This window comes from Nelusetta ayraudi, unplaced genomic scaffold, assembly GCF_046127955.1.
Source record: "Nelusetta ayraudi isolate G7.1 ecotype Tasmania unplaced genomic scaffold, CSIRO-AGI_Nayr_v1 ptg000060l, whole genome shotgun sequence".
In the NCBI taxonomy this organism is placed as follows: Eukaryota; Metazoa; Chordata; class Actinopteri; order Tetraodontiformes; family Monacanthidae; genus Nelusetta; species Nelusetta ayraudi.
In genome coordinates, this window is record NW_027466110.1 from 6,864,789 (window position 1) to 7,001,386 (window position 136,598).

The following is a 136,598-nucleotide window of genomic DNA, read 5'->3' on the forward strand; positions in this document are numbered from 1 at the left end:
ATCTCGCTCGATTCGAGTTTTCCTATAATGCTCCCAAATGAGCTCACGCGAGCTGGGCAGACATATACAGTTTCACCTCTTATCACTCCAGAGAGGCTGAAACCCGTAGTGTTCCTCTATAATTAGTGTCAAAAAATTACAACAACCCGCTAATTAATATTTTCATATCTGTTCAGAGTATAATGAAAAGCATGAACTTGATAAACTTCATAATAAAAACTGTCAAATAAAACTTTGTAAAGTCTTGTGTTTACTTGTATTGAGAGCAGAGCTCCTTATGGAGAAAAGCTTACCATGTTTTTTTCTATTACATAAAAAAAAAAGGCAAAATCAGTGAAATTTGACTTGCTCTATTCTAAGAACATGTGGAATGACTTTGGATGTGGCCGAACAGGCTCCAGTTATACATTGTTGTATGCAGTTGCGCTCCAATACGAACAATCATGTGAATTTCTTTCTTTTTAATGTCATCCACTGAATGGAGGTCAATGACCTCCCTTAAAAGCCCAGGAAAGAATAAAAGCGGCTGCACAAAATCTCCTCTGGACAAGTTCAGCATACTGACACGGTGATCCAACCAAAAGACCTGTCGCCTGACACTGATACCTTTGGATTGATAGTCAGCATACCAGGCTGACCCATTAATCCTGCCTCATTTGCACACCAATGGTGAGAAATGCACCTATTCCTTTTGTTCAGTCAATGTGCTCGCTGTTGATTTAAAACTCATCTAATTAATTATTCAAGGGTATTATTTTTTACAATAAATCTATTTCTTGCATCAGCGATGCCAGTAATGGCTCCCAGAGGATTCAGGAGTTCCACACATTTACCTCCACCACTCAGAACACGCCGCATTCATAATGGCACGGCAACCCAAATGCAACACACACACACACACACACACACACACACACACACACACACACACACACACACACACACACACACACACACACACACACACACACACACACACACTTCAAGGGCAATGTAAAGGAGTTTCTTACTTGGGCAAAGTGCAGGCTTTTTTCACTTTGTCCAGCTACTTGCAAAGATGTTTGCAAACAGCCTTTCAGGTGCATAGTTAACAATATTTTTTCATTTCTGAAGTGCAATCTGTCTGACAACTAAAAGCATGTTCTTCACTAAATGAAGGTACTTCACACTAAAGGCATCTTTGGCGACTGCAACTATCAGACAGCCAAGCTTTTGAAGCAACCTATGGGAAGGATATTTTAGAGTGTTAGATAGTTTTGATGACTGTAATACAGTCACATTATCCTAGCTGAAGGCTGCTATATTAAGGCTGTCCCTGAAATAATGAACACAGTTAAACACAGGCATAGAAGATTCAAAACAACACCATTATGCCCTGCATTGTAGTATCTCCTATCATTTTATAATTTTTTCACAAAGAGAAGGGCAGATTTAAATGCAACACTTTTGCATAAATAGCAGGTGGCTATGGGGATATACGCCCTCTGCTTATATTTATTTATATTAAAAAAAAAAAAAATGGGAAAAAAAAACGCAAACTTTTTCTCTCAACAGTAAATAGAACAACTGACAGCACTGACAGTATATCCAGCAATAATGTCTCTCATAGATAAAACCCATTTCATTAAAATAGACATGCCAAGTAAATCCAATGTCTTATAACTGCCTGCAGATAATTTTAAGTGTTTTATAAATAATGCTCCATGCATAACAGATTCCGCTGGACTATCCTCATTGGAATGGCACTTTTTATCAACAAGCCTCAGCAAGGAAATTTAAATTAAAAAGCGAAACTCTATTTCTATAATCACCGCAGGATTACATACATAAAAGAGAGGAAGGATGAGAAGGCAGAGGACCACAAATATTAAAAAAATAAGTGCATGCTCACGCGTGCATGTGTGCGCGTGCATGTATGTCTGTTTTTAAGGGGGGGTCAATAGGAGTATCAGGTGGTAGATTTAAGGGGTGAAGAAGAAAGGGTGGAGGAAGGAAGGCAAAAGATAAATCAGAAATTACTCTACACAAAGGATCCAAAAAAATCCATTAATATACCTCTGCCCGTTTCTCATTCAAACAGACATCATTATAGAGACTCAATGATGAAAGTGTCGGTGGAGACTTACCTGCAAGAATTCAAATTTCTTTCTCCGTTGTACCATTTCCAATTTGTGTCAGGGAAAATAAAGTGAATTCATTTTCCATTTAACAATCTACCAAACATGTGTCTGACACGGTTTATGTGCCACATCAATGCACATTCTCCATAATTCACAGCAGGTTGAGTCAAAAATGTTTTGATTGCAAATAGTAATCGACATTAAAGCTGCAGGACTCAAGCAAGACTAGGCAAACATTCACTTGCGAGCGTGTGCATGCATCTGCATCAAACGGTGAGATCTCAACCGTCTAATCTGCAAGAAAGGTTTCGGAGATCAATACAAAACGTGACACATTTTAATTTTGTAAGATGTGTCGTCCTAAAAAGTGGGAACGAGAATTAAAAAACAGGATAAGACAGCAAATGTCACCCTGCAGCTTGTTTACAAAGTTCTACAAAGTCAATCAAATACAGCAGCTTCCTTCACCACTGTTGTCACTCATGAAACGTGGGTCAGTCACAGGCTCAAACACAACTGACCTTGATAAATAGCCACAGTGCCCTCTACTGGAGACACATGAAATGCTTATTTCTAGGCTTAACCTTGTACTCCAAAGAACTGCCAGATTTAGGTTGTTGTTTCATGAATAGCCGCTCATAGCAATAAGTGACTTACATTTGATTCTTGCCTGTAACTGAAGGGCTGGCTACCATCGCTTACACATCAAGACACAGGTGCAGAGTTTGAGTAGTGTATCTCTGGAAATGTGGCTGTGCCCTGCAAAGGAAAATGAAAAAGGTTAATGTGGGATTTAATGTCTTCAAAAATACATCGTGCTTGGCCTTGCTGTCTTGGTATTTATTGTCTCATGTCTGTTTTGAGATCATCTCTCTCGCTACATCACAGCTTGGCTTCCAGGGTTTTAAATAAAAGCATGAGAACAAAAAATGACCCTGGAAGTCAATGTAGTATACATATTGAACATTGTATTGTCGTCATCATCATTATTATTATTATTATTATTATTATTATTATTATTATTATTATTATTCATACTGAACTTTGCTCTTCAAATAAAGCCTTTGAAGTTTTGAAAAGTAAGCTTACCAGTGCTTCTTCTAATATGCAAACAACCGTGCATGGGTTGGGAGTTCTTCTTCGTTCACTCTGTTCAAGTCTGTTGAAACAGTTTATTCACAGTGTTTAGTTTAGCAGCCATAAAGTAAGCATCGATCTGACAGAAAAAAATGTGGTGCTCTTAGTAGTCAGCCCAATGGCAAGAGGTAGCTGATGCATTAGTGAACATAACTATACTTTGACAATACATCAATATACATAGGTCCGTTTTAATGCAGGAGGTGTCTAAGAGATGCAGCCAGCACAGCGGAAGCCAACGCCGCCGAACCACTAGCGTCACATCCTCCTCAGTGGACAGTGTTTCAGGTGCCTTCATTTTAAATGGAAGGCACCGAAAGTGCAAAATAACGATCTCATAGGAGATGATTCGAATAACCACACTGCCATCCTCCATTATGTGCAGTTGACAGCCCTGCATTATACAACCCAATACAGGGCGCTCTGTCCACCGACCACGGCTGCGTTCAGAATGCAGAGTGGTGGTGTGAATGTCTAATAAATATTGCAGAAGGATACATTTGGGCCATCTACGCCACTGCATAAATCAAGAAGCTTTCCAGCCACACGTCGCCAAGGCTTCACTTAGCTGCACGGCTCTTTGGCCACCGCGGTACCCAGCAAAACGTCACTGGTTACATCTAAGCGAGTGGGTCCACCATATATGAATGAATGAATGAATGAATATGCTATATACATTTTTTTCCTTCTTTTTTTTTTTTAAGGGATTAGCAAATACTATGACAATAGTAACCCAACACAATGACTTCATTCACAAGCAAAAGTCTGCGGAGGTGCTTCTTCCCTGTCTTTATTACACTGATTTACAAATATTAATTAAAAAAAATGATTATGCCAATGACTTGCTCCAGTTTTGAAAGAGAGGAGGACAGGAAGGACTCATATAGGTGAACAGCGCTACACGAGCTTAGCTTCCATTAATCAGTTGGATGTCAAAATAATATTTATTTTTTTTCCCCCCTCTTCTGTCGGTCGCATTTCCTTCGTACCCGCGCTCGCTTGGTCATTTGTGAACAAAGCTGAATAATACAAGGGTGACTCAACCAACAAATACAGTGTCTGACCTACCTAATGGGAGGTCAGACTAATGCTAAGTTCCCGACGTGCCACGTAGAGTAGCGCAGGTGTGGCTGATAAAACGGTGATGGCGGTTCATCCGTTAAGTTACGTTTCCAATGCTTGATAAACAACGTTTCTGAACTATTTTAACTGTATAGCTGATTTTCGTATGCATCAAGAAAAGCGTTCGATAACCTGGTTCGTCCATCGCGGATAGAAGCAACCTGTTCAGTACGGAAAACTTTTTTCCCCTGAACTTTATTTACAATGTTTAGCCAGACAAACAGTTACAACATGGCGCCCGTGCCGAGTCTAAATACATTTCTTGAGTGAGAACGTTGTATTTATCCAATATTTCACAGTTGCCAACTGTCCCTCACTAGGCATGATGAAACATGACGAAATTTAAGTAGTCCTCAATAATTGACAGAGTTCTCACAAAAATAAGTTTTACAGAGGAAAATGCATTTTGTTGAGCATTTGAAAACATTCGAAAATATTAGAAACCTGATCACCTGAGTCAACAACACAGTGGAACATAATGTTTGTGGTTGTTGCCAGATTTTCTTTGCTTGTTTGTTTCCTAATGTATAAAATAAAAGCTCAATACAATAACAACAGCAATTATTAACACTATATGGGTGCTTGTCTCAAAGGTCCGGCAGAACCTCATGGACTGCCTCACTCAATACACAGAAGGAATCGAATTCTTTCATCTACCCACAAAGGAGGACGCACCGTTTTTCACCATGACTTTTTTTCCTCTTCTTCTCTTAAGGCATCAAAGTTAGCTGAAGTGGCTTAAAACTTTAAGGCAGCGGGAAAAGCTACATGCTGAGCTCGAGCTCAAGACATACAAAGCGCTGCTGATGAAATCAGTCATGGCCAAAGCCGTTATGAACTGAAACTGAGAGCAGCCCAGAGTGGATGATAATAAAAAGCACTTGAAAAACTGTCTCATTACGGTGATGTGTCAGAAAGCAAAGCCTGAAAATCACTGGTTTTCTCATGCGCTGTTCTCTTACATTTCACTGGAGCTTTTTTTCATTTAGCATTAAAAGACGACGATGGGATGTGAAGCTTACTGTGGGGATCCAGAAAGATTTCTTTTAGCTTGGGCAGGCTACATTCTCTCAGCCATCATTCTTCAGACCGTTGTGTCATTTGACTCTGCATCACATCCTGGCGCATCGCATGCAAAACGCACAGTTGAACTCCTGCATAAATTCTGATTTCACTGTGCTATCCGAGCATGTCTATCCTGGAGGCAAGCTCAGACTTTAGTATCCTGTTGCTTAAGAATGACTGCAGCTGTTGAATGTTTTGTTTTTTTGTTTTTTCCTGGAGGCACGACTGCGAAAGTAAACTGCATTTCTGAATGATGGGTAGAGGTCCCTATTGGCTCATTTGGACCACTAGGGAGCCTGTGTCAATCTGCACAAGAGCATTAAGCTGTAATTGATGTATTTCCCTCTTGCAAAAAACAACAACAAAATAAAACAAAAAAAAAGTCCTCTGTGATTAATTAGTCGAATGTTTATTTGTTTAAAGCTGGTTGTCAGTCGTTTATGTCTTCTTTCTTGAAGTCCCATATCAGTTCAAAATGACATCTGTTAAAATGAAAACCCATCCAGCCAGTATTGGCTGAGCTGGGAATGAGATTGAGGAAACACAAACTGGTGACCTGTCCAGTAACCCCTCTTTCATCCTGGCCATCCCTCCCCCATGTGATGTGAGTGCAGGATAAGCAGGGAAAGAAGGACATGAAAGACTATTTGCTGCTGAACTGCTTCCTATCAAATTGTTATTTTCCATTGAATCATCACGGGGTCAGACAGATTTGATATAACATGCACAGCAGCAGCTCATGGCGCTGCCTCCTCTGGTTCTTTTGGAGTTTGACAGGAAGACAACAAGACGTCTCATTAGAGCATGCACTCTACTATCAACCGTTGTCAAGTATTCTCTTGGTTTTCTATCCAACTTCAACTCCATCTGAAAAAAACAACAACAAAAAAACTCCATCCACTTGTCTACATAAATATTTGATTCTTCTTCAGCATCCCTGTTTAGAATTGCTCAGGTGTTTTGCAGAGGTGTTCACTCTGTAGGCTTATGTGCGTGTTTAAGCACACATTCCTGTTTTTCAGCATAAGATATTCATAAGCGTTTTGAAGAACACAACCAAACATGTTTTAGTTTTTTTTGTTTGTTTGTTTGTTTCATGCATGCACACATGCATTTGATTATGAAGTAAACATTTCTGAATGCTTAGACAAAAGGAACTCTGTCTGACTAGCCCAGTAATGATGTCTGGCTGTGGGTTACACCGGAGGACCTTGAAGCAGTTCACATAGGCATAAATTATATCGATCCAAAAAAGTTTTGCGAAACAAACCTTTACCGCCGAGCAATTTCAGATCAAAACTTTTCCAATTTCAATGGAAAAATTCCTTAAGTTTAAACCGTTGCACGTTTCAAAGTTATCTGCATTCTTTGAGTTAAAATCCTGCTTTTAGAAGAAAAGTGTGAGAGTGCAGCAGAGTTTATGAGGGTTTAGTCTGCTGAAAAGTGGAACCAAAGCTTGACTAAGCCACTTAGTATTTAACTTGCAGGACTAAAGTGAAAGGCGCGAGAATTAAAAAAAAGAAAGAAAGAAACACACACAAAAGGGCACCAAATATGAACACTGGGATTTAATTAAAGTGACTAACACCTTTTTGACTGTTTCACGAACTGCACCTAATTCCACATTCAAAGTGCTTCAGCCAGCTGAGCTTTGACAAGACAACGCCTCACAGACCTGTGTGCTTTTTTTTTTATAGTCGGCATTGAGTTCCATTTATATGAATAACAGCGGTATTAGTCAGACTCGCAGACCCTTTGAGCAAAAATGTCAGCCGTGCATTCATCTTGTTTGGCATTGACCCAGTTTGCTCTGAGGTGACTGAGATGAGACGGCCTTGCTGCTGCTGCTGCTGCTGCAGCTGCTGCTGCCAGGGACGTTCAGGGCGACTTCATCCGCAACTTGAGAGAGAACGAGACGATCGTTCGACGGTTGTGGCTAATTGGTGTTAAAATGCAGCTTGTCGGTTAGTTTTGTTTTTTTGCTGGTAGCTTCACGGCTCTCACATTAACACAGCTGATTCGGCTAAGGCCATGTTGGCAGCTCTCTGTTGCTATTACTGTCACAGTTTGTGTGCCCAAGTCACCTAAACTAAAACTTTAGATTATTATTTCAGTGATAATTGAAAACAGCGACACGACAGAAAGAACAGGAACAGAAAGAAGCCCGTTTAAAGCAAACCTATTGCTACAACCATAACTAAGCTTCCACTCAAAGAAGCTTTTTTTTTTTTTTTTTTTTAGTAATACTTTTACATGAAAAGTAAAGCATTTATAGCGCAATGGGTTGCTGGTAATAGGCTGCTGTGTGTCTCTGACATGAAGTACACACTACCAAAATGTTGTGGATCAGGTGTTTAAAGGTTTGCATAACCACTGTTTGAGAGCTGAGAGCTCAGAATTGACAGCTGAGCCCTGCTCGTAATGTGGCAGCTCAGTGTTTGCCAGCGCAAGATGACAGCGCTGCTCTCCAGGATATTTTGGCTCCAAACGGAAACTACTGGGAGAGAAGGGAGGAGGGGGCAAGCTGTTTGTGTCAGTATCCAAGAGTTGTTACTGAATTCTTAACAGAAAGAGAACGTTAAGAATAGGGAGGAAATATGGGAAGTGACTTTGGGATTTTAATCATTAGAACGTGAATGCTAATGTCTGTGCCCCGTCAGGGTGGATTAATCAACAAGGTCTGTGATGGTTTGTCATCCTGTCGGTGTTTCTGGCACAGTGACTGTTTGTCGAAATCAGCAAAGTCTAGTGATTTTATAGAAGAACCGATGAGCGAGCCCATCTGCTGAGCGGGCAACAAAAAAAAAAGGGAAGACATCATGGCAGATTCACACATCTCGTTGGTATCCGGCGAGAAGCCGACCCTGTTTGATGTTCCAGAGGACACATTAGCAAAACATTAGTATTCACTGGCGATGCACAACAGCCAAAAATCTCCTCTGTGGCAGGAATTTGAGCCGCGTGAGTTGTCGGTTTCTATTTGACAGCTCATTTGTCAGTCCTTTAGGCCTGTGGTGGGCATCATCCTTTCACTGGGCAGACACGCAAACTCTCCACCTCTCCTCTCAGGTGGAAACATCTTCGCCCCTGGCCCACACCGCTGGATGAGGACGCGCACGTACACACACACACACACACACACACACACACACACACACACACACACACACACACACACACACACACATGCAATAGCTGGAAGGAAACAGCGACCACTGAAGCTGTAGTTAGATGGCTTGGTTTCTTTTTTCCCCATGAGCAAACACTGTTTCACTGTTTTGTTTTGTTTTTTGACCTCTTGGTCGGTTCTTGCTGTTTCAAAACCTCACAGTGAGTAAATTAATTCAAACATATGCAAAGAAAGACACACATACACACCCCTTCCTCAATATTTTAGCATGTTTTGATGCTTGTGTTGACTTTTTATTCCCCTTAAATCTCTGCCATATTCATTCACTTCCTCCATTTTCAATTTAAATATCATTTTGAATGCAAAAGGAAAGCAAAACAGGGCTGAAATAAGTTGTTATGTGCATGTAATTTTACTTTTACTCCAATCTGACATTTTTTGTAACTCAAGCCTTATCTGGCACATTTATTTTGACTAGACAGAATGTTTTTCCCGACGAAGACTGAACAAAGGACAGAGATTGTTAGGGCGAAGGGAAAACACCTTCTTGTCTCAGTCTGGAGACGCTACAGTGGTGAGCTATCATGAACCCATGCAGGCCAGACAGTGAATAGCTGTTAAGGTCAAATATCACCAAATGCAAGCCTGGACAGAAAAAACATTTTTTTGTGCAAATGAGAGGAAATTGAGCCGTCACCTCCAGTGACCTTCAGAAAGAATCATCTCTCCTGGGATGTGAACACACTTCCACTTATCTCATGCTGGTGCTTTTTTTTTTTTTTGTTCCACCGGCAGCTCTTCACTTCCACTAAATTGCAGCCGAGTCAGTTGTGCTCTCCCTGTTTACCCTCACAGTTACCTGCGCTATCACACGTCATTGCCCCTCAGTCGACTCGCAGCGCCAACATCCATCCAGCGCATTTCCTCCTAAAAGCGCATTTCTAAAGGCTAATAAAGATGCTCTGACTCCCATCTTGCTTCCCTTGTGGAGGACCTGTTGTGTTACCCTGACTGCCCGGCCTCCGTTTAACACAAACACAACAGCAGCGAGAGTATGAAGCGGTTTGCCGAGGAATGTGACAGAGGCAGCTAACGTGCCGTGGGAATAGGGCAATAAGACTGGGTTGGACACAGCTGTCTGCAGCTCTTTGCACACACTGTGATCAGTGGGAATGCCCAAAGCTGAAGACTCTGTAGACCGATCCACCGTGAGTAGGGACAGCCAGACCAACACCTTCAGACTGACTTGACTTGCTGCGAAACACACAGCTTGACTATAAACAAGAAGAAGGAATTAAATCCATCAAGACAAATTGCAGATGAATTAATATTACTTACGTGAGGAACGGATGGAGATGGAATATTTAATCTGGGAAAGAACAACAGCGAGCCGAGTTTGTAAATCAGAGGCAGGTCGTGACGAAGAATTAGACTTGAATTTAAGCTGAACGCAGTAAGATATTAGAGAGTTAACTGTGTGTACTGTGGGTTTAAAAAGGTCTTCCCTTTGAAGGACAGCAATTGAAAAAGAGGAATACACACTGCAGAATGAATATAGCCAACCTATTAGCACTTAGAGATTTCTTAATGTAAAGTGCAATATAAATAAAATTCATTATTATTATCATTATAAGCTTTAATCAAATAAATAAAAACAAGAAACTAGAACGCAAAGAGGGGAAGAATTCCGCTGACTGAAAAAACTCAAGCGCCCACGATCTTCACTCTCACGCGTTCTTTTAGGAGGCGTATGAATCTTGTCAACTTCGCTGTTCTTTACCCCTGTCATTTTATACCTCTGATACTCCATTTCATGCTCTTGTGTTTCCCACTGAGAGGCAGACGGAGAAGGTATGGAAACGCTTTCAGTGATGTGTTATCAACTGCCTGCCTGAGAGGCTCTTCTCTTTTTCTTCTGACAAAAACATAAAGCTTCCACTGCGATGCAGTGCAAAAGCTTTTCATTGATGGGTGGATTTCAGGGTTGCCTTATGGTGTAGGTTAATTCTCTCTGACCCGACAGCTTTACATTTAAAAAAATAAAAGATAATTAATAAAAAATAATTAAGGGCAGTCTTCTGAAGCGGTAAATGAAAAGATTTAAATCATTCAAGCATCGTGGTAAAATTGGAAAAATAAACACTCCAACTACGAATAAAAAATATTTTTTATTCTATATCCTTTCATGACAGGCATTTTCAGCTTTTCATCACAGACTCAATTAAAGCAGCCTTATAAATTGAATCTTATCTCAAGAAAAGATAGGATTTAGCCCTTTGTTTACAGCCAGCAGAGAATTGACACCAAAGTGGGACAGGTCCCACTTTGCTCTTGGTCGTAAACAGACAAAAGACAATGATGGGCCTTTGTTATTTCTGGGGAGTTCACTGTCAGACAAGAGACATCGTTAGTGGGGAAGAGTAAATTCTGCATAATTTAAAACCTTTTTTAAATAAACACGTCTTGCGCTTCAGCGCCTGTTCCGCAGTCTGCGTAACATCTTAATAGATTCCCCGTAATTGGAACAAAAGTGCTGTGGTGATCACAAGTGCTTGAGGGCCTAATAAGCAGATGATAATGTGCTGTATCCATAAATTGGAACAGCTCCTTCATTGATTGGGGACACACAATTAAAGCAGTAGCTGCTCACACAGCAGGGGTCTGAGTCCTGCCCTTCCCAACGGCAGCATGACGTGACTGTCACTGTAAATCTCTTGCCAATGTCTTTATTTTTTTTCCACAATCAAAGGGTTTAATCAGAGTTTTAAACAAACAATTATCTGAAGCAGTGAGTAGCAAGTATTTTTTATTTATTTATGAATGTTCCCCACCCCCTTGACTAAATAAAAAGTTTGTTTCCATTCTTCAGAATCCGACTGTGTAGAACTTTTTTAAACATCATGTTACATTCCATGTATGAGCCCGTTTATGTTTTAATTTTACAACTCAGCAAGGTTAATTACAAACAATATAAAGTTCTGGCACTTTTCATGATAAATCAGTGTGTGTGTGACCAGCCCCTTGCCGACTACCCATGATACATTGAGGCCCAGGGGCCAACACCACTATTCACAGCTGTCCCATATCTCAGTTGGTGACATGTTATATACAGTAACTCAGAGGCAGTGCTGGTGGGCGTCCTGCCGCACCCTTCTCTCAGGACAGGAAGTGAGGAGGACTAACTAGAGAATGATTTGGTTCTTGAAGCCGCGGTTGAGGTCTTTGTGTGGGAGGACAATCGAGTTGAGTATGATCACCTCGGAGGGGATGGTCACGTTACAGCCTGAGGAGAGAGAGAGAAAACTATGAATCTGATTCTGTGTGGAAGCAGAGCGCTGCAGGGCAACGTTTTATTACAGATGCATCACATTCCAGCATGCAGGATGTGGTATTTAGATACGTCGGCTTAAGGTATCTTGTCCCCCAGTGCTTTGTGCAAATTTGTCAATGCTAAAAAAAAAAAAAAAGTAAGGTCAAATGCATGCACAAACATGTCAGATTGCTATCCATATATATGCAGCTGAGGCTCATTCCAGTCTGGGACTCAAAGTAATTCTCATCTCAGCAGCCAAAATTGGAGAAAAAATGTTTTCATCCACTGTTCATATCTACCAATTCTTTGCTAAAAGGGCGAAAATATATGTAACATATTTCTTATGTAGCACACAATGAATATTTATCAGCCCATTTGGAAGGCACGGCTCAGCCAAGTCGGTTGATGCTCACCCAGAATGGTAATGGAGGGGGTGAGTTTTCCCTCTCTGAAGAGGGTCTCGCTGTCGATCTTTGCGTACGGGTCATTTGGGTTTGGGTCACTCGGGGTTCCTTCCACCCTCGCCCACTTGCCAATGCTGCTGTCCCATCCTACGATGCTGTTCAGAACACAGCAGTGGTCCTACAGAAGCAGGGACATGATCACATCGACCAAAATCCTTCAGACTGAACACCGACCGGACTCGGCAGCTGAGGGTTTCCTGAATTCTTTAGCATTTCCCACATCGAAAGGCAAAACTGGTGACTGGACAAACCATCGGTCTCATTTCCTGTCAACTGTTTGTTGGTGCTGGTTCAGCGCGCCTTGCTCTCAACTTTGTTTGTGGGAGGCGCAACATTAACTGTGGTTTTGTCGATGGTGCCGTTCAATTAAACTCTTGCCAAAGACATTTGTTATCCTGAAAACATGTTATCCGCCAAGAAAAGCACACAGTTCCATTTTTTGTTGCTGTTTTTTTAAAGTGAAAATGTTATTCAGTTTTATCGAGGTCATGTCTCACCTGTAGAGTTGCACCGTGGAGGATGACGGACTCTCGAACTCTGACCCCGGCACCGATAGTTACTCCAGTGCCAATGGAGACATTGGGACCCAACTGAATTTAGACAGGAAAAAGATGCAGTTCTCCATATATTCATGTTCCTATGGGTTTTTTTTTTTAAGGGTAAACATGCACATTTTAAAAATGAAGCACGACAGGGAATAATTACCACAGCAGTGGGGTCGATGTTGGCTGTAGGGTGAATGTATACATTACCTAAAGAGGTGAGACACGGCATGAATAAAGTTATTTCCAGTTGGGGGCAAATGGACAAGTGGTTGCAGGATATTTACCACTTATTTTGGGACCTCCTTCCTTATTTGCGGCCAGTCTTTCCGGATGGCTTGTGTGATACTGGTTGAGGTACAACCGACTGGCGTATATGGCCGACCTGAGAGGGTGTAAAGAGGAAAAAAAAAAGATTAATTTTGAGTCAAGGCCATGAGTCTTGTGCATTCAAGCACATCTGCCTGTTCTGGTGCCGTTAACCTGCAGCACAGTGCACAGCTGGTTTTCACTGGTGCTTAAATGTCATCACGGATAAGCAACCAGCCATGGATAAAGAAACCGAGTGAGTATCCACTGAGCACACAAGGCTGTAACAGACATAACTTGACCACGTTGTGGACAATGCGAGGTGAGGAACAGCGTAGATATCGGTGCAAGTGAGAGGACGTCCCTCTTGGTGGCCCTGCTGTTATGTTTGCATTTCCCTGTAAATGAAGACTCAGGCTACCCTTTGAGCGGGCCACATTATTGAGCAGTGTCGGTTTGCTGCTATTTGTCGTCTATTGACATTGTGTCAGGAGGGAGAGAAGATCTGTGATTCTGCCGGCAGGGAAGACAAGGAGATTCACATGCATTAATGCTTTCACGTCTGGTCCGACCAGTAAACAAGTTGCTGAGGAACTTTCTGCTGTGGATGTCATGACGCCCTGCTGCTCTGTGCACGGGTTGCTTGTTTTCCTGTGTTGTGTCTAATACAGTGCGCTGGTGAGGCCGAGTCCGCACAGGTGGCCTGCAGCAGCAGTCGCCTGAGACCGAGGTAAATTTTGCACACACAGTAACATCGTGTATTCCTTCCGAGTACTCCATGTAGCGCCGCCGTGTTTCTCAAAGACAAAGCGGCGTGAGGATTTATTCCAATGCTAAAATTTGATAGGATTTTCATGCCAAGCAAAGCAGAAATGAGATGCTACAAAACAAAAATTCATAACATGAATACTCCTGGTACCCACATGTGCCAATGCACATGAGTTAAAGCCTTTGTCTGAGATCCATGTGTATCACACAATGTTGTAACTGTGTGGTGTGGCCGCTCTATCAAACTGGCCTTGGAGGCCGGCCCTCCTCCTGGTGGTCGGCCCTGGATCCCCAACAGGATGGCCGGCGATGTGCACGTAAATTTATGCCCAGCCCAGTTGGATGTGACAACATTTATGACATGTGCACTCACCCAGCAGATTTAATCTGGCTCCAGAAGCCCTGCGTTTTATAGACGTAGAGCTTGCCCTGTCCCGCCAAGGCAGTGAAAATGTCCTGCTCCAGCCTGATGGCCTCTGCTCGGTGCCAGCCGTTTGTTGGCTCCTCTCTGCAAGAGACACATCAGCAGTTCAAGGCACCGGGTTACAAATCAGCGCCAGAGATCAAGCTTTATTAAAATACAATTTTCTGCACAAACTTTGGGTGAAAACTATGATAACGATTGAGAGAATAAACACTGTAATTTAGAAATGTAAAAGTTTTTTCCCTCCCCCACATTTTCTGGTTCTGCAAATCAAGTGGATATGTGAAGTTGTGAGTAAAAAAAAAAGCAGACATTACACAGACAGACCAACAGACGGACAGAAAATAGATTATTATTATTATAGAAAAGGTTTCTCACTTCATGTAAATAAATAAATGCCTGCGTGAAGTCGACCCGAAAACATGTTGGAAAAACAGTGCTTTAAGAATTTAGGACATTTCCCACAGCTTTCATTGCCCAACCTACACAGCAATAACTTTTCACATTTTCTGGTGTACGCAAAGACAGTCCTGCAGCCCAAAAATCTTTCTCGAAGCCCAAGATGAAAGACATTTTTGGTTCTTACAATTCATCCCTGAGAATTAAATTAGAGCAGCGAGTTGAAATTCATCACTTGATACCAACTTTGATGCTGCTGTAGCTGAGCTCAGGTCTGAGCTGATAAACTAGTAGTGATCGGGGGAAAAAAAAAAAAAAAAAAAAAGCCAAGTGTAAGAGTCTGCGTGTTCCATATTAATCAGTGTCTTTAGCATGGTGTATTGTGAGAGCCGCGAGATGAAACAGAGTGTTAAATATTGATTAAAGGAATATTTTAAAAGCACAGCAACCAGAATCAGGCTTTACCAAAAAGGAGCGGGCGGGCCGGTGGGCGGTTAGAGGCAAAGCAGTCACAGAGGGATTTGCAGTAAAACCCTCCTCACTTCTTTCAAGTGTCTCTGATGAGCTCAGCAGTTTTGCTGATTCACTGGCCTGCTTGATGAACGTGCTATTGATGTGAGCCGGTGAGTTACTTGACCTTTGGCAATACATTAGGGCGTACGTGTCCTCGGTGTGTAAACTGTTGGCGATGCCGGGCTGCACTGGCCTGACATTTGTAACCACGTACAGTCAAGAGCGCTCACATCCACAATTGCATGTGAGAATACAAATATTCATTCCACGTGTTATTATTATTGTTGGAACAGTGACCCAGGTGCACATGTTTATATATACATACATGAACACACATCTCGGAAGACACGAGGAAGTTTGTAAAGTTCTGCTACTTTAGATTGTTTTATAGAAGAGTCAGTCGCTCATCAATGGATTAGTTTCAAATTCCCAGTCATATCTTGCGCACAATTCAAAATTTCCATTAAACGTCTTTCATGTAAAGCAAAACAAAAGCTTACAAAGTTCCTCAGTGTCTGCAGGGGCAATACATGAACACTGCGCAGTTTGCAAAAATGGCAGGTGCATAATATGGCAGTAGAAAAGGACACAGGCAACATTCACAAAGCACCATGAGCGAGCTCAGCCGTCCTGTGGCCTAGCAGCTACAGCTCACACCATTCACTCAGTGCTCTCCAACTACGTCGTGCAGCCCAAATATACCAACTTACCCATCATACGGATATCTGACGATGGTGTGAGGAAACAAAAATCACGAGGGAGGAGGAAAAAGGACAAATGAAGACAACCAAAGAAAGAAAATGAGTGGTGCTGACACACAAGAGGCTGACCCCCCCCCCCCCCCCCACAGGAAAAGAGCTTCAACTCACAACAACATGTCCTGCTGATTCTTCTGAAAGACTGAGCCGATATGCTGGAAGATGTCAGGGTTGAAGAGGTATATACCGCAGTTTATGATGTCGCTCACAAATGTGCTGGGCTTTTCCACGTAATGCAGGACCTGAGTGAGCACAAAACTTTGTAGATTGAAGGGAAAATTGGGACGGAAAGGAAGGAATAGAGAAGGGGTTCAATACCTCATTTGTTTCCTCGTTTTCAACAATGCACCCGTAGTTCATGGATTGCTTTCTGTTTGACTGCAAAAGAGAACAAAGACATTAGAAAAGAAAAAAAAAACATGATATGGGATGTTTCCAGAATGAGGAAGATCTGAACAGAACTTCAGGGAGTTGTTATATTATTAAAAGTAAAATGTTTAAATATTAAAATGGTTGGCGGAAATAACGGAGATCCCAAACAAGTCTGTCAACATTTTTGAGGGCAACAACAACCGTCCAGAATAAAGTCTCACTGTTGTCCCGAGGATGACGAAACTGTTTGGTTCTCCGTGTTCCTTCTGGAAGCTGAGCATCTCTTTGAGAGGAAAAGCAGAGCAGACATCGGCATTCAGAACGAAGAAAGCCTCCGGACTGCCGGAGACAATTTGATCTCTGAAGTGATAGATGCCCCCTCCGGTGCCCAGGGCCGAGTACTCCTGGAGGTACCTGCGTTGCGGGGGCGAGACAGAGCAGTATTCTTGCAGTTATTCTGCAGAACGAGAGCACATTGATGCCAAAAGATGTCCTAATTTCTTAATGACTGCCAATGACTAATTCAATAAGGAAACTGTTGAACTTCAAAATACACCTTGAAACAGCAAATGATGTCAAAATGTACAAAATATTCAAGAGTAGACAAATTGGTTACCTTATAGAGATCTTAAACTCCTGCTGTGCATTACACAGGAATCTGGACAGTTCTTCATTCGGTTGATAGAAGCCAATGAGCAAAATCTCCTTCATGTTTGGTACCTTGCAAAACAAACAATTCCATTCATTGTTGAACTGCTTTTATTGAGCTTGGAAAATTGCACAAATAAGCCTTTCCCCCCCACTCATCTCTAAATAGCCTCGAACTCGAACATCTATTCTCTTCAAGTCTTTGTTTTTTGTTTTCTTTTTTCCACAGCAGCATCAAAAGGACAACAGAGGTAGGGTTTCACCTTGGCACACGCTTCAATGTGGTGCTGCAGCATTGGCACCCCCGCTACAGGGAACAAGGGTTTGGGAACCTCGAACGACAGCGGCCTGAACCTTGTGCCTGCACAACAGGAATACAGATTATCTGCACAAGTGCTACAGCAGCAACCAACAAACAAAAAAACCCACTACAATGTACAACAAGGTTAGACTGAGGGTGAGTAATTAGTATTTAAGTGTTTTATTTACCACTATAGAAGGTTTTGGGAAATAATTTGGAAATGTTTTCGAGGTACAATGGCTTAACATTGTATTAGAGCCTTAACTGGATTGTATACACATCAATAGATATTTCATTTATCCCTATGTGGGAAATTCAGGTGTCCCGCCCCTGTTTCACAATAGACAATGAAATACGAAGACATATAACAATACTGCTACTGTCATTAATGTTTTTAAAACAAAGCATCGGACTTTAAAGAGTACCGCGTTTACTCGATACGATACACAATGGGTTACAGTATTTACAGGTCTGCTCAGATCTTCTTGAACTGATAATGTCATTGACACAGACTACACACAGCTCTTGAATGCGCTGTATGATTCATTCGCACATTTATTTATTTATTTATTTATTTATTTATTTATTTATTTTTGGGGGCGGGGTGTCGTTAGCGATCGTATTTTGACGATTGTGTTTCGCCATTGAGCCACGTCATTGATATAAACAAGTGTGTGGCAGCTCAGCCCTGGCAGAGCGAGCTAGCCTCGGATTTAACTTAGCACCGGCGGGCTAACTTTGAGAGCTCGCTAACAAGGGAATGTTCTCACCTTTCTGGGGACCTCCGATTAAAATGACCGCTTTCAACATCTTGACACGGCGCTTCGGACTTCTCACCTAAACCTGACAACTACCGGGTGACAGTCTGGATCGCTGTACTTGCTGTTTACCTAGCAGCCGTCCGACAACTTCCACATCATCCACTTCCTGCTTGTGACGTCAGCGAGATCGGGCCAAAACCACGCCACGGAGCCCGGATGTGGATCTCAAAACCCGACTGGGCAGCTTCTCTATTGACATGCTGTGAACGGCTTCGGGAAATAAAGGAAGCATTCAAACTTTTATGAAATGACAGCTATATCCTCTCAACAATAATCACAAAAGAACCTGAAATTACGATGAAAGATAAAACTTCAAATCTTCTCATGATGTACATTCCAGAGCAAATATCAAATTCTCAGGAAAAAAAAAAAAAATTTTTTTAGACAAAATGTACAAGTTGGCAAAGACACTAAATTGTGCACCCTGTGTTATTTTTATTTTATCTTTTTTTTAAATCATCATCATTTTATCTTAAGTGGGAGTTTGTGTCAATTTCTCCATCTCGACAAATGAGCAGAAAGTAGGTTAAACTCCTTGTTTCAGCAGAGGCAAGTTATAGCAGTGGGAGGCGAAACCCAGCAGTCAGTTTGAAAACTCACAAGACGACAAACCAACACATTCCTACTATTCTAATGAAGCGCAACACTTTCATATTGCCTCGTTAAAACATAACCTGAAGTGAAATGGTCTCCCAAGTGGAGGTATTCTTGACACAAACATATGCAAATAAGGTATGTTGCTGCATCAAACAAACACAACAACAATTTTAGTCGACAATCACCAGGGGAGATCGTGTCTTGGTAGGCACACATCTGCATTAGCCACAGAGGAACCTGAGACGCGTTGGTAGCTTTTCGAAAGTTTAAAGGTTTAGACCTCTGCAACGTTGCCAAGGCTGAAAACACATCCTTCACAAACACGCTTACATAAAGCGAAACAGAATTCAGATGTGCACAGGAAGAAGACTGCTTTTCATAAGGACATCATTTTCATATCTTGTAACCTTTAGAGCATAACTAAAAAGAGCAACAAAAAGTTTTGCACTCGTTAAGGTGAGGGCCAAGATCAATGCCACGTTTTATTTTCGACGGCGGAAAACAAAACCCTGAGTAATAGTGTGCAGCTTTTGGTTCTATATCAAGGCAGATTATGTTTCAGCTTTAAAATGTTAACAGAATTATGCAGCTGTTAAATTACTTTTGTTGCAGTGTTAGCATGTGACATCATGAGTTATTTGGGAATCACTACAGGCTACCGCCTAATTTCTTCCAATGTTTCATATTTTATTAATATTCAAAATTGTTCACCTGTATTGACATTCACTTTCACACTGTGCAAAACAGGGCAATTCCAAGTGTTTATTAGCTCAGCTAAACCATTGTTTGCCAGGTGGGACGGCTGTACCTAATCAGTAAAAAAAACACAAAAAGTGTTAAACCACTAGGAGCAACCTTTAGGTCCTTCATGGGTAAGTTGATTCCAGCCAATGGGGAAACACTGAGCTAATAACCCAACTACAAAATAATCAAAAGCATCATGTAAACACAATTTCTCAATAGAAATCAACAGCAATTAATGTTTGTGCTTAGTTATATTTCCGGTACCTTTACTGCTGAAAACTATATTCACAGTATAACATTCAAGTTAAAATTCTCAAAATGAAAAATTGGTAAGCAAGACTCAGCATAAGTGGAAACATGCAACCTGCCTTTTAAATACAACAAAGGTTTGGAAAATAGTCTTGCTTCAAGCAGATGTGCAGTGAAAAGGGCACCGTACCAGCCGTGTGGTTGCTTCACACGCAGGCATCTAAATATGGCAAGACCTTTGAGTATATACTTCACTATATATGGTAAGTATATACCTAAAATGTCACTTTACGTTACACAGAGCTCCTACTGAACAAGGGTCTCTGGTTAATAAAAGTAGAAAATTACCCCAAAACCTTTTGGATCAGTACTTGTTTTTTCCAAACAGTCTTTAAAACAGGAAGTCTTAGTTCTTCTAATTGTTCCACTCCCAGTGCAGATCTGCTGATTGTACCGCTGTCCTCAGTTTAGTTGCTGCTACTATCGCCTCTTGTAGAGATCTTTACGCCTCCTTAGTTCCTCCAGTACCCGTGCCCTGAACTGGGTCCAGTCCTCATCGTGGAACTGCTGGAGGTCCAGGGCCAGATGGAGCTCCGCAGAGTGGCTCCGCAGAAAAGGATTGTACTGCTTCTCTTCCCCAATAGTGGAGGGGTTCTGTGTGGAGGGCGACAAAAAGAGGGAACATGTGAGAAAATGGACTGGCTTGACTTCACTGTGAATGTGTCTCTCTGCGGCGGCTTCGCCGCCTCATATGTCATTCTTTCATTTAGAGAACAGAGTTGTAGGTAACAGATGACTGATGCCCACTTCCCCAGCTTGCATTCATTTTACTTGCATCTCTGGCCTCAATCAGTTCCTGCAAAATGTCTTCACATCAAAGCCGTCAATCTCCTTGGGGCTTCCAATTTTGCGAAGCAATTTCAACAGTACTGAAAAGGCATTTCTGCTGCTTTCGCTTTAACACAAGGCTAATTCAAAGGCAAGGTTAAAGGTCACAGAAAATATCTTACCTCAATATCTTATTCTACTTTGCGGGAGATTGAGCAGGTATTGGCGTTTATGTGCTTAAGGCAACAATCGGAAAGGATTCTTTGAATGGTAAACATCAGATTACAGCCACAACCGGTTCTCAATCGTATGACATTCACCTCAAAACAATTATGCAAATAATTTGTTTTTAAACAAACGCTTTGAAGATTGCCTGAATTAAAACAAAATCAAATACTTTAATCTGCTTAGAGTATCTATCTCTCTTAGAAATGTCATACATACTCTGCATTTTTTCAGAAGCAGAAGCATGTTATCCAATAAAATGATATGTGTTGTTTTTCTGGTTACAGGAGGTGCAACTGTGCGAAAGCCGCTCTGATGAAAAGATAAAAGCAGGGGAAAAAGAGAGGAAGTCTCGGTCAAAGCAGCTGAATTTTGGATCTTCGCCCTGTTGTGCAACGTATAAATGATGAGGCTCGGCTCCAAGAGCCTGCAGAAGAATGGAGCAAGAGGTGAGAGAGTGCCTGAGCCAAGGACAACAGGCAAACTGTAGGCAGGTGATAAGCCTCCCTTCCCCGATGCTGGACGCCTTGGACGAGTTGCAGCAGGAGCATAACAATGGGCACAGCATCATTCTCACCGTGCATAGCTCCTGGCCTCGCTGCTGCAGCACCCACTGATACTTGTCTTCCCTGGCAGTGTTCCGTGGCTCCACCTCGGCAGCAAACAGCAGATTCTCCTCTGCATACTCATGACCTGAGTGGAAGCCAGTGGACACGCAAGCAAATGGAAAAACCAACATGTATGGCCAGACTTTAATGTTAACTCTGAACAGACGTCCCCAGACAACCCTTCATAAAGGCAACAGTGTGAGTACATGTGTGCCACAATGCGTCTCTCCCTCAATTTTATTTACACGTTGGGTTTTTATTGCCATATGCCACTCCAGTTAACTTATACCAGACCTGGGCAAAGTACGGCCCACGGGCCACATCCGGCCCGCTGCGTGTCTCTGTCCGGCCCGCGTGAGGCTGATCACCCACCCCCCCCCAGCCGCCGCCGTCACGGAAAGCTTGTCAGCACGTTAGCACGATAGCGATAGCGCGTTTCCCCAGTCCCCATCAACGATAGCACGATTTCACCCCCCGGGTCCGTCTACAAAACTTGGCCGTGGCCCACCGACACGATTCAGGTTTGTCATGTGGCCCTTTGCAAAAAATAATTGCCCACCCCTGATTTATACTGTGTTTTTGACTGCACAGTGTTATTATTTTGCCGCTGCAAAGCATCATTCTGGAATAACTTGGAATTTCCCAGAGGGAACTAACTATCTCAAAAGCTAAGTCACAAGAAATCAAATACACGTGTCTGTAACGTCTTGACATATTTTCCTACCAGGCCACAAAAGAGTGTCATCGCTCAGGGAGGCGACCATGTCCAGAGACGACAGCATAGTGGTTGCGTTGCCCTCAAACATCCTTCCTGAAAACAAAACAACCGGCTTAAGTCAAATCCTTTATTGTCACGGAGACAGTGCTGTCTCAACACTAAAGCACAAACTCATCCATCCATCCTTTTCCATCACCACTTATCCTGCACTCAGGCTCGCTGGGGTGCTGGAGCCTTTCCCAGATGCCTTTAAAGCCATTAAAGCAAGGATTTGTTCATTTGAACATGATGGCCGTAAACAATTTGGAAAAACAAATAAACCCACAGACTGAGACCAAAGGTGCAGAAAAAATGGCCCAAGTTTTGCTGGGACAAGAATAGAGATTAAATAGTGATGAAACAACAAAGTCAGTCAAATGTTCATTATTAGTGTCTGGCTTAACTGGAGAACATAATGAAATACGGGCAGGTTTATTTCACAATTTCTTTCAGAAACTGTCAGAGCAAAGGACAACGGGCAAAGGAGCAGGGCAAGGGTCAAAATCGACTGAGCATTTCCACAGCGAACGAGAGGAAGCGAAAGGGCTGTGAAGGACGTTGCAACTTTCTGACTGACCAGGTCAGTCAGAAACCATCAAACGTAACATTCTCGCCAAAATGTCCCAAAAAAAAACAGACATAAAAACATAAAAAATACTCTTTGACTTTGTTCATGCCCAACTTACCACATCCCGCAAGGAACACCAGGTCACCAGAGAAGAGGCTGGATGGGGATCCAACCGGCTCGCCATCCAGGAGAAAGATCATGTGACCAACCGTGTGTCCCGGGGTGAAGAAAGCCTTAAAGTGCAAACTGCCGAATGTAACGGAGTCCCTGTGGGAGAGAGGGCTGGAGACAAAAGGGCAGCATTGTAATTCTGCTAAATGCGCGTTACTGTGGTTGGATGTGCCACAGATTTAACTCACGCCGATTCTCGGTCCTCTAGCGAGCATGCACACGCACGCACGCACACGCACGCACGCATGCACACGCACGCACGCATGCACACGCACGCACGCACACGCACGCACGCACACGCACGCACACACGCACACACACAGATCATCTACTGTGAAGTCAGCCGTTTCAAAAGCTGACAAAGGCAACAAAATGGGACTCAGTTCAGTTCCAGCGACTCTGTGCGGCAGCATGCAAGGGAGGACTTACTGTGTCAGGCCAGGAATGTTATCAGCTGCGTTTCCATAAACTCTGCACGAGTTGTGAAGCTTTTTCAAGCCTTTGTTGCCCCCACTGTGATCCCTGCAAACAGAGCACAAGTCAAACGGTGGCCACTCCAGGAAGAGACAACAACAGCACCACTGACGTCAGTCAATTGCTGTTGGTTTTGCTGGCTTGTCACTCCTAAATTGTTGGTGAATTATCCCTTAATGTTTTCAAGCATTAACCTCATGAAACAATCCCAGAACTCACCAATGCTTGTGTGTGCAGAGTATTGCTTCTAACGTTGCTCCTTCTGCAGTGAGCGCCGCCTGAGGAATAAAGAGCTGTTACAGCACTTCATACAAAGCAGCATTCAGCAGCATTTTCTGCACACACCACTGGGCTGTAAACTAGTGCAGATTGTAATGCAGGAGTCGATGTTTTCTTTAATGCAGCTGAAAATGCACATATTCACAGACTGCAATCAGAAGTTGTTGCTTTTTCTTTATTTTTCAAATCCTCAGCTTTTGAGCAGCCAAGCGATTCAGATGACCTGAAATTCAGATGGAGGCCAGGAAGTGAAGAGCAGCCATGGCAGATATGAGGAAGCTCATTATTTAACAGTGCTGGCTTAAACACAAACATCAGAGGAACAAATAGACAGAAAATCTCAACATACGTTGGATGCTCACTGTGGGAGTTCCAGCCAACTGACGTGACCTCCCTTCTCATCCATTTTCCACTTTGTGAACAGCAATCGCAAAAAAAATTCAAAATTCCTGCCCTCCATTTGCATTTTATGCCGGAGCAACGCAGTGAATTGACATCAAGCGCCTACAAGCTACAGCTGGAACAGCGCTGAAGGAGAGGAAAGGTTGTTTTCTTTCTCAGACAACACATCTTCTAGGCTTAGAGATGCAAAATCCTTAAACATTAACAAAACAGCATGAGACATGCGGCGGATAGTAAAAAAACACATTCACCTGAACTTTTTCCGGGTCTGCAGGGTCTACAACCACTGCAACGCTGGTGGCTGTGTCTACTACCAGGTAGCTGTAATTGTCATAGAGCATCGGGATGGGGATGATTTTGATACCTGCAGAAAGACAACAGCAAATGAATTACTCATCCTGCGCTGGCCGACAGAAATATGCTCCTTGATTACTTATTAGAAATAATAACATTGTTGGTGGTGAGTGGTGTGTGTGTGTGTGTGTGTGTGTGTGTGTGTGTGTGTCCATCAACGATTAAGCCTTTCTGGTAAACTGCATCACAGTCGGTGTTCAATCACTAGTGGCTTTTGTGCAATGGGTGATTGGCATCGGTTGTACTGTGTGATGGTGCAGTAGCTTATTGACAACTACTGCTGACAGCATGCACAACACATTACACGATGCACCGGCTGACCCGTACAAAAGCGTTTTTTCTGGCAGTGACACAACCATCGACCTGCGGTGGCCGTTGGCTGGTGTGTGAGCTTGACTGCTGCTGCTGCTGCTGCATACCATTCAGCTCCATGGGCTTAGCGGTGGAGTGTCCAGTAGGGTATTGCTCTCGGGCTTTCCTCATTTCCCTCTTGAAGTACATGTAGCCCAGCCTCGTCTTTGTGTAAAGAGCGTACCTGAAAAACAAAACAAAACAACAAAAACTTTATGTCAACTCATGTTTATATTTACAGGGATAGTTATGCTGTATGTATGTATGTATGTATGTATGTGTATATTTTATGTATTTATATCAATATCTATGCAGTATATGCATGTATACTATATCATATTATATATTGTGTTATATTTATAAGGATATGTATGTAATATTATTTTATAATTATGTTTATATAGATACTTATGTACTTTCTGTAGGTGTATATGTTATACATTTATATGGGTGTTTTATATATTATGTACTTATAATATGATATAACATCTGTGTAGCAATATCAATCTGAAAAATAGTTAAAAAGGGGTAGGAAATTAAAAAAGTTTTTCACTTCTTCCTACCACTTTTTCGAACTATGTGCGATGTTTTGTTAGGTGGTTTCTTCTTTTTGTATGTACAGATAGTTACATCTGGCATACATGATCGAAATAAATGTATTCAGTCAGTCACGCCCACTTTAACGCAAAACATATTGCATATAGCATGATCCACTACCTGGGATGACTTGAATGGACACTTGTGAGACATTAAGGATGTTTTCATTATGTTAAACGTTTATTTTGTCTCAATGTCTGACAGATCCAGTAATTAAAAACTGAAGGTACGCTGCCTTTTCACGGCATTTACGAAAGTGGGTCGGTCTTTATTGAGTATATGGACGAGGTGATGCTAAGCTACGCTAACTAACGTCAAGCACCGCGATAGCAGCGACGCCTTTGAAGTGAGCGAGCGAGGCCGCCGTGTACTCACGCGATTCGGAACAAGGGCTTTTCGGAACGGGCCATGATTCTACGACTCAGTCTCCTCCAAAGCGCCCGTCCCGTGTGCTGGTACCGAACACACAAACACAAGATACACAGGAAAGATGCGGGGGCAGCCAGCGTCACCATCCAGCCAGGAAGCTCCATGGCTTGGAGTGAGCGTGATGACGTCAACTACGTCAACCAAACCCGGAAGCGGACGTATCTTTATTTTATTATTGGAGGAGAAAGAAAAAAAAAGAAAAAAAAAAAAATCATATGATTTTTAATACATTGAACAAGAATATTGTGAACGGAACTTTGGGTTGGGCTAGGTTTGAAAAAGACTGACTTGTGAGCCACTGTATCCTATAATATTTAACCAATGAATAAAGCTGCAGATAGACGATAGTGTCAGAATAAAGACATTCATGTTAGAAATGTCAAAAAGTAGGCCAGGAAAAGTTTATGTTTCAGTTTGACTTTTTTTTTTTTAAGTAACATTCTCATCAGTTCTTTGTTGTTGTTGTTGTTGTTGTTTTTTTGTTGTTTTTTTTAAAGAAAACATCTGATGTAACCAATGCTCTTTCTATGACTGGTAAACTGAACAGTCCAAAGCTGAACAGGCACCCAGGAAACAGGAGTCCCCCGGACTCTCTGGGACAGTGTAAGTTTCAGTGCGCATATCCCATTACACTGATGACGCTCTCCCTTGTTGGTCTGCACTCCAACAAAGGCCAAACGAGGGAAAGGACTGTTGGACAAGGTGCCCACATCTTTGGCTGAAGCCCGAAGGCAAGTCAAATTGTTGTTTTTCAAAAAATTCCTAAAAAATGTATTTATTTCAATGTGTGGATTTGGAATTAAGTAGAATAAACTTTCAGTCTTATTATTAGTGCTGTTTTGTTTTTTCCCCCCATATAAGTAGCTAGTGAGTGTTCAGCATATTAAGGAAATTTGGCGTTGATTTTTTTTATTGTTATATTTTCTTTTTCATGGGTTACCTGCTTCAAGGTGAACCACAGTTGAAATAAAGTTAGCTTTTCTAACCTACAGCACTATATGTGGACTGCTCCCCTGAAAAGAGCTTTTATCCTTATACTTTAATCCTAATCCAATGTATTTTACACACATTTTTCAAAGATTTTCTGGACCATTTTAAAAACATATCTACATCTTACATTTCCCTCAAGGTGGTCCAACAAGAGCATGACCTCTAAACCTGACAATCCCCCACCTTACGAGGATGTGCTGCACCACCCCAAGTATGACAACTGCCCCCAGCAGTCACAACCGCCACCTCCATCCTACAGCGCCATTCCTGGCACCTTCCCCAACCCGCCTGGCTACTGGGGCCAGGAAGGGACGTGGGCAGGCCCTGCCTTCTCTCCCTCTGGGGTCCCCGCCACAGTACCGACTCTGTCCGCTGGAGTGCCTGCAGCCAACACAGGTTGTGAGGAAAAGCGCCAAGACTCCATCTCTGCACAATTAAGTCCCATGTTTGAGCTTGTTGGTATTTCCCAACTCTGCAGGAGACATGGAGGGCGTTCTGCGCAGCCGGTGGGAGAGCACCTCTGTTCGCCACGCCTTCATCCGTAAGGTAAAGAGATTTTCCTCCGTCAGCCTTCCACGCTCTGGCTCAATTGTGTTTTCTGTCCTGTTGCAAAATTCTCCAACCCCCCAAAAATCATTTCTTTCAGTTCCACCCAGACAGCATCTGCAGCGTTCTTGTGTGAAATCAGTTATTGCCTCCTGTTGTTCTGTTTTGTCTGCAGGTTTATATGATTTTGGCAGCGCAGCTTGCAGTCACTTTCTCAGTTGTCGCCGTATTTACGTTCGTGTAAGTGTTCTTGCATGGAAGTTTCTATTGCGCAGCATTCTGTTGTGTCTCTGATGACTCAGGAGGGACAGATGTCAGATGGGATCCCTCATGTGTGTCCTTTCACAGAGACCCAGTGAGACAGTTTGTCCTCAGATACCCTGGCATCTACTGGGCTTCTTTGTGAGTTGCAACATAATAAGAAAGCATGATAACAAATATTAAAATAAATAAATAACTAAAACCCTCACTTGGGAACAACTTAACGTGAGGATGACGGCTACTTTATGATGTGCGCACTTCAAATACTAACGTACTTCTCCCTAGTGTGGTGTACTTTGTGGTTTACTGCATTCTCATCTGCTGCAAAGAACCGAGGTAAGCAAAGCTGTTCAATCCTCGTCTTCCAAATAAGCAGCACCGGCCCCAAAAAGTGTACAGTCATTATATTTATGATCCATCTTGAAATTTGTGTCACTCGATTGTATTTAGGAGGCGTTTCCCGTGGAATCTTGTGCTGCTGGGGGTTTTTGTAAGTCATCTTTGTCAGAGACGAACAGCTTGGCAGCCTGTGCAAAAGTAAAGACATTTTAAAGTTAAAGCCTAAATCAGCGTGTCTCTATTCTGTTTTATCCCGCAGACTCTCGCCCTCTCCTATATGTGCGGAACAATTTCCAGGTTTGTCTTTGGTCATCTCCCCATCACAAGAAATGCTGCAAGTTTGGACTTTTTCGTTTTCATTTCAACATTTTAACCACCGCATGTCTCTTTTGCAGCTACTATGAAACTAAAGCAGTGTTTCTGGCCATGGGAATAACAGTAGTGGTGTGTGTGTCGGTCACAATCTTCTGCTTCCAAACCAAGGTAGAGGGAGACGTCGTGCGTCTGTGTGTGTAGCTCAGCAGCCTGTGGCTTGTCAGTGAACGTCTTTGTTGTCAGCGTAAAAGAACTCTTTTGTCTCACATTACAATGGGCCACTGAGTTCCTTTAAATATTTATGACATTTGAGATAAGATGCGAATCCGGCTTCGCCGCCTGATGCAACTGGAGATGGAGCGGTTGCATTTTTTTCGGGCCGGGGCACTACCCATCTACCCACTTCTTACCATCCACACTTTTCACTTTCATCCTGTTAACTGGTTGCTCATCACAGGTGGACTTCACCTCCTGCGGGGGATTTCTCTCCATCGCTTCCATTTTGCTCCTGATCATCGGCATTGTCACAGCCATTGTCCTTTCCTTCCAATACGTGAGCGCCCCTTGATCCAGTTCTGTTCCTACATTTTGTCACTGGCTGACTGATTTTAAATTCTGAGGCCTCTTTGTTTGCAACTCGACAGGTCCCCTGGCTACATATGCTCTTTGCCAGCATTGGAGCCGTCGTTTACACTCTGGTGGGTTCACACTCACAGGACTAAGAAATTCTGTTGTTGGTCATTGTTTTTACACTATATTTTCAATGTATTTGGATCACTTTATCCAGACCTTTACTGTAGCTTTGCCCAACCTTCCATACTTCAAGACTCTTGTTGTATTGTTTGTCTTAAGTTTTTAGTGTACAACACTCAGCTCCTCATCGGGAATCGGGAGTTGGCGATCAGCCCAGAGGAATACATCTACGCTGCTCTGTCCCTCTACGTCGATATTGTTCACATCTTCCTCTTCATCCTTCAAATCAGCGGAGCTGCCACAGAGTGAACCGCGCAGCGAGTGGGCAAGGTTGGACTGGGAGGATTTCTTTAAAAGAAAACAAAAACAGGACACTGGTTTTGTCTCATTGAGCATGAAGCTGCACTTTTGTGTTTTAAGCCTGGTAAAACTAACGTTACAGCACTTTATTTTTTCTAAACCTTTCATTTGCCCGTCAAAGAAAGAAAAGACAATAAAGCAATACCTCATTTTCAGTTTGCACTTCACATTTTTCATTCGCCTTTGTTTAGTATCAACCCTATGAACTTTACAAAACTTACACACGGAAGAAATCAAATGAGCTACAGGCAAGGAACTTCAAACAGAGACCAGTTATGAATACTTTCCTTAGTCTTTTTAATTGTCTCCCTATAATCCCATACAAAATACACTGAGTACAGTTAGAAATGACATGATGTTAAGGTCCTCAGTAAGTGCTGGTATTAGGACTAACAACTCCATTTAAGTGTTTTTTCACCATCTCCATAGAAAAGAAATACTGACAAATTTCACTGTGTCATAATTAAAAGTGGACTTTAGTTTGCGTGCAGCTTGGCAGCATCTTCCTCCAGCCACCTTCTGATTCTCTGTAATTCATCAGTTGATTATTGTAAGAACAATTATGAATCGATGAAGCCCTGTTGGAACTCCATACGGTAGTCTTCATGTTTAACGTGTTGGCGCATTAAGAGTCTTCAGCCGGCACTGGTTTTTAAACCCTCCATGACTTTGTCAATCACATTGTTCCCCATAACCCAAAAATCTGCCTCAGGCTGCTGAAGACCCGTTAAGCGGGCACAGCGGAGGGGTTCAAGGTGTCAGACGCTTGGGGTCACGTGGGTACATGGAGGTCTGGCGCACGTTGTGGAGGCCCAGGTACAGCATGCACACTCTCTCCAAGCCTGGAAAACAGATTAGAGATTAGAAGCCACGTCCGCTGAGTGTCATTCAGAACTTCCACACTGCAGTTTTGCCTGTACTTACCAATTCCTCCACCGCCATGTGGGGGCGCTCCATAACGGAAGGAGTCGATGTAGGACTTGATCTTCTCCAGATCTGCGTGAGGAGACAGAAAAAAAATAATCTTGCAATTTGCTTGGAAAATGCCCAAGGCATTGTAGAATTGTAATTCACACCGAACGCCAGCAGAGGGAGACAAATCACATGCACTGTATAATGTAGGCTGCTGCGTTTCCTCACCGATCTGGTGATGCGTCGCCCTCTCAGTCAGCATCTGAGCATCGTGGACTCTCTGAGCTCCAGACAGGATCTCCTCCCCTCGCATGAACATGTCGTAGGAGTTGGAATATTTCTGCACGACGGAGAAAAGAAAGGTGAAGCGTCAGCCGTTAAGTAAAAAGTTAAAGTTAAAAGGAAAGAATGAAAAAACACAAAAAAGACAACAGCAGAGGCGAAGTCTGAGGAGACTGAGGGACATCGCCCCAGATGCAAGAAGCCAAAGTGAGCATGAGGCAGGATGGTCACGATGCTGCAGACAACTTTACAAATGCACCACAGTGCACCGTAAAACTTTACCACTGAGAGGATCGTGAAGATTGAAAAAGAATTTCTGCCCTCTGCAATGTACCAAGTGTGAATACAAATGGTAGAAAAGCAGCACAGACAGTGTGTGTGGGAAAGACTTACCAGGTTGTTGGGGTCAGGCATGGTGTAGAAGGGTCTCACAGCCAGCGGGTATTTATCCAGCACGTAGAAGTCGGTGTCATACTGAGAAGAGGAGGAAACGATTTCTACTCGTCTTTTTAAGAGAGACTCCCAGGTTGCCGCACAGGACCGCCGATGAATGCTCATTTCACACGACGACGTTACAAAAGGTGTTTTCCAGTCGAGTTACATGTTGCTGATCATGGATAATGGATATAATTTCATTATCAAACAACTAATTTTCTTTCCTCTGTCAGCGGCTTTTTTCATGTAGTGTCCTGATTTCAAAGCTCGATGACTCACAAAGCAGTCCGATGATTTTCCACCATAGCCCCTCATGTGTGAGAGATTTTTTTTTATATTACTGCAGAAGTTTATTAATTAGATACTCTTGCTATCTTAACACACTTTCACTTTTTTTTTTTTTTCAAACAAACACATTCAAATACAAACCTTCTCCTTGACAAGGCGGCCAAGCAGCTTCTCATTGGGCGTGCTGCAGGAGGACACAACAAAAAATCCTTTGAATGTCATGAGCTCAACATATTACGTCAGACAATGGCTCTCTATTCATTTTCGCACTGATCACATGTCGCTGCAGCGTTTCACATCCTCCCTTTAACTTCCACATCTGCTCTTATTAGATGAAGCCCTGCGCCAGAGAGAGTGGGACGTGGCGGCCGGGCCGTGTTCTGACCTGAGGTCTTCCTCGTCGCCCATCTCCACCCCGGCCTCACGCAGCATGGCCACGCCCTCGGTGTACTCCAGCCTCAGGGTGGGCTCCAGAAACTTGAAGGGCTCACTGGGATACTGCTTGTTGACGGTCTGGATCTCCGTCTGGAAACTGAGGGCGCACGAGGGGAAATTAGACGGGAAGAGAGAGAGAGATATTGTTTCAACCCACACGGCGGTCAAACGGATGACTGCTGAGGTCACACAAAGCACGCAAGGTCGCTCTGGAAAAAAGAAACGGTGGCCACAAGTTTTGTTGAAGTGGGGACTCTTACAACCTTTGTGCAGAAGAAGACCAGGGACAAAGGTTGACACCATAAACTCATCATTTAAACGTCATGTCTGAGAGCTGACAGCACTTTTCTTGCCTCGTGCTGATTCTGCTCAACAGTGAGCAGTGCGACCCCTGCCTTAAACCTTTTTTTTTTTTTAACCGTCTCCACCTGCTGCTTTGATTCACACCACTAGGTGGCAGTAACGCTACATTACATTATTTTCTTCCCTGAGAGCCCGTAACTCCTAAATCTGATCGTTTCAGACCATTTTACAATTAAATTAAAACAGTCAAAATTGTCGAGGGAATTGACCTCAACAAATTCAGCTTTGAGCTTGGCAGATAAAAACACCCATCTTACTTGTCTCTCAGACCCTTGAAGATCTGCACCATGGTGTCAGTGATGGAGTCGATGACCTCGTGGTAGTGGTAGTTGAAGGCCATTTCAATATCCAGACCCACGAACTCAGTCAGGTGACGGTGGGTGTTGGAATCCTCGGCCCTGAAAACTGGAGCCACGCAAATTCAATACAGATGAGACGGATCCCAGCGTCACTGGTGCAACGTTCCACCTGAACCAACTGCTTCTGTTTCTGTCTGCTGCTGCTGCTGCAATGCGAGCGGCCGGTGGGGTTTACAAGAACCTGCGTCAAGATGAATTAGCAACATAATGCGATGCGGATACTTAAAAAAAACAAGAAAGAGCCCGAGGCGTGTGCTGTGGTAGGAGTGATGAATGACTGCCCTGGGCCCTTCTTATCTGAAAGCCACTCTCCTCCGCTGCTGTAATTGACAGGTGCAGCGGTCTTTACACATGAACGCTCGAAGGTGATTAAAGGCGTGTCACATCTGCATGACTGCATTAAAAAAAGAAGGAAATCAACGACTCACGCCGCCTTGGGCTGGTAGCGGGAAAAGACTTTGCTTGGATTCGTTCTTTCCACGCACTTTCCCGTCTCTGTATTATTCACACATCAACTTGGCAAAATGTACACTTTTTGTGCTCGAGTGACCCGGACATTGAAGTGAGAGCACCGGGGGTTAATGAACATTGACGTTCACCTCCTGCCCTGCTTTAAGATCCAGGTGCTCCCTGTTGAGTAACTGGCACCAAATCTGCACCTGCGGTAAACAAAGTACTTCTTGTTTTTCTTTTGAGTGGCTCAACTGTGACTGCATCCGTTGCTGCGGAAAAGACAGGCAAGCTGAAACAGTTGTTGAGGCAAAAGGAAATTCCTCATCCACTAGCCTGCAAGTATTTAATATGCAGCAGATGCAATAAAATACAAAGTCCTTATTTGTCAGGATTCTTAAATAACTGGAAATGGCTTTGTATCGTTTGTTGAAGATTACGTTGCAGATGAGGACGGAGGACCAGAAAGAAAGTTTAATACTTAATGAGGCTGAGAAACTATATAATTTTTATTCAGATTGATAAAAAAAAAAAAAACTTCTTTGCACAGAGGCACAAATGAATTTCACTGTTTTTTGGTCATCTTGATTAATATTAACTCTGTCATTGTAGTTTGCCTCATTCAAACAGACATTTATGTACACTAGTAGTCTTGGACACAGCCTACAAATTTAATGTCTTTTCTGTCATTCTCATGACTTTTGACATTGCAGTTTCTCAGTGGAAGGCATCAAAACTATGTATGAACACACAGGGAATTATGTAGGAAACAATAAAGGTGTGCAATAATTCAAATACGTTTTATATTTAAATTCTTCAAAAAAGCCACCTTTCATAAAAAGCATATTTAGAGTTATTGAATGTGTATTTCTATGCGCCATAATTACATATATCTTGCTCATATATATTGCGGTCTTCAGTATCTATCTGCAGCGTAGAAAGTTGTAAAGATAAAAACAAAAATTGCATGAGAAGGTGTGCGCAAACTTTTGACTGCTAGTGTACATAGGCCCCAATACACACAAGAGGGGAGACTACTAATGTTATTGTAACATTTCTTAAGGGAGGTTTCCACCTAGTCCAGACTAGGTGAGGTGTTGTTACAGCCGGTGACCACGTGTGGCAGTGTGAACCTGTTTACGCGGCCGCAGGTTCTCTCAAACTCAACACGGCGCCATAAATTCTTTTACAGGTCCCAGTGTGTCACTAACGCACACAGCTCTGCAGCTGCTCAGCCTGCAGCGGCAGCGACAGAGGGAGGTCTGTTTAATAGCATAAATGGATTTGGGTCCATTAGAAGGCTGTTATCTCAGTTAATGGGGTCCCACAGTTTACACAGCGCCGCCACTTGTTTCTCAGGTGCACAGGTGAGGCGGGAAAAGGGACAGATGGTCGGCGGTCTCACCTGGACCCACACAGAAGACCTTGTCAAAGTCAGCGCAGATGCACATCTGCTTGTAGAGCTGTGGGGACTGGGCCAGGTAGGCGCTGGTTTTAAAGTAAGACACGGTGAAGACGTTGGCCCCTCCCTCGCTGGCAGCTGCAAGTGGACAAGGACATGAAGTGTTTTAAAACAAACCAAAAAAATAAAAAACTTGTTAAACAACGGCACGCTCAATATACAAAAATCAGAGACGACTTTATTGGTCATCAGGAGAATTCAAGGGACAAGTAACAGCCATGAAAACAAAATGGGGAAAAAGAAATAAACTTTTCTCACAATACAGCAAATTCTATTGGCCGTTGCTATGCCTGTTCATGAGTGATAAACAGACACACTCTTATGTAACCTCATCTGTAGTTCCTAACAGGCGTCACAGGCCACATCTCACTTTCACGTGTCACTGTAGTAGGCAGGGTGGAGGGTTTGCGGTTCACACAGAACACGCCGCTCACTGTGGGTACACTTGGGTGTTGGCCGGAAGGACGAGTCAGTTCCAACAGAAAAAAAAAAAAGACACACGGGCAAATACGAGTGCCCGCCAAAACAAAAAAGCGGCAATTTTGAACGAGGTTGTGTAAGCGTGTCGCGCGATATCATTGGCTCTTGTTGCAAGAGGAAGTGAGAGCTCTTCTGGTGTCACCACAAAGTTCAAATTTGTGGGAGGTTGAGGACATGTTTTGACACAATGGCCTCACATTGGACCCCTAAAGTGAAACACAAGAGTGTGCATAGGGTTCTTAGTAAAACTGACCATTATTAATGCTCTATATTTGCCAAAACACATATTTTGTCTTTTAAACCTCACTCTGAAGAGGTTATTTCACAAGGTAGATTTTACACAATTGCCTTTCACAAGGCACTGTAATGGAAAGTTACCAATTTAAAAGGAACATGCCTATAAAAAAAATAATCGGTGGTTAGAGCACTGATGCGAAGGGCTTCAGTCCCTTTGGGCTGGATTACGCAAGGTCTCCAGGGAAACACACGGGCCAAGGATAAAAAAAAAAGAAAAAAAAAGAATTTTAAAGGTTCTGCTGATTCAATTTCAATGTTTCACATCAATGTGCGTCTTTCGACTGTTAATAAACTCCCCAGAAATAAGAAATGTCCACCCCTTTACTTCCTTTACTTTAATATTTACTATCTACTGCTTCACTAAAACATATAGGAACAGCAACTGGCCCCTTGTGATGTCACAATGATGTTGCTGGCCGGTAAATATGAAAGGATGAGACACGAAGATCCGACTCTAGTCTTGAAGCTGAAAGAGGTCAGCAGGCACCCTGAGCACAAGTTGGGTGGCGGGCAAACACGTTTCCACACACGCACACGACTTCCACACTGAGTGTGTGGCTCCAGAAAAGGGTCATTTTTGCTTTCCTATTTAAAATGACATGGGTGTGGTGTGAGAAAGAGGAGCAGATTAAGTGACAGTTGGTTTGATGCATCACAGATTCCTGTCTGAGACAATAAGGCCGCCTTTAGCAACCGTGAGCGTGTTTGCTCAAACGCAAGCCTGGGTGACTTCACCAGCGTTTAGAAACTCCTTTTCTCAATCACTGAAACTTCAACTGAACCTTGACTCTTGATATGAATTTACACCCTTGGAAACAAAACAAAACAACCCCCCCCCCCCCCCCCCCCCCCCAAAAAAAAAAAAAAAACGAGGCTCTGTGACTCACAGGGACCAACTGTGGGCGCCCCACAGGTGGCAACGTGAAATCCATCATGATTCATTCATTCATCGCACGTCGGCTTCCACCCACCCACCCACCACCTGGCAGTGGTGCCGAGTACCTGATATGATTTTCGGGGTCTGGATCTCCACAAAGCCCTTCTTGGTGAGGGTGTCCCTGAAGAGCTGGCACACCCCCGACTGCAGGCGGAAGATGGCCTGGCTGGTCGTCGTCTGGGGGAGGAGGGGGGGGGGGCATGATTTATTGGATTAGTTACACAATTGTTACAGACGTGTTCAAAACAAGGCAGTCAAGTTTTCTGTCTCTTCTCTCATTGACTTGCAAGAGCATCACTGCCAGCACTAAAACCTGCTGTGCTGCACAGTGCAATCAGGGGGGAGGAATTGGGCGGATTACCGTAAAGCCCCTGAAAACCCCCCAAAACTTTGGTGGTTGGTAAATTTCAGGGAGTGCAACCATACATCACGGCAGGCTTTTTTATTCTTTATTAACAGTTCAGCTTTGTGGCTTTCAGCTCCACTCTGCACATCAAGGCACGCCTTTACATTTCAGGACACCCGGGCCTGCCTTAATTAGAAGGTTCCTGTTCTGCACCCTCACCTCCTGTACCTGTTCAGTCCTGACCAACAGCTGGCAAAACGGAAAGTGCCATGGTATCAAAAATATACAGGCCAGCTTGTTAATTTGCAGACGTCGCTGCAGGCTCGTCTCCCCAAACGAAACTTTCCCAAACCCGTCAGGGGAATTTGGGATTAAAAACCCCAAAATACAAAAGAAACAAAACTCATTATCTTTCTGATGTTTTGAACTGCAAAGTCTCTCAAATGGCAGTAAACAAAACAAAAAGGGAAGTGTTGAGAGTGGTTTGTGTCCTGTGACGTCACACGTGATGCCTGTTCAAAAAGCGTTAAACCGAGTACCCAGGAAACGCACAGAAAAAAGGCCTTCCTGTTTACAGCAGTGCCTCCTGAGAGTTGCCAGAGCAGCGGCGGCTGGCAGGCTGCACTTGAGCGACTTCGCACTGGCGCTTCCTCCAGCGTGTCTGCGGGCGCTCGGGAACAACGGCCCTCCGCCGCAGCGCTGCAGCTGAGCGCGGTAGCAATCGGCCGCAAGTCGGGTTTTTTAAAAACCCGACATCAAAGTTCACGTCTGGCCTCACCGCCGGGCCGGGCTGCCTCTGAGTAGCAGGCGACCACGCCGTCTGAACTTCAGCGGGGCGTCGACTGTTCCAACGCTGGGGTTAAACGCTGCCTCGGCGCTCTAATGTGCCGGAGAGGGCCCTGAACGCACCGCCACCGCCATCCTGTGTGCCGCCTACAATGTTTCCACCTTTGAGTGGAAACAGATATTACATATGTGCACTGTAACGCAACTGATGAGCCTTTTTTAACTTCTTCTTTTTTCTACAATCCCCTCGCTGGCTGACGGAGCCGGCAGCTCGACGTTGGCTCAACGCGACAATTTTCAGATGAATAAATAATGAAACGATCCCTCCGTGGCGGGCAAAATGGGTCAAGAGCGGGCGCCGCCGTTTTTGGCTGATCTGCGTCGACTGTGGTTGACGGCGTCTAATTAGCGGAGACGACGACGCTGAGAGGAAGCCGTGACTTCCAAACTTCAGGAAACTAATCACCATTAAACTTTTCAATTTCCCTCCGCTGTGTGACATTTTAGATTGGAGGTCATCCAGCTACAAGGGAATGTCCATAAAAACTTTTAAAAAAAAATTAAAAAGATGATGTGGTGCTTTATGGGTTCTTTCAGGAGCATCTGCCTGCTAGTGTGGAATCCACTTTATAGCTCCACTGCTCTCTAAAGTACAGAACTGATGACAGACCTCCCTCCCCTGCCAAACATATATGATCTTTAAGTGCGCAGTGATAAAAAAAAAAAAAGAGAAAGTTTTTTTTTTTTTAAAAAAAGCAGGTGTAGTCATGAGGCCTCGGTGCTGCGGTGGTGTTGCTGCCTCGGCGCCAGCGGCACATTACACGTGGGAGGCACACATCAAAACAATGAGACACTTTGTGGCTCAGCACTGACTGCTGCCGCAGGTTTAGCTCATCTTCTGCGCTGCGCAAAACTCAGAGAGGTGTTGCATTAAATCACAGCCTCCTGCAGCAGCTTGCAACACGTAAAAACTTGCAAAAAAAACAAAAAAAACAAAAAACACAAAAAAATAGTCGACGCTTCAGGGCTGTCGGACTTTTACTGGCGGTGAAAGGAACTCCCCCCCAACCCCCTGGATCTAACGGTAAAATGTAAGATACATTTCTTGAGGTTAATATTTAAACTGTACCAGCTGGATGTAAAACACCATGGATCGTATTTATTACATGGCAGATGTCAGGATATCGACACCCACCTGCTGCTTGTGGAATAAATACATAAGTGTGACACACACGTACACATGGGCTGGGGTGTCTGTGTCTGTGTGTGTGTGTGTGTGTGTGTGTGTGTGTGTGTGTGTGTGTGTGTGTGTGTGTTGGGGCTTACCCTGAGATCGATCACCCTGTTGTCCAGTCGGGTGTCCTGGTTGACGGTGGCTCTGCCCTCCTGAAGGAAAACAAAAATACATCACATCAGCCTTGTCCTTCATCTAAGAAATATTCAACGGTGGGGCAGAATTTGCAGCCCAAGATGGAAAATAAGAAAAGAAAAAAAGTCCAAGTAATCCAAGTTCCTGCAAGCGGTGGTGGCAGCCCACACAACTTAAAAAACGCATTCCCACAAGAAACACTTTCTTAGAAAACAATTTATCCACTTGATGGTGGTGGCAGGTTCTAAATAATCACTTACTGCCGGTTATGAAAGTGCAGTAGCCTTTTGAGAGTGTGTGGCATCAATGCCTGTGGACAGACAGCGACAATTGTTATCTCCATTTCCACCGACGCCTGTTTCTCTGTATCAGCGCAGCCTTTTACACAAAAGGTGTAATGTGCGGGTCAGCATTGACCGACCGCCCCCTCGGCCTGCCGAGACGGTGACAGCACTTAATTGAAGTCTGTACAAAAGGAAGGTGGCTGGCGAGGCCGGACAGGGCCTTTCAACATTTTGTCAACATGCTTTTGCGAGAGGCAGGAGATTAAAAAAAAAGAGAGAGAGTGAAGCAATTTTCCCTCGGCGGAGAGAAATGGTCCGCACACGGGCGCCATTAGCTCCCTCGGCCCCCGAACACACAATTCAAAAGCACGAGACACCGCCGCCGCCCCCTTTTCACACTCCATCTCCTTTGTTGCTTCCCGAGCGAAGAGACGCCGTCTGAATTTCATTCACTCGTCGACTGTGGCGACAAATGTAAATGAAAATTAACAGCCAAGTCATGTTGCTTTTTGTTTTTTTCTTGCTTTTTTTTTTTTTTTTTTTTAAATGACCTAAAACTTAAAAACAGACGCAAAAATTATTTCCCAGTTTGGATTTCATGAGGGAAAAAAAGTATAGCAAGCAGAAAATAACAACTCTTTCTCTGGGGGAGGGGAGGGCTGACAGTACGGACAAAAAAAATCTAATCAAATGGAAAAGTAAATGTTTCATCACAGGATGAACCACTGTTTCCAGGATCAGCGGTGTGGCGCTTCCTCAGAGGGCCCTCGGGGAGTGCCGAGCTAATAGCCTGTGCGGCCACATCCTGCTGCAAACAGCCCCACGCAGAGGTACAAAAGGTTAGACTGGCAGACAGTGAGATGGATGAGGCTGTTAGGGCCGGCGTCTCTGGGGAGAGCAGGTGTCGCTGCCAGTGTGTGACTGACATGTCGAATCCCCTCAGAAAACACCTGGGATGCTGCCTCAGCCGCTGCCGCACAGATTGGCTCTCTGGGTAAACACTGGCAGCTTCTCGGCCGTTGGTTCTTTACTTGCTCCTGATCAATGTGTGACTGATCAAAGAGAACTCGGCCGTTCAGCTTATTTGCTGCGTCGGTTATAAATTGTGTTGACAGAAAGGCCTTTAGTTCAGGCACTTTCTCAATTTTTGAAAGTTGAAATTAGAAAGTTTGACTCAAAAGTAAAAAAGTACTCCGCTTCACCAAACTCAACAAGCAAAGTCCCTCCAAGCTGAACAGCCATTGCCTGCACCTCAACTACAGGTGGGAAAAACATTTAGCCATTAAATGGACATGATTCCTGCGAAATGAAAAAACAAAACAACCTTAATTGGAACTCGGGGTGTTGTATAAATTGTGGCTGATGGCTTGAACACAATGGGATACAAATGACAGTTTGCATGTAGAGGGCCTAATCACACGAGGTGATGCTCCTTCGCTGAAGGTGCCATTAATCAGGATGAGCCACACTGTGCTTGGCCTCGCTTTGATTTGCCCAATCCCCCAGTGTGTCAGAAACACCAACCATGCAATGGCAATGGGAGACACTTGGTTGAGTTATTTGGCCTGAATCCAAAAGATTAGCATTGCTGGTTCCTCTACGCAAATTGCCAGTGTCATGTGACACTCAAAACACTCATTAGTTTATTTTGTTAAAAAAAAGAAGAAGAAGAAAAAAAAAAAGACACTTTCTCTCCTGCAACCAAATGCTGAGACCTCCTTAAAGTGACCAGAAAGGCCTGCATAGAGGCTGGGATTTTGTCTCACTGACAGTTAGTTTGTTAAAATAAACACTACACGTGTGTTTTCAAAATTGATTCTAACTTTAAATTGCAGTGTCAGTCTGAATTAGACTCATCACAAGACAATAGAAGTCTTTGCAGTTCAAACCAACACATTATAGAGCTTCTCCCTCACCTTACCAAAGGAAAATAGAAAGAAAGAAAAAAGGTCACTAAGGTGTCCTACAGGCCATCATTGAAAAGCTTCACTGAAAATGTCTGGACGGCATCAGCCTTTGGATGTCAGCGGTACATCACGTACCAGGCAGAAAGGGCACCGTCCGCCTCCCTCTATCCATCCCTGCACTCGTCCTCACTCACCTCCTCGCCATCTCCATCAGGCCTGACGGCGTCGTCCAGCTGCAGGGGCAGCCGAGGCTCCGCCTGGCTGATGACGAAGATCTGAGGCGGAAGGAGGAAGAAAAAAGAAGGGCATTAAAATCCAGCAGGGATAATGGAAAAACTTTGTGTGTGTGTGTTGGGTGGGGGTAGCTGGGGAAATGCGCACAGACCTGAAGGTGAGGGCTTTTTTTATAGCGGGCGGCTTTGTGCGGCGCCAACATTCAGCTGCTGGCCGAGGACGTGAACATAAACAAGGTCGTGATTCTGTTTGAGTCCTGGGCTCGGCTGTGTGTCGCTCCAAATAAGATTTGGCTGGAGTGCGTGTTGTTGTTGTCGTCATTGTTGTCCACCTACTCACACTTTGTGTGTTCCCCACACACATTAACGGCCTCTAGTTCAGGATAACTTCCTAACTACTAGTAAAGTTTTGGGCAGACTAATGATCTTGAACTGACAAGAGAGCTGAAAACTTCCATTCTGAGTGCATTACAGAGAGTGTGTGTGTGTGTGGGGGGGGGGAGTCTTTGCATACTCGCATGACCCCCTGTGCAACCCCAGGGTTGGCAAGCTGTTTTCCAAACTGCTTCTGTGCCATGAATCATGGATGTGTTTGTGTTAAATGTAGTTTCAGGCAGAATCGACATCTTTCCATCTTTATGTACATATGTAAATATCTGCATTTATCCTGTGAGTCCACTTGTGTGTGTGTGTGTGTGTGTGTGTGTGTGTGTGTGTGTGTGAGTATGAACAAAGCGCGCCCACCCTCTCGATGTGAAGCTCCACGTCCTGCTGAGAGCAGCTCTCGATCTTCTGCTCCACTTTCTTCACCGCCGCCTCCACGTCGACGATGCTCTCCTTGTTGATGCTGCAGTGCAAGAGAGAGAGAGGGAGAGAGAGAGAGAGAGAGAGAGAGTCGAGAGGAAGAGACTGTAAACAGATTGCGCTCAAGTCAAACAGACTTATCTGCGTGGGAAGGCGGCGGCGTGAGAATAATATTTCCATTCAGCCGCGAGCCGCCGCTGGCAGGTACGAGGCCTAGCCTGGGCAGCTGCTTTTGATTTGGGCGGTGGAGGGAAAACAAAGAGCTTTTATTTACACCTTTATTTCCCTCAATAACTGCACATCCGTGCGGAGACAACCGCGAGGCAGACGTGGGCAGGGGTCAGATAACAGAGAAGCCGTCTCCTTTCAAACACTAGACGGTGGACATGTTTGTTTGACTGTCATGCAGCAGCTTCATTGGTGCTCAGAACCTCAAAAAAATGTGTGAGACTGCAGATATAAGAGGCAATGTCAAAGCCATTCTGAACACTGTAATCCTTTAAATACACACACTGGACAACACATCCAGAAGAGAAGACTGCACACCTGCTGTTAGTGGTGAGGATTCCACAGAGGCACCCGCAAACAAACAGGATCTCACGGATAAAAAACAAAAGACAGAGTTCAATGGACCAAAAAAAACAATGATGAATAGAAAAATGGGGAAAGGGGGGGGGTCCTATGTGAAAAGACAGCGGGCACAAAATAAAAGTGGACCATGCAGGCATCCAGCAGGCGGGTGCTGATGCTCTCCCTCATTGGGACAGAGGAAGCCCCGACACGCCACCACGCCATAAATAACCAGCGTGTCTGGCATTTACGATTTGAGATGAGGGAGGCTGGAAGTTTGGGCAGTAAAATAATATTACCGAGTGCCAACCGCTGGGGGAGTGTGTTGACAAACAGTGGCTGGGAGCCAGGCTGAGGACGGGGCGAGACCGATCACCAGATCACTGCAGGGGGGGGGTTGCGGGGGGGCAGGTTGGGCTCAGCATGACACTCAATGTTCCCAGTTCTGAAAAAAACACCACTGCAAGACAGTGTTGCTGCTGCAACAGCTTACTGCTAACGATCTAAAGGCTCGCTTCTCTGCGTGAAAAGACTCCACTCGGTTTATAAATGTCTCATCTGGATTTTTGTGGCTTAGCTACTTAAATGTACAGAATGGCAAAGGGCCTTCGTCAGCTTTGTGTTTTTTATTTGTTTTTTTTTTTTTAAAAAAACACAAGCAAATACAGAGTGCAGAGGGAGGTGAACTTGAGAGCAAATTTTGCTTTGACAACAAAAAGTGTCAGCAAACGCTGTTTTGGCAACGTGTGGGAACACAACAGAGAAGCAGCGATAGTGAGCAGCGGCAGGAATCCCCCTGCTACACCTCACAATTAAACTCCTCTGAAAGTCAAGCGCAACGTGTGAAGAGAGTGCTACGCTTCTTTCTCTTTTTTTTTTTTACACCCAGTTACTGGAAGGCACCGAAACTGTCTGCCAACTCGCAGCGCAGGTTCCCACGTCAAACAACACGGGCAGCCGTCAAAACCGAGAAAACTGGCGGACGACTGCAGAGCCGTGCAGCGTGCGGCCAGGTGGGAAACCTGCCTCAGCCCTTCACTCATCCTCATTAAAAAAAAAAAAAAATCAGTAAAGGAAGGGCCGAACACTGGGGCACGTCTTCAAATGTCCCGTGGGTTCGGCGACAGCTGCTGCAGCGCTCCGTCCCCCCTGCTCGCACATCAGCTGGATAAATAAATGGCAGCATTAATAAGCTCTGCTGAGGCTCCCTGGGGAGCGGAGGGCAGGGGGGGGGCCACAGTCCGGCCGAGCAGCTCAACACTGGGGGGTGGGCGACACGGCAAGAAGATGAAAAATTCTACACTCCGAACAGGAAATTAAGAGTTTGTGGTGGCGGCGGCGGGTGGAGCGGGGGGTGGGGGTCGTAGGTGGGGGTGGCAGTGGCAGCTCTGCTTGCACGCCAAACTCAATATTTTGTTGTGATCGCTGAGAAAAACTCTGATTTGAAATCAAAATCAGATTTATTAGTCAAGACGAAAAAAAAAAAGAGGAAAATTTTAAAATCGATTTTCCTCTCGCATGCTTCCGGGCTATGCGCCTTTATTTTACAAAATGTGAAAGTTTTGTTTAAAGTGATGTTTGGTGAAAGACAGTTAAGGTTGTCACTTTATCCACAGGGGGATTAATTTGTGTTTGGTTCTTAAGCTTTCACTTCGTTCCCAAATAAGGGAACTTCATCTTTGTTTATGAAGAACCTGCTCATTTTCAAGTGAACTTTGGTGAAATTGAGGCTCTCACTTCATTAATTCCAAGGGATTCATTTTAGCTTAGTAAGAAGACTAAAAATGTCGCCCAAGGAGGATTATTACACTTTTATTACATCTTTCAGTTGGACTTCCATTTCCAATAGGGAAATTGGTTTGCTATTTTTCTTTAAAGATAAAATATTTGAAATGATTTATTCCATTGTCTTTTGTAGTTTTACCAAAGAAAAATCTAAATTGAGGAAAAAAAAAGAAGTAAAATTGTGCCTTTTTGTGTCCAAACATCAACTTACAATCTGTCTTGTTCACTCAGTGCAGCTGTAAAACTCAAACGTTCATCAAAAACACCCATTGTGTAGAAACCTGTGCTGACTGAGAATTAGTGAAGAAAAATTGGATGATGTGTTTGATGAGATGGCAAGACCTGTACTGCTGTTTCTTTATCTTACCAATAGATACGTAGAGACTTCAACACATTTCTCAGAGTGAGAAGAAGATGAGAAATTCCCCACTTGTTCATATGCACTGATTGTGTTTGTTGACGTGCATGTCTGATTAATGAAACCTCCTGAATGAGTCAGTCAGTCGGTTCATTATTCAATCCTTGCCGCAAACTTCCGGCGCACAACAAGCAGTCAGAGAGTTTTCCTTCGGCTTCACACTTGGCACACTTGAGTCAAAGAAAAGCTCCACAGCCCCGAGATCACTTAATTAAAATGTGTGAGTAAGAAGAGGACTTGGACGTCGAATGCGTGCGAGGACACTTGCCCTCCGGATGATTATGGAGGGGATTTTCTTGTAATCCCTGCACTGACTCAGCTTGTCAATCATCGCAAAAGTGTGGCGCAGCAGGAATTTGGGCCGAAATGGCTCGGACGGCGCCCACCTGTTTCCAGACACTTTGAATGTCCAGAGCAGAGGTGGTTGAATGTGTTTTGCAGCTGCAACGCAGCTATTGTTGCGTTGTTGATGTCACACGTTTCCTTAGCAACCGTGCCATCACTTTCACTCGCCCTGCTGGGTTTGCGACACGCAACAATCCAACTGCCCGACCGCAACGTTGCTGCACTCTGATATAATGAAACACTGTCACCCACACAACATCCTGTGACATTTCTACAACACATGGCAACAGGTGGGGAAATGGTTACTCCTCACCGGTGCTAATGGAAAGATCACTCACATTTTAAAAGCTGTGTTTTGTGTGGTGTTTTTTCCCCCTTGCCTACAACTCACCCTGAGCCCGGTCACTGCTGCTATTGAGAGGTTTGTTTAAAAAAAAAAAAAAAAAAAAAAAAAAAGGAGCAACAAGTGTCAATCAAGTTCTTCCCTACGTGAAGACAAACAGTGTTGCTATTTTGATCTTGCAGATTGCAGATACGACAGTTGCCCTTGTCATTGTGTGCAATCAAAGTGATGCAACACGGACTGCACAAGGGCACAGGTTAAGGCATTTCCAAACATTTAAAGAGTAGTGAGTTGCTTATAATTCAGTTATTTATTTATTTTTAATATAGTTTTGATTTAGTTCATTTTTTTCAGTTCTTCAAACGAAAGCAAAGTCTTTCGCACGGAGCCCCATTAAATAAAATGTAAATGCATGTCTGCTAATCGTCACGTTCACTCCTCATCTACCAGCAGTGGGCAGCAACTTGGCTGCAGCCTGTCTGCATGACTAATAGCGCTTGGCTCTTCATTTCTTCCCACCGCGATCCGGGCTGCTGTATCTGCCATCTCGACAGGAACTGCTCCATTAAAACGCTGCTGTATCCCACCCCATTAACAGCCAGCGCTTTTTTGTTTCGCAGAGTGAGAAATGATTGATAGCTCCGCCCTCCCTCCACCTTGCTCCTAATGTGTGAAAATGGATCGGTGGGACTACGGGGAGTGCAGGATTTTCCCACCATTGTTTCCAACCCCCTCCCACCGGACAGGAAGGGCAGTCTAGGCACTCACTTTGCGGCAAACTTGACCATCTGCTTGCTGGCACGGTCCCCCACGGCCACCAGCGCCTGCACGTTGAACTGCTGTTGACGAAGGACCAAGAAGCACTGCTTCCCTGAAAAATAAAAACAAACACGACAGCGTTGGCGACAGGTGGAGCGGAGCCCCTTTCTGCACGCGTCATATTAAAAGCTCAGCCGCTCTCTTTGAAGCAGAGTGCGTTTCGGTCGAGCCAAGAGTCTCCATCTCACTTAGCTGCAGCGATTTTCTCTTGTCAGCCGAGGTTAAAGTGTTAAACATTTGTGAAGTGAGCTCTCTCTTTGAAGAGAGTGGTGTGGAAAAAGGCTGATTGCTACCTTCCACACACACACACACACACACACACACACACACACACACACACACACACACACACACACACACACACACACACACACACACACACACACACACACACACACACACACACACACACACCTTGGAAGTGTGCAAACATTAGCCAACTAACTAAAACCCTGGGCAATAGATAGTCAGACCACCCAGGTCAGGTACTTTGGGGGGGGGTTCCAGTCATGCCAAAATCCCACCAACAGATGCAGCTCATTCTGGAGCAAATCAGGATGTTATTCTGCTCACACGGACATCCTTACAGAGAGCAGAGGGAAGGCAGACACGAGTGGAGGGGAAGTAACTCGGAAGGTTATCTCCAAAAGGAAACGACCAGGGAACCAATCGAGACCTTCGTGTTTCACACAGAAACTCAACAACTCGCTTGGCACGAGTTTCTTTTTACAGTCGAGCTTCAGGCGTTCTGTAAACCCAGGAACCCCACAAATCCAGAGGTTATCTACACACTGGCAGCAACATGCAAGTCTGGCAACACTATCAGAAACACCCTCCAGTTGTCAGACTTCACTCGGCTGACGTTGAGGGAGTGGAAAGAAAGAAACTGCTCAGCGTCTGCACCGTCTGAAGGACGAGGAAGCGTCGGCGCAAGCCAGCGTCCGTGCAGCTGGACGGAACAGAACTTTTAGTAAATGTGATAAAAGCCGAAGACTTCAATGACCAGAGGGTAGTGTGGAGGGTTCACGGGGAACACGAAAGCAAGTCAGACACACCGGCACTGCTTTGATTTGCTCTGTTCAGGGGGAAAAAAGGGAGCGATGCCCCGGGGAGGGGGAACTTTCAGACATTTCATACGGTGCACCACAGCGCGGCGCAGGGGGTCATCGCATCACCGCTGTTTGTGTGTCTGGCACAAAAGACTCTTGGAGAACAAAAAGGGGGAGAGAGAGAGATGGAGAGGGAGAGAGAGAGAGAGAGAGAGAGAGAAAGAGAGAAAGAGAGAGAGAGAGAGAGAGAGACAGACAGACAGACAGACAGACAGACAGACAGACATGAACTCACCTTTGGCCCTGCTGGTGTGGACTCGGGCACGCAACCAGATCAGCTGGTCGGCTTTCTCCGGGGTGAGGTCCTGGACACGCACCAAGGTCCTTTCTGTCTCACACAGACACACACACAGACATGCGCACAAGCACACAGTGTTACTTCAAAAGGCCCTCTCATCCCCACCTCTTCACCCCTGCCGATACCCACGGGGCAAGGAAAAGACAGACAGAAATGTGAATAAGCAAGCATGTGCATGCAGAGACGTACTTACAATAAAACGCTCAAATTACAGACGTGCCCTAATAAATAAAACACACGAGGAGGCCCTGCTGAAAAGCTGTCTGACTCGTCTATTCTCTGCTGGTAATATGACAAATTGGCTCTTGTTTCACCTGTGTCACTCAGAGGTATGACTTAACCTCGCTACCTGCGGTGAGCAGAGGGCCAGACTCCGAGGCTACAGCCCAGAAAAGGCAGCTGCGTCAAACCCACATGAAAGCCCTCAGCCCTCTAATACCACCCCCCCCCCCCACCCCCCAGGGGCCCGGAGGCTGTGTTCAGTTTGGCATGCAGGTGAGCGAGGCACCACTTTGTTCGCTGCAACTGGAGCCGAAAGAGCACCCAGACAGACGGACGACCTCGACAGGTCCGACCGGGAGCAATCGCACAAACGGCACCGGGAACGGCCGCCGTTATCATCGCCGCCGCAATCCTCCCGTGCAATGTTTCAACACTCGCACGACGCGCGAAGAAAGTGTCAACCTCAAATTAAGAGGCCACAAATTATACAGTAGTCTCTTAGAGATCTTCATTTGTGAGCCCGGGATTCCAGTCCATCAGAGGAACACAATTAATCAGCGGAAAAACTCTTAACACCAGTAAATTGTGAAATAAATAATATAAAAGTTTCCAAGTAAAAAAAAAAAAAAACACAACAAGAATTTTTTTTTATAATAGACAAAATTGTCTGGGGTCACACTGTAATTAAACAGAGACATCTAAGAGAGGCAAACACTATGGCCACTAGAATAAGATAAAAGTGGAGGACAGGAAGACTGCACTGACTGAAGCTCTCATACTAACCCAGTTTTTCTTGGGACTGGACCATCGCTGGGACACCATATCGGTCCTTAGCAAAGTCCTGAGAAAACAAAATCACATCTTAGCCGCCTGGAGCAGTTTTTCAATCAAAAGCAACCAAAATCATTGCGCCGCTCCCGGCGCTCCGACGCCTGTTATTTTGATTTCCTTAGCGTCAGTCTGTCTGCTACATTAGAGATAGCAGATCGACAGAACAGATAATGAGGTGTATCGCAATCTTTGGATGGAGCTGCAGGTATTTGCATACAAACTGCGGCAAAGGTGTCAAGGTACAATGGGCATCAAACGCAGCGGGGCCGGAGGACGAGTGCTGTGATCGGGAGATGACACTTACATCTTCCTCTGAGCTTTGTTGTTCAGCAGCCTGAAACGCAAAGAGGCAAAGAGTCAGTGAAGAGCAGCTAAAGACGGGATTATACATTAAAATAATTGTGTGTGGGGGATGGGGGGGGGTTGCATTTAGAAGTCGTGCAAATGGTGTTTTTATTTGATGGTGTTGGCGAATTGGGGTGAAATTTATACATCTCAGCTGAGTCCTGGAGCCAAAGCCGAGATGCGGTGGAGAGTGGGAGCGCCGCGACACGTTGCTCCGGCACATCACAGACAATGAGTAATGGCAGGAGGAGATATTGCTTTCAAATAGAAACCCTGTGAGTGGACAGATTCTTCATCTCTGCGCAGACTCCTGTGCAAACGACTTGCCGGGCCGGGATGAGATGCCGTCTCGGGCAAACTAACTTTTCCCTATTTCCTATGCAAATTGATATTGGTGTGTGTGGGGAATGGCTGGTGGCAGCAAAGAGAATTGAAATCAGCCAACCTGGATATGATAAGCCAGTCACATGATGGATGATAGCGCCGCTCGTGACCGAGTGAATAGAGACCAGGGGAAGTGGCAACGCAGCCAACCAGCGCAGGAGAGCCTTATTTGGCGAGTGCCAACGCAAGGAGGAAAAGTGCACATGCACGCACACCTTACAATCACCTCTTTCATATCACTTTTTAAGGTCTCTTCTCCATCGAGATACCCGCTGGGACAAACTGATAAAGGCGGCCCCGGCCGGCTCAATGAAACATTAACACACCTGCTGCGCTCAGCGCAACATGCTGACTGGATGAAATCAGCGGGAAGAACTTTGTTTCAGCAATAAAAAAAAAAAAAAAGGAGGACTTAAACTGGGCCACAGCAACAGCTAATTAGCCCAGCATTGTAGATAAAAGGTTCAGTGAGATGACACAAGTCCCAATAATAATCTGAAGGCTTTGCCTTTATCTCCTCAATGAATATGATCAAATATCCAAACTGTTAATTGTGTTGAACAGCATCTGAAAGATTATCCCAAATGCTGAGTACACAGACTTCAAACATCACACTGCGTTTTAACTCGCTGCAACTTTGTTTAATTACTTCCCAACCCCGGGCCGTAACTTTCAGGAAATCGACTAAGACGACGCGACCAAACATTAGTACATCTGTAAAACACGACTGGAGCAGGGAGGCACATTAAATAGATTTTAATCAGCGGTGGCTGTGTAATACAAAGAACAGGGTAACTTGCATGACCACACTGGACTAGTTCTGGATCCACGACAGCAACACAACTTATGTAATGCCTACATATATTCTAGACTAAGCATTTAAGCAATCTCAGCCTCATACTCACCATACAAGGCACATTTTTGAGTCTAAATTTAATACTGAGCAATTTGAGAAGTGTTACTTTAGGATACTCTCTCAAACTACACTTGTCCCTTGTCTCCGTGTCAATCTAATCAGATTAAAGGTGACTGACATAAACAAGCAGCTCACGCACCCACAAAACATGGTGTGCAGCGAATGTGGACGTGAGAAAATAGGGGGAAAAAAATAGAACTTTGTTTGGCAAGAGACATAAACAAAGTCAAAAGTTGCAGGAATACTTAAACAATGGACACTCTTGGCCCTCCTGTGGCTCCACGTCCCTTCTGGACTCACAATGCCCACACAGCAGCGCATTTACCCCTAACAGCTGGAAGAGGGGGCGTCGGATGTATGGACACACGCGCACTCACACGCAGACGCGCACTGACCAGTTTAGCCTGTTTCTCAGCCTTCTTTGCCGCTTTCTCCGCTTCCTTCTGCTGTTTCTTCAGGCCTTTCTTGGACTGGGCCTGCTCCTCCTCCGTCGCCGCTCTGCAGCAGGAAGAGGCACACAACATAAACACCAAAGTCGACTTCCACCTTCTATTCCTCCTGCGTCCCGGGAGGGAGTTGTTGTTGACCGCCTGGGAAAATTTATCCCGAGCTGTCATCACCTCCAGCTTTCAAGTCGACGCTACCTTTTAATCCCATTGTTGGCCCCTCACGGAAAAGAATAGGGAAACAGTCGCCCGTGTGAATAGAAAGATGGGTGATGGAATGTAGCTGAAAGCGGAGACGCTGCAAAGCGAGATTAAGTCCAGGCACAACTGTAGTTTAGGAGGACTGCCGTCTCAGCGACAATCTAATCCTGTTTAAAATTTGTGAAGGCTAAAGATTATCCGATTATGATAACATTAAAGTCTTATCTGAAAGTTAAGATGCCTTTATTTGCTAAATCTGACTGCTATTCGACACCGACAACAATGCTGATAAGCCTGTGACTTTTGTCTATGAAGCAGGATTGTTCTGCAGTAACACCAACCCTAATGGTCTGGTGAAATATACGACTCTGCACTCGAGAATAAAACAGTCAGGATCTAACCTCACAGCTAGCAAGACCGTGTAATACTGATTCATATATCTTGATTTGGGTGATGCTGCTTTATATAAATATGTAGGATAACTAGAAATTTAAAAATGTACATCGATTTTTTGATGTGCACCACTACATTTTGGAGCTCAAACTCCTACTACAATGAAGTTTATTTGGTCTCATCAAATAACGTTGAATAATAAAGTGTTGCTGTGCGTGTGTATCTGTAGATCAGCTATTTGTTACAATTAGATAACAGCAATTTCTGTTTTAATTGTCTCCATTATTCTCCTCATTAAATCAGAATTTCTGTAGCCTAGTTATAATTACGTGAGACACCAAACCATTTAATAAAAAAGGTGAAAAAAATATGTTTTGTTTTTGTTTTTTTTGAAAAAAAGGAGAAACTGAGTTTTATGATATGATTCAGAGTTGCATTCATTAAACGATAATGAAGCCGGCAGCTGAAGGAGAGTGCTGCTGTTTGTCTTGTTTCAATGACCAGGTGTCTAGACCTGACGGAAGTCGATGAGCAACATGCCAGCTGCCGCAGGAAATAACAAGGGCCAGAGGGCAACTTTAAATAGCAATAAAGTCTGAACATGCACAAAATACAAAAATCTTGCTTCAGAAGAAAAGTAGGTAGTTATACATGTTTTAACAATATTTACTGTCCTGGAAAAAAATAAGCCTCATTTTTCCAGTAACAATTTGGTAGCACTCAAGTTGGAAATCCTAAGACAGGTGTATACTGCAGGTGACTAACTGCTAAACAATTTTGATGCCCTGTTGTGAACCTTGATTACTGTCGCACCAAAAATGAAGTTGGTTGATGAAGAGGCAGACCAACCAGTCCAATGTGTAAAAACTAGATCTGCTTGCCCCAAGGCATAGGAGCTCAATTTCAACTGTGTGGAACAGCTACCCTCAAACATGCACAATCGCTATTAGTTCCATTTGCAAACAAAATGTGTTGCCTTCAATTATCTTTTACAATGTGAATTCTGACTAGTAATGCGCAGATGTTTGAACACGAAAGTGTTTATCAGGGTTTTCTAACAGACAACATATTGGAACTATTCCAAAAGGAGTGGTATCAAATGAAGGGGCAATAAATCTATATTGCAAGTGCTCACATAAAACATGATAAGTCCTTGTGTGACAGTGTCATCAAGTACATCAAGAAAGCAAGTCTCTAACATTGTTGAATTAAAACAAAACAAAACAATCAATGCAGACAACCCAAATAAATAAAACCAATGAGTTTTCGGGTTACTTAAAATCAGTTAATGAGGAATACTTATTTCAGTGTTGTTGCATTGTGCATTTTGTTTGTTCTGCTGCCTGTATTTCACTGTAAGGTTCAATACTTCATTCTGTGACCAATGCATTTACACCACAGCAAAACATAGATGAGCATTTAACCCACGTAAACTACACATAAATGTTCATACCTTCAAGCATTGGCTCCTTTCTCCCCTTACTAAAAAACGTGCCTGAGGAAAAACTTCCAGGAGCCGAGTGGAGTTTGCTGAAACTCAAACTCGACCTCGACCAAGGTTTTGCGTTTCCCTAACTCTCCAAGATTTGTAAATCATGTGTCACGCATATGATGAGTTAATTTGGAAATGATGTTTACAATCCAACAACAACAATTTTTATTGCAATACTAAATTTAGCTTTTGCAATTCAGATCTTAATGTTCCATTGATTTATGAGTAGATACATGCAAGCAATGCCTATTTTATGGGTTGTTCTCAGCAAAAAATAAACACATAGACAAAAAAAAAATAAACCTGATGCAATTTTTTTCTCTCTCGCAAATTAGTCACTGACTTTCATAAGCCGTTTGAAAACGTACACTCCATTAATTTGAATGTTGAAAGCCAAATGGAGGTCACATTTGAGTAAATACACTCACATCGCAACTTGCACCGCGTTGTGTGTCAAACTTGATTTTGTCTTAATAAATCTTAGTCTGCTGTCAGATGATGCAATATGTTACCAAGTTGGGCTAACGCTAGCCAGCTAGCTGCTAACCAGCGCTGCTCACACACGCCTGCTTCAAAACGTTGCGCGATGGCGACTGTGTGAGAAGTCAGTCACGACAAAGCACGTCTGTGCGCCATTCTTACCCTTTAACTTCCTCTTTAGTCATGTCGAGTTGTTTTCTTGGAGAGGGAAGACAATACGTTTCTCGGCTGTCACGCAGAGATGTACGACAACATCAGCTGTTCACAGCGTGCGAGAGCACTGGAAGGAAGGACCTGTTTTGCCGGGGCACACATCAGAGGACGCTTAAAGGTTCCGGTAGAAACAACCCGTTGAAAAGGAGTTCCGGATCACTTCTTGACACATCCAGGTGGCGGAAAACCGCTTCATGGGAAATGCATGGTCACATATATTCACGATTATTTCAGCTGGAAAATAAATTACAGAAATACAGTACACCTCCATCGCGCAATGCGATGTTTTCACGTTTTTAAAGAATATTTACAAAAATACATTTAAAAAATAGACATTTAATTATGTTAGGACAAAAACTGTGTAACGGAATATCTAATAAATAATGTGGTCAACTTGATGCACAAGGAAATATTTTATTTGTTTGAAAGGCTAAATAAGATGACAGACACACTTAAAAAAAAAAAGAAGAAGGTTTGTTTATACTTTATAACAACTTTGTCCAATGGTTTTTCTCCAGGATCATGGCAAGACTGCTGCCTGTGTGGGCTTTTTTCAGGCTCACACATGAGCGCTCATATAACACACCATGAAATTGCTTTCGCACCTTTGGTTGGTCACACTGTGTGCGTCCAGGTATTCGGTGACCTATGCAGAGACGGCCATGCCGTTGGGAATGCAGCGGGGGGTCATCAAAGCTTTTCTCAGGCTGTTGGTCACAGGCGAACCCATGGCAGGAAGCAGCCTTCCTGCTGCTCACTTTTCAAACAAAACAATGTAAGTGGATGTTAGTGGAGCAGGTCACCGCCCCCAAAAGGAACCTGTGCTGTTTGACACTACTGCCTCCGTTAAATTGTCAACAATATTCCATACGTTTCTCAATTCACATTACATGTATATGGTGTCGCTACCAAACTTTGCTCAACTCGGCACCAACTGCAGTTGGGATACAAGATGACTGGACCAAGGAGTCAAGTCACAGTGTGTCAGCTGGTCAAGAATCGGTGGTGGGAGCTATTTCCTGTCCACTTGAACAGCTTTGCCCTTTCACCCAAAAAGCAAACAAGAAACACTTCACATCTGTAACATACACACACAAGTTTGTTTTCACTAATATATCATCAGCCAGAGCGGTTGAATTACTCACAACACTGCACAGGAAGATGGGATTCTGCTCTGCAAAGGCACGGCGTCAGTACTGTGAGATTATTAACTGTTTGTCCAGAGGAAAATAAACACTTTTATCTCAGGCGAGTCAGTGTTGAGCTTTATGGCGTTAGGGTCTTTTTTGGGGGGAAGCGGGTATTTTGGAAATGAAAACCTTTAAATATTAATGACAGGGAGCCATTGTGCACTCAAGGATTAAATCTCAAGGGGCATATAAATACTTTTTGTTTGCTCAAATGGACAATTTGGGAAACAGAAATGTCCATTTCTTTTTATGGTGGTATGCACCTTTTAAAAGCCATAGCACTCACTAAAACGAGTGAAACAACATAAAATTGCATTGATAACCCAGAACTGCCTTGTTTTAAGCAGACATTGAATTTTTTAAAGATAAGAAAAAAATATATATACCCTGAATTTTTAATGCGTTCCTCGAAACAACACTTAGATGAAAGAAACAATTAAAAATTCTCAACAGTGTTTTAATTTAAATTCTAAGTGTTTACAGTCATGACAGAAAAAAAAGCAAACATGGAGGATTTATCTGAACACCTCGATCCACTGACTGCAGATTCATCCCAGTTTAAAGCGGGTCAGTGAAGCTCCTATGCTAATCCCGAATTGTCTGGGATCATTTCCAATTGAAAAAAAGCACCTATTGTTTTATCCCGGCTCCACTGCTGGTCACCAGACCTTGAATTACCCATCACACTTGTCGTCAGAAGAGGGGACTTCGCACCTTTTCAGCAAGTAAAGTAATGGAAATGCATCTCCATTGGAGCTCTTGAATGAATGGAAGCAGCACGCTGCACAGTGGTCACCTGACGACCTCCTTCTTTCTTTGTTACTAGCTTCCTTTGGCCTGCAACTTGTCCCTCAGCCACCAGCGTAACCCTGATTAAATCTACAGCAGATGAAGCTTGAGCTTGTGGAATGACTGATGCGACTATGTGCATGTCAACAAAAGTTAAAAAATTCCATGTTTTGTCTTGTCATTGACCTTCTTACAGATGTATTGTCAAAGATTTACTGCATTAGTGCTCAACACAGACAAGCCAATTGATTTGCATTGATGGAACACATAAACTGCATTCAACTATTTTTGTCTTGCAACTTGACCTATTGACCAGCCCTGTGAAGCGAGGGAGGATAATGCTTGTTTACAAGTCCAACACAATGAAGGCAGTATTTCTGGTAAATTGAAAAGAAAGACAACTGGTCAAAGGGGAACTTAACGTGTCATTTTCCTTATTAAGCAGCCATATGGGCGCTAATTATGTCCAAAGATTTTAGCTTTTGTGCGGCGGCTGCTTAAGATGTAAAAGTGCACAGATGTTCCTGCAATTACAGGGCCGGTCTGCTCTCTTCTCCTTCTGGTTTTTAGTTGGATCAGGTGGAGACATTTGTGTTTAGAGACAACCCCCGCCTTTCTTCTCTCCAACACACACAGACACACAAACACCTCCCCCACCCCCACCTTTAGATTAGAGGAGGAGCTGCTGAAAATGCAACCAACACAGTCATCATGAGATTCATTCAATTTCTTTATTTACTACCTTACAAAACCAACATTTTACACAATAAAAAAACAAGCAGCATGCAGTTTCTAGCTTTTTGGTTTCTTATTTTTATTAAACCTCCAGTGTTTAAAGACATAATAAATAACAGCTACAACATTGGCATTCAGCTTAAGTGCGCACACAAGAAATGCTACAAAATATGTACAAATTTACAAGAGTAGCTACCTTCCCTGAAAATAGAAAAATGGCTTTAGTTTGTTCCCATCTTTGATTTGAAAAGGCAGAGGGTTTAGATGAAGGGGGAAAAAAAAAACAGATCTCGATTGTTAGGCTGAATGGATAGAAACACGGCATGAAAACAGCTTTTGACAAGTAAAACGTAAAAAAAAAAAAGGCATTAACGGCAAAAATATAAAAACACACAGTTGCAGTAAACAAGGCATACAAATAAAAGTGTATAAACTCTTTTTTTACATTTGTACATCTTAAGTCCTTTGAAATGTAAAAAAAAAAAAAAGCAGTTCCAGATTCTCAGCATGGCCGTTAACTGTGCAAAGCACTTGAGGACTCGGACTCGGTGGACACGGACGAAATTGGCCCTCGCTTTTTAGACATGAGAGTCGCTTTCTGACTGGATTTGCTGCTGATGGTCAGCGCACTCTTGGCAGACTTCTTGAACTTAACTCCCAGGAAGGCATACAGAATAGGATTCAGGCAGCAGTGGAAATAGGCCAGAGCCTCGGTGATAGAAATCCATTTCTCCAGCACTTGTACCATTTCACAGGTGGGTGAGAGCACGTTCAGCATCACAAGGGTGTCCACGAACAGGCCGAGGCAGTAGGGCAGCCAGCACGAGAAGAAACACACAATGAGGATGATCGTAGTCTTCAGCACCTTCTTCTTCAGCTGGTGGACCCTGACGCCTTGCGACAACCGGCTGATGATGATGCAGTAGCAGACGAGGATGACCAGACCGGGAAGCATGAAGCCGACCAGAACGTGCTGGAGGTGAAACACAGCGGTCCATACGTTGCTATTTTCCGGGTAGAAGCGCTGACAGATGACCCTGGAGTCTTTAGTCTGCTCATCGTGGCCTATGACAAACACCTCTTTGCTCTGTGTCCTTGCAAAGACCAGGTCGGGCACGGTGAGAGCGGCGGCGGGGAGCCAGACAGCCAGATAGATGACCTTGTTGGCCAGGGTCTGCCTGGTCACGTGGCTGTCGGTGGGTCGCATCACCGCGAGGTACCTGTCCAGGCTGATGAAGGCCAGGATGAACACGCTGCTGTACAGGTTGATGGTGTAGATCATGTTCACGGACACGCACATGAAACCTCCAAAATACCAGCTGCTGGCCGCGTCCACGGCCCAGAAGGGCAGCGTGAGCACAAACAGCAGGTCGGCCACCGAGAGATGCAGGCGGTACTTGTCAGTCATCGTCTTGACCTTCTTCTGGTAGCCCATGACCACAATCACCAGCCCGTTGCCGATGATCCCCAGGATGAATATTAATCCGTAAACCGTGGGCAGGAAAATCTTGTTGAAGTCTCGGCTGGAATCCGTGTAACATCGCTCCTCAAAGGAGTCGTTGACCATGTCGGACAGCTCCTCAAAATCCTCAGTGAAATTGTCGTACATGTCAAATGTAATCTTGTACTAAAAGAAAAATGGAAAAAAATGTTAAACAATGAACTGAAAGCCAATTGCAATAACTCACAAAACTTTAAATGCAAAGTTGAAAAAAAAAACACAAGTCTTAAAACGAGAAAAAAAACAAACAACAAACAACAAACAAAACCTTGTGTTTGCACACCTTTCTATCTTATATTACTGTTTGCTTACCAGGTTAAGGGCAGTTTAACTGTCAATCGTGCAGTGTGATTAACACATACGGAGTATAGAAATTGCTCAAAATAATGATAACAGATGAATGATGAAAACTGTAAAAAGCAGAAACAAAGTTCGCCAAGGAAACACAAAACAAAAAGAGAACAGTTTTCAGACAAAATGAGAAACATAAACTCACTTCCACGGACTCCATGATCGGCTTGCGTGACTTCGGCACCACTATGCGTGTGTGAGCGACGTTATCTGTGTGTGCGCTCGCGTGTGTGTGAGTCGGTGGAACTGCACGCGGGTCCCCCACTACATAAATGCGTTTGTGACCCCGCCCACAAGAAGGAAGAGCTTCGATCGCCTCCCAAAACGGCAGCGCTATAAAACTAACGGCTCTCCCCTGCGAAGACACGATGGGGCGTCACTTTTGTGAAACTCTCTGCTCGCAAGAACCTGTTTGAAAACCAGGGGATTTTGTTTACAAGTTTTAAAAGAAGAAGAGGAACAGAGAGACAGAGAGAGAGAGAGAGAGAGAGAGAGAGAGAGAGAGAGAGACAAACAAACCCAAGTGGCATTATAAAGGTTAACCAGACAGGAAAAGAGCCTTTATTCGTCCCCAACTTTGATGTGGTATTTCATAACGTCAAGATGAGACCCACATGGATCTGGATTGTTAGATATGATGTTGATTCCTGGATGCCTTGGGGTCCTCTTTGCAAAAAGTAAATGATTGCTATTAGACAAAAATGCGCTCAAAGAGTTTCAGGAGCTGTAATGCACCAGCCCAAGGCTGCTGCTTTTCTTGAAGAAATTTAATAATGCCTCAAGTCACATTAAGGTCACTTCAAACGAACTGCGCAGTCATTTAGTCAGCAAAATCTGAAGACTTTTTTTTCACAGCAAATAAAAAAATGATGCGAAGTTCAGTAAATCACCTGCATTTGATCATCACCTATTTATCCTTGAAAAGTCAGAGCAATTTGGGCATCATACATTTTGATAGAAGCTCAGCCGCCCAACACTCACACCTCCCCGCTCATTCATTCTAAATGACGTTTAAATTGGCCACTGAGTGTCTCCTTCCGGCCTCGTTTTTCTCCTTACAAATCACCCTTTGACTGCGCCTGATGACAGTTTTAATCACCCAGGACCGAATCTGTTCTCGCTTTTAAACACACTCTTGTCACTTCTCGAGTGCCGCTTCGTCTGCGCTGCTCAATGACCCCCAGTGGATCTGGGTAGAAGGCCCCAAAACACCCAATAAAAGTGGGATTTCTATCAAATGACTTTCTAAGCCTCGACGCAACTTCTTGGAACCCTCTGATTTCAGTTGAGGCGCCGAGTGATGAGAGATCCCGAGACGCACCGCAGTCCCCGCCTTTGCTCGGTGCTGACGTCTGCTTGAAACTGAATATCCTCCGTGTGGCGTGCGAGTGCAGCCTCATGCCTTTGATATATGAGCAGAAATCGATTCAGTGAGTCGGTTGCCTGGCGTTTAGGGATGTCTCAAAATGACTCACAAGGCGACACGTGTCCACGAAGGATCACTGCTACTTCATGGACGGGGGCCAAAGTAAACCCTGCAGTGTTTGTTAACTCAAAAAGACATTCATTGTTGTGCCTTTCGTTTCGTTTTTTTTTGATGATTCCAGAAGAATCAGAGCTAAAAAGTCATTTACCGTACCTCACAGCTTGAAAAAAGTCCCCTAAACCTCCCAGAGTCAGGCTGAAAAAAATCACTCTCTTGTTCTGATGAAAAGACAGTTGAGCGTAGCGACGATGAGGAAGTTCATCGATTGCTCTCATGGGGTGACTCAGAAAAAAAAAGGAACACAGACGAGTATTTAAAAAAGAAAGAAAGAAAGAAACGACAAGCAGTCTCTTGTGGCTCAGTGTGCGGCTCAAACATTGACTCATTGCATTGTCCTGGAAAATACTCTGGTTAAGCGTTTGAAATTAATCTGAGGGCTGTTGGTTTTTTTTTTGTATTTTTATATGAACATTTGCATAATGTTCTTTCCAAGCACCTGACACAAACTCAATCTCCTGATATGAGAAGGCAGGGTTGGGGGGGGGCATGATTTATTAAGTTTAGAATAAGATCAATGTGTGTCTGCAGGGGATGAAGGGATTTAATTCACAGCTGGGGCTCAGTGATGATAACGAGATGGACTGCGTTATAGGGAGAGCCGCTCTGGTGTCCACACACACATATCCATAAAAAAAAGGTGACTGGGCTTTGAATGAAGGCGTTATCACCGCGGCAGTAGACTAATCCTGCACTCGGGCTCCTGAGGAGAGGAACAGGAGGACTGTGCAGCTTGGAGAAAGGCCACTGTATTGGTATGACGCTGTTATCAACGTGTCTCAGCCGCAGACGGTTGTTCTTTTTTTTTATCAGGCGGCACACACAACTTGGTTTTCATCTGCGTGCTGGAATGCATACAGTAATGCAATTTTTCTCTCACCATCCTATAAATCACTTTCGCTTCACAGGAACGGGGGAAGTGGGGGGATTCCCGCTGACTTATTTTCTTGATATTTTTTGGTACATTTTTGGACTTCTTTTTTCATTTCAGAATGTCTTTGCATAAACCCCCAGATATTTACAAAGGTTGAATCTTGTTTTAAAATAATTCACTGGCCATGGTGAGAGGGTTGATACTCTCACATCTCACGTTCACAACCTTGCTTTGTTTAATGTTTTCACCATCGTAAAAAAAAAAAATCAACAAATACATCAATGACTAAGACTGTTAATCGGTCATTTAAAAGACTGATTTGTCAATTCATTTAAATTCAAAGGAACATGATAAAACCCCAAAGGAAAAGTTCCATGTCCCAGTTCTACTTCTGCTTCTTTTTTTGGAATTCTTGTACATTTTTTGCATGGAAATGTTCTCTCTAATCTCGCGTTCAGCAGCTGACATTATGATTTATTGTAAAATCATCCCCACATGCATGACTTTTAAGCTCGTTGCAAACTTTTGTGCTGTGCCTCGGAGCTTTTGGGGGCGATTGATCTGTTTTCGCAGATTGATCCTCCATCATCCGCGGGGGGTCTGTGTGTGTACATGGAGCTTAAAGTTTTGTAGGATTCTAGCAGAAGAGATATTACTCCTCATGATTAATTAAACACCCCCACCCCTCCTTGCCTCCTCTGGCTTCAGCAGGATATATGCCGCCTCCACAGTCGGTGCAAGGATTCAGATTGCTATCGTTCCGGAATACAAAGGATCTGTGAGCTACTTAGAATACAAATCACAACAAGTGTGAATTGCAGCGGAGGGGCCTCTCCAGCGAAGAATGGCTATTGAAATGAGTTGGGAGAATGGCGGAGAGATAAAAAAAAGAAGAATGAGCAGCAGCAGCAGCGCTCCCCAGGCCTCCATTTCCAACTCATCCTGGCCGCCTCAGCAAGTCGGCACGGGATCATTTCTCATAATGATACCCGCCGTTGTTCAAATATAACCTTCACTTGCCTTTTCTTTTTTTTCTTCTCTCTCTCCTCCTTCGTCTTTTACAACACATTGAAAATAACATCCAGCCCATTGTTATTGCAGATGAGCCCAGGGTGTAGCCCCGTGAATGAGCCAAACGTCTAAGGTTATCTTTAATACCTGTAATCTCCTGTCTGAGCTTTGGAAAGTGCCGCGCGTCTCTCAGCTCAGTGCCTATGAGCGGCGCGCGCTTGTCAATACATGCAGACTCCCGGTGTTTGTCGAAGACGAGAGGGTCGTGTTTGTGTAAGTTTTTAAAGCACTCCCTGCTCAACCACACCGCCGTCCCATCTCTCATTACAGCCCACACACTGTCATCCTTGCCGTTTAGGTCCAACAACTTTGTAGTATGCACTGGATTTAGGGACCTTTTTTTTTAATATTGTTTTTCTAGGACTCAACTTGATCTGAATGCGCCTGCATGTTTATGTGCAGAGTTATGTTCATTATTCGCGCAGGAATGCACAACTTCTTTATCTATCTATCAGCCAAGGCTCCATCGGGGTGCTCGTGTTTTTCCATCACATCATCGGCGGTGTGATAGTCTGGGGTGGAGGTGAGGGTGGGGGAGGGGGATGTCTGCAGTCCTCAGCCAAGAACCTTCATTCCTCCTTCTCTCCCATCCTTCACTTTGGTTTTGTCTGCTGCCCTTCAAGACACAGTGCCGCGCCGCCTCGGCGGGGAAAACAGCAGAAGGAGTGATATTGAGATATAAAACTGAAATGTGGGAGACGTGCTGGAGCTGCCAGAGTGGGCGGAAAGTGCCTCTGCCGCACAAAGTTGGCACGAGCTAATATTACGATGCCGTTTCCCAAAAAGAAAAAAAAAAAGAGTAAAAGCATCCGCTTTGGGCTTGTTTGCCTAAATGTTTGTGTTTGAAGAAAGGTCTTGCGTTGGAACAATAGAAGCACTTTTAAGACAAAAGCTTTGCCCTTATCTTTGGACGGCACCCTCTTAAACTTCCTACTGGAACTCCGCAGTGCTGCGAGCGTTGTTGGCTCACTCAGGAAAAAAAAGAGAGAGATTTTTTTTTCTTGACCCTCGTTTAGGTCACACCACCACTTCTCAGTAAAATTGGGTCCAATTAAATCACAGCAATTTTTATTTACACAGACGAGTTAAAGGTTTGTATTGCCTCGGCTGTATCTTCGGTTGGCTGGTTTGGGTTCGGTTCTACTTTCCCGGAGTGAACAGACCTTCAATGTTGACAGTAGTGCAAAAAATTCCATTACACACTGAACCGATCAGCCCCTTCACATGGCTCCCCCACTCCACTCATCTCAACACACTTCACAACAGCCCTTTGACAAAATAGTTTAGAATCTATTTGTTAAACTGCTAGTATGAGCAACCTCATGTAAAAAAAAAAAAAAAATCTAAATGTGAGCTTTTTTTTTATTTTTTTTTTTATCTTTCTTGGATTCATTTTGTTCTTTCCCTGGAACACATTGCTCATCCTCTCCTCTGCGCCGTTGGTGGGCATCGACTGGTTTATTTTTACATTTATCCAAGAGCGTTTCCAGTTAGCAAGAGAAAGAGAGAGAAAGAAAGAAACGGGTGACGGAGCCGTCGAGCTGTTGGAGCCAAGAACTATAAATTGTCTTGTGGCAGTGGCCCAAAGCAAAGTCCCGATGTGGCCCGTTGCATAGGAAGGCTGTGTTGTATGAGTAGTAGATAAAGGCAGCCGGAGTTCCCTTCTTCCTTTTTACACCAACGTCTCCACTGTGGTTTTTTGGTTGCTGATGGAGGAAAAGGGCTCCAGCATCGTTACAACCCCTGTTTGTCACTTGTATCATTTTCAATACGTAAAAGCAGAGCAGAGAAGCCTTCAGTCCTGCAGCTCATTAGCCAAAATAAAAAAAAAGACTGCTCTGTTAATGTCACCACATTTTGAATGCTCTTTTTTTCTCTCTTTTTTTTTCAAGCGCTCCTTCACTTTTTTGTTACCTCGGCAGCCTGTGGGCCCCACAACGCATTTGTATGTGACAGAAGATCACAGCAAGTGCTCTTTCAGGCTCTCCGCAGGTGAAGGTCCTCGACATCTGGCCCCAGTGGAAGGTGGAGGAGCCCCAGAACGAGCGCTGAGGCTCAGCTCAGCCCTGATCAGCTCAGATAACGAGGACAATGGGCCAAGATGAGAGCAGATAAGCTCTGCAGAGTCGGGTGACCGGGGACCTGCTGGCGAGCTGAACCGCCTCCTTAGTCCTCCTGTCAAATGTCCTGAGAAAATATTACAGCACTTTATCTGACCAGCGGATAAATAGGATTTTTTTTTCATGCACGTACACACAAGGTATTTTTCCCCTCTACTGGAAACAAGACAAATAAAAGTATTTCACTACAGTGTTTGAACCATCAGGATTGTACTTGATGCTTCAGTCCTTCATTGTTTCTTTCTAGGCCTTTTTTTCTGCAACAATGTTGAGCAGAATTTACTTGGGTCATGGGAAAAATTGTTCAGCTGCAGTATGTCATAGCTGGGCACTGCGCGAACACCCCAAGGCAAACCAGCCTGTGCACCCCCTGCACAGGATTTAATCACTGTTTTGAGCAACAATAAATGAGAGAGTAGGTCCGCAACATTGCATGGGAGAGGAATGCCCTCTTTATTTCTGTCTTTCCTGTTAATTAAATTTGGGCGCCGATTCCAATGGGCTATGTTATCATGGATCTGATCCATCCATCTACCGCTATATGACATTGACTGACACCATGTCAAGAATGTGTGTGTGCCAATGGTTCCACTCAGGATGGAAGGGTGGAGGGTAGGGAGATTAGCATACACAACAGCCAGTGAATTAGACACCAGACAGCAACGCACATAAATGCTATGTGACATCACTTTCTAGTGTAAACATCATAATACTACTAGCTCCCCACGCAGAAGGTTTTTTCTTTTTTTAAAAATGCAGCTGCAGGTAAATTGTGCATATATATTTTTTTTAACTCAACAAGCTATGCTAATTTGTCTGCTACACCTGTTTATTGTCTCCACACACAAGCCAACTGCGCTGCCGCTGAGCACCTGAGCCCCGCCTCATTAGCCAGCGTGGCGTCTGCAATTGTTCTGTTGCCATGGAAGCGACGGGGTCGATATTGTGCAACAGGTAAACTCCGGTAGATGAGTGGATGGTCAAAATTAGGTAAATAAAAGTTGCTACACCAAGTGTGGGTCTAGTTCCATTCCAGTGTAGGCACATGTCTTGTGTTCTTAGAAAAGACAGTCTAAATGGATGGGAAAAAAACAAAACGCTGTGAGCAAGGCGGGAAAATATGTATTTTTAATCTTGGTGACTGTCCCTTTGAGCGTTATCTCTCAGCGTCACATTATTCAAGTACAACCTGACATTTTAGCCTTTCCCCAGAGGCCCCGCACATTAAAAAAACCTCTGTAGCCTTTGGCACTTTTGCTTTTACCGCTGATTTATGGGGCCTCTCTGCACAAGGAGGCAAACTTCCATTCATTATTCAGACCCTGCAAAAAAAAAAAGCTAACTGACAAGCTGGAGTTTTGTCAACAAGCCTTCCCATTGGTGGACACAGCTCCTGGTGACGGGTGACATAAGGCGGTGGTCTGGGGTGACACGGCCTGCTGTCCGCGAGCCGGAGCCCCAGAATGAAGCGTTGCTGCTGGAGGAACATCGATCAGCGGCAGCCAGAGGGACGCGGAACAGCGCCGCGCCGCTCGGCCGCCCCTCCCTCGTCTGAAAGATGACACCCGTCTGCGGTGGATCGCCTGAAGCCAGCAGAAAACAAACTGTTGTTTTACAGTTTTTCCCCCCCTTCTTTCCTACCGGAGAGACTGGCGTCTCCCCAGCCGTCCCCGAACCACTCGCACGCAAAAATTGTGATGCATTAAGGTAAAGCTGCAAAAGAAAAAAATAGACTTGTTTTTCATTTCAGTAATGATGAGTCACACGAGTTAATCACTGTCTGCTCATCGCGCTGGAGCCCGTCGTGAAGGCAATCAAACTCACTGCCAACTTTTCTGCCGTACCTGGGGTAAATAAAGGTGCTTTGCCAAGTGTCTTTTTTTCTATTGGCGCAGAGATTTGCAGCTTACGCCGAGAATGTGGAAATAAACGCGTCTCTCTTTTGTCTCCCAGACGTGTGTTACTCTTCTGAAGCGAGGAAAACATAACGCGCAGGGAAAAAGTGCAGAGTTTCACTCCTCTGCTGTCTGCATTGAAGGCGACAGGGAGGGACTACTGTGAATTTCCCAAAAATAAATAATTATAAAGATACCCGATTTGTTGCTCAACAAACCGAGGCCCCTGTGCTCCCTCGGCTGGATGATAGAGTTTCGTCCTCCAGCCAACTCTTCGCTTGAATCCTAAAAGCACCCGCACGGGAGCTGCAGGCCCTTGCACTCCACTGCCTTTGGCTTTATTTTCCTTGGCACAATTGAATTCCTCTCTTTTTTCCCCCTCTCCTCCTTCTTCTTTAGACCGCAAACACTGGAGATCCCTCCACTGATACAGACCTCGGCCCCCCCTGCCTCCACTGCCCCAAATCTGTGAGGATTATTGTGTTTTTATGTAAACAAAGATGTGGAGTAAATAATACTTCTGGCTTTGCTGAGCCTGGACCAGTATCCGGTCCTCTGACTCTTTCTTTTTTTTTTTTGTTGCCTTATTCAGTAGGCCGGTGGTGAGAGGTGTTTATGACAGGAAATAGGATGGGTCACTCAGTGTGCATACCAATAGCGCTGTATATTCCCACAGGAAGTCCATTGATCAGGATTTGACAGGTGCTGTTCGCTTCCATGTTTATTTTCCGATCCTGCGTCTGCCGGAAGAGTCTGTCTGTTCTCATTAGACGCACAGGAAGTTGTTGCGTGCTATCCACTCGACCTCAGGCAGGTCCATCAAAACACCGCCGGCTTCCAAAAATAACACCAAGGAACAATCCATTAAAATGGTTATTAACAGCAGCCGGGTGCGGCGGTGGGTTTCATCCTGCAGCAGCTCAGACAGCCAAGCGGCCGGCCGGCCGTTCTCACACAGTTTTGGGCTCTCTGGGGACAGACTGAGTTTCAGGCCTCAGGTGGGAGCCGGCGTCTGTGAACTCGTCTTGTCCGGACTGATCATTATCTGGCGCGCAGCGCGGAGACACTTGGATATCTGCTTTGAGCTGTCTCAGCCTGAGAGGACCCCCCCACCCCCCACCCCAGGGTAGCGGGCAGAAGGTGTCATTATCAGGAGTGTCAACAAAGGCGCTGGGTTATCATCAATAACATGAGGTGGCTGGTGAGAGCAGAGCAGAGCGCTACGCTGTGATTCACTGTTTACCTTTGACTACCATCCAGATAAAGGTTTTTTTTTTTTTTACGTATTTTCAAGTGCTTATTGCACAACAAGCGAGAGGCGACATGTCCCACAGTTGCCCTGAGGTTCATTTGTTTGCATTTGCTTTCCCACCTTGTTGCTTAGGGACTTTCAATGCAGTTTTTCTGAATCGAAACTGAGACCGAGGCTCTGTTTTACTTTGTTTTTCTACAAGGGGGGGAAAAAATGCTGTTCAGGTGGCACCTGCACATTCGCTGACGTACCTCTGGGCCCTGAAAGTTACCTGTGGTGATTGTGCCGAGCTGAACTTGGGCCCTTTGACCAGGTTGTTTCGTGGTTTTGACTTTTCTTGATCAAAGCCTAGCCTAATGTTTGGCTGTGGGTTTTTTTTTTTGTTTTAAAAACACCCAGACACAACTGCAGGTGCAACACACACACACACACACACACACACACACTTCCTCTCAGTCGCCTTGGTAGCTGTCTATGTGTTGTAAACAAAGCTAATGGCTGCATTGTGAAGCTGGTTATCAAGAAGTTGTCAGAGCCAATACAATGGGAGGCCATACTAAGGTCCAGAACATATCATTAATGTCTTTTAAACAAGCTGATTCATCATTGGCTGCACGGAGATGTCGGCATTTGATAGTACCATGTGCAGTCTGCATCTGCAACATACCTGTGTGATTACATCCATTCTCATAGCTGTTCGTGTGGAATTTCCAGCCCTCATGACCTTTTATTTTGCTGCCAACCACAGTAAGGTGTTGAAAATATTCAACCCGAAAGTTTTTTCAACGGTCCAGATACGTAAATGCAGACTTCTTTTTTTTTGTATCACAATGCTTCATCATCAATGAATTCTAGCACTGAATTCTAACTTTTTCCATGATGCACTTTGCTCATGTGTCAGTAGTTGGAAAAAGTCTGTCCTCTCCAAACTGTTTGTTCTCTTTATTGTACCTCAATGTCTCGACGTACAAGCTGTTCTGTTTTAACTGCCCCCAGAGGGACAAACAAAACCTCTGTGACTCTTTAAATCTTGAATCAGCATTTGAAAAACAAACAAACAAACAAACAAACAAACCAAAAAGACCAACAACAGCGCATAAAGCAGATGAAGTCGACGGCAGTTCTGCCAACTGGTCACAGGGAACAGTTGGCGCAGTGACTGGCAGCTGGTCCTCGCCTCTCACTTCCACCTCGTGAATCAACAATCCATTTTCGAGGGGCCGATTTCTGCACAAAAGGTGATTGTTTTGCGGCGGGATTCCGGCCTGTCCACTTACAGTTTCCTGCACCAACCCTCCAGACAGCCATTCCTCAATCAGCGTCCACCCCTGTGGCAGAGGGCACGGGGCGGCAGCTTTCACGCTCACTTCAAATCAAATCAATGTCTGATCCATCATGGGCCTCTTGCCCTCGGGGAGGCTGGGGGAGACTGTTGGGGCACTGGACAAGGACCCGCCTCTGTGCTGCGGCTGCTCGTGTCCTGTCCTCTTGTGTTTGTGTGCATGCGGCCGAGTGAGTGAACACAGAGTAATAGAATTAAGGAGGGGGTCCCCGATCTGTCCCCCCCCACGGGAGCGTTCCATCTGGTTTTATATGTAATCTGACAAAATTAGGGGGGCTTTGAAATATATATCGGCAGATGCTAAAACAGGAAGTGCAGGAGGCGGCTCCACTTCAAACACCCCGAGCACATTAGGGGGCGGACACGTGTCAGCCGAGGCAGTGAAACTAGTAATACAGCCGCACCGATTGGAGATGAAGTGGCAGCGTCTTGGAAAAGTCTTCAGGTCTGGTGACTGCAGGTCTCCTGATGCCATTGTGACTAAAGCATTTTGGAAAGAAAAACTGCTGACGGCACTTCAGTCTCGTCGGGCGCTGAACCATCCTGACCCAAACAAACACAAACAAGAGTTCCTGTTTCCCATCATGACCGCTGCCGCTGACCACTGTTTGTTCGACCCAAAAAAGGGTCAGAGATAAAAAGGGGCATGTGACGCGCGGCCGTCCACGTGTTTACTGATATACATGCACTTTTTCCATTTCTTCAAAGACATCTGAGGGAAGAGAAACAACGTCAATATCTACCAGATCACAAAGAGTGGAGAATCTGCACAAACAGCTGAGGGCTGAGGTTTAGTTTGTGTTTCCTCATGATAAAAACGCAAAAATCTAAACATTTAAAAAAAATACAAAGAAATTGTTCGTTCCCCTTTGTTTTTTTCTTCTCCAAATCCTCAAAAGTGTGTTCGAGAATCAAGGCTCCAAGGCTCAAGCCTCCAAGGTCTATGTTATCTCTGTATTTCATCGTCTATTGCCATGGCAACCCATTCAGTTACAGAAGACTTCCACCTCCTCTGTTTGTTCTATACGAGCCCATAACACAAAAGTGGCAAACCTGTTGTGAATCACTGCTCACATCTGCTGCCTCCGTCCACCAGCTCCCCTCAGGCTCTTTTCTCATTCTTACCGTCGCTGCTGCTGTCGAGCAGTGTCTTCGCTTTTACCTTTTCAGAGACAAAATAAAAACATCAGAAATAAAGTCGGCACCTGACTAGCAAATGTCATCGAACGGTTTGGCAGCTATAAAGAGACAACGGTTTACTTCCCCCAAAAGGCTGGGGGAAAGTTTCCCAATGAGCACCAATGTCACTACACAGCTTGTGAAATCTGTTAATATGGTGGGAAAAAAATAACCCGGTGACAACATTTGCGCACATCGTTTGTCACAAGATAAGGGATCAGTAGTATGACCGTGTTAGAAAAGAGAAGGGAAAGTTGTCTGGGTGGGGGTGGATGGTGGAGGGGTGGGGTCCATCAGTGAGGAGACGTGACTCATACTCGCCAACGTATCTGTCAGCACATGCACCTGCTTCCCTTATTTTAATAATAATAGTAATAATGCTCACTTTCATTGGCTTGTGTGTGATGCCGTGTAGGCTTTTAAAACCCACACACACATACACACATACCGATAGAGAGAGAGAGTGAGAGAGAGAGAAAATATTTCATATTTGTTGGGAACATAAATCTGTGGACCCAGAGAGAAAAATCTGATCATTGTGTGATGGAACCTTTTTTTGTTACGCCCATCTAGACTAAAAGATCTAAACGAAACTGCAAAGCCGGAAAGCAAAATTGTGTCTCATCTCACCACACAGGATGTACAATCCAGACACAGAGAGAATTGACTGGGCACATACAGCACACGCAAAGAGACGCACACACCTGCCGCCTGGTTATCAGGTCACAAAAAGCTGCACTGGCCCTCAATATGCGGCCCACTTTCACCGTTTCACCTTCGTGCACGTGCGGTAAGACGGTAGCGGTGACAACCATTGGCCAGAGGCAGGAGCCACAGGCTGGTCCTGCACCTGTCAGCTGATCACTCCGACGGAGCTCCAGGTGAAGGCTCATCATTCCCACTGTGTGCGTCGGGCCCTCACCTCTCCCCGTCCACAGCGACCCGTCATCGAGCTCCAGAACCGTCTCTCCGCTTCGCCCGCGGAGATAATAAGAGCACGGCTGCTTTGTGGTGCGCAGGCGGCGCAGCGAGGCGCCATAAATCAACTTTCTATCACGCACGTCGCTGCTTCGATCCATCTCCGGGCTGTCTCCGTTTTTTTTTCTTGTTCTTGCCCTTTAATAACACAATGCGCGCCGTGGCTCCATAGCAGATGCTCTCGTCGGAGACTCAAAACCTAATCCAAACTTTTGCACCGCTGAGGCGAGAATTATTGCGTGTATATTTTGCGTGCAACGGTGTCCTGGAATCTTCAAACAAAACAAAAGTAATAGTGAACTGCCTTTGACACCGACAGCCCCCCTCTCAAACAGCAGCCTTTTATTGGCTGGGCTGATGATTTCTCATCTGGGCAAGTCAGACTTTGTAACGTCTTAATTATTAACCACCTTGTCTTGTGAATGCCTTGAATGGAAGTGAAAAGGTTTTTCTGCTCACGGAGACGGCGGTACGGGAGTCTGATCTGCCAGGAGAGACAGACAGCACGAGAGACGGCGAGAAAAACAAGTCGGCTTTGTTTTGTCGACGGGAACAAAACAGGGCGAACTCGTCGTGAACCCACGCGCCGCCGTCTGCTCCACGCACGCACAGCAAACCGTCACTTCCCCCTTGCCGCCGATGACTGACGGCCCCCCTGGTAGACGCCTACAGAAGTCCACAGCCAGGATCAATAAGCTGAAACGCGCCCTTGCGCACACACCCACGACCCCATGAGGAGGAATCACGAGGCGCACTTTCCCTCCGCTTGCACTTCCCTAATTGCAGACTTGTGTGAGAGATTAAAAAAAAAGGAAATATAAAAGACAAACCATCAAAAAAAAGATGTTGCGCATAGACTTTGTTTGCGTCTCGTCGCCTCGTGCCGCGGGGGCCCTGCGTCAGACTGAACAAAAACACTTGGAGCGCTTAGTCATAGCCGCTTGAGCAACGGATGCCGTCAAGTCCCAGCTGGCGCACACGTGCACGGCCGTGGTGGCGAGTTGCTGAAATGGGCCACAGGTGATTAGGTCATCGGCGCTACGCCGCTTGTGAAAAGTGGTCCGGGAGGGTTTTTAGGCTGGAGTGTGTAAGATAATGAGTGGAGTGGCTGAAGAGGCTGTTTGACAGCAGCAAGAGGGAATCTTCACAGCAGAGGAGCCTCATTAGCAGGGAGTCTCTGATCTGGTCATTGTCGCCGCCACTGAGGACAGATGGCCTCTGCTGCACTCTCACTGAATGTAAAATGAAAAGTTTCTAATGAAAATTTTTTTCTCTCACTTAAATTCACCTGTTTTCTCCATGACCATTGCGCCCATCTGCCACTTCCTGTGGAGGTTGGTGCTGCGCTCCCGTGTAAATTTCCCAAAATGAGCGGCATTTGATGGGAGCATTATGTTGTCTGCTGACAGATGTTTTTTTTTTCACAAAAAAAACCCCTGAAAATGTAGAACAAGAGGAGAGTTTTGTCGCGCCCAGGAGTAGGCGGGCGGGAGGCGAGCAGCAGGAGCGTCATACAGGAGCGGCAGACTCGTCTCATTCCGAATTTGAATACCAGCCCGGCCGGCTTGGTATGTGTGCTTTGTTGCCGCTGACAATGCGGAGCTGACAGCACATCTGGCGCGGCGGCGGGGCCGCAGCGTGTTTGCCTCCCCCCACCGGGATGTGCTCTCTGCACCATTAGCTGCTCACAAGGCAGGAAAAGAGCCGCTAACAGCGTTCTCCTACTGCCACTTATTCATGATGCATCGCTTTAGCGCAGCAAGCTCACATCCACCGGGGATGGATGAGTGACTCCTGCCCACATCCAGCGTTTCAGGGGGCTCGCTGGAGCTGCGGCTTCAAAAGCGGAAATTGCAGAATGAAGTTGCATCACCAGCCACCTGAAAAAAGAAACCCCCAAACCTTCCTACGCATTCCACTTTCCACGCTTTTGGATAATGTGTTGATATTATAATCTTTTGCTACATACGTAGGATGGCCAGAGATAAGAGTAAACTTGCCAACATTATGATTACAATTTATAAAATAAAAAATACTAAAAATGTGTTTGTTTGATGCATTTAGGAGGGACAGCAGTAGCAGTTAACTGACAGAATCCACAAAGACCTGATACACACACACACACACACACACACACACACACACACACACAAAACCACAACTCAAACACCAATCAATCACAATCAGAACTAACTTTACTGACTAAATTTCTACACACAAACAAGGAATCTGACTCCTGTTTATCTCTGCATTCTGTAAACCTTGCCTGAGGAAACAAAAACAAAAAACAAAACAAAACTATCGACAGAGTAACACATGCAAAAATCAGCTGTGAATGTATCTAATTGGGGAAAGATTTCACTACTTCTGAGGGTCGTTGGGTCTGTCGAGGTCGCTAATCCACAATTAGGTCGTGCTCTGTGGGTCAAGTAACCCTCCAAACAAACAAACAAAACTGAGCCTTCAGTGAAAGAGCGAGGGGGGAAACCTTGTGACCTCTTCGCCGTCTCTCTCTCTCTCTCTCTCTCTCTCTCTCTCTCTCTCTCTCTCTCTCTCTCTCTCTCTCTCTCTCTCTCTCTCTATTTGTTCAGGGAACTTCAAGTCATTAAAGCCCTTAACAAGCGCAGGAGCCATAAAGAGGTTCCGACAGTCAGGAGTTAAATTGACCCCGAGCTGACGGCTGAAAGGAGACGACGTTCGTACAAAGACTTTGTTTTTTTGCCGCGCAGTTGCTGGAACAAAGGTGTTGCAAATCGTTACTGGGCTCAGAGTGAAAGTCAGTCAGATGATGATGAGTTTCCACCAAAGTGCCGTTACTGAAGGAGGCCATTCCCAATCTGAGAGTCTCAACAAAAGGCTTTTTTTTTAAGCGTGATAATAACACAACAAAGCATGCTGAGTGCGATAATCCCACATTGTGACTTAAACACCCTAAACAATCACAAGCGGGGTTAGACTGGTTTTAATGGACCCTGAGGGACTTTAATATCTATTTATCTACTGTGTAAAAAATGGTCCTTCAGAGTTCTCTCTGCTTGATGAGTAAGTTAAATCAAAGCCCGACCGCCATGATGCGATTCCTGGCGTTCATACACAGTGTATTTACTGTGGCCAGGACTTTACTCCAAACACAGCTGCTGTTTTACTTTATTCTCAGCTGATTTTGGCGAGCAGTTTCTTTAAACACAGTGGCACACGGTGACAAATAAGATTTTTCCGCTTCAATGTGACAGATATATAAAGTTCATCCATCCGACACGTTCAATTGGCTCTTTGGTAAACGGCAATAAATCCAAAAATCCATTTCCGTCCAATTTCATTAGGCGCGTCTCCCTCCCTGGAGGGCTCCTGTTTTTGGTCATGTGACATTAGCTCATCCCTAACCAGGATTGATCACAGCCAGCCAGCCAGCTGCGGGCTGCTTCAGACCACCTGTGCAAGCGGTCGCTGCCTCAGACGCATCATCATCATCATCACCCCCAACCTCCTTCAGCGGGACCGAAAATGCTGCGGCGCTCGTCCATCGATGTAGCTCTCACTGTTCTAGAAGCGCAGCACAGGCAGCCCTGAAGATGTAAACCTGAGCGAGTGCTCCGGGGTGGTATTTTATTGCCGGGTGTTACGCTATAAAAAAGGAAGAGCTCAGCCTGAGCGCTCGCTGACCTCCGCTGCGGTTCAGCCTGAGAGCAAACAAGGAAGGCCCTGCAGCGTGCAACTTTCCACCCACCCCGCCCTGATAACCCGCATCGTAAGTAAAAGTCAGTTGATGCCATAAAAATGAAATCCACCAGATGGTCCTCATTACTACCTTGTTAGATTTCCTCTGATTAAAACCAAAATCTCTCATTCATTTTTGGGGCGAGCGCCGCATCGGCCGGCGCAGGCGACGCTCATGGTCGGCACTCTCTCGCTCCCTCTCGCTCTACACTTCTGCTGCCTTTAATGACTTATTGATGGACGAGCGCCTTTCATCTGAGAGGGGCCTTCTTTTCTTGCCCGCTCGAGTGTCCAGCCTGTTCCCATGTCTAAGGTTTCGCTCCGGACTTTCTCCCTTTTTGATCATCCCTCGGCCTGTTTCAATCAATTTCCAGTCTGGAGATCCGTTGGCTGACAAACACAACCCCCCCCCCCCCCACTCCACCCTCCCTCCCCGTCCTTCTTCCCTCTTTGAATCTTCCGCGAGGACAAATGCGTTGAAAAGAAAGAAAGAAAAAATAAAAGGGGGGCTGACAAGCTTGTGTTACCGCCGGGAGATTTACACGGGGCCGTAAAAGCCGGGGTGAAAGGGAAGGAGGCAGAGCTCATGTTAAAGGGTCAGTGTGTGAGGACGGAGGGGTAAACTGAGCCGGCCAGTCTGACGGCTGGACGGGCCTTTATGCACCACCTGCACCACCAGCACCAGCACTCACACCCTGCCCTCAGGCTGCGATGGCTCTTTAGGCTTTGGACAAAAAAAACCCCCACACCCCTCACGCAAACACCCTCATCCCTCTGACTCACTTTGTTGTCTTGTGTTTCCCTCCAGAGGTCCTTGACGTTCTCCTCTCACCACCACTAGGCATAAATCATAGGAGCTAGCTCTGCTATTAGCAGCGGTGGGGCTAAGCCCAGCGCCTTGAAGCGACCTCGGGGGGCCGAGTGAGCGCGGCACTCTCACTCCCAGCATCCCCCCACGAGGGCCCGTGTGGAGGGATCCCAAGGTACCGCCGCGCTGCCGGCGAGGAACAATGGAGACCTTGTAGTACGGTGAGTGAGAGGCCACAGGCTGACCGGTGGCGGAGGGGAGGCAGAGACGTTTATGAGAGGCCTTGGGAGGGAAATCCATCATGGCGGAGAAAGCAATTTATGTCCGACACGCGATAGTGACGGACGGGTGCCGACCCATAAAGGGACTTCTCTCGGGCCCTTGCGTCAGGGCCGTTCATTGTTCACCAGGGGGGCCGAAGCGAGCGGCTGATTATTTTTGCCCGCGAGCGGCGGTGGGACGACGGCGCGAAATGATCTAAATATGTTGTGTGCATCAAACAGCAGAGGGTGGCGTGCAAAGCAGCCTGTGAGCAAACCACTTCCTCAAAAAGGGGGTAGAACACGCTGTACCCGGACCGAGGTTGTTTTTCACTGAGCATGACTTTCTCTGACTTCTGTCTGTGACGCATCTGCACGGGTGAGGCAACTAAAAAAAAACAACAACAACAAAAAAAACCTCTCACCTCTATGTTATGCAACAGGCCACGCTGTGACTGATGTGTGATAACGCTGCACATGGAGTTCATCCAAAACTTGAAATGAAGTGGATTCAAATGAATAAAAGTTTTTTTTTTTTTTTGATGGTTAACATGGAGTTCAGAGCGGCATCATCAGAATCAGAATCAGAATCAGAAACACGTTTATTGACAAGTGGGTTTAGCACTTACAAGGAATTTGTTGTGGTGTGGTTGGTGCTTTGGAGGACAGCAGAACAAAAAAGAGGGCAGTAACTAAAAAATATTTAAAAGTATACAGAAGTATTTAAAAATATACAGAAGTATTCAAATATTTACAATGTTAACAATTTTAATTGAAAATCAACTTGTAACAATGTACAACAAGTATGTAGTGCAAGAGTGAGTGCAGGGTATAGAGCTGATGGAGTGCATATTGTCTGGGTGGAGGGGTGGGGGGGACAGGAGTACTGTTGATCAGTGCAGTTGTGGATGGAAAAAAGGTGTTCTTGTGGCGGGAGGTTTTGGTCCTGATGGACCTCAGCCTTCTGCCAGAGCGAAGGGGCACAAACAGATGGAGGATAAAATCATGGAGGAGTTATCAGCTTTTCACCCCGCCGGAACCAGAACCAAGCAGTAGCAATTAGCTTGGTGTGAGTTAATGAAACTCAGCCCTCCAAAGGAGGAGTCACTGCTGGGTGCAAGGGCCATCTAGTGGAAACATGCGTCATTACATGGGGGATCACAGTCGCTTAATCTGAACACACAACATGATTCATGGATCAGAGTGTCAGGGATGGAGCAGCCACACAATGAAAAATGTAAAGCCGCCAGCGTGGTCGCACGGCTACTGACAGTTATGCTGCGTAATTTACCATTTATGAAATCTAAAAAAAATTCTCTAAGTTGAACCATGCACTAAATACCTAAAGCCTTCATTCATTGATTTGTGTGCATGCTGCCCAGCAGCGGGCCGGCCTCTGAATAAACCAGCGCTCGATGTTTGAATTCCATCGCCAGAGGACACATGCATTTTATATTAATACAAAAGGGAAATCGTTCTGAATCATGCACTCCTGATTATTTGTGGAGACAAATGTTGCCAGCCGACACCGCTTTGGCTCGGTCTGGGAAAATTCCTTTTTATTTTTGCCTGCTCTCATTGTTCCGACCTCTCAAAAAGGTGAAGGGGTCACTCAACCACACAACAAGTTTAACTGGTTGGGAAACAGGAAAAGTCTGAATTGATTTATTCTCATGTTTTTTATATTTACTCTGTTGACACACGGCCAAAGGTTTGAATGACCTTCGACATCTCACACCGACCTTTTTGGACTCTCCTCCCTTTCACTTTTATTTATTAGTATTATTTTTGCTAAATTGGGTTAGTTGCGTCCTCTTTTCAAATGAAAGGATTATTTTTCTTCCACTCAGGCAAAAAATGTTGAGATACTTTCTTGACATGTTGACAGAACAACAAACAACAGCAAGCGTCCCTTTAGCTGTTTGAATGTGGCAGACAGGATATTGTCCTGTCAGCATTTGAAAAACAAAAAACCTATCTTCTTTAATCGGACTTTACACAGGCTCTTTCCAGGTTGCATATGCGGAAAAAATGTGACAGATGTGAGTTTCACACATCACACATCTTCACATAATCACGCATCTATGCCTTTGGAAAAGCCAGAGAACCTCATGGCAGTGACCCTGCAAAATGCTTGTTTACCATTTGTTATGTAAGTATGCATGCTATGATAATAATATAGCAAACAGGACATGTTATTGTCCTGTTGTACTGGTTTCACTCCAAGCCACCATGAGCGAATTCTCTGAACGACACTGAGTGGATTTGTCGAACTCCTGCGTCTTGATCTTTGCTGCGATCCTGAGGCGACACTGAATCCAGCAGTCAGGATGTCAGGGTGAATGCTGCCCCGCGCTCCTCTTTGTGTCCCTTCTTGTCGCCCGCTGTTGCATCAGCACACATCGATCCTCCCTGGCTGAGCTGACACGGATAAACCAAAATCACCCTTTTCTTTCCGCGCTCGCCTACGCCTTTTTAAAAAAAAGGCAGCAAAGGAATTTCATTGGTGTCTGAATTAGATTAGTGAAACACTTTTGTGAAACCGATAAAATGGCCGGTTAGACACCAACTGGCCTGCTGGGCTCCAGTACTTTGTGTCATCATTTCACTGTGAGACTATAAAAGCACAGTTGCACTTCAAAGACATTTTTGAATGTTCTTAAGAGAATCATCTGAACATTATCAGAACATTTGTTTCTTTTCCAACATTCAAATATTCCTGAGGAGAAACTTCTCATCACTCTCAGAGTGTGACGCAATATAGTGTGTATAGTGTGTATAATAATATGCCTCTGGAAATGACCAGACATGTTTCCCTCACCCCATCAAGGGTTAAATGACACAATGCTGTATAACAGTGGCACTCAGCCGTAATGACCACTGCTGCACTATATGGAGTTCATCACACGGGAATGAAATGTAATCACTGCAATGCATTTACTGTTTGGGAACGCACTAATAATCCTGCAAAGGATGATACACAGACAATGCGTCTTGTTGCATTTGTTTCTTTGTTTCTTTCTCACAGCGTATTATGATGAAGAGCTCCTCCTCCTCCTCCCGGCCCCTGTGCACTCTCGGGCCCGTGTCGTCGAGGCATTTCTTCTTGTTTCTACAAACAGTTCCATGCTTACAGGCGACAATTGAGATAAAGTTGCCTCATTTTACTCGGCGCGCAGCAGGACTAAAGACCTCGCGCACATAATGACACCCTCCCTGCCATCCATGATTATTTGCCTCTTTCCTTCGCGGCAAGGACAAGAGAATGGCCCGGATTAACTCATTAATCTCCCGCCACGGGCGATTTGTCCGTGGGAATGGGCTTACACAAATCAAGGTAAATGCAGATTGTTTTCCCCCTGTGTCAGCAGAGCTATTTGGCCGGCCAGTAATCTCGGCAAACTGCTTTGTCAAAGGTTACACCAGCCTTTAAATTACCAGGGGCGGCGCTTCCATCAGTTGTCGTTTGGCGAAATGGCTCTCATTCCTCTCGCTCGGCGCTCCCAACACTCCGCACCGCCCCTCCTCGGCCCAGGCGCCGTCTCCATTTGCTTAAACACGATAAAGTCTCCAAAAGGGAGAGCGAGGCGGCGAGGAGTGTGTGTGTGTGTGTGTGTGTGTGTGTGTGTGGGGGGGTGCTGGAGGAGCTGCAGCAGCATCTGTCTGAATGAGCAGGAGAGCACCTCCCGACAGGTGTGCAGCCAACCAGACAGCATCACCGTATTTAATAAACGACCCTCGGCCGACTTCACCGTCGCTGCATTTTGAGGGTTTTTAACTTTCACGCGCTCACAATCAAAGCTGAGTGACTGCAACAGCCGCACGACCCATGTTTTTTATTTTTTTCCGGCGGCGCCCGCCGCTCCTAATAGCACGGGGAGGATTGAAGCAGGCATGTTTGGGGAACACCGCCAGCCAGGGCATCGGGAACAAATTGACAAGGTCGTCCATTCTGTCTCCGTCTTCATTTTGGAGCCCCGAACGGTTGCGAGTGGCCGACTGGCTGGATGGCTGGATGGCAGCCAATTTATCCGGGAGAAGATGAGAATGTGAGGGAGGTGCCGGCTGATTCCAGAGGACATCCTGAAGTGCGATGAGGTCCGCTGGGAGGGAAACTACACTCTTCTTCTTTGAGCGACCACCACCTCCGCCAGACAATCAATGGGTGGTGGCGACGGCGCCAGCGGCTCCTAACAGTGACGTTTTAATTCCGTGCACGGAAATATAAACGGCTGGTAATTGCTGTGGAGCATTAATAACTCAACATATGTTCCATTTTTAATGCCCACGTCGCTCAGTGGATTTTAGTTATCGGACTTTGGCAAATCATTCATCTGGTTATTGCTCCCTTTTCGAAAGCCAGTGCAGATTTTCAGGCTGGACGGCTATAAATCCGGGTTTGATTGGAGAGAAGCAAACACAGGTGTCCCGTCTGATGTTTTCCAAATCACACACTTCTTTCTTCATTCATTTCAAAAGGCAACGGGATAACCTGCCTTTGGGCCCTTGCATTAACACCACGACTCCACTGTTAGCAATCCTAAACCCTGAGCAATATGATCTCAGGGCATCACAAAGTTAAAGGAAAAAAAAAGGCAAAATATTGGATGTATGCACCTGACAATTCAAACAAACAGAGTTGATGTATTTGCGCTGCTAGGTAGGCAGCCGTGCAGGCTGGTAATGAATGAGAAACGCTGAGGGGAAATGTAGATTGCCCGCTGTAGAGGGGTTTGCAACACTACCACCACTTTTACTTTATTTCTTTCTTAAGATTGATTTAGCCTACAGTGAATCATTCTTGCAGTGCTTACACTGCCATTATTGGCAGGGTGGGCTTAGGTAATTTACAGAAGCCATTTGTCTCTACACTCAGGCTGCAGCGAGACAGAGGAGCCAAGTTTGCCTCCGTGGGCGGGAGGCGGGCAACCCGGCGTGATGGAGCTGCTGTCAGAGGGTGAAGCTCAGCGGGCGGAGTGGAAACTAAATCCAGAAGATTGGGATGGATGAGTTTTTAATTGTTATAATTATATTCATTATTGTGTCATTATTTAAAAGAAAGAAAGAAAAGAGCTAATAAGCAGCAACAGCCAAGGATTATTGTAAATATTAACTCCCACGTTATGCAGTGCAAACAGTCTTATGAAATGTGCCGTGGATTTTTTAATTTTAAATCTGAAGACGGAGGTCCTGTGACCACAGTTTAGGCTCCGTAGGTGTGCCGTGTCAAGCCAAATGATCAGAATGTCGGTGCTTCCACCACACGCCGTCACTGAGTGAAACTCATGGCGGGATGCGCTCGAGTTTCCCTCCACCAGGTCAACTGGTGCAGGAGAGATAGTGGCTTCACCAACATTGGCGTATGTATTAAAACATTTTGAAAAAGGCATCTGCAAACCAAGCCAAGCAGAGAGCTTTCTACTTGGCGCCTGATGCAGGACTTTGATGTATTGGAATCGATTGTTCATTGAATTGGTGCGGATGAGGACGAGTCGTCTGAGTTGAGCCAGACATTTGATTCTGACGACAGACACTCGTAAGGACAAACAAAGCGACTGAGAATTTTCAACACACCTGCTGCTCGCATAAAGTTTCTCAGGTACACTAAATGCCCTTGCAATGTAATCACTTCCTTTGCAAACTAAATGTGTTTGTGCCATTTAGAAAGATGGTGGAGACGTTTCACCATAAAGACTTCAGGGGCGGGATGGGGTATTTAGTCTGTGATTGACCCCTGTGGGCCTCAAATACCTCGTGTCTGTTCATGATAACGTCGGCTAACTGGGCTGAAGTGTGCATTTTGCTACTCGTGTGTCTAGATTATGATCAGCATATTTCGCAATTTTAATGCAGTTGTCTTATTCTGTTGGACCGGGTTAAAAGGTTGCAAATTATGTCTTTTTTTTTTATTTATAAATGTGTAAATTGTAGAGCGAAGTGGAGCAATCTTTAAATAGTCTGGATTTTACACAACAACAACAGCACCACCACCAACAAAAACCTCATCTATAGTAGCAGTAGTGAAGTGTGTTTCCAGGAAACGCATTTCTTCGCCTTAGTCTATTTACAGTCGCCCACAAAAAAAGTCCTAACCTGTTAAAAATGGTGCTAGAACAACCCAGCAGAGCTGCATGTTTTAGCACATGCACGTTCTCTGAGCACTGATTGCCCTGCTGCCTCTGACATTAGAACTGCTGACGGATGCCACTGTGACGACCGTCGGCGGTAATCACTTGTCATCATGACAGGAGACCAGGTGGTGGTTAAAAGGCCGCGGCGTTAAAAGCAGGGGTAAATCTGAAAAAAAAAAGACGAAATTGCAGCATCACCAAGCGACTCTTTTAACATGTATTTGACCCACTTGTGCACCATCAACGACACAATATCCTGTTCTGCACCTCTGATCCCCCACCATGTAAATTCACATCCTCCTTTTTTGTCTCCAAAGATGTGCCCAAAACAATTTCCATTGGAAATAGTCTTAAATCTTTCAGTTCCTCCTACGCGATTATATCACGGGTCCCCGGTGACGGCCGGCTCATTGTTTGTCGGCCTTGTTGAGCAGCGAGCCTCTTTGTGCCGGAGCAGTTTGTTTTTCGGAATGGTTAACAATGACCTGCCAGTCACAGGCGCCGATCAGAGGGGCCTGAATGAGCTTCGCCTCCCTCTCTCCAGCCGCGAGACTGATTTCCCAGCTCCCCAGGCGTTTACAGTCGATTTGGCTGCATGCAAAGCACGCGGCGCTGCCCTACTTCTCAGCCTCTTCAGCTACAAGGAAGATTGAGCACACATTTGTGTTGGAACCGTCGTCAAAAGAAGGTTGTTCCCCTCCATTTTCTTTTTTGAAATAATAACTAAATCATGTATTCCACATGTTTGTCCATTTCTCTGTTCCTCTCCTTTGTGCTCAGTCAAATGACTAAAAGAAAAAAAAAAAAAAAAAAAAGCGCATTTCTGCAGCAAATGATCTTTCCGAGATGAAAGGACACGCACCGAAATATCCGCCTTTGTATCTCTGCAGCCGGTGCTGCGAGCTCCAACGCTTGAACAGCGAGCTGTATTAAAATGCCACAATCAAAGATTAAGGAGTTGATATGCAGAGAAGTGGATTCAACAGAAGCACAAGTGAAACACTTTTCTGCTCGATAGCAAAAAAAAGAAGAAAAACCTTCTGTGGCGGTTTCAGCAGCTGCTCCGGTTTTGTTCCGCGAGATCTTCCCCGTCTCCTTTCATTCTCTTTACTAGCTGCCGAGTCGTGCTCTTGGTCGTCCTGATGTCTTCCCAGTCACTGACTGGAATCTATCTCCGCTCATCTCCAGGCGATGATCCATATTAGCAACCCACCCGTGGCCCTTGCACCTGTGTAGTAATGATCTGTCATCCTTGGGAACTGCAGGCATTTGTAACGTCAGGGCGGCGGCGGCAGATTGATCAGCGTTGTCTACACATTCTGCACAGCACGCTGCAGAATCATCCCTGATGAATCACGCAGCTGTCCGGCTCCCGACACCCCCCCCCCCCACACCCTCCCCAAGGATAGATACATACGGGCGATGGCATCCCCCTGTCAGATGGAGGAGGAGAAGCTCGGCTCTCGCCACTCTCCAGTGTCGTCTAATTAATCTGGACGCCTTCCAACGGTGCGGAGACGCCCGCTCCAGTTCCCACTCAGACTCCGGGGAGAGGCAGCCAGTCTGGGCCGAAGACCCTCACTTCCTTCTGTCTGACCCTGCTCACGTCAGCAAAATGATCCCGTATGTAGGTAGAAAGCAGCGCCCCCCCCCCCCCCCATCCCCGGCCGATCCCATTTCATTTGTAAGAGCTGCTGGAAAATATTTCAGCTGCAATCACATTATATTGCACTCTGGTCAACACTTTGTCAGATGGGAACCTTCGCCTCCATTTTCAGACGTCTTGAACCTCAACTCACTCGTCCGTTATGCCAATCTCCTATTGACTGCGTTTTCAAGTGGCCCTCTTTCCATCAGTGCCGCAACCAATCAGCTTCCCCTGCAAGCAGCGACGGCTGTTAGGAAGTGGAAGCTTCTCGTTGGTGGCTGCTATACACTTTGGTGTTTGGTGCGGATGCTGCTGTAGTTTTGAAGTTGTAAAGCATTTTCATATTAACAAACTAAACAGAACAGTGCTGAAGGCAATATGTTTTTATTCCTTTTTAAACAACACTCCTGTGATTTGTGCGGTAACAGGAAGCCCAGGGCAGTGTAAACTTGGTAGAAACAATCCTGATTGGTCTTTTTGAATAAAATTGACCAACTCCCAATTCAAAACTCTAGCAACTCTTTCCCAGATGGGAACATGGGAGATAAATTTCATATTGCCTTCCAGGATAAAGAGAGGATTTTTATTTATTTATTTATTTATTTTTTTAATCTGGGAAGTTTTCAAATGTAATTACACTGCAGGCAACCCTTTGTTTGTGAAAGATGAAACTATCACCTCTTTGTAAGAGAAGAGAATGGACCAGGGAAAATTCCTGGAGATGGCCAGGAGGTCAACCTTTTGGTCAGCAGACAGTTGATATCGGTGGCACAGCACAAAGTGGGATTGTAAAATTTGAGGATCGACTTTGCTGAGGTCAGAAGGCGGACGCGAAGGTGTACATCACAGATAAAAATGGTCAAAGCCTGAAGGGGGGAAAAAAAGTCTATAACAAGAATGTCATGAAGTACCTTTGGTTCATGTTGCTTGGCAACAAAGAGTCTGGGGGGAGCGTAGAAAAAAGGAACAGATTTGAATGCAGCTCAGACATGGCTAAATGAGAAGCTGCTTGAGGTAAATATCTGCCTTAGCCACGTCTTCCCTGTGATGTTCCCTAATTATAAGGCAGCCAGCTGCCGAGCGCCGAATACGCTGGCTTCATCAAACCAGAGAAATTGGCTTTCCACCTCACCTCAGCTGCCGTGATGAAGCAACCTTGCTTTATCTCACAGACGCCCGAGTTAAGGTAATTAGCTGTTTGCCTCCGAAGCTTAATTAATTTCGTTTCATTAGATTAATTACTTGAGCACCGCGCTAGCTCTCGTAGATTTGGCATATTTGCTTTGCAGCTTATCCCAGCGAAACAAAAAAGGTGGGAGAAAAAAAAAAGTTGCTCAATGTTCTCTCAAATGCAATATATAGAGGCTCATTAGTCTGAGGCGCCGACTTCCCAAACAGTGCAGACCTAACATTGTGGTTTGATGATGACTGTCAGATTTTGGATTATAATCAGCAGTGAGGCTGTTTTTTTTCCTTTCTGTCTGAATCAACACTTGGAGGACAACAAACTCTTCTGGAATCCAGAGCAAAAAAACAAAAACAAACAAAAAAAAACAACAACCTTTGCAATAAATAAAGTAGGGTGGAGGAAATCGATTCTTACAAGCAGGAGAGACGCCACCGCTGATAACTTGTGGTGATTAAACACAGAGGAGGAGAGGCCGTTGTCACGGACAGATGCAGGCAGACTCTGACCCACGGCTGCCCTCACACTCCCACACTCTCTCTGCCGTGGTGACACCTCACCTACAAGTTCTGCAGCTTTATTACGCCCGGTCGCTCAGTCAGTCAGTCAGTCAGTCAGTCAGTCAGTCAGTCAGCCTCAAGTGGCTGTGGCTTAGCACAAACGCGCTGCATGTTTAAACTCCTGCCCTCTAGTCACGCCAGCTGCCCTGGAGCAACCCCCACACCTCCCCTCTCTGCCCCACGCCCCTCCACTCCAACTGCTCACTGATACAATTAGGAAAGTGGCCGGCCAACATGAAATATGCATGCTGTCCAAAAAAAGAAAGAAAAAAGAAAAAACTTCCAACAAAGCGTCAACTTCCGAGTCTGTGATTCTGACACTGTGACGGCCGGGGAGCTGTATCGCACACCCCCAGGTCGGCCCCCTTGCACACTATTCTGGGTTCCTCAGCCTAAATGATGAAAAAAAAAAATAATAATACTAAAGAGCGGAGTGCTTGAGGAGGAGAGGATTCCTTCAGTGCCACAGCTGAGCACGACTCCAAATTGGAAGGCGTACAAAGCCAGCGATGTGCTGACGAATGCCATCTACAAGCCTCTGAACTGGTGCCAGTGCAATCCATTATTATTTGACTTAATTATGTATCTCCTTCCCTCTCTCTCCCTGTCTGTCTGTCTCGCTCGCCCCGGTGGCTCTGCTGGGCCGAGGCCGCTTGCTCAGTCAGCAGCACAAGTGCGGGCCGTCTGCTCGATAACATCTCCAGGCTCTCGCTCTCCATCTGCGGACCTCTTTATTAAATCCCCGCCAACTAATTTGATATCTACATTTCCATTAGCCTCTGTCTGAGAGTTATCTGCGATTGCTAATTCGATGCACGGAGCGGGGCCGGTGTTCCGCCTGCGTCGCTTGCTGTGACCCCAGAAGCCCCGTCTGCTGTCTCCCATTAGTCTTTCCCCGCGTGAAGCCCTCCCTCCTGAGGGAGGAAGAGGAGGAGGAGGAGGAGGGGGGGGCGGGGGGAGATGAGGAGCAAGAGGAGGAGGAGGGTTGCACACCTGAACACAGCCGTTTTCTCAGTTTATCGCCGAACACTTTACTCGTTGTGTTTCTTATTGACTGAACCGAGTGAGGTTCAAGGCACAAGGGCATCAGGACAACTTGCAGGTTTTTTACTCCTCTGACAGTAATTGAGCCAAGTGAGCTCTGATTCCAACCAGTGAATGTGAGGCTTCTGAGGGCAGCACTTTGCCGTCTGACCTAAAGTTGTAATTTTTAATCCTGCGTTGTGCACGGAGGAAGTGCTGCAGGGCAGCGGAGAGTGTTGCAAGGCAGTGCTCTGTCACGTGATTTAGTCTGTAGCGCCCTCGAACCTTCGACGTCGAAGGGGGGTGTCGGGGGCGGGGGTAGAGGAGGAGGAGGCGTCTCTTCTCCGCCATTAGAGCCTGCAGACGAGAGCAATAAGACATCGGCAGGAATCTGCGCTCCGCCGCCGCCTCATTACGCCAGTCGGCTGTATCATTAAGTCTTGTTTGTGCAGACTGATTTGTTTTGGAGCGGCGGCCCTTTTGTAAATGCCACACTTCTGCACGCTCACGCCGGTAACGGCTCTGCTGCAGCGGGCGTCGTCCTCTGGCCGACCACTAGATGGCAGAGCATCTTCTCATTATGCAGCAAGAGGCAGATGTGGCGGTGGAAGAAGGATGGGAGGCGGAGGGGGAGAGAGGGGGCGGGGGGTTGCTCTCAATTCGGTGACTGTATCCACATGAGACGCCGAGATCCAATTTGAAGCCTTTTGTGTTCACCTAACGTGGTTCCTCCAATCTCGGCCGCGGATGAGGAATCTTTCTGTCACCCTGCCGTCTCTTTCGCAATCAAATGTGGGGGGAGAAAAAAAAACGGAAGATGGAGCTTGACCTTTGTTGCAGTGGACGGCTGATGCGACAGTTTGTTTCTGGACGTTCGCACGCACGGAGACGCTCGCTCTCCCTTTCTCGAGGATTGTGTAGAGAGCTTTACCCCCCCCCACTCTCCATTTTTTTTGAAGCCCAGCGAGCACACAGAGGAGGAGGAAGAGGAGGAGGAGGAGTAGTAGTAGGAGGAGGAAATTCACACAGCAAGTGAAGTGAGTCGCCTTCCACCATGCAGCAGAGGATGAATTCTCAGGATTTTCGAGCGTCATTAGACGATTTGAGGGCTTATAACTGTGTCAGGCGGCAAAAAAAAGGAACAACTCTATAATGGAAGTTTGCCCCACCCCCCACCCCGCCGCACCGGCAGGCCTGGAAAACCGGAAGCTTATCCTTGTTAGAAATGCGGCACGGCATCCACAGTCAAGCTGCGAGTGTGCATTGCGGCTTTTTTTTTTTTTTTTTGCGTGTGTCAAATGGGTCGGAACACTTTCTCAAAGATCAGGAGTGGATTGCTGCTGCTGCTGCTGCTGCTGCTGCTGCTGCTGCTGGCAGCGGAGGAGGAGGAGGAGCAGCAGAAGATTCCTCCTGGCCAGAGAATGGTCGATTGTGCCGCGTCGTGGCTGAGAGGCAGCGGAGAGCAATTACTTACTGGAGAGGCAGAGCAGTCCAAACTGATGACATCCATCACCAAGCCCCCGTTTCCTCCAGGTTTTAGCTTCTCATTTGCTCGCCCTAATCCTTTGATTTTGTGAGCAGCACAACCGCCCCCCCCACTCCCCCCAACTCCCCCCTCCCTCTCCCAGACTCAGCTTGGAAAGTCTGAGGAGACGTGCTGCAAGTCTGCAGGTGTTTTCCTGCTCCAGCTCAATAATTCCTCGGCTCTATCGTGCGTAATTAGGAAATAATGACCCCCCCCTCCACTCCTCCTCCTCCTACTCCTCCTCTGACTCCCTCTCTCTCCGTTCCACTGCCACATCTATACAGGCAGCGACTCTGATAGACCTGCCTCCCTTGGCTCAGACCTCACACTGAAAAAAATGGCATATTTATTAAAGCTCAGCATGCAGAATTAAGTCTGAGAAAACTGTTGGCCAGCAAGGGGAATATTTAACTGTCAGGTCTTCCAGCCTTTCTGCCATTTACATAAAACAGAATAAAACAAAATTATAAAAAGTGGTAATAATACTTCCACGTTTTCATTTTAGCACTTTCGCATTTTTCCCCGGCTGCTATGGTCGCTGGTTTTCTGGGACGTCAAGTCGAGGCTTCGACTTGCAGCCAATGGATACAGGAAGCCCAGCACAGCAACAAGTACAACAGCTGTCACACAATCTGTCTGCCGGACCAATTTGGACACACTAGGCGCTTAAATTGTCACCGCTCAGAGACGGAAAACAGCCTGCAAGCAAATCCTCCGCCGAACGGTGCGGTGATAAATAAAACAATATGAGAATGGCAGCGATGGGAATATTTGATTCGTAAGCGTTGCATGCGGCAAGGAGTGTGGAGTGTGGGACTCATTTCTTTCTTTCTTTCTTTTTTTTTTTTTCTTTTTTTTTTTTAAAGGAGCTCATAAACAGAGCCTCCCGGAGACGAAAACAAACACGCACCTGTCAAGGAGAGTAAGGGACTCTGCTCCAAGGCTTTCTATGTTTCCAGACTCCCTTGTTACTTTGCTCTGCATGGATTTAAAAACACAGCACGGCTGAGTTTTAACTTGGAGGAAACTTTGAACTGTGCCGCCTCTTAGTTTCCCCATAACTTCATCCTTCACCTCCCTAAAAGTGGCCGTAACTTCTCATAATAGGATCATTTTCCTCTGGGCCGCTGGTCCACTCGGATGCCCTGGTGAGTTTGATCTGAGTGAGGAGTTACTCACAGATTATAAATCACAGTTTTTCTGAGAGAAAAGTCAAAGTGGGCGCTGCAAACACAATTAGACCATAATTGGAATTTCCCTAAGTCAAATCTAAAATGGTATGATTTTTGTATTATTAACGGTGAAGTGCAAAATCATGTTTGGAAATTCGTTTACCCAAGCTGGTCGGATTATCCTCAGTTTTCCTTGATACTCGCCTCAGGGAATATACATTGATCCAGCAAATCTGCATCTATTCTACGGTTGAATTTACTTGTAATGGAGAAGCGCTAGTTTCTGTGACTTCAGAAGGCAGGCACAACCTCTAGCGCGGCCTTATAACTCCCACCCCAAGGCTCACGCTCAATCAATGTTCTCACGTCATAAAGTTAGAATAGTTACAGAGGGAAGGGTTATAATACAAAAAAAGCTAAATGTGATAGTAAAAGATGTTCGATAAATATAAGCTGAGGAGAATGAAAATTAAGAATGTCATTTAAGAGGTGCCGCGGATGAAAAAGATATTTATGTGGGTGCCTTGGGCAAAAAAAGTTGGAGAACCGCTGCATTAGAGGGAGCTGAAGCTGTGGATATTGTTTCCGTAATGACTTTTTCCTCATCACTCACTTAGAGATGACAAGTTATTTGGCATTTTCTTTTGTTTTCAAAGTTTGCCATCCTGCAAGAATCACATTGTGGCCCATTAAATGGGGACGCTCTGCTCTACCCACCGCCAGAGGAGGTGGAGACCCGCTTTACAACATTTTTTGGGAGTCTTCAGACTGAAGCTCTGAGTTCAGCATCACTCGATATTTGAGGCTATTTGAGGGCCTGCTAATGAGACTCACCAGACATCCTTCGAGTAATCGCCCCAGTGCCCCGTTAATCTTCCAGACTCAACCAAAATAGAAAGTGTTAAGACTCCCCGATGTGCAAAAGTCTGATTCGTGACTGGCAGCAAAGCGGCAGAAATGGGGCCGAGCAGGCAAATGGGGAGTGTGCGCTCGCATCCACGCTGGCCTCTCGAAACTTCCTGGACGAGACGCATGAAATGCAGTGCGCGCCTGGGTTTCACAGGTTCCTCTCAAAATGTAGAGTAGTTCCACTCCACCACAGACATCAGAGGGCATGCTGGGCGTTTTGATGGAACCTGAAGCAGGCTTGGCGTTTCATTAAACCCTCACATGGAGATGTGTGTCTACTGGACCAGCAGATGGTACAGTCAGGCTCTGAATGCAAAATTCTGCGCAGCCCAAAACAAAAAGTTTTCATTTTCTTTTTCTTGTAGAGGGCATAAGTTGGACCTTGGGGGGAGCAAATCTAAAACTGCCTTTTCAGGGTTTTCAGTGAATGCGCACAATATGTTTGTAGTCATCAGAAAATATGCCATACATGTCCACAAATAATGTCATTTTAACCGCATCTTTAAACGGGGTCATATTAGATTTGATAAACTAAAAAGACGATGTCACACATCTCTGTCTTCGGCACAATCTAAAAAAAAATAAAAATAAAAAAATAAAATCCTAAACAATTATTAAGGAAACATATTCTTATCTGAGGCCAGATGGCTGCAGGGCGATGAGGATCTCTGTTGGACTGCTGTGAACCGCAGGACCCTCTGTCGGGAAGCAAAACAGTTTTCAGTAGTGAGACTGTAGCGGCTGCTGCCAGAGAGGAGAAGTCAGGAGGTACTAGCAGGCAGAGGTGCGAGCAGGCGGAGGTGACAGAGGCAGAGGGAAGCAGAAAGACAAAGGGGAGGAAAAAATATGTATAAAAAACACTGTGACTCACGAGGAAACAGGACAAACACACATGAGATGCACACAGCTGCCTCTGGCGAGGCTGACGAGCTGATTGGCGGCAGATGAGGAGGCAGAACAGGTAGAACAGGCCACTCCCCTCGACCAATGACGGACAGGCAAGCGGAGGGAGGGAGAGCAGGGAGGGACATTCAAAGGATAAGTAAAAGAGCAGAAGATTATGGAAACCGCTGGGCATCAATAATTCAAAAGGTTTAAGAAATTGGACGAGCTGACTGAAGGAAATCCAGCAGGAGGGACGGAGACGCTTTCATCAGAACAACGGCCTGTTTTAACGGGAAAATTTATAATGATGAAACAGCCTGAACAGTCGAAAAAAGATGTCCTTCTTTTCTTTTTCACCTCCAGTACATTATAATTATGGAGCCAAAGTGGGAGTTTGTGTTATGTCTCAGATTCGCCAGGCATTTTTGAAATTATTTTATTATAAAACGAACAACAAAGGCAACCGTGAAAGACACTTTATTCTCTTAGCGGCTTAGAGGTTATTTAAAGACTTCATTGCACGGCAGCTCACCGTGAGGAAACGACGCCTGGCTAATCATGTCACCTCCCGCATCTGAAGGAAACCTGAGGAAAACTGATTATTTGCCTGTGTGTGACCTCAGTGTGACCCCCAAACCAACCACCACTCCCACCCGAGGTCTTGCCTCTGGTTTCTAAACACTTTCACCTCGTTCTTTCCCACTCAGTAGAACTCCTCGCTGCTAGATTAGAGAATCTATAACCGGCTGTGCAACTGAAGCTGCTCTCATATATTGCAGCAGCAAGTGAATCAAAGAGTGAAAATTCACTTTTAACACTTGAGTTTAACTCTTGAGTTGCTGCTATTCTCAAGTTCTGCTCAGAGATTTAAAGGGATGTCGTGCGAGCGAATAAAAAAGCCGTTCAATCCCGACTGAAGTCCTTTGCCACACTTGGTCTGATATTCTTTTTATTTCTCTTGGCCACCGACGCCGTTCCTCTCTGAGCTGTTCGGCGACACTGGAGCAGCCAGTGAAATTGTCTGACTGTAAAATTGCAGGAAAGTTGTTGAAAACTGCAGGAAAACCTTGGTTGGAAACCAACGTCAATCAGAAAGATCATCGGACATGTTCATTCTGATTATTGCGGGCCGCTCGACTTCTTATTGTCATTTTTTTTCTTCTGTTTTTGTCAACAAAATCTTTTCATTCATGTTTTTTTGGGCAACAACCACTCTGCCTTCTAAAGGTTGTGGTAAAGGGCAGCAGCCACAGGGGCGGCCGGGGTCCTCGCCGCTATTGACAGCGTCTCTAAGCGATGTCTCCACAGTCTTCATACATTATTCAAGCGTGGAACGGTGCAAGCACTCAACGCCGGCCAGCTGGACTTCGCCACCCCCCTGGAGACTCGACACTTGGCCCGCGTCTGCGTCAGCCTTGTTTGTAACCGGACAGCGTACCTGCAGGGAAAATACGCTTGGTTTACTTTCCTTATGCTTTCTTATCGCGAGTTGGTATTCAGAAGGAATCCTGCGTGGGTTCTCGGGGAGAAAATTGTGTTATCAAATCGGAGAGGGCAAAAAAAAAAATAAATAAATAAAACTGCTGCGAAGGCAAACTGTCGGGATGCACTGAATGATGATTTTGTGTTTTTTCTGGTTGAAGAGCGCAACTCTTTATAGGTCACCCCGCCGCTAATTAATACCGATAAACAAGTGAGTAATCTGTGCATTTTTCAGAGACACCTGGTAATTATGTATAACAGTGGCAGTGCACTCGCGCTCGGCGTGGACGCTAATTAAAGGCTTAGCATTTATGGACGTTCCTGGGAGGCTGATTCAGTTGAAAAGAAAGCACCTCCTCACTGATGTTTGGGCTGCCTGGGGATTCTTCGCCCGGATCAATGATAGTCTTTCATCAACGGATGATCCTGTAGCTGCCACACCATTGTTCATTTATCTCAACAAGGGTGATGGATACAACTGACCTTCCCCTCCTAATGAATTGGCATTCATATCACCGGGCTGTGTGCAGTATGTGCCTCAGTGTTCTCTGTGAAATTCTCACATTTTTCTCACTTTTTGGGATTGAAAAGGGGAAACAAACAAAAAAACAACTTTCAATGTTTTTTCCAACTATTGACAGTGGAGCAGCGTCAAGGTGGGACAGCTTTTTTTTGTTTTTTTGTAAGACAAGGCCTCTGTAATTATGCAAACGCTTTTCTTTCCTCTTACTTCAAAATTGAACAGAATAGAACTTTGGTGGTTACAAGTAACAAGCTTGAAGTGCTTCATTCGATATTTTCCATCCTTACTTGCCGATTGTTGCACCGCTTGTTTCTGAGTCAAATGCAAGAGAACGAGCTCGTGCCTCTAATAGAGTCGAAAGAGCTTTTATAATCACGATGATCATGTCACATCATAAGGAACATTTAAAACGAAATGGAAACACTTCACACGCTCACTTTGTGAAAGCAGGTAAACGTTGAGCCGAAGCAGGTGTAAATTAGCTGGAAATTCCTGACAGATTCCCGCCATGTTGACGACTTTATTGTCGAGGAGGTGCAAGACGCACAGCGGTGGGAGGTGACAATGTCAGCATACACCTCTTTGAAGTGCCCCCTGTGTGTTAATAGCCTCATTCCCTTTGCTGTGAATCCCAAAGTGCAAAGAGTTGATAATATTAGAACTGCAAAACTTTTTTTGGGGGGGTTCAAGCACTCAGCAACTGGCGTTTAAAAAACAGGAGGGCGACTTTCCATCAACCAACAAGGCGTCATGGATTGTGAAACCTTGCTGCACATCTTATTGTTTTTTTTTTTTTTAGATACATATTTATGCTGAAAAAAGATCCCAATGTGGCATTTAAAATACAAAGAATTTCTAAGCGGCAGAACTCAACAAATGAGTTTCTTTTTTTGAGGTCAGTCTGACATTGTTTGTGCATTTCGGAAGAAAAAGGTTTTGTCCTCTGATGCTTTATTCCAGCATCACACAGCAAAGAATTAAAGAGAATATGTAGCAGGCTTTTGCAGCTTTATGTGGAACAACAGAGCCACTTACTCGAAGCCGGACTGCAATTTTCCTATTGTCTCATGATCTTCAGGACTCCACATGATCGCTAGCGAGGCCCAGTTTTCCTCATTTGGTTAAACGCAGCTAATTAGATTCTGATCGGCCACATCTTGCACAGCCAGTCGTTTCCAAACTGCCCTTTTCCTGATTAGCAGTGTGCAAGTCTTCATAAGAAAACTATCCACATTTCACAGTGTGGCCCAAATTAGAGCACTTTCATGATTCTCCGCCAGATTCAACCTGGAAGATATTAATTTTCTGCTGTGAGGCGACGATGCAAAACCCCCAACAATGATCACCCATTTTTTAATGGGCCAAAATTATAAATGACTATCATATAAAATGACCTGCACCCTTGCAGTCAAGCTCTCAGCAACCTTTTAAATGAGACTCTTTAACTCCCCCCATCGAGCTCTTTCACATTTTGCCCATTTGCCCCTCAGACGCAGGACGGACATCATTAAGCGGACAACAGCAGAGACGTCATATCAATGATGACAATGACAACTGTCTCTGTGTAAAAGTCGCAACAGTCGCAAACGATCTGTTTGCAATCCCGGGGCGGAGAAAATATTGTCGCGCTGCCATTTTTTTCGGCCCGTGCCGCCGCTTCCTTTTGAATCAATAAATCTGCTCCCTCGACCGCATCCAGACCGCTTTTATGTCTCCCCCGTCGTACAGCTGCACTCGTCTGAGAGATTCCTCCTCCATTGTAATGGGCGACGCCGGCTCCTTTGTCAGAGTGATGAGGTGCACGGCTGACATTAAACCAGTGCTCCCGTCCTGGGGGAGTCGCTGCTGTGTCTGTGCATCACATTTTCCCTCTAATCTGTTCCTCCCTTCGTCTCTCGGCGGGACCTGCACTTATCGGCGCTGTTGATGGAGGGAAAAAAAGGTGCTCAGACGGAGGGAGAGAAAATGGAGCCGCGGCTGCAGCGAACAAAAGGATCCGTCGTTGACGTTTGTTGGGGCGCTTGTTAGAGAGCTCCTCTGGTGGCTTCAGGCTCTCATCTCCCATTCGCTCATTTACCCCCCCCCCCCCCCCCCCCACGCTTTTTGCACCCTTTTGCAGGGCATTACCAGATACACATCCGCGTTCAACTGCTTTTTTTTTCCCCTTCATAATTTCCTCTCGCATTTTGGAAAATGGCCGCGGACGCTGCGAGGCGTCGTTACGCTGAGGAACGGCGCCGTTGGTTCCGCACCATTTAAAAAGGAACAAGTTGAGTTGATATAAAAACGCCTGAAGGCAGATTGATGGGCTGATTGATGGTGACGATCTGAGGGGATCCGGACACCTGTTCATCGGCCTGACGCGTCCCTCCCTCGGCCAGCAGCTGCAGATTTGATCTGTTTCCCCGACCCTTTAATAATTCACCATGATTTTGACACGGTTTCACTCCCAAACAGTCCAAACAACCCACTTTCTTTTTAGCTTGTGGTCGGCGCCCGCGAGGTCATTTGCGGTGAAGGATATTCTAAATATTCAGAGCGAGACGCTGGAGATTTCCACAGTTTAATGAAGAGAAGGTGAAATACCTCGTTTCTGCCCTGCCGGGGAAACAGGAAGACACATTTTTTTCCTCCCCCTCTCTCTCTCTTTTCCAAATGAATGTTGCTATTTTCCTGACGAAATAGAGTGAAATGACAATTCTTTAATGGACTGTCTGAACCTACATTAGCCAGTTGTCAGCCTGCGTTTCCTTGGTTTGATGAGTCATTAATGCAATGTCTCCAGACCTGACTTGCATCATCTCTAAGCTTCAGTAGGCTGTAAATTACAGCAATTTCACTCTTTCTTTCTTTTCTTTTTTTTTCTCTCTCTTTTTTTAATGAATAATGAATGAAGGTGACGAGGCGCAAACTTTCGCAGTTGGAGTGGGGATTGGCATTGTGCGACGCCGGTGACCTGTGTCAAACGGCCCATCTGTCTGCTGTCACCGAGATGCATGAGACCTGCGGATGAGTCACCCAGCCAGACGCCGCTGGGGACGCTTGTGTGGTGGCGTGCACCGTTTCGCCTTTGCTCCGCGCACACGGAGGGAGCTTATTACTGCTCATTAGTGCAGTGTGCAGCATCCTGGTGCGTCCGAGGGAGGGAGGCCTCCACTTGCACTGCTTAGCTCCACTTGAGCCATCGGCACTCTACTTCATTAAAACCCCTGTGTTTGATTTAAAAAAAAAAAAAATCACTTTGTTTGGAGCCTGCTGAGAACCAACTGCCACTTACTTGAACATGCGTTCTCCAGAGAGTCAACTCAACACACTTGAGTCAAAGTTTTAGGCCCTTTGCCACAGTGCAAAAAACTATCCGTTGAGTGACGTGACTCTACTACGTGGCCCCAACATTTTTTTCTTTTTAGGTTGAGCAACCGACTTTGATGCTGTTGACCACGCGGTCCCCCTTTGACCTTTAGGGAGCTATGTAGAGAATAAAGGCACCCCTGGTGTCCCAAAGGGCTCCGTTTTGGACCCACTCCAGTTTTCATTGCAACCCACTGACCCCTGAGCGTGGGTTCACTTCTGACTCTGGGTCTTTCTGTGTGGAGTTTGCAAGCGTGGGTTCACCTCCACGTTCTCCAGCTTCCTCCCACGGCCCAGGGTCGTAAACTTTATGCTAATTTTATGCGAATGTGTGCACAGATCGTTATTTGCCTCTTTATGTTGGCTCTGAGTGGCGATGCAAATGGAGGGACGGATATTGACGTGGGCCTGCAAACGAGTGTCAGAGAAGGAGAGAGTCCATGTGTAAGAGGAGGTTAGGGGAGGAGTTTTCAAGGACAAGACAATATTTTACATCTCTGATGCAAAACGTGGCCATCAACAAAGTCGACTTTGAGCAAGAGAACCCGCGAGCCTTGGGTGGACACACATCTGTGCCATTTCCTCCACTGTCACTCGGCACCTTCTTCGGATTATTGTGCCCTCAGAACAATGTGCCGTGCACTCAGAGAGGAAAGGTCAGACCTTTTAGAGGCTTCTGACGGCTGCGCAACATTAGCTGCTAAATGGCAGCAGTCTGGAGTGGACCTCCAGAACAGGTCTCATAACAACCTGGTGATAAGCAGCCAGCGCTCCTTGGCAGAGACGCCGCGTGACCAATGCTGTTAAACTCAATGGGCGACTCGAGTCACGCTGCCAGCGCAGCAGACGCCTCCAAAGATTATAATGAGAACATATTTGCTGCACTCGTGTCCTCGACAATGGGCGGGAGACACTTTACCACAAAGAAGTAATAAACTCGATTTGTTAGAATCCTAAACCCTGGAACCCTGGAGCCTTGATTCATACTCAATTAAAAAAAAAAACCTGGCTCTCTCACTATAAAAATAGCATAAGATGTAAAAGAACAAAGCAAAACAGGAAAAAACTTGCACAGGCTGATCATTGAGATCTTTGACTTACACAAGCCAGTGCTCACGGCACTGAAGATGACGTAACTAAACGTGACAGTGAATAGGATTTGACATCTAAGACTTTGCTCATCCGTCCATCCATCCATCCATCCATCCATCCATCCATCAGTGTCAGTAAATTTGGACATTGGGCATTCCACAAACATGTGCGAAGGATTTAACTCCACAGCCTAGTTTTCCGTGTTCAGAACAGCCAGTGTGCTGCGCTGCCTGTTTTTTCTTTCCTTCCGCTGCCTACTACACGAGAACACCTCTTGCCTTGTGCGTATCCACCAGCCGCTGACGGTTCACCCTCTGGTGGGCTGGACTGCCGTCTGGATTCTTGCAATTCCAACTTCAGACAAAAAAAAAAAAAAAAGAATCTGTCATCTTTTGAGGAGCACAAGATGCGGAGCAGGTAGAGCTGCGAGAGGGAGCGGCAGAACGGGAAGCTGCGGCAAGCTTGTCGACTGGCGTGCTGAGAAGCTGCCCGGCTGCTTCAGCGGTTTTCTGTCACAACACCACGAAATGTTGACGCGTCGTCTCTCACCACTTGCAAGAAGCGCCGCGTGTTACCAAATCACTCACATTCGTCTCACATGCAGTGGTTTTGATCATGTGAAATAAAACCTCTGTGGTTGCTGCTGATGCCGCTAATAATGATACGATAGTGCTGCACGTACAATAGAAACATAACATATAACTATAGTGTATTACTATATAACTAAATTACTATAATAGTAATGAGAATAAAGTATAATAATAATAGCTATTTTGTCGGGCTGCACATTAAACTGTGCTTCAAACAAATACCTTTGCAACACTTCAAATGTGAAACTGCACAACAAAAATGTAGAATTCTGCACCAAAACTGCACTGCATTTCCCCCCTGAAGCTTTTATTTTTCACGCTTGTGTCCAGGATTATGCAGATAAACCACCTTATTAAATAAATGACATATTGACACAAAACCGATTGAAATTTCCTCCCCGAGAAAAACATCCCCCTGACGCCTGAGAACCCCATTCATTAAGAAGTGTGCCGCCCACGCAGTTTGAATTCACCTTAATTAAACCCATTCAAATTGCAATTCTTTAATCCCAAACACAAATCCTCCCTCCCACGAAAAAGCAGAGAAGCTCCCGACGTTGTGAGCCGCCTTATCGCTGCTGTCGGTTGCGGCCGTCTGGCGGCGTCACGGGGAGTCGGAGCAGGTCGACGGCGGCTCGCTGTCTGCAGGCAGAGTTCACGAAAAAGTTCGATTCATATTCAGTTGTGCTGGATTGAGACAATGCAGATACGTTTTTCTGCCCCCCCCCCCCCCCCCCCCCCCATACCCCACTCATCCTGGGCTCGTCTGCTTTATCGCTCAGAATTTCCCTTTTCCAATCGAGGGAAGAATCACCGCACTATGTCACGTCTTATTTTACTGCCTGTTGGCGTAGCGCTGCCACATCAGCACATTAACTTTATTTACTGCCACCCTTTTCTGCGGGAAATTGCCTGGCCGGGGCGGCGGAGAGAGAAAAAAAGGCCAGGAGGGCATTCCCTAAATTCAAGAACTCTCTCCAGTTTTCAAACGGCAGCGTCAGGCACGTCACTTCTTTAATTGTCGCTTTGCAGGGAGGCTGCAGAGCTCTTGTGAATGTAAATGAGTCCAGCGGCAGAACGGGGTACGTTACACACATGCGCACATGCACACATGCACGCACACACACACACACACACACACACACACGCTGGTGTAAACCATCTTTCAAAGCTGAGACGCAACGCGGCTGCATTACATTTGTTGTGTCCATGTTACATCATCGTAAGCAGAAATAAAAGGGAAGAGAACTTTCTTTTCTTTCTTCTCCTCGCCGTCAGAGCATTTTGTCTTCATGAATCGTTTAGCGAGCAGAAATAAAGCGCTGGTGAAATAACGGAGAGAGTTTACGCCGCCCGCCTGCTTTGACCGGTCGTTCCCACTCGCCGAGTGCAAAGTCGCGACTGCGTGGATGTGAATGCGACAAATCAAAAGCTTTCAAAAGCAGCGGCGTCGAAGAGCGGATGTGCTGATGATGCGAGCTATGACTCTTTGGGAGGTGGTGAGATAACCTGTGGACGGAATAAAAGAGATCTCAAGGTGGTTAAAAAAAAATCTCAATAAAGAAGTAACAGCCCTTTTTCTTTTATTTCTCAGCATACTCACTGATGCAGGCTCGAGATCGCAGATGCTGAAGGCGGCTAACGCACAGCAGGGGCGCACGGAGCCCAATGAGTTCAATTAAAATCCCTCCAACTTTGTGGCGTCGGCTCTGGCGGCCCGTTCCGACCAGACGCCTTTGAAGAAAGTGCAGCTTTATGGCAAGACGTGTTTGAACTTGAGGCTCCGGCCGTTGCAAGGCTCAGCTTTCAGCTTGGTTTCATTTATTGCAGCACCAGCGCACCAGCGCACTGCCTCACTCTTAGAAAAAAAACAAAAAACACTGCAAAAAAAGGCACAAAAGGCACACAGCTGCAGCAGTGGGCAGTGATAAAAGCGCTCCAGCAGCAGAGTAAAGACGCATCACTTTCCTCTCTGTTTCTGCAGAGCCTGTTTGCTATTTTATTCATAACCTTTGGGTTGCTGTTGCTATATTTTTGTTGCTTTTGTTATTATTGCTTCACTTAAAACCTTCTGTTTAAGATGAACTGACCTCATTTTAAAGCAGTTATTGTAGAGTGATTAATCCTATTAGAAATAGTGTCTGAGAAAAGTAATGGAAACAGCAAAAATTGCTCTAATTGGGAGAAAAGGGTTTGTGTGTTTGCCCTCGAAGTGGCTTTTATCTTTTTGGCAAATGGAGCTAAAAGTTGAATCAGGTTTGACAGATGGACTCTGCTGTAGCGAGCATTAAGCTAATGTAATCGATGAGCTGAAGACTGAACCATAATGTCAACCTGGTTGAAATTGATCTGGACTGGAGCTTCACAAGGTATTGATTGATTTTGAAAAAAAAATGAAATCTTGAAATTCAACCCGCCTGTCGAAGAAAGACCCTGAAGATCAGTTAGATTTTTTTATTTTTCAAACCATGTCAGCGGGAACCGAACTCTCCATTTTGTTTTGATACTGTATGTGACATTTATGTATTTTCATAAACTCATATATAACTCAACACTGAACTCAACAGATTTACATCCTGTTCTCTGTTTTTCGACACACGATTCCTTCTGATTGTAGCGACCAAGAGGCTGCACTGCTGACTAACGACAGACTCACCGGAGCAAAAGAGAAGCAACAAACAACATGGATCAGCTGCCACGCAACAGAGTAGTTCTTTAATTGAGGTAATTTGCCGGCACATTGGCGCCGATTGGAGCGGCTGCGTTACGGCGCCGGTAAACACATTCATATCGGTGCCAAATGAGCAAATGAAAGTCAGCGCAATGCAAATCGCGGCTGACAGGTGCTGAGCTCAGACGGCATCAGCTCACCCACACCCAGCTGCACGGTCGCGCTCGCTAAAATGCACGACGACGAACGCAGCACTGATTTGCAGTGGTTGCAGGTTCCATTCCCGGGAGCCTCTCCGTGTGGAGTTTGAATCTCGGCGTCTCTGGAGATGCAAACTCGGTGGTGCTTCGGGTTCCCGTCACCGTCCAATAACATGCACATTAAGCAAACTGTAGCTCTGCCTTTTGGCTCAGGACTGCTGGGACGGGCTCCAGCAGCCCTGCCACCCGCTGTGCAGGATAAGCGGTGACAGAAAACGGCTGGATGGACGGTGAAGTTGGGGAATTTTAAAGGGATTCGCTGGAGATGACTTAGCTCGGCTGCATTCGCAATGAATCAAGAATCCAAAAGCAAGATCATACACAAGGAAAGTCACTGGGGAAGAATTCTGGACGACTGTTTGGAAGACAATCTGCTGCAGAAGGGAAGATTCTATACACTGAGTGAGGCAGAGACAGTGACACACAGGTGCGTCGCATCAGGGAAGGGTTTGACCGGACTGGCGGCGGAGATTTCTATTCTGAATCGGTCATTTTTTCCCCCTATAAGATTGTGAGGACGAGAAATAATCAAATCCATTTCATTTCATTTATGTATAAGAATGAGCCAGAACAGTAAGGCAACAAACAGCCTTCAAGTGACATGAGGAGAGTTTTTAATTTGTCTGAGAGTTTAATTAAAAAAAAAAAATCTGTAACTTTTGACACACAAGATATTTTGAAAAATGCCTCTCTGCCATGTGTGGCATGACCCAGGGTATATTTCATTGTTTTGACAAAGCCACTTATCTTGATATCTTGTATTTCTTTTGCGCATTGCAATTCTTTTCTCACTGAAAGAAGAATTTGTCCCCAGAAAGAGTCATGAAAGTTCAGCCGCGCTGGTGAGGAGGAACATTTTCTCCCAGACCCGAAATACATCGACCGCAACCACAAATGATTATGAATGACCTCCAAAACTGTACTTTGTGAGGGAAAAAAATGCAAAACAGGTCACTGATAGTGATGGATGACCTCGGAGCGAGCCGCTTGAATACACCTTTGGAAAAGGAAATAAAAGCTCTGTGTCCAGATAGGAGGAGAGATAAATTAAAAATACATATATTTGCTTTTGCCACAACCTCGGCCACCATGGGGAGAAAATAACAAAGGAAAAAAAAAAAAAAAAAGGTTTTCAAGCTGGCCTCATCGGTCACATGACTTCACCCATCAAGGGGAGATTGAGACCGTTAACCCCGTCTCCAGGAGGGAAAAAGGTTTGAGCCAAAGACGGACTTGTCTAAATGTAAATAGGAGCGCGGTACTTGTGGCTGAGCGCCCCCCCCGCACCCAACCCCACCCCCAACCCCACCCCCTCCCTACGCTCGCTGCTCTAATGGATAACACCGTTGTGCAGCCTGCAATTACTCACTGTCTCCTGCCGCCATTACAGCCAGCAGAATGAGTCCCACTTGGAAAAAAAATACAAGGGAAAAAAATGATAAAAAGAAAAATAAATGTATTCAATTTAGGTGGGTGTTTTGATGACCCCGCCGAAGACCTGACCTCTCCAGCTGATGCACGCTGCTGAGTGGGAATTAGGCTGCGGAGATTAAGCGGCACATTAAACTGAATGATTCAATTTACATTTAGAGCTAAATTAGAGGGATAAAGAAAATAAAACCTTTAAACCGTGACATGCAATTTTTTTTTCTCAGTTTCTCTTTTGACAGGAATGAAACTATTTCAATGGAAGGCAACAGAATGGAAAGATAATAAACATCTGGCGATTAAATCTCCGCCCACTGAATTTAGTGCTTGTGCAACATTCTGGTTTTCTGTCCTGGGTTTTGTCTTTGCTCACGCATTCATACATCTTTGCATTAGAAAAATAATAATTCTACAAATAAAGACAAAGACAATTAAAGTCATAAGTCACAGCTGCCGCCCCAGTAAACATAAAGGCGGAGCCGCTTTACTCGCTGTTCACAAGGCCACACGTTATGGATGATGGAGATGAAACGTGAGTACTCGGTGAGTACTTGGTGAGTATCTGTGAGTATCTCATGTTGAAGTACTGCAGTTTGGCCTTGGTGTCACTTCACATCAACTCCTTTGGAGAGCGTGGATGAAGAGACAGAGGTTTTCTGCCGTCGAGGTGATTTGTGACAATTTACTAGCCCGTCTTTGGCAGAAATGTCAACACTTGATTGACTTCACACTATCGACAAACAACTAGTAATTGACGTAGCGTGTGCGTGTGAGTGTGTGTGTGTGTGTGTGTGTGTGTGTGTGTGTGTGTGTGTGTGTGTGTGTGTGAGTGTGTGTGTGTGTGCACAGGCGGCTACAGGATGTTTCCCCGACTAACGTAAACAACCTATTAACGCCGTCGCCTTTCACCTTTTCTCCTCAGTTCTTGCTATTTCCGTGAACAATTCCCAGTGTGCGACTTGAAAACAGGCAACCGTATGCTATGCCAATTAATTTTTGATTTGTATTCTGCAAAACATATGTGTCTCTAAATAAGGCAGCGCATTCGCATGCCAACGGGTTGTCCAGCAGCGTATGTGTTGTATGTAAATGTTTGGCTTTTACACGTAATTGTCACATGGATTTGGCAACGGAGCTACACGTGATAATTGACTGATGAGGATTTTCTCAAGTAGCTCAAAGTGTGGATGTACCAGTTGGTGGAGCTCCAACAGCTCCAACAGTCGAGACGTATCCTTATTGTTTTTTGGGGAAATCAGCAAAAGCACAGTTTGTTTGTTTTTTTAGTACGGATACATTCAGCAATATAAAGTTTTAGGGGAGTCAAGTTTCCTGTCGTTTATCACTGTAATTTAGCGCAGAATGTGAGCTGCAAATCCACATTCTGCTCCAACCTCCTGGCTGCAAGTCATCACTCTTTTTTGCCTTTCCCCCATTTCCAAAACCAAAAACCAAGCGCAGAAACATCCTGGAATACATTTTCTGCCGCTGGAGAGGAAACGACTGACTTGAAAACCCGCTGCCTGGTTTGTGTCCTCGGGCGCGAGGCCGCGATCAAGGTAAGCCTTGTTATCCAGTTAAACAGGTGGCAACGGCTGGTAATGCGCAGACATTACGAGGAAAGTGAACCAAAATAAATAAATAAAGAGACAGCGTGAAACTAGGACTTGGCTCAGCGCCTTAGTCTGTGTGGTGGGTGTTTTTATTGGTTTTCCTGGGCCTGATGATCGAGGACGGGGACGACGCTGCACTTGTTTTTTTTTTTTTTTAACAACGTTCTGACCTCCGAGCACGAGTGCACCAGCAGCCTTGTTTCATTGTTGATTCTGACTTTGTCAGCAGTGACCCTGTTTTGTTTCCGTGCGGTGTCAATTTAACAAGAACGTATAATTTGCGAAAATAATTGACGGTTGAGCAAAATAATAATGACAACCACAAACAAAGACTCCGTCAATCATCGAATCATATAGCATAAAGGAACAATGTGTCGTCTCATCAGCTCCTCTGAGTCAGAAGGGTTCGCTCTTTTTCAAATAGGAGCTAAAAATAAAAACACAGACCGAGCAGTCCGTCATTCTCTCCATTATAAAGTGAAGCAACCCAGAACTGACACAACAACAACAAAGAAACAGACTCCTGTCTATTGTCTTCTCCAGATTTATTCCAAGTATAAAATACCATATTTGTGTGGGAAGTACAAACACACTCTCCCTCACCCTCTCCCTCCCCCTCTGCCACTCCCACTCCCTCTTCCCTTACCTCTCTCCCTCCCTCGATGATATTGCTCCCTTGTGAGCCTGTTTTTTCCTGCTGGTGCTCTGCTGACCAGCTCCAGGTTGACATTGATTAAGTCGCCGAGGGATCAATCATCATCTTCATCACTTCTGTCTGGCCTCAAGGACGGAACAGAGCACAGCATCAGCCCAGCCAGGAGCACTTCATCTGCCACCTCCTTCCTCCTCCTCTACCTCTCTGGTATGAATAAGACCAAAAGTGTGTCGGCGGCGGCGTTGGTGGCAGCGTTGGCGGCGGCCTCACTCCATCATCGCCGTATCACCTCAGACAGACAGCAGGCGCCATCACCTTCGCCTTGCCGCCACAGCCCATTAGACAGCAGGATTGGGAGCCGGGAGGGAGGGTCTGCTTGGACCAGCAGTCACGTCGCCCTCAGAGCAGACGCTTTGCTCTCATAGGTCGGAAACAGACACACGGTCACATTAACTGTATGATCGGCTGTCCGCCGCCATCAGGTCTGTCAACCAAACTCGACCTTCCGCAGAATGAAAAGAAAACGGATCGTATCGGCTCTTTAAATGATTAGCCACCTTTAACCAACCTAATGGGAATGAGCAGCTTGACAAAATAAGTTCTCTTAAACTGCCAAATTACACCTCCCCCTAACCCCCCACAGACTGTAGGTGCCTTTTGAATCAAAGCCCATTGTTTGTGCTAATTGCACTTGTTTAAAAAGGCCGCCACCGCCACCGCCGCTGTCATCCTTTCTCAATAAATCAATGGCTATTATGCAGCTGCTGAAATGGAATTTTCTTCAGCGCCGTTGACAGTTCGCCGCTCGGCGATCGGGGGGAGGTCAATCGCCAGCCCGACCGGCCCGTTGCGAACTGGCGGGAGGCCTTTGGAATTAGCTTCAGTCAAATGTAACAAGTGCAAAATGGAGTAAGGCGAGCGAGCGAAAAGGTAAAGGTGTACATTTTTTTTTAATCTTCCAGCCCATCGAGCTTCAAGAACAAGTGTTCAGGAGAATTTCATTTTGATAACTAGTGACCCGCTGCTCTGGCAGAACGCATTCAAACCACCGTCAGAGGGTCACTGCAAGCTTGATTCGTCTTGCACTTTTCATCCCTTCCTACCTGAGGTCGACTTCACAAATCAAGGCTCGATCGCACTCAGGGTGCAGGAGTTCGGGCAATTAGGTGGAACTTTAAAAGCTGACAAGAAAATTGTAACGCAAATGGAGCTCCTGAACCCGAGTCTCCCATCATATAGGGGCGGCAGGTCGGCACGGTTGAAAAGGCCCAACGCAACGTTTTGATTAGTTCAAACAGTGGTCGACCGTTTACGCTGATTGCTGGAACAATCAAGCGGTGGGCCAATATCAGGCTGAAAAAACACAATCTTCTGCTGGTTGGCGACACGCTGCTTGCTTTTCTCAGAAGCTGCACGTGTGCTGGTTGTTGTTGTTGTTGGTTTTTTCATTTAAACCTGCAATTTCCGCCCCAACAGCACAAATTGGGCTGCCAGTGTGTCGAAGATTTTGATTGTTTTCTGCACCTGCAGTCAAGTAAATGTTTTTTGTTCATGTTTTTGACCATGTTTCAAAGTTTCAAAACCAGTGGTTTCAAAGACTTTTCTAAAGTTTTTTGTGTTTTCCTGCCATGTTGTTGACATGTCACTGATAACAGCTCCTCATTACTTTGTAAACGCCTTAGATTTATCCTTAAATTCATCACCAGTTTTGAATGTTCAATGGTTGAGCAAGAGTTAAATGGATGATCTTATAAAATAGCAAAATAAATAAGGTGACACAAAGCCAAAGATTTGCAAAAAAAATAATAAAAAAATCGTGCCATTTGCACTCAGAGACGCCTGTTTCTGTACAGGCCAGTCAAGTACAGCGACACTTGTTCTGCTGCCTCGACAATCTGTTTCGTCTTCAGTCGCCAGGAACAAAAGAAACACGGCCGACATGACAGGAAGCCACGTTGCAGTGAGTTAACCGCCGTGTTCGCCAACCAGCCTCCAGTATAAGCTGACTTCGGCTTGAGTGCGTCTGCTGTTGGGACTGGCAGCTGGCACCAAACAACACTCTTACATTCACGACCTGCACGACCTCTGAATAATTGGCTGGAAATTTCTAGGTATTTGCTCATTCATGTCCATCCATCTATTTTCTAGACCCGCTTCCTCCCTCACTCAGGGTTTCGGGGGTCTGCTGGAACCCGTCCCAGCTGTCACGGGGCGAATGCAGGGTGACACCCTGGACAAGTCACCGGTTCATCGCCAATTCACAAACATACACCTTTTTCCAGTGGTTGTTTACCATTGAAACATATTTGTTTCTTCAAGTTCGGTGGGCTGGGTTAAAAAACTCAATGGGCCGCACATGGCCCCCGGGCTGTAGTTTGCAGATCCCTGGTCTAATGGCAATGAGCTGCAACGTCAAAAACGTCAAAAGTGGAATGCGGCCTGCCGCTCCAGCTGAGAGGATGGCTGGAGGAGGAACGCCTCGGGCTGGTGCTGACATGTGAGGTTAAATGTTTTAAAAGGCAAACAGACGGGCGTGCAGATGCAAAGCCTGATTGGTCCTGGGGAAAAGAGAGGCTTTTGAATAATGTCATAATCAGATAGCAAAGCCGCAGGCGGACCGGAGGTGCGGCCTCAGCGGGCTCGCCTGCCACAGACGGTCGGCTATCAGCCTCAGCAGCGGTGGCCCATTTTAATTTTTTTTTTCGCCGCCAGGATTAACGGCGTTCCGTCGCAAGATTTTCGATTCGAGTCGGCGGCTTTTCAGATAGTGACCGATTATTCAGAGAGGGTTTTTTTCTTTCTCCCCTGTCCCAGACTCTCTCTCTCCCTCTCTCTCTCTCTCCCTCTCTCTATCTCCTTCTCTCTGCAGTCTTCTGAGATTCACATCCGAGCTCGGCCTCGTCGCAGGTTCAAACGAGTGAATTGGAATTTTTTTTTGGATGCGATTGCGAAACAAGGACTGCCAGGTCGGGGTTTCATTCATGTCTCTGAGGTGAATTCGTGGAATAATCCTTTCCTGCTTGAAAAAAACCCTCCTCTGATCCTCTTTATAGGAACTAAAGGTTCGTCGCTGCCAGATTAATTAGCCTTCCTCTAAACGGTTGTCTTGAATAATCTTCATCTCATGTGTTTGTGTGAGAAGCACTGCAGAAACACTCGGCTACATTTCCGCTTTGGAAAAAAACAGTGAGGATAAAGAACGGTGTGGCTTTGGGATGTCACGGGAGGACGGCCAGAACTCAGGGGGTTATCACCCAGCCAGCCAATTATCATGCGCCGTGTCAGGGAGAGAAGTGTGGCTCAAACAAAAAAAATGGAGTCGACGGTGAAAAAAAATGCAATTATGAAGGACACGGACGTGTCTGAGATAAGCTAGTGGGGCAACAGTGAGACACCCAGGACGCACAATAGACAGGTTGAGGGGGGGTGGGGAGGGTGCGTTGGGGGGGGGGGACAACTGCGAGGATTAACGAGGATAATGAATTTCCAAATTTACAAGAGAGACCAGACTGGTTTGATTGATGACAACAGCAACATGACCTTTTTTCCCAGAAGGGCCTTTTCATTGATTTTTGCATGTTTCAATTTGAACTAGAGACGCAGGAAAACAACTTAACTATAATAATAATAAAAAAGAGAACAGTCTAATCTGTTTCCCCTCTGGGCTCTGGCCGCTGACAATAACCCGCTGATGATGTCACAGTGATGTCATTACCGTTATCTTAGCTTGGGCAGGGGGCGCTAGGTTCCTCAGGGGCAACATAAAAGGGAGTGTTGAGAAGAACGGCTATTATCTTAAGACTTTTATTTGTGCGTGGGGGCTGTTTTTCACCCAGAGCAACTTTAAAATTCATTTCATTATTGTGTTTTTCGTCTGGAACCTGAGTTAGTAGTGTCTCGGTGCCCAAAGCGATTGATAGCGCATTTTATCGGCATGTAAACTTGTTTTATCAGCCGTCCGCTCCCTCCGGTTCTCATGCCTTCCTTCCATCAGGAGGTCAGGTGTCAGGTGGACTCAAAGTACTTGAATCCAGTGCGTCCAGTCAGCTGGATAAAGATGTGGACGAGTTTACAGCGCCGCTGTTTCAACGATATGACGCTGCGTGACACAATGTCGATATCTGACAAGCTGCCTGCCGTACTGAGCGGGCTGGGGACAAGGTGAAACACTATCATGACAAAAAAGCAACAAAAATGATACATTAACTTTAAAAACATTGCACGCAAATGACTGTAATAGATACAATCACGACAGACCAAAGATCCTCACGGCTGACGAGCGGCGACGAAAATTAGATCCGGCGCTGATGTGGAGCTTTTATTTGAATATGAATAAATAAATAAAATAATAAATCAACCCAAGTTTGAACCCGCCGGCAGACAGACAGATCTAACAGAGCAACTGCAATGAGCCGCGCGCGTGCGGCTGGGGATTGGTGCACGACTGCAGTGTGTGGGAGTGTGGTGAGACATGAAAACCCACACGGACGCGTCCGAACGGTTCACCAAACATCCTGCAGAGGCGCCAGGTAGTGAGGCCTCGACCCAGAATGCCCCTGATTTGCGGGTTAGTGCTTTTCATGATACGTCTTGTGTGGGTCAGCGCCAGTCAGGATCTCCCGACTGTTAACCATCAGGGCGGCTTCGGCGCTCCGACACGGACACTTGACATGAGTTGACCTCCGACCCCTCCTGTCTAGGAATCTTCTCGATGCCGCTGTCTCGCCTTAGCGATCGCTCGCGCTGTAAGAGCGCCGCCGAGAACTGCTCAGCGTGTGAAGTGCCCTCAGGGCACTTTTTGGTATGAAAGGGGAAGCTGAAGCTCTTTAGCTCGATAACATTTTTAATGATAATCAATAGCATGTGATGGTGAAGGGTGTAAAAATCTGCAATATTTGGCAAAACCAACTATCATGTGTTTGTTTATTATTATTTATTATTATTATTATTATTATTATTATTATTATTATTATTATTATTATAATCTTTCAACTCAAAGTTTTGGACATCGGACATTTTTAACCTCGGCCTCAACGCCTTTGAATTTTGTAAGCATACTTTAGTTTTCTTGCACTCCTCTATAATAAATGTGTGTTAAATGCAGTGCAACATTCTCTCCATACAGAGCAGACCATCCACCAAATCCTGTATTTTACTTAATGTAACGCATCCACAGAATAAATAATATAATCCACAGAAGGGCAAAATCTTGCAAAAAGTCAGTGAGAAATACCATCAAACATTGCAATGATGTTTTGTACAAGATCAGACCGTGGTTCTGGTGCAACCCCACCACTACATACAATTTGAATCACTTCCTTGGACACAATGAAAAATGACCTGGGGCCAAAAAGATCCTGGTACTTTATGAGTATTGGGATGACGGTCACGAACCGTGTCAATTTTGGACTTTGCCAGTGTTGACCTGTCAGTTTCACCTGCAGAATTTGGTGAAACACCACTGAGGAAAAACCACTGAGTCTGGCTGTTTAATTTCCTCCTCCCAATGCGAACACGAGAGAGACACTCGCACTTTCTCGTGTTAAGTGAGTGGTGGGTGTTACCTGGAGTTGAAAACCTTTGAAAACAGTTGAAAAGTGCGAAGAGAAGAACTGAGCTCTTTTTCTGGGAGAGAAAAAAAACAGAGCACGCGACGCTGAACGTCACGTAGGCCAGCGCTGTTAAACAAAAAAAAAAAAAAAAATGAACAAACAAAAATGATGAAACTTCTTGTTCTGGCTGCTCATTTTGAAAACGATGTTGTTTTATTTGAGCTTCTGCTCCCGCTGCCTAAAAAAAAAAAAAGCCTTTTGCAAGCTCACAGCTTCGCACCGAGGGCTTGTGGTTCTGGTAACTCACTCAGCTTCGGCTTTGATTTTGTTACCTGGTGTAAAAAAAAACACGTTAAATCTGCGCAGCAACGAGTCATTTGGAGCGTCGACATCATCGAGTTTTTTGCGAACAACCAGCGGTTGAAAGCGTTTACGCAGGCGCCGCGAGCCGCGTTCCCACCGCACTTCGCTCCAGCGCCAGTGCGTGTGATGTCGCTAATGCTGACGGCGTCGCACTCACAACATGTTTGTCAGGCGCCGCCGCCGCCGCCGCTATGTAGCGCTTATTGCTTTAACAAACAAGCGGATGATTAAATAAAAAAAAAGCTGAGATGTTTTCTGGGTGAAAGGAAACAATTTCCACCTGTGCTGTCCCAACAGCAGACGCACTCAAGCCAAAGTCAGCTTGTACCGGAGGCTTGTTGGCGAACGCAGCGGTGAATTCACTGCAACGTGGCTTCCTGTCACACGTTGTTACATCGCTCATTTCCTGCACTGGTGCTGCAAAACAAACAAGTAAACAAACAAACATAGCAATAATAACGTGTGGAAACGTGTGTTGTGGAGATGCAGATACCTGACGGAGTTCAAGATTTTAGAATTGCAGATTTGTTTTTTCGGTTTGCTCCGCTCTTCTTCTCCGACGTTAAATTCTATCATATTTTTTTGGTTGATATTAGCCTGGACTCAATCCAGATGAATGGTTTTGGACTACTGAATCATATGCTTGTGTTGTTTGTCAACAAGTTGAAAATTCTGTTCTCTGAATGGATTTTTTTGTTCACTTTAGAACTGTGATAGAGAACCAAAACAGTAGTTTAATCTGTGAAATCATCATCATCATCATCATCATCATCATCACCATCATTGCCATCATCATCATCATCATCATCACCATCATCATTGCTTTACTCATCAAGTCATGTCAATAAACTTTTTCCCTCTCTTACTTAATACTTCAGTGACTGCTGCTGCTGCTGCTGCTGCTGCTTCACCTCCGAGTTCAGCAACCTGCTCGACGTCGGTGACTTGCTGTCCTGATTAAATCGATGGCATTAATTAAACTCTTGATGTCACGTGCAGCTCTCTGCCCCCGCTGTGTGAGACGCACGTGAGCTTTCAACTGTTTTGCATCCCCGACGTGTTTGGACTCATTTAAATTCATTCTGGCAAGAAGTTTTCAAAGCTGCCTTTTTTTTTTTTGTTGCTAAACGTTTCTGAAACATTTCGAAAAGCGACAGGAGGTGACAGCTCAGCGGGATCGTGGACATTTGCCTCGTGTGGCTGAAAGAAAAAAAAAAAAATCCCACACTTTTTTTTTCCTTCCCATTTTTACAAGCAGGGTCATATATAATTCAGCGTGGAAACGCAGGAAGCCAGAATTGTTTTCATTTTCCTCTCTGGACAGTTTGAGAGCTGTTTGAAAGAGGTTGCAATATTCTTCTCCCTTCTCTTTTTTTGGCCGGTGGAGTGGGTTGGAGGGTTTAAAGAACAGCTGGAGCAATTTCATGAGGCACGACGAAAACACTTTTTGAAACAAAAAAAAAAAAGAGGATGATTCACAAATGAGACAGGAAGTGGGAGCGTGAGGAGGGCGAGGCGTGGAAGAGTCCAGGACGATGACAGGGGCGACAAACTCAATCCTGGGGGAGGAAGGGATAAAGATTCTCTCTCTCTCTCTCTCTCTCTCTCTCTCTCTCTCTCCGTGTGTTTGTGTGTGTGCATTGAAGCACCCAAGCAGCTGGGAAGAGGAGTTGAAATATTAATAATTGAAAAGAAACAAAAGAGGGGGGCGTATCCTCTTGGAAAGCGCGTGGACGCCCCCCCCCCCCCCCACACACACACAATCCCCCTTTAACCAATGCTTTTTAACAGTAAGGGAGGGGGACGTCATTTGACTGGGAAGCAGCACCTCCCGCCGCCTGCTCAGTGCATGGCACCGGCGTGGTGCGTGCGTGCGTGTGTGTGTGTGTGTGTGTGTGTGTGTGTGTGTGTGTGTATGTGTGTGTGAGAGCGAGAGAGAGAGAGAAAGAAAGAGAGAGCGCACCACCTCGTGCAGCGCCCCCTCCTCCGTCTGCACCTTCCTTCTCTCTCTCTCTCTCTCTCTCTCTCTCTCTCTCTCTCTCTCTCTCTCTCTCCCTCCCGACGCCCGCAGGCACTTTCTCGCCTTCCTCTCCTCCTCCTCTCTCTCTCTCTCTCTCTCTCTCTCTCACTCTCTCTCTTCATCAGCGCTCGTGCTCCCTCCCTCCCTCGTCACTCCATCCTCTCCCACCTCCTCCTCTGCCTCTGTCCCGCAGGCACAGATCGGATCTGTTACAGCGGGAGCAGCAGCAGCAGCAGCAGCAGTGGCGCGCGGCTGCAGCCTCGGCCGGAAGCCCAGGTAAGACCCTCTTCCGTCTGATTAACTCCTCGCGCCGAGCGGCGACGGCAGCGGCTGCAGCAGCAGCAGCAGCAGCAGCAGCAGCGTGTTTCTTGCAGCTCAAAGTGCTTCCTCAGATTTTTTTTTATTGAGTGAGTGATTGATTGATTTCTTAGCGCGGTTTGACTGAGATGGAGTGGAAGTGGAGCCACCGGTGTCTGGCGGGCTGGAGCAGCTGGAGGCTCAACTTGTTCTCGTCACTCAGGAGATGTTTGAGGACTTGTGCGCTGTGGCTGCAGTCAGAGGTGTGGAAGTGCGGGGCTGCACGCACAGGGCTGCTGTGGCGTCACCCAGGGAGTGACGAGCAGACGGCGGGACGGAGGCGCACGCGCGCACGAACGCGGCAAAGCGCGATCCGAGGCGGTCTCGCCTCGCGGTTGGGAAGTGAGGGTGGAAGAGTTGCTGTGGGAGAGCAGGTGTTCTGCTCAGGTGCTGGTCCCACACATCGGCGGGTGAAGAGTCGACTCCTCATCGATCCGCTGCTGGCGACCGTCCAGAACCAAACACAGAGCCAAACCCGGCGAGGCTCAGGCTGAAGTGGAGTCTCCCCCACACATTTCATGGAGTGTTTGGACTTTCAGTTCTATCAGAACTAAAATAAATAATCTCTTACAAAAAACAAAAAACAAAAAAACAAAAAAACAGCAACCCTATTTTCTTGGGGTTCTCTTGAGTCTGATCATGTGGCGTTGTGTCGTAATGGATTTTCTGCTGCCGGCTAATTGACAGGAATTGTAAATTGCTCTGCATGGAACGTTAACTCTTATTGAGCCCGGAGACCATCGGCTGCCTGCATCCCCACCGCGCAGCACCTAGGTGACGCAGCCACCACACCAACCACAGCCGGATATTTATAGAACAAGAGAGACCCCCCCCCCAAACACACACACACACACACACACACACACACACACACACACACACCAACTATCAGCTCGCAAATAAATTTGCAGAATGTCCGTAAATGAAGCGGGACTCGCCCCCCAACCCTCCTCTTCCCCTTTCATCTCGTCTTTCCCCATTTAGCACGAACGCGCACGTGCGGCGGTCGAGGGTTTGAGATTGCCCGCGAGCCCGTTTCTCAGCCTTTGAAGTTTAAATAAACAATGGCGCGATGCGAAGAGCGCGTCTGAGGCGCTCAGCAGCATTAGTGTCACTTAAATCATGTCTCATGTCGAGCTGAGGACGCTGTTTGCTTGCCTCACAATTACGCACAAAGCACCTTGCTGGGACAACTGACGAAAAAAAAAAAAAAAGAAAAGGAAAGAAAAGAAAAGAAAATCACTGGTTTGTCCAAGCAGACCACTGACTGACTGATGGAGATGTCACTGGATGTTTGATTTGGTTCTGGGCGACAAGTTACGGGAGAAAAGTTCATCCTGGGCTCTTATTGGCCGCCGCCACATGCCGGGTTCTGTGGGGGCTGAGAATATTAATCGCACTCTGGACTTGTAATGAATTCTGAAAATAGCTCGGAGCAAAAAAAAAAAAAAAAAACTTGCTCATCGCTCATAAGTAATACAGCGGTGCGCTTATATTTCATTCATGACATAGTTGTGTAGGCGAGCGGCGAGAGAGAAATGGCTTTGTGATGTAGGAAGACGTCTGGCCGGCTGAGGTGCGAGAAGCACCGTCCTGGAAAACAGTCGTCGGCCCGGGTCCGAGCACCGGACGGACCGTTAATTATAGGCTGGGTGGGTGAGTGGGTGGGTGGGTGGGGTGTAATGGTCCCTAACGCTGCGTGACAGTCAGTTCATCCACAGAGTGCAAAGAGGCTTTGTGAGGACGGGCAGCTTCATATATTATTCCATTGCAGCTAAACAGCCACCAGAGATTCATCCAAGATTCAACATCCGACGTTCTGAAGCCCGTTTTAACGACCTGCACCAGCGCAGGTTGATTCTGGGAAAAACACCGACAACAAGCTTGCGGCTGCGGCTTATCCTGAGCAAAAAAAAATTAAAAAAATATATATCTTCCTGACGACAGCCCGTGTCATTAACCCGGCGCTCAGCCCCAGACCTGGAAAAATATCCACATTCTGGGGAAATTAGAGTCGGAGAAATTGTGCCTTTTCAGTCCGCCGAGGCTTCTCCGCTGACAGCTGCACTCTGTCTTTTTCTTCTTCTTTTTTTTTTTTTTTTTTTTTACTCTTCTTCTCCTCCTCCTCACCCAACCCCGTCCCACCTCTGCCTGGTTGCTTTGCAAGCCGCCCCAGGTGTGTGACAGGCAGCCCCGGAGTAATGGGCGACGTTTGACAGATGCATATTTCCAGCCTTGAATGCTTCGTATAAAGAAGATGGACGGCGAGGGTTCAGGCTGAGCGAGGGACAAACGGTCGGGCAGTGAATCAAACCCGACGAGTCGCCTCTGCCCGGAGGATTGATCCGTCACGTGGCTCTCTCTCTCTCTCTCTCTCTCTCTCTCCCTCGCCCCCTCCGAGCCACTAATTGCATCCTGCCATGATTATTGATTGAAATATGAGGGCCGGCACATTGGACTCTTGAGGAGAGGCGGCGTTTTACACCCACTAAAGGGTCGGCGGTCACATTACCGGCGGTGGGACTCGATCAATTACTCGAACCCCAACTACAAAACACCCTGAGCGCCTTCAGTGACGTCCAAACGGAGCGCTAGTTTCATCCCCGCGCGCATGTGAACGCCTGCGCCCCCTTCCTGCAGCTCGCCGAAAGGGATTTGTAGTCATTTCAGGGACTTTATGTCATAATTAATCTTTTATAAGCCTGTCAGGGCACATAACCGTGAGCCAAGGCCAGAAGATTACATGATCGTTTGTACAGTGGCGCCGAGTGTTTCTTGGCAAACAGAGCTTCAGCTGGCAGCGGGGCTGCTCGCCGCAGGAGCCAGCCAGGGATGAACTCTCCCTGGTATTTTTATATATCCCCCATGTGGGCTTTTCCTCCACGATACCGTGCGGCCATGTGTGCTCTTCACAAATCGGTTTAGCAATGCCTGTAACAACAACAACAACAACAACAACAACAACAACAACAACAACAACAACAAAAAGCAGCTTCCCCCAGCCGTCAAACAACAAAAATTCCAAATCAAAATTCCAACCTCTTCCTGAGCAACCAGCAGAATCAGAACCTCATGGATGAGCGTAGAAGCAGCGATGGCCTCCATCGAAATGGTTGACAGGTGTTTTCATGGGAGGATGAGAGAGTGAGACATAGAGGGAGAGTGAGGGAGAGAGAGAGAGAGAGAGAGAGAGAGAGAGAGAGAGAGAGAGAGAGAGAGCCTGTGAAAGCACCAGAGGGCAACCAGGACGAAGAGGATTTTTCATTTACAGCCTGATCCATTTCTTTGCCTTATAGATTTGAAAGACAGTAGATGCCAAACAGAGTGTTCGGGGAATAAAAAGAAAAAGCCAATATCAAGTTGGCTGTGTGCAGACCTTTGCTTTGCTTTCCATGTTTTGCGATATAAAGGAAACCAGACTTGGTTCAGAGCTTTTGCAGTGGCAACAAATAAAATAATAAAATAATGCAAGCTTGCTATTGCAGACGGTCAGTATGGAGTCTAACCCAAAATTGGGCTGCTTTGACTGCACAGTGTTGCTGTGCTTAAAGGCTGCCTGCTTGGCAGGGTTCACGAGGTGGCAATTACATACATCTCAGTTTAGCTGGCAGATATTTGCTTTCTAGTAGCCGGAACCCAGATGAGCTGCAGGAGGAAATATCAGCATAGGGTAGCCCTGCAGCTGCTCAATCATCTGCAGCATGTTAGCGGGAGCTCACGCTTACATTTAACTAGCACCAGCGTGGCTCCAGACATAGCATGGGTGGTTTGAATGAACACCAGGGTTTAGAAGCAATTTCAAGAGTAGATTGCACATCGAATGAGAGTGAAAAACTTCAGCAGATGTCTTTTCTCATTGAAAGTTGGGACGTCGGCGGGTCTGAATGGTTTCTCCTCTGTTCTGGGTGCTTCTAATACACCGTGCGAGACAGCAGTCTCATCCTGGGTTAAGTCTTCATTGATATGGTCACTTTATTTGTCATACTCTATAATGAATCCATGTTTATCATTTGATGTAAGTCATTTAAAAAACAAAACAAAAACAAAAAAACAGGAATGGACGACGAGTCGCCCAAAAACCCCTGAACTCCAGAAACCAAAGTTGGCTTTTAAAATAAATCTTTTCACAGGCATTCCTGTTATTACAAATTAGTCATGCTGCGTTTTCCAAGTGACTGTGAGTTATTTTTAAATACTTATGAAGCAGCGCCGCGACTGATCTGTTTCCTAATATTGTGCAACAGCAGTCGAGACCCTCAGCGACAAGTTTCCCTCACAGAATTAGATTTCAGACACTGAGCCACATCTTCACTATGAAGTGAGTAGTAAACCTGTTTCAGAGGCTTTGCTGAAGTCAAGAATTCACGTATCTAGGTAACTGGGCTATATGCTCCCTCAATGATGACTTTGCTTCATCATCTTTAATATCACAGACACTGATCTGTTTCGGAAACTGTTGTCAATTTTGCAGCTTGCTGCTACGAACCACCTGATCGGTCTTCCGCAACATCAGGTGCTGGAGTCACTTCTGCCTCTGCCAAAATGAGGCTATTGGATTCAGCCAAAACTGAACGATCCATCCTAGTCACTGTAATTTGTCACTAGCAATTAGTGACCTCTTCAAAAGGACAGAACAGATCCAGCCGTTAATAAATTCTGACAAAAAAGAATAAGAATAATAATGTATTAAAAGTCATTCTTGAGACCTTGGCAGAGGCGTGACAGCGAGAGCTTGTTACAGAGAGAGGAACAGGGGTTTTGGCTCCGCCCTAAATTCTTTCCTGCACTGGCAGAACAAAGAGCAGATAAAGAGAAAAGCTTTTGGTCAGTGACGTCTTTTTTCCCTTCCTTCAGCATAACTTCCCAATTATGCTTAAAAAGAGATAAAGCACTAACACAGAAGCCTGGGATCATTAGGCGAGCTATTAAGATAAAGTTGTAATATAAATTCTAACATCTCGAACGCGAAAAACCGTGCGTGCTGAAGAAATCCCTTGGCGTTCACCTGTATCACTGTGTTACATTCCAACACTGAATAAATACCTCTCAGGTGATAGGATAAAAAAGCATTTAAGTGATCGAGGCTCCAAAGCAATTACAATCTGCTTTACAGTGAAAAGGTATTTCCTTGTAATGTTTCCTGCGATTTGAGGAGGGCAGTCTGAGGTCGTGTCCGCCGCCGGCAGACTTAAGTAATGTGGTGCTCTGAAAGTGAGCACTGCGATGTTGTCATTTTTTAAAAGTATGTATTATTAATATTTCCACGCAACTCAGCTTGGCTTGCACCTCAGGCTGAGGTGTGAAGCCAGTTGAGTGAACTACTGTTGCTGCTGTTTGTATTTATTTTTGAACTGTGCAGCTCGTTGATCGTTGGTCTTTCCGACTGCACGCTGAAGGGTTGGTCAAATGTGCTGCCGCCTCGTACGTTTTTTAGATATGTGCAGTGGTTTCATCAGGTTACAAGCCTTGAATAAAACATGAATAAAGTGGAACTTGACTAGAAGTGCACGAAGCAAAATACCTGGAATGGGTAGTTGCCTGGAGTCCTAGTTTTCCAGCGGGATCTTTCAATTAGGTAAACTTATTTATATGCAAAGAATGAAATAATTGCACATTTTATTATGCAACTCATGCATGCGTGCAGAAATACGCACTGGTGGGCCAACACAGCCAGATACATGTATCACTGCGTTTGGTTTCATATATCTGGGTGTGGTGGCAAATCCATTTCATGATGAGTCTTGTAGGACGAAAACCATTCTGGCCAATCACAGCTATGCATCTCTTGCAGGGTGGACTTTTTACCAGATCTCTTGGTCGTCTTGTGTTCGTGACTGCGCTATCTCCCCTAATTGATTGTATGAAATCCGAAACAAAACTCCTGTTTTTGAGCGGAGAATTAGTGGTTGATGCGCTGGGATTTGCGTAATGCCAGAAAATATAAAGCAGGAGACGACGTTGAATAGTGGTTGGCTTTTAAGACGTGTCTTAATTGCTGCCCGGGTGGTATTAAAACTCCGGAGGACATTAAGTTTTACACTGAAGGTCTTCATTAGCAGCCCGTCTGAACTTCTTTGGACGCTTGAGTGGCATAATGATCTCGACTGGGATTCATCTCAGCGTGCATTTTGCAGCCAGATGCAAACATTTCAGCAAGCACACATTTTGTTTTATTTATGCCAGCCTTCGCTCATCAAGCAGCTCTGACAGTAATTGGATCATCTGGAGGACGCTTCCATCTCATCACCTTGGCAAATGCAAGGCGGCCGAGCAACCAACGGACGCGAGACAAAGGTTAAGTCCTTTCACAAGGTGTCGTTACATCTTGTCTTCTTTTCATTTTTTTCCTCCCCACACTGTAGCACAGTTAACACGTCACTTGTAGAACCTTGGACGTAACTAACGTCTGTCGTGTCGCTCAGCAAGTGAATGGCAGGAATGCGGCAACGCGGTGACGTTCAGGTGAACAAGGAACATTTTTTCTTTTCCAAAACTTTATATTCCCTGCAGTATTGCAGCAATCTGACTTGTACTTGTAAGTACTTGTACTTGCAAGTTCTCCTCGGATGGTGCTGGTAGCTGCCGCTACCATCTGTTTTAAAATCGCTGGATCTCAATCAGACTCCAATCCTGGTAATTGTTACGCTCAGGCGAGCTATTGCCGCACGGAACACAAACCTTTTATTTTCCCCTGAGTGCAGTGAATTTGCTGACACCTGCCCCCCAACCACACACACACACACAGACACACACACACACACACACCTCGCCAGTTTTCAATTACCTCTGCCCCTCCCCCCTGCCATCCCACTTGGAATACGAATGTCGACGCTCGGCCGGAGATCCTTTATCTCTGGGGATCCTGGTCAAGTAACGGCGTTGTTTGTCTGCGACTCTTTCCAACTGGCTGCGCCCGTTATTCTTCCTGCGTTATGAAGGTGTCACACCGCCGCCCCGTCAGCATCCCAGCAGCCCTCTTTGCCTTTGGCTCGGATCACCTGCTCCTGTCACCCCTATTAAGATCGGATCGCTGGCTGCATTCACTGAGTCTTCCTCTACCATAATAGAATTAGTGCTGCTGTGTGGGTCTCACACGGTGGGATCACACAAGTCTTTTATTTTTTATTTTTTGTCTCTGTCTGCTAGCACACTCCCAGTTGACAATCAGCTTTTTTTTTTTTAAGATATTCTCCTGCCGTCTCAGAGGTGTCACCATGAATTACACCTGATCTGAAGGGAAAAGAGGCGTTCACCTGAAAAAGAACACACAACCTCTGTACAGCTGCTCCTCACTGGGGCTCATTTTGCAGCCTCCTTTGTGATTTTTTTAGCAATTTTTTTGCACTTACAGTGAACTCGTCCTGTGTGTTGAAGGTAACCGCTGCCAAATGTAGACCTCACAATTAGATGATGATGTTTAAAGGCCAGAGAGAGGGGGGGGCTGGGACCTGTCTGCTTTACGCCGATAAGCCGCCGTCGACGCCACCAAGCGGAAGTGATCACAAGTAATTTGGGAATACGTGGAAAAAACTTCAGTGCTCTTGGCTTGCACGCTGGGGACGACTCCCTTTGAAACGATGAGTTGCTGCCTGGTCCGATGACATGTGATCACAGCAGGCGTCTCGCACCTGCGAGAGACGCGACAGGGCTCAAGTTCACTCAAACTTCAACGCGCACCTCTGCATGAAAATGATTGCAGCAAGAATCTGGCGCAACAGCTTCCGCAGGAGAAACTGGTATCGGAAAGTCTAAATTTGCATCCTAGAAAGCTTTGATATATATGTATAATTTCTCAGTGGACACATCACATTGTTACAAACTGGCTCCACCATAAGAGAAGAAATCCGACACTGCCGGGCTGGAGTCAACCGCCACAACAGTCAATTTAGAGCTGATAAACAAGAAAAGAAAATCGGCACAATTCGGGTCTCCCAGTTGCAGATCTTGGTGCGCGACAACCTCCACGTCTGGAGTCTGATGGAGACTCGAACCCGCAAACATGACGGTTGAATTTCTCGATATCAATTAACCAGATGATGTTTTCCTGTGACGCCAGTCGGCCTTGATGCGCAGTGATACTTCACCACGTAACAGATGACCAAAATAAATGGATGAATGGATAAAGCGGCAGGAAAAAAGGGCTCTTGTGGAAATGTTTTGTACAAGGTTGGTGTTATTTTGCGTCTTCCACGTTGTCAGCCAACCGACTGAAAGCCCCCATAAAACACTGCATAAATCCTTCAGAGAAGAAGCGCCGAGCTCCCTCATCCCCAGTGATGAATGGAATTTAACGTATCCCGTGTTCCATCGTAGACACTTAATGTTCGCGTTTGTGGCACTGGGTCATTACAGACAAGCGGAACAATGGATCTCCTTTGACAGCCTTTGCATTCACTTTAAGAAACCCATCACAAATGGCGTAAACCCGGGCCGTGTTGTATGTGTGTGGCTTGCTGGCCCGGAGGGCCTCGTCTCTAACGTTGGTAATGCACCGCTAGTGTTCCCTCTCTCCGCTCCTCCCAACTCAACCTCACTCAGCCGCTGGCGTTGCCTGTTGGCCGCCAAAGACACAATTTAAAGCAGGTGTTTAAAAAAACTGACGATCAAACACACTATTTTCTAACACCCTTCCGCCTTCAAACACTCATCGCTCCTTAAAGGTGAAAAAAAGAGCGTGACACCAGTTACTGGGGTCCTGAAACGCTTTCGTCTGCAGTCGAAATGTGACGAGCGAGATCATTTCAAAACTGGCTGCAGCGCCGCTGAGAAGTAGCGTGAAGAAGAAGGAACGTGTTGGCTAATTGCCTAAACGGCAAGCAAAGCTGACAGGCGCAACCCAGTTACAGTTTTGTGCGGGTGTTCATCTCGTTTCGACTGTTTCTTGGTTTTTGAGCGTGCTTCAACAAATCATCATGGGAATAGAAATAGCTTGCTCGGAGTCATGCGTGTGATGCAATGGGGGGGTGGGGGATGGGGGGGTCGGGGTGATGAGATTATACCTCCGATGACGCCTTTGAGAGGAATCCAGCATCCAGCTGCATGCTTTTGTTTCGGGGGTGTGTGCGCATGTAAGAGTCACATTTTAAAAAAGCACTCTTCTCTGATGGGGGGGATGAAATGGGGTGGTGGAGTCAGGGGAGGGCGCCTTGACATCTGGACGGCGAGGATCAGTGTCACGGGTCTTTTCCACATGGCGGATCTTTGCCCCGACCGCAACCCCCCCTTCCACCCACCAGTGGCTCTTGGGTGCAGGAGGCGCCCGGCTCACAGCAGGATCGGGTCCCTTGGTAGTTCATTATTTCATTACACTCACAACCTGCAGCTGCGGCATGTGCGACTTGTTTCCTTATCCTCATTTGTGGCACCACCACATACTGTTTTGCTGCTCCTTTGCATCTAATTAGGACAGAGTGCGTGCCTCCGAACAATGGGATAATGACTGGCACTGGCTGACGCCTTGCGCCGCCGCCGCTAAGTGCCTGGTGGCCGAGCGCCAGAGCTTTGGAATTGGAGTTTTCTCCCCGCCGCAAACGTGGCCCACTTATGAGCGCAAGGGCCCCTGCTGGTGGCTCGTAAACGTCCACATGGGCACCGTTAGGGCTTTGGATTAGCCGGAGCTTTGACCATTGAATGCTTGGCGGGACACTTTCGTTTTTGGAGGAACCTTCGGCTTTCAAAAACTGGGGGAAGAGGAGTTTGTCTCAGTGTCCTGCTCATCATTGTGTTCACACAGGCTCCAACAGAAATGATACATCCAAACTAAGCAATTGAAAACACACACACACACACACACACACACACACACACACACACACACAGAGCGCAAATTGAAAAGATAAACAACCTAAATATATACTGTATGTATTATGGATGAACCTCTCGCTGAACCTCAGCATGTCCAGTTTGTCGTCTTGTCATGACCACCCTGAACTCAGCAGCTGTGTAACTCAAAGTTACCCACGTCTCATTACACAGGGAGTGGAGAAAGTTAAGCGCTTCCCTGTTTGTGCTAAGGCTCGGGGCGGGAGTATAAAATTTTGACCCAAAAACCAAAAATAGGATGAAAGCCCTGAATTTTTCCCTCCTTTTTTTTTCTTTCTTTGCCTCGGCATCTTTTGATTGTAGCGCAGCATTAACTCCACCGCCCATAAAAGGTTTTTCTTGACATCCGACAAGTGAAGCCCCTCTGAGCTCAATGTATCTCACTTAAGCAGGGTCTGACCTTGGTCCTACACGGTAGAATAACCGGATGATGACGGTGATGACATTCTCACATCAGTGAGCCTTCATGTTTTAGTGAAACAGAAGCCCCTGTTATGGTTGGGAGAAGAGCCTTATCAGCCGACAGCTTTTTAAATACCTCGCCAAGGTGATTGTGTCATTAACGGACAAGAGTGAGGAACGGCGGGTGGGAAGACTCGGTTGTTACGGAAGAAGAATAGGGCAATCTTGGCATAATTTATCGCTTCGCCTGCGTAGACGTTAAAGAGACTAGTGTGCTCACATTTCATCCCGTACCATCCATCCTGCCATCCTCTGAGAGAGCAGCTTTATTTGACATTTTTCTAAACGATTTGCCTTTTTTTTTTTTTTTAACAAGAGTACGTTTTGCTGAGGGAGACAAAGAAAAACAGGAAGTGACGTGAGTCTTCAGTGAGAAACTGTTTTATGAAAAAAACGTGGCAGTTTAATATTAAAATACTAAAACACAAACAGCTTTTCAAGGCCTTCTAGGAGGTGAGCTCGCCCCAACTGTCGACTTTCGCCCCACAGCTGCTGCTTGTACCTGGAAAAACTTGAAGCAGCAAATCTGACTGATCTGCTTGGACAACAACAGAGGGGTTGTCCAAGTCTGAGGTTTGCAGCCCAACCCACCCCATCCTCCCACCCCTCCGTTTCCAAACACTGTCTGTGTCCTCTAAAAGGACATGCGGGGATTTAGAAAACATTTCATCTGATGGGAATAAAAAAAAAAAATCAATAAAATGCCCTAAACCCCAAAAGAAATCCCTCTTAAAGTTAGAGTTCCATAAATGTGTAACTAATCTATACCGTTATCCTTGATTAGGAGAGTTGGTAATCCCTGATTATCGGTACCCGTCACTGAGCATGTTAATTTTTCATGCTGAAATGAATTCAAATCAAATCATTAAAACCAGAATGCGATAAAACTGTCCTCTCTCCATCATGCTTTCACACCCCCAGCAGCTGCAGCTGCACGATCCTATTACCAAAACAGTGTCTGTTAGTAGTGCACGGGCCAGTAATATCTTGCAACTGAATAGCCAGGCTGGCCTGATGAGGCGAGCCGTGAGAGAAAGATCTGAATCTTTATTATGCTGCCTTTTATTTACCCGGCAGAATGAATAAATCAGTATCGATGTATGTGGCATGCAGTGGATTGTCCGCAACTTTTTATCTCCTGCTGTGTAAATGAATCCTGACGGTCGATCACACCGATTGGTGCGGGTGGCGGGTAGAACCATGCTCGCACACTCAACATTCGAGAGAGAGAAATGAAAGAGCCTGCTCGCGCCGCTCTCATGAGAAAAACATTATTCTTCGAGGCTGTGAGGTGTGAAAAGATTACAAGATACCCAAGATGCGTAATTTGGACACAAGCGAGGAATTTACACATGTAAACGTGTCCTTCGTCCCTTTTGAGATTCTGTACGTCGGTTTGAGCAGCGCTGAGGTCACAGCTGCAATTTTGTCATTCGTCTTTGTGAGAGGCATGCATCTCTCTGTCCTTCTGCCTCGTTTCAATAACACCATATAAGGAAATCTGGTCTATTGAATGTGCAAAAATGCCCTGAAAGTTCTTTTCAGAAAGAAGAGCAGTACGGCCGACGTCCTGTCCGAAACACTAGAAATGATTACCAGCAATTTGTGATTGAATCCCGTGTCTCTCGCCACTTTGATCCCGCACTGCTCGCTGCTTCACGGCTGTCTGCTTGCTCGTAACAAACATCCAACCTTTGCTGCCTAAATTATGAATTCTTATCCTTCCAGCTAGCTGGAAAAAAAGTTTTGCAATTTGACATTGCTTAAGTCTCTAATTAGAAACATAGCGGCAGTGTCGATGCCACGAGCAGAGTTAATTAAATGCGTCTGCTTTGATCTGCCCTGCGATAAGGAAAAAAAAAAAAAAGTGAGATGTTTTCAGAGAAAACGTGGGGACGCCTCAGTGGTGGTGAACCTGCATCTTAAAGTCTTTAAACTGCGGCAAACAAGCAAAGCCCTCCCATCCTCACCCTTCATGAATAGAAGTGGTAATATCCCAATGTGGCTCCTCTCGTGTCTTTGCTGAATCCAAAAATTGTTGGACTTTTGATTGGAGCTGGCTGGTTTACGAGCAAGGAGAAAACAAATCTGGTCACGCGTCACTGATTAGTCAATCGACACTTATTCGTATGGACCTTTATGGAGCTTCTCTGACCATCCATCCATTTTCTATCGCTGATTACCCTGCACTCAGGGTCCCAGGCGTGCTGGATCCTATCCCAGCTGTATTGGTGTCGAGTTGGGGCAGCAGCTGCAGGCAGTAACACCAAACGCACAATCACTCCATAATTTGTAATTTGACTTTGGGGGCGCCTGTAATGAGATGCATGGATGGGCATCATTTGTCAAAATCTTGCAGTGGGTTAAAATCGCTGTCAAACAAGCAGGGGTCCAAGAAATTAACTGGCTTTAATAAAAACATTGAAATCTTGGAAGAAAAAAAAAAAATCGATCCTAAAATCAACCAGAAGCTGATGGAGAGAGTCGATGCACAGAAAGATCGAGTTCACGTCTGGAGGCTTTCATCCAGAAAAGTGTGCAGCAGCTGAAGGCGCGCGGCAGAAGATTGAAGAGCAACGTAACGTGTGATACAATAATCCAGCCTGGAACCAGTGAAGGCTGGACTTGTCTCGTCTCTGCTGATCTTACCGGTGAGGAAAAGGCTTTAACTTCAGCAAGAGAGAGCAGGAGATCTTCCTCACAATGTTATTAACGTGTTCACTCAGTTTCAGGCAACGAATCAGAAGGCACACCGGGATTGGTTACAGCAGAGCTGGAACATCATTCAGCACATCCACGCTATTTGTGGTCACAGGCAGACAAAATTAGCGAATCATCGGCGTAACAATGATATGATAAATTTATGCTTGTCGACTGATATAGCCTCAGATTAATCTGAAGTGCCAAGTCATTAACATTTCATCCAATGAACGAATTCCATCAGCCTTTTTATTTTTCAGAAGTGATTATTTGTCATTATAGCCCGAAGAATGTATATACATAATCAGAATTTTACATTTAATTTTCACTAGTTTTGGTCTTTCTATGGAAACCTTGCATAAATTTGGGATATTTTTTTTGAAGACCTCACGTTGTTTAAAGTAAAGGCAGTAAACAAGAAAACAAAAACAACTTCTGCTCCGCACTCGCGCAGCCTGGGACGTCGCCGTGATCACAGCCTTGACATCCTCGAGATGCTGTGAGCATTTTTATCGGATGAGCAAACCCCTCTCCACCAGAACTCACTCTCAACTGTTGAACATGCTGAGTACGTCGCCACAAATGAATCGCATGGTGGATATTTTGGAGCAGAGAACACTTTTTACGTTTACCAGGGGCTGTTTGCATTGATGGCGAGATGTGAGGCAGCTTTTGACATTTGAGAGTGGAGCAAGGCTGATAGGAGGGCAACGCTGAATAAATGATACTGATATGGTATGACAGAGGCACCGTGAGGCTGAGTGCTTGTTGCGCTCGCAGGAGATAAACGCGCCTCTTCGACTGGCGTGCAAGTCTGGAAACCAGTTTGGTCGAAGACAGTTGATACAATCTGGGATTCTTTCAAATCCTTCTCTGTTGTTTCTCTTTGGTGTACTTGGCTGCCGCAGGGGTTTCTGTTTTTGTTTTTTTGTTTTTTAGCCTTGATTGGCTCTTCTTGTGTGAAATCGTCTGGCAGTAAATTTGTCACATTGGCTCTCAGTCACATCCAGGAAAAAGCCGCCACTTTTCCAGAAGTCATTGCCAGGTTTGCTGTCGAGGGGTTGAATTATAGCCGTGTTAATAAGTTTGTGCGACAGGACAGCTTGTTCTGTCCTCTGTTTGGGACTATTTTGTCATGTGCCCTTTGTGTCACACTGGAAAAGAGTCTTTGGTGTCGTGAGCCAATGTGCTTTTCCTGGTGCATCTCGAGCCAGCGCTCTTTATTCTGATCCACAGCGTCGGTGCCACACTGGTTTCTCTCGGCTAACAAAACAAATGTGTGGAAACAAATTTGTTTTTCTAATTATGTTTTAGGAAATGACAAGAGAGGCGTCTGGACATGAATTCCGGTCTGCTGGTTAAAAATACACTGTAATGACCCTATATTCAAAGCTTGTGTCTGGATCTTTCCTCTCTGTGGGACCGTTCTTGTTCTTGTGATGTGGTGAAAATCCAAGTTGATGAGCAGCAGTTTGCGAAAGACTCATCTGGCACCAACAACAGCCTTCTTCACCGATTCTGATGCTCACTCTGAACTTCAGCAAGTCGTCTTCAACACACCTACATGCCTGAATACGCTGAGTTGCTGTTGTGTGATTGGCTGACTGGCAGTATGAGCTACAATGCAGTTGATTGTTTTATTTAATGAAGTGGCCCATAAGTTAGAAGCAGAAAATAAGTAAAACCCCAGAGCCCTACAAAATCCCTACTTGCTTTTTAAAGGAGCTTCCTAAATGACGGAGTGATGTGTCTTTTGGGGGGATGCAATAAGAATAAGTGCAAAGGCTTGTCATGAATCGTTTGCGACCTTCTCCTCGTCTAGTTTTTTCTCACAGACAATGTCTCTCTGCTTAGACTGCTGAAAGTCTCAAACTGAGCTGGAGAGGTGAGTGGTAAGCGGCGCTGAAGGATTGGAGCCGTCAGCCCTCAAAACCTTTGATTGGATTTGGCCGAGGTGAGGTTCCCGCTTTCGCAAAGTGAGGCCGCCCAGGCTCCTCTGCCGAGGCAATAAAGTCCCACTTTGCGCCCCCGTCCATTCCCCAATACCAGTGAGATAGAGTCCTCGGGCCCGGCAAAGGAGACAGAAAGTCTGCTGCTGTTTCCAGTCCACACGTCGCGCTGCATCGCCTCGATTAGACTTCAGAGAGGCCTGGATGAGTCTTGGTTGTTGTCCTGAGCAATACAGCGCTGAGGCAGACTTAATAAAGTGTTCGATTCAATTACAAAGTCATTACAAAAGGATGTGACCTACAACTTCATCGGTGGAGTTTTATCCTGCAGAGCGACGCTTTATTGCTGCGACCTGATTAATTAAAAATGCCTCAGTTATTATCGGCAAATTTTCCTGAACACACGCCACACTGTGGATCAGAGAGAATTATTCAATGTCCTATACATTTTAACCAGATTTGTATAATTGGAACATCTCTCGAGAGATCAGCTGTTCACCCCCCCCGCGCCTCCCCCCCGGAATGTGGGAAAGCTATAAAGACGGAGGTTTCATTTATTAGGGTTTCATAGGAGGGCGTGCATGTGGATTAATCATTTTCCAAAGATAAAAAGATGGGTGCACCAGAATTAGCGAAAGGGCTGATTTGTATCTGGGGTCCTTTCATAAAAAAACAAAGCAAAAAAAAACAGTAAACATTTTACATCGATGGCAAACAGGGTGGGCATGTTTACAGACAAGCCAAAGTCAATTTAATATATCCCGCTGGAACTGCGTTCACGTACCTGCACTAATAGAAAGGAGCTTGTAGCTTGAGGAAGACGAGAATCTGTTCCGCGAAGTGGTCGGCTTTAGTCGCGTTCGGCTTTGGTCGGGTTCGGCTTGAATGCTACATGGTTCAGCAACACTGATCTGCTGTAGATATGCAATAAATCTGAGCCAATAGGACGCACAGAATGAGAGACAGGACGTGCATCCCATCCTCCCTACGATTCCCAGATCGATGACTTTTAAATAGAGTCGAGTGCCTCAGAATAAAAGGTGCGATGGCACCCTGAGTGGGACGGACAACAGCGACAACCGGTACGCGGTGCACGCAACCAGCTTCTAATTGTGTTTGTTGTGCGGCGCAGCCTCCGGCAGTTGGTGGGGAGAATGTGTTCATTAGGATCAAGTCATGCATGACATTAGGGAGCTGATGCCAATGCTGACGCACAACGTGGCTGCGGCATGATTAAAAACAAAAACAAAAACTCGGGCTTCAATGGCTCTGAAGTCACAGATGGCTTGAGTGACTGGAATCACACCCGCTGTGTGTCTCTTTGGCTAAAACCACACGTGGAAACAGCAGAAAATATCTCCCTCCAAAAAATTCTGTCGTCTCAAAGTGGACGTTGTTCACACAGACATAAACAGATCTGCTCTGTCGATCACTTTCGGCTCGTGTTTAATAAACGTCAACCGCTCTCAGTGTTTAATGAAATGTTTACCCAACCTCTCCATGATGGCACGTTCGCCCTGAGCTCCAGGTCTGAAATTGCAGAGGATCTCCCACCCCAAGGACCTTCCTTCCAACGTCTACATGGAGAGTCAGACTTTTATTTGCTCAAATTGCCTCACCAGTCAATAAAACATAACCAGTACTTTGAGAGAGATGCTTAGGGGCTGTTTACATGGAGACAGATTTTTTTGAGACTGCACTTTTTCAAAGACGCTCTCAGGGAAAGAAAACGTGTTTACACAAAGCCGTATTCAAAACAATTCCCGTTTACACGGATACGCCGGAAACGACTGACAGCGATGTAGTATCTAAGCCAGGCCTGGTGTGGCGCCACAAGTTTACTCCCTTATGTTGGAAGAAGAAGAAGCACGCCATGTTTAAAGAACCAGGAGCTCGCCTCGCTATCATTTGCGCCATCGTGAAAAGATGGTGTGGATGAACGACGGTTGAAATTCTGCTTCGAGTTACTTTAGAACACAAAGCCTTGTAAGGTCCATGTTAAGGTTGACTGAGAGTCGTACCAGTAAAAGTTCGCCAACATTGCGTTTTTAGAGAAACCCATATTGATGTGAATGGGGCCTCTGTTTTTTTTTTTTAAGTTTTCATGCGATTCTCAGCTGACAATGAATTTAACGCTTGTAACAATGCTGCCAGTGTGCCTGTGTTTTGTCTGAAATAGATTCTGTCAGCAGTATTTATAGATGAGTTTTAATGTAGAATGTGTGAAAACTGACAGGGTGATAATGGAGCGTGACACAATGTGTCAAAACAAAGACCAGCCTGCAGATGACAAGGTTGCTTCATTTGTGTTTTTGCATATAAATGATTTTGCTTCTTAAAATACATGCAAAATAACAACGGTTTAAGTAGTTAGTAAAGTCACCGCAACATTTTTTTTTAACCCTATTGTAGTTGCAGGATTAACAATGTCATTGACAGCAGTCCAGAGTATTCTGGACACAACACTGAGTGTTTTTAGAGACAGAGTGTTTGAGAGGAAAACACCAACACAACAACAGCAGCAAACACACAGGTGGTTGAAGAATTTAATAGGCAACTTTTTAATATGGAGACACTGTGGGGGATAACAGGACAGATGGACACAGACTGTCAAAGAAGTTGTTTACTGAAATAGAACAAAATTGGCAGAAAAATGCAGTGGAATAATTATGCATGAGACAAACTGCTTAACAACGGCGTCATTACTCTTGTTATTATTATCCGTCTGAGAACATTTTGGGCTCCTGTTGGATTATCAGCCAGGTGGTTTTCGGCAGCTTTGAGCACAGCAGTGGAGAACAGCTGCTTTTTGATGTGCTTTAAGGAACAGCTTGAAGATGGGGGGTTGGGGGGTGGGGTGGGTAGGATCCGGTGAAAGCAAATATGAACAGTACATACCTGAGCCAAACTTTGTGCACAGCCATACGGTGCATACAAGCATTTCACTGATCACAGGCACTGTTTTCGTCCCACCAATTACCTCTTAACTAAGCATGTAAAAAACAATGAAAAACAGGAAAGATTGTGCTGTATAAAAAACATTCAGGAGGTGTATTTGCAATCGAGACTCTGCATTGTCTTACTCGACAGTTCAATCAAAGAAGAGAGACAGAAAAAAACCCTTCTACTTAATTACCACAACTGAATGAAAGCAGTTGTGCAATATTCAATATTCACTTGTTTATTTTTATTTTTAGCTTGGGGAGCTCTCCAGCACGCTAAGTGTGTGATTTACTTTACAAAAAGGCGCTGAGCCGTCGAGGCAAAAGTCTTTGGAAAATGATGCTGCAAACTGGCTTTGTTGCCGTCTGCAAACAAGCGGCGACGTCTCGAATCTCACACGTGTTCCTGGAAAATTGAGAGTGGTGTTTGCTGTCAAGTTTTCAATTAGCGTGTTATTGGGAGCGGGGCCTCTACCCCGAACTCTGCTGCTCCTGTCTCCGCGGCACGCAGTTGTTCGGAGGAATGCATTATTAAGCGTGGCAGTTTGTTTTCTTCTTTTTTTGGTGGGGGGTTGGTTAGTGTTGATCCACCGCTTCCATTTTCCCCATTTCAGATTCCTTTATTCAGACATGACAGTTGAGAAGGAGCTGTTTCAGCGCGGCACTGAGGAAGAGGCCTGAGTCGATGAGGAGACTGATGTGAGACGAGGCTGGGGCGGCACACAGTTCCCCTGAGAGCGTTCACCGGCATCTAACAAGCGCTCAAATCACCATTTGCATCCCCCGAGTTGCGACAGTCCTGCAACTTTCCAATCCTCCAATTAGGCTCATGATAGTAAATGTCTGGCTTCACCAAACCTTCAAGGGTAAAATGTTTAATTGATTGTTGGAAGAGCTGATCAGCCAATCGCATGGCAGCCACTCAACGCATCCAGGGTTGTGGGCGTGGTGAAGACAACTTGTTGAAGTTCAAACTGAGCGTCAGAATGGAGAAGAAGAGCGGTTAAAGTGACTTTGAACGTGCCGAACTGAGTGGTGCTGGACTGAGTGGTGCTGGACTGAGTGGTGCTGGACTGAGTGGTGCTGGACTGAGTGCTTCACGAACGGCCCGTCTTTTGGGATTTTCACCTCATCACAAACCTCTCCAGGGGTTTACATGGAGAACGGTCAAACAAAGAGAAGTTAGCCAGCGAGCGGCAGCTGTCGGGAGGTAAACGACCTTGTTGATGTCAGGGGTCAGAGGTCACAATGGTCAGCAGACTGGTTGAAGCCCATAGAAAGAAAACAGGAAGACCAATAATGCATTGGTTACAACCAAGATGAACAGAATAGCATCTTTGAAGAATGATTGTTGTTCCATGGACTTGTGACGCAGACGTATCAACTTTTTAATATCTTTTTATTGATAATAAAAGTGTAGTAGTAGTGGAAATATTAACAGTAATGTCACGTCTACATATGGAGACACACTGGTGGTTTTATTCAGGTGACCTATGCATAGGTCAACACACACACACAAAAAAATTCTGCCCCATCTTCTCTGCTCGCTTATTCTGCTGACTTCACGTTGATAAAAAAAAAAACAGCTCATTAAGATGAACCTCGAGTTAAAGATAGCGGCTGTGCAGAATCCTGCACTACATTCAGAGCGAGGCCAGAGCTGGCAGCCAGCGGTGCAGAGTTATTTCCAGCTCTAATGGGATCAGGACACTTTTATCTGCACTTTTTATCAGTTGATTAACTAATGCATTGTTCCTCGGCGAGATGTAGAGTTGTTTCAGTCACCCCCTGGGTCGGAGAGGTCAAGTCAAGGTGAGATCCAATCAGGAAAGCAGTGCGGTCCCAGACTGGCGGGTCCCGGTGTAATTACACCCCTGCAAGACTCCGGAGCCCAGTCGCAGATAAGGCCGAGGCATTGTTCGAGGCCTGCGGGACGCGCCGTCCACACAAACATATTGTTTCACATTTTTCATGTTAATTGCATTGTCAGGCTTTGGGAGGTGCTTTGCATCATAAGCACAAAGTTTGAAGGTGACTTTTTACACGGCGAGTTGATGTTGGAGGAAGTCCTGGGCGAAGCATTTTTTTATGATTATTACTTAACAGCACTTTTTTTTCTTGTTTTTTATAGAGATGACGTACTATGAAATATTACATGTCGTGGTGTTATGAAAATGTCACCATTTACAATCTGTCTGTCCCTGGTGCCAGTTCTCCCCCCCAGGAATGAAAAAGCTCAGTACTTACTCCCAGCACAGGTAACTTCGCTTGGCAAGTCGAAACATCCCCACTCAGGCGTCGGCGTCACCTTCTTTGGCCAACTTGTTTTTTTTCGCTTGTGGAGGCAGTAAACAGCGGGCTAAATTTCCCACTGTCAGAGAGCCACATAGGTTTGATTGGGAACTTGGGTTTTTATCAAATCAGTAATTATAGTTTGTCTAGTAACTCGACTGCAGTGCATCACTCAGCGTCTGTTGTAGCCAACATCGCACATAAAACCTCAATTCTGCCAGTTATTGTTACTAGCACACTTTTAGTTGTCTGGTGTGTAAAATCTTTTAATTTGCTCATTTTGGGACGATGAATCTTCATTTCGAGTTTATTAGTCGGCATCAACGAGCGTCGGCGAACTTGCTTCTCAGTTGCTTTCACTTCATTGCCACTCTGTGACTGATAAGCAACAGTGGACCGCTCGTCCCCAGTTGTGTTCCCTGCCCTGGAAGCGTCCACGTGCAGGAGCTTCTGAAATCTTTATGCGACGCAGCTGCTGCTTTTAAACCCTCATTATAGTGTTTTTGCTCCTCCCCTCTCTGCACATGAGAGAACGGCCCTCTGCGGTGTTGAAAAAAGGATCAGTTTACTCTTTTTTTGGAACGATTAGTGCCTCTGGCATTGGAGCGGTCAGCGCACCAGCTGGAGCGCCGCGGGAGGAGAAAAAAATGTGATACATTTACACCCGAGCTTGGACCCGAGGCTGCTGCCGACTCCGCTTCCTGTTGCTGGAGAGCCGAATGGATCCGGGGCCGGAGCTGGGCTGGAGAGCGCTCGTGTCTTCGCATCCAGTTCTGTCTCGGCCACAGCTGCTCCTCAAGCTGTCGGGCTCGGCCGTACATGTCTGGGTGCAGTCAAAGTGCAGGACAGGAAGACAAGGTGCTCTTGAGACTGTTTCATCATCGCTCGTTGAGCAGTTTGAACCGACGTTTGTCCAGCGGAACCATAGAAAAGATGGAAGGTAGAGACACTAAAGGTATAATCTGACGGGCATTAGACTGGTGCAGTCACCTACTGGTTTGCAACCAGTTGAGTTAGGGGAAGCCTCTGAGACATTGGCCAGTCGGTATTAAAGGTAACTGTCTCAACAAAAAACAAACAGTATTGTTTTCTCAGTTCTGACTGCAGCAAGTCACAATTCATGTTACTTAGCAGAAGCTGCAGTTGTTTGTATTGTATTCTTTCTCTTGGCCGCAGGGAAAAGGAAGCTGACTGCTTATTTCTAGGCACAATCAGCTCCAAATGCTCCAGAACGGAGTGTTTTGAGATTGACAAGATCAAAATCTCAGCTGTTGATTGATGATTTTGTTCACAATCTAATCATTTCGATCCTTTATAGATATATTGCAGTTATTTTAATATCCCATTTCATTTTGAGTGAGTGACAAACTTCCTGAAAAACCAAGCCAAAGGAAAAACAATCTATATTTCTCTCTATATTCTGAGTTTGAAAGAAGAGGAAGGAATCAGACCGTCCTGTCTGCAATACGAGCCCATAATTACCAAGTCAAACACTGTAAAACACAATTAAAAGGAAGTGAACTTCGAGAAGCCATTAGCTGGAGGGCATATAGGCGCTAATCAGATTTTATCCCTGCATGTGAAATCGAATCACCCATATGGCGAAACGCCGCGATGCATCCGACGAGCGTCGGATCGGAGCCGAGCGGCGTCCGTCTCAGGTCCAGACGCAGCAACAGTCAATTTGTACCCTCACCCCTCCCCCGCCCGACCCTCCCCGCAAGGTGCCTCTGATTGGTCGATCAACTTTAGCTCCCCCCAAAACCCCCCCCCCCGTCTGCCGGCGTCATTGAATTAGCACCGCGAGGGCCCCGGCAGCTGTTCCTTCTGGCCGCAGCACGCCGCCGCCCTTAATTGAGGCGTAATGGACTCAGCAGCAGGGAAGGTCAGCCGGCCCTCTTTGCTGATGCACAGCTCCTGTCACAACCCATAGACAACACGACCAGGAAGGGTTTTTTTTCTGCTCTCCAGGGTCGGACATGTCTCGCTGTTTTGCCCCAGCCGGGTGTGTGGAGTGAACTCTGCAGAAGTGGAGCCGCGCGTCGCCGTAATTCAGAGCGCGATAACAAAGGGACCTGCAGCTACAGTTGCATCTTTCATGCTGTGTATATTTATATATATATGTACATTATTTAGTATTATAAGGATGGATGCGTGCTTCCGTTTCTCAAAGCTGTTGCAGATCAGATGTTGTTGTGCTGCTCGTGCCTATTCAGCAGTGTATCATCTTTTGGGTTAGGGTAGGGTGGGGTAGGGGGAGTGGGGTAGAGGGGGTGCGGTCCATTCAAAACTTTTTAAAACCCCGAGTTTCAATAGGAAGAGAGCGGCTCCAGGAGCTGAAAGGCTCCCTGGGTGCTCGCAGCAGCACGGCGATAAGCGTTTTGCAGCTGAAGTCATCTCCCCCTTTCGACGACTCAACCTTGAGCCAGAGCAGGACTCCATTGACCAAGGAATACTAAGAAGTGTTATTGTGCTGTAGTGCCTCTTTTTTTTTTTCTTATTCGTCTTCAGAGCCTCCTTGTGAGCACAAAAAGTATTGTAGTAATGGTTATTAATTGGAGTGAATGAATGGTGTACAATTTGCAGATATTTTAAGAAATCTTCTGCTATAATACACGTGCGTGCACACACACACACAAACACAAACACAAACACAGACACACACTTGGTCCTTGAGAAACGGAATTTCAGTCTCTGTATGTGTCACACATATTACAAAATTGACCATAGAGCTGCCTTGAACCTTCAACCTTGGTCTATGAAAATGCATGAAAGGCCGTTGCATCTTCTGGATCTAATATTATTTTGTGGAAGAGGGAGACTTTGCTGAGAGGCGGCCGTGTTGACAGCGTGAACTCCCACCTCAACTCCCTCCAAGTGACGGTTCTGTTGGACGGACTGGCGTGCCGTCGAGCAATGTGCGTTGGAACGGTGCCACCGCTGAGGCAACTTTGTGTCTTGGTGGCGGCTCAGCGGTGATGGCCGACCGCGGGACGGCGAAGCGTTGCGGCCGCTTGTTCCAAAACGTTGATCAGACGTCCCGCAGGAAAGTCTCTGCCACGCAACAAAAACCACCCGTTGCACCGCACTCTAATTAATGTGATTGAGGCCACAATAATATTACAGCTGAAGCCAAAATCCAGAGCGGCGTGAAACTTCAGGCATCAGACGGCCGACCGTGGCGCGGCTCAGTCCTGCAGGGCTCCATCTGCCGCCGCTCTTTGATCGCGCGCTTGCCCCCGTCTACACAACAGAAGCAGCGACTTAGAAATGCCAAACGCCCTCGGTGCCGTCATAATTTTAATATAAAGCAATTAACCAGACTTTTCATTCGATTTGTTTTGTTTTGACTCATAAACGGGACTAAATACACCCTGCGTGTGTTGAAACCAGAGACTTATTTCAATTTGTAGCAGTCGTTGACTTGTGTCGAGTTTGCTGATATAAGCAAGGACTAACGTGGAAAAAACAAGAAAAAAACTACAACAAACATGGAAACTAATTATGCATATGACACAGTAATACAAGAAGACAAACATGATACTTTGTAATTTCACCACAAAAAATATCTTATTTCTTAAAAAAAAGTGATCCTGCTGAAAAGGTCTCAGCACCGGCGGATCAACTCCTCCTCCTCCCTAATCACCGTCTCCTCCTCCCCCTCCTCCCCCCCCGCTCCCCCTCACCCAACACACCCAACTTTTTAGCAAAAACCCTCCCGTGTTTCAGCGCCAAGACGTTGGTCGTCTTGCCGGAAGAGAAAAAACGAGCCAAAGTTCAGCAAAGTTTCAGGCCTCAGGTTTTTCAATTTGGTCTCTTTAAGGATCAGCGGTGGGGAAACTGTGAGACGAGGTGCGCGGCGCCTGACAGCGACGGATAAATGACAGTCGACGGCACAGCAGCGACGCGAGCATGTTGATATAAAACCGCCGCACACGGCCAGAATCTGAGAGCAAAGCTCAGACAAAATCCGTCATCCGCCGTTGCTTCTTTCACCACCCCTCCCCCCTCCCCCTCCCCCACCTCTCCTCTTACCGTATATATCAGCTCGGCTCCTTCGATAGCACAGTCATTCGTGGAGGTGTGGACGCCTGAAAAAGCACCGTGAATTATCCTCAGAGCCCCGCTCGCGATTGAGGATCTAAAAAAGAAAAGGAAAAAAAAAAAAAAGATTTCATGGATTATTGGCATCAGGTCGCGGTCGGCTTTTATGAGTCGAGGACCGGAGGCGGCGGCGGAGTTACCGGCCGTCTCAGCCCTGATCCTGCTGTGGCATTACCAGCAGGCTCCTTTCAAGTCTTACTACAAAGTAGGAGATGTTAAAGAAGAACCAGAGTCGGGATCAAACCACAGATCAAAAATGACGTCTTAAAAAAAGAAGGTGCTCCAGAATGGACTGGACTGTCTTTCTTTTTCCAACCCTGAGGCTGTTTTTACACTGGGACATC

The 136,598-nt window shown here is 45.6% G+C and overlaps 5 protein-coding genes and 2 long non-coding RNA genes across 9 annotated transcripts; 1 reads left to right on the plus strand and 6 right to left on the minus strand.

Annotated features, from left to right (window-relative positions):
• Positions 1-272: 272 nt before the first annotated feature.
• Positions 273-4,486, minus strand: LOC142897531 (uncharacterized). The gene is made up of 3 exons (XR_012928462.1): positions 4,326-4,486; positions 3,210-3,279; positions 273-2,879 (listed from the first exon to the last, which is right to left on the minus strand). It is a non-coding gene; the product is annotated as an uncharacterized LOC142897531 (long non-coding RNA).
• A 6,798-nt stretch (positions 4,487-11,284) lies between these two features.
• On the minus strand, positions 11,285-18,328 carry gmppaa (GDP-mannose pyrophosphorylase Aa). Of its 2 annotated transcripts, XM_076039812.1 has the most exons (13): positions 18,156-18,328; positions 17,348-17,445; positions 17,053-17,156; positions 16,658-16,850; positions 16,383-16,442; positions 16,176-16,306; positions 16,017-16,031; positions 14,344-14,478; positions 13,181-13,278; positions 13,057-13,103; positions 12,849-12,941; positions 12,301-12,469; positions 11,285-11,857 (listed from the first exon to the last, which is right to left on the minus strand). In XM_076039812.1, the coding sequence occupies exons 1-13, from the start codon at positions 18,193-18,195 to the stop codon at positions 11,757-11,759; spliced, it is 1,284 nt and encodes a 427-aa protein (XP_075895927.1). In that variant the 5' UTR covers positions 18,196-18,328; the 3' UTR covers positions 11,285-11,756. The 2 variants fall into 2 exon arrangements, with proteins under 2 accessions (XP_075895927.1, XP_075895928.1); XM_076039813.1 differs by lacking the exon at positions 16,017-16,031 and having other exon boundaries at positions 18,156-18,325.
• A 926-nt stretch (positions 18,329-19,254) lies between these two features.
• Positions 19,255-25,971, minus strand: pnkd (PNKD metallo-beta-lactamase domain containing). Its single transcript, XM_076039816.1, has 9 exons — positions 25,786-25,971; positions 24,882-24,997; positions 24,360-24,472; positions 23,647-23,705; positions 23,383-23,475; positions 22,901-23,064; positions 22,182-22,268; positions 21,427-21,542; positions 19,255-20,450 (listed from the first exon to the last, which is right to left on the minus strand). Exons 1-9 carry the CDS (start codon positions 25,941-25,943, stop codon positions 20,277-20,279), a joined length of 1,080 nt encoding a protein of 359 aa, XP_075895931.1. The 5' UTR covers positions 25,944-25,971; the 3' UTR covers positions 19,255-20,276.
• LOC142897458 (protein lifeguard 3-like) lies at positions 25,811-29,758 on the plus strand. The gene is made up of 13 exons (XM_076039817.1): positions 25,811-25,951; positions 26,512-26,570; positions 26,969-27,225; positions 27,308-27,375; positions 27,551-27,615; positions 27,724-27,777; positions 27,922-27,972; positions 28,087-28,126; positions 28,235-28,272; positions 28,371-28,458; positions 28,748-28,843; positions 28,935-28,988; positions 29,143-29,758. The coding sequence occupies exons 1-13, from the start codon at positions 25,901-25,903 to the stop codon at positions 29,290-29,292; spliced, it is 1,071 nt and encodes a 356-aa protein (XP_075895932.1). The 5' UTR covers positions 25,811-25,900; the 3' UTR covers positions 29,293-29,758.
• On the minus strand, positions 29,617-53,467 carry dars1 (aspartyl-tRNA synthetase 1). 2 transcript variants are annotated; one of them, XM_076039810.1, is made up of 18 exons: positions 53,332-53,467; positions 50,553-50,655; positions 48,817-48,846; positions 48,465-48,522; positions 47,397-47,489; positions 46,002-46,104; positions 41,713-41,815; positions 40,930-41,010; positions 38,502-38,561; positions 36,109-36,220; positions 34,273-34,407; positions 32,316-32,463; positions 31,646-31,792; positions 31,402-31,444; positions 30,931-31,011; positions 30,484-30,595; positions 30,268-30,339; positions 29,617-30,185 (listed from the first exon to the last, which is right to left on the minus strand). In XM_076039810.1, the coding sequence occupies exons 1-18, from the start codon at positions 53,352-53,354 to the stop codon at positions 30,094-30,096; spliced, it is 1,596 nt and encodes a 531-aa protein (XP_075895925.1). In that variant the 5' UTR covers positions 53,355-53,467; the 3' UTR covers positions 29,617-30,093. The 2 variants fall into 2 exon arrangements, with proteins under 2 accessions (XP_075895925.1, XP_075895926.1); XM_076039811.1 differs by having other exon boundaries at positions 50,553-50,642; positions 53,313-53,463.
• Positions 53,468-56,073: 2,606 nt separating this feature from the next.
• On the minus strand, positions 56,074-58,253 carry cxcr4b (chemokine (C-X-C motif), receptor 4b). The gene is made up of 2 exons (XM_076039874.1): positions 58,094-58,253; positions 56,074-57,723 (listed from the first exon to the last, which is right to left on the minus strand). Exons 1-2 carry the CDS (start codon positions 58,106-58,108, stop codon positions 56,611-56,613), a joined length of 1,128 nt encoding a protein of 375 aa, XP_075895989.1. The 5' UTR covers positions 58,109-58,253; the 3' UTR covers positions 56,074-56,610.
• A 9,377-nt stretch (positions 58,254-67,630) lies between these two features.
• LOC142897699 (uncharacterized) lies at positions 67,631-71,090 on the minus strand. Its single transcript, XR_012928478.1, has 2 exons — positions 69,099-71,090; positions 67,631-68,757 (listed from the first exon to the last, which is right to left on the minus strand). It is a non-coding gene; the product is annotated as an uncharacterized LOC142897699 (long non-coding RNA).
• Positions 71,091-136,598: the final 65,508 nt, after the last annotated feature.

Coding starts and splice junctions, on each gene's coding strand:
- gmppaa (XM_076039812.1), bottom strand. CDS start 18,195: ATGTTGAAAGCGGTCATTTTAATCGGAGGTCCCCAGAAAG. Junction 13,104..13,180: donor AGGAGGTCCCAAAATAAGTG/GTAAATATCCTG, acceptor TCACCTCTTTAG/GTAATGTATACATTCACCCT. Junction 12,470..12,848: donor TCCACGGTGCAACTCTACAG/GTGAGACATGAC, acceptor CTGCTTCTGTAG/GACCACTGCTGTGTTCTGAA.
- LOC142897458 (XM_076039817.1), top strand. CDS start 25,901: ATGCGGGGGCAGCCAGCGTCACCATCCAGCCAGGAAGCTCCATGGCTT. Junction 25,952..26,511: donor AGGAAGCTCCATGGCTTGGA/GTGAGCGTGATG, acceptor ACTCCAACAAAG/GCCAAACGAGGGAAAGGACT. Junction 27,226..27,307: donor AGTGCCTGCAGCCAACACAG/GTTGTGAGGAAA, acceptor CCAACTCTGCAG/GAGACATGGAGGGCGTTCTG.
- pnkd (XM_076039816.1), bottom strand. CDS start 25,943: ATGGAGCTTCCTGGCTGGATGGTGACGCTGGCTGCCCCCGCATCTTTC. Junction 24,473..24,881: donor TAAGCCCATGGAGCTGAATG/GTATGCAGCAGC, acceptor GTCTTTCTGCAG/GTATCAAAATCATCCCCATC. Junction 21,543..22,181: donor TGACACTCTTTTGTGGCCTG/GTAGGAAAATAT, acceptor GCTTCCACTCAG/GTCATGAGTATGCAGAGGAG.
- dars1 (XM_076039810.1), bottom strand. CDS start 53,354: ATGACTAAAGAGGAAGTTAAAGG. Junction 41,011..41,712: donor TGGAGCTTCACATCGAGAGG/GTGGGCGCGCTT, acceptor CTTCCGCCTCAG/ATCTTCGTCATCAGCCAGGC. Junction 30,340..30,483: donor GGCGACGCATCACCAGATCG/GTGAGGAAACGC, acceptor CTCCTCACGCAG/ATCTGGAGAAGATCAAGTCC.